General features: G+C 47.0%; 7 protein-coding genes and 1 long non-coding RNA gene across 12 annotated transcripts in view; 4 read left to right on the forward strand and 4 right to left on the reverse strand.

The window, feature by feature from the left end:
- Positions 1–14,000: 14,000 nt before the first annotated feature.
- On the reverse strand, positions 14,001–24,479 carry GLOD5 (glyoxalase domain containing 5). Its single transcript, XM_051968444.1, has 4 exons — positions 24,338–24,479; positions 23,944–24,081; positions 18,732–18,887; positions 14,001–16,316 (listed from the first exon to the last, which is right to left on the reverse strand). Exons 1-4 carry the CDS (start codon positions 24,356–24,358, stop codon positions 16,173–16,175), a joined length of 459 nt encoding a protein of 152 aa, XP_051824404.1. The 5' UTR covers positions 24,359–24,479; the 3' UTR covers positions 14,001–16,172.
- An 8,099-nt stretch (positions 24,480–32,578) lies between these two features.
- LOC127542659 (homeobox protein prophet of Pit-1-like) lies at positions 32,579–90,566 on the reverse strand. 2 transcript variants are annotated; one of them, XM_051968413.1, is made up of 3 exons: positions 90,425–90,566; positions 33,326–33,582; positions 32,579–33,101 (listed from the first exon to the last, which is right to left on the reverse strand). In XM_051968413.1, the coding sequence occupies exons 1-3, from the start codon at positions 90,531–90,533 to the stop codon at positions 32,721–32,723; spliced, it is 747 nt and encodes a 248-aa protein (XP_051824373.1). In that variant the 5' UTR covers positions 90,534–90,566; the 3' UTR covers positions 32,579–32,720. The 2 variants fall into 2 exon arrangements, with proteins under 2 accessions (XP_051824373.1, XP_051824374.1); XM_051968414.1 differs by lacking the exon at positions 90,425–90,566 and adding an exon at positions 34,058–34,370.
- A 6,990-nt stretch (positions 90,567–97,556) lies between these two features.
- On the forward strand, positions 97,557–98,713 carry LOC127543078 (olfactory receptor 3A2-like). Its single transcript, XM_051969083.1, has one exon. It carries the CDS (start codon positions 97,557–97,559, stop codon positions 98,502–98,504), a length of 948 nt encoding a protein of 315 aa, XP_051825043.1. The 3' UTR covers positions 98,505–98,713.
- Positions 98,714–99,906: 1,193 nt separating this feature from the next.
- ARAF (A-Raf proto-oncogene, serine/threonine kinase) lies at positions 99,907–105,950 on the forward strand. 2 transcript variants are annotated; one of them, XM_051969200.1, is made up of 15 exons: positions 99,907–100,023; positions 102,001–102,185; positions 102,328–102,431; positions 102,542–102,802; positions 102,976–103,077; positions 103,165–103,306; positions 103,555–103,582; positions 103,703–103,845; positions 103,987–104,189; positions 104,276–104,452; positions 104,619–104,665; positions 104,829–104,947; positions 105,039–105,170; positions 105,339–105,473; positions 105,564–105,950. In XM_051969200.1, the coding sequence occupies exons 2-15, from the start codon at positions 102,045–102,047 to the stop codon at positions 105,699–105,701; spliced, it is 1,872 nt and encodes a 623-aa protein (XP_051825160.1). In that variant the 5' UTR covers positions 99,907–100,023; positions 102,001–102,044; the 3' UTR covers positions 105,702–105,950. The 2 variants fall into 2 exon arrangements, with proteins under 2 accessions (XP_051825160.1, XP_051825161.1); XM_051969201.1 differs by having other exon boundaries at positions 103,709–103,845.
- On the reverse strand, positions 105,932–124,718 carry SYN1 (synapsin I). 2 transcript variants are annotated; one of them, XM_051969199.1, is made up of 13 exons: positions 123,984–124,718; positions 122,489–122,546; positions 122,267–122,358; positions 120,980–121,136; positions 120,782–120,871; positions 109,076–109,138; positions 108,632–108,774; positions 108,354–108,428; positions 107,870–107,972; positions 107,646–107,786; positions 107,462–107,534; positions 106,634–107,243; positions 105,932–106,418 (listed from the first exon to the last, which is right to left on the reverse strand). In XM_051969199.1, the coding sequence occupies exons 1-13, from the start codon at positions 124,400–124,402 to the stop codon at positions 106,412–106,414; spliced, it is 2,031 nt and encodes a 676-aa protein (XP_051825159.1). In that variant the 5' UTR covers positions 124,403–124,718; the 3' UTR covers positions 105,932–106,411. The 2 variants fall into 2 exon arrangements, with proteins under 2 accessions (XP_051825159.1, XP_051825157.1); XM_051969197.1 differs by having other exon boundaries at positions 105,932–106,428; positions 123,984–124,717.
- On the forward strand, positions 109,145–114,744 carry LOC127543185 (uncharacterized). The gene is made up of 3 exons (XR_007949136.1): positions 109,145–110,497; positions 111,746–111,917; positions 112,214–114,744. It is a non-coding gene; the product is annotated as an uncharacterized LOC127543185 (long non-coding RNA).
- TIMP1 (TIMP metallopeptidase inhibitor 1) lies at positions 114,987–119,236 on the forward strand. The gene is made up of 6 exons (XM_051969202.1): positions 114,987–115,098; positions 117,491–117,634; positions 117,785–117,864; positions 117,949–118,072; positions 118,770–118,891; positions 118,974–119,236. Exons 2-6 carry the CDS (start codon positions 117,511–117,513, stop codon positions 119,151–119,153), a joined length of 630 nt encoding a protein of 209 aa, XP_051825162.1. The 5' UTR covers positions 114,987–115,098; positions 117,491–117,510; the 3' UTR covers positions 119,154–119,236.
- An 11,471-nt stretch (positions 124,719–136,189) lies between the features above and the next one.
- The window catches only part of CFP (complement factor properdin), a 7,081-nt gene continuing 3,483 nt past the window's right edge, over positions 136,190–139,787 (reverse strand). Inside the window, exons 1-8 of one of the 2 annotated variants that reach the window (XM_051968842.1) lie at positions 138,764–138,997; positions 138,450–138,600; positions 137,993–138,168; positions 137,734–137,904; positions 137,462–137,653; positions 136,950–137,315; positions 136,753–136,864; positions 136,190–136,481 (exon numbers count right to left, since the gene is read on the reverse strand). In XM_051968842.1, coding sequence (XP_051824802.1) covers positions 136,316–136,481; positions 136,753–136,864; positions 136,950–137,315; positions 137,462–137,653; positions 137,734–137,904; positions 137,993–138,168; positions 138,450–138,600; positions 138,764–138,848 — 1,419 coding nt within the window. In that variant the 5' untranslated portion in view covers positions 138,849–138,997 and the 3' untranslated portion in view covers positions 136,190–136,315. Of the gene's footprint in view, positions 136,482–136,752; positions 136,865–136,949; positions 137,316–137,461; positions 137,654–137,733; positions 137,905–137,992; positions 138,169–138,449; positions 138,601–138,763; positions 138,998–139,787 lie in introns of those variants that run through there. The other variant, XM_051968843.1, reaches the window with a different exon arrangement.

A 139,787-nucleotide genomic window follows, 5' to 3' on the forward strand; every position in this document is an offset into this window, starting at 1 on the left:
GCTGCAGAGGGACCTGGGCTCTCTCAGTTTCCATCTCCAAGCTCCCAAAGTCCCCAGCAAAGAAATAATGTCACCCACCTGGCAACTGGAGACTCCCCCCCCCATCTGGACACAACCCACACCTGGCTTTCTCCCCAAGTCTTTCCCTGGCCTTTCAGTGGAACTTGGCCAATCTCCTTCCTCTTTCTGGAGCCCAGCTGCCCTAGGAAAAGATGAAAGTTGCTGAAATCTCTTTCTGCTCCCAAGCTGGGGGAGTCTGTGACTCTGGGACCCCCCCAACAGAAGAGCTACTGCATCCCAAATAGTGAGATGAGGAAGTCAGAAGTAGCTAAAATCGCCTCAATTCCCTTGAGAGGAGGACAGAGGGCAGAAAGGGAGGGAGAGGTTTTGTTGCAACTGGGACTTACTGAGGAAGCCTCCATACAGCCCTCCCATTATTTTTCACTTTTACCAGTTCTCACTCAGCCTTCCATTTCCCCACGAGCCTTTGGGTTTTCTTGGCTCTCAGGAAGCTCCCCAGTAAGAAAGGTCAGATGAGGATGCCCCATCGGCTGCCCAGCTAGACATCAGTGCCCCAAGGACAGCAGGTGTCTCAGCTCCGAGGACTTTCACATTCACTTACCTTCACGTCTCTTGGACAATGAGGGGGGTGGAGAAGCCTTGGTGGAGAGAGGCCCCTTGGGCATGGGGGCACGGTCGTCTCTCCTGCTTCTCTGTCTTTAATCCCCATTCTTTGGCCTCTTCCAGCCCCCATTACTACCTAGCGTAATGCCTTACACAGAACTGGCACTCAAGCAACACTGGATGAATTGGATGGATGGATGGATGGATGGGTGGATGATGGATAGATGGTAGGTAGATGATGGATGATAGATGATGAATAGTGGATAGATGATGGATGGTGAGTGGATGATGGATGGATGGTTGATGGACAGATTGATGGATGAAGGATGAAGGGGCGATGGATGGATGGAGGGATGATGGACAGATGGAAGGATGGATGATGCATGGATGAAAGGATGATAGATGGATGGTGGATGGATGATGGATGGATGGTTGATGGACAGATTGGTGGATGATGGATGAAGGGATGATGGATGGATGGAGGGATGATGGACAGATGGAAGGATGAATGATGCATGGATGAAAGGATGATAGATGGATGGTGGATGGATGATGAATGGATGGATGGAGGAAGGGATAACCAGTAGATGGATAGATGGCTGACAGATGGTAGATGGGTGATGTATGGATGATGAATGGATGATGGATGGTGGACTGATGATGGATGGATGCTGAATAGTGGATAGATGGTAGATAATGGATGATAGATGGATGATGGATGTTGAGTGGATGAGGGATGGAATGATGGTGAATGGATAGATGATGGATAGATGGTTGGTGGATGGATTGATGGATGACGAATGATTGATGATGAATGGGTGATAGATGGATGGATAGTGGATGGATGGATGGATGGATGGATGAAAAGAGAATACAGACAAAAGCTGCCAGAATTTGGATTGGGTTTTGCCAAGCATTTGGCTAAGCCTCGGGAGTACAGAGACATAGGTGAAACTCAACCTGCTTTCAAGGATCTTAGTCTAGAAAATCTGATATGTACATACACAGTCATATTCCAGATTGTCCAAAGTGGATGCAATGTGTTTGGGAGGAAGCGCACTGGCAGAGGGGACTGGGAATAGGAGGAGCTCAGGATTTGGACTTCACCAGAAGATGGGCTCCTCACTTCTCCCCAAAATCTTCTCTCCGCATGTTCAGCTCAGAAGAAGATGGGAAATACCCAACTCTGGGCCAGGTTGCAGAAACCTTCAAGTACAAAAGAGAAAAGCTTTAATTTCATCTGGCTGGAATTAAGGATGGAGAGGCATTTACTGAGGAGGGGGTGACCCAGTCAGACCAGCACTTTAACATCAGTGAATGAAATTCCCGAAGTTCTAACAGGGATCCATTTCACACACTTTATCTAACTCCTCTCTCTGCCCAGGTGGTTTCTAGGATACTCCAATGACAAAATCAAACCCGTTTCTCTTTCCACTGGCATTTACTCAAATGTTCTTTACCATGCCTCCCCTCTCTGATTCCTCGACTTCCTCCCATGAGAATAACTGTTTAATATACCAATACTGCTCCATCCCATCCCCTTCATTCTATTTCTTTTGAATAAACCATATCCATCCGGAGCCAAATTCTAGCCACCCACCAAATCTCAAGTGATATGGGTTAAGTGCCCATCTTGTCTGTCGTCCAACTTCGGACATTTGAGGGCCCGAGTTTTACCACTGGCTCCTTTCTTTCTTCATGGCTTATGAATTTCTAGTGTTTTCACTAGTCTCTCTTTCTGGAGAGTGTTGTGGTCGTGTTTTGTTTTGACAATGCGAAAATTTCCAGATCCCTCCCACTGTGGAAAAGAGCTCTCTGATAACTAAGAAAACAAGTTAGTAAAACTAATGACAGCAAAACCATGTGCAAGTACAGGCAGCAGCCCATAGCTGGAGAATTCCCCGTCTCGCTGTTTGTTAAATGAACAAAAATCAGTTTTTCTTCCCTTCCCGCCCTTTGCCCCTTGGGGAAAAAAGGGGGGAAAAAAGTCATAACAGATATGGAGAGACCAGCAAATCAAATGCGCTCATTGGCGATATTCTTTTAGACACACACACGTACACACAGGTGCACACACACAGATGCCTCATTCGATCCCCTAGAGCCATAAGCTTCTTTTTGGGAATATAAGCTGTTCCGGCCCCACTCGTCCTTCTGCTTGAGGCGTCTGCCGGGCCTTCCCCTACCATGCCACCTCTGTACGATCTCATCCTTTTTTAGTTTAAATCTCTTTTGATTAGATTTGCGAGGCACCTGGCAAACATGTTCTTCCCGGCTTAAGGGCCCAGCTAAAATCCTCCTTAATGCTGGAAAGATGTTCTGAACATCCCAGCTGGGTGAGAATGACATTATAAGCAGGAGCAGATTGGCACAAGTCTCAAAGGGCTGCTCCAGCCTCCATTTTTTACTCAAGGAATAAAAACGAGTGCTAATTAACACCATCCTTAAGGAAATAGTTTTAACCTCATAACGTTAGGTCAGGATAGAAGCAAAGGAGAAAGATCTCATTTTGGAGCCACGGGGACACATGGCCAGCAGAACAAGGCCCATGAGCCGCTTGCCAAGCCATGGCTACTTAGTTTCCCAACAAATCTGTATTATTATTATTATTATTATTACTCCCACTTTGCAGATAAGGAAACTGAGACTGGTAAGACAGCTCCTAAGGGTCAGAAGTGGGATGCAAAGCCAGGTTTGTGTAATGTGAAACTCCGGATTTGCTACACCAAGCTCTGGTGACCTTGGACCCTGGTCTGCTACTACCTCCCTTGCTTGCGGGACCTTCACCATGATGCCGGACCACTCTGGGCCCTTCCAGTTTATGTATCGTGTCCTTCCCAACATCCCCAGCCCCACGTCAGCCACAATGGCCCCGTGCACTTGTCTGAAGTCAGCCCTGCCAATAGCAAAGCCCCCCATCAAGTCACACTTCACGGCACCCACTGAGCTTCCAAGATTGGCTTGGGTTCAGTTCTGAACCCAATTCTGGGGTATCAGCAAGCAGGAGAGCATCCAGACCAAGCAGTCAGGAGGGCAAAGGCCCCAGAATCCATGGCACGTGAGATTGTAGAGCCAGAATGGACCTCAAAATCCATCGAATGCACACACACAGACATGATAGGCAGGAAACTGAGGCAACTACTAGAGAACTTCTACCCCCGAACCCAGGTCACTCTCAGTCCAGCAGGGGCTCACATCCCAATGTTTGCAAAATGATGCTGAAAATAAGGATTGTTCAAAGGACCCAGGCACCTTTGGCCTGGAGAAGGGCAGGCTCAGCTGGGGACCCTCAGGGTTAGCTCCGGACACCTGGAGCACATCCTGTGGCCCCAGGGGGTAGAACCAGATGGAACTGGAGGGGCAAGTCATAGGAAGGCAGACTTAGGTGGGCAAGTTTCTCACCCTGACCCCTGTGCCAGAGTGGAAGAAGCTGCTTCCAGACAGAGGGCAGGGATAAGAAGAGGAGGCTTGAGATTCCCTTGTCAATCTAGGGTTTCCCAGGCAGGGACAGGCCTCTGAGGACTCTAAAGCATTAGCCTTTAGCAGCCTCCGGCTTCCTTCTGCTCCCTGCCATTCGCTAAGGGCCTGTCTTCCTAGGCCATGCTCGCCATGCTCTATGCCAGAAGCCCCCCAGGTCGGCTCTAACTTCTAAGGAAAGGCTTCCTTCTTTGTGCCCCCTCTAAGCCCCAGAGGATCCTCAAAGTAGAGCGCCATTATGTCATCATCACAAAGAGTCTGGAAGAGTTGGTTGGGACCTCAATAGACTCCTAGGCCACTTCATACACCAAAGGCGCAATCCTGACCACTGGGTGTCCAGCCTCTGCTTTCCCAGCTCGTGCCTGGCTGGTACCTTTTTCCTAGCCTCCGACCTCCATCTACTCCTCACGGTTCCTGGGGCTGCCCCCGCTATGTCATAGTTCTTCCGGTACCTGATAGCTCTCAGCCCCAGGCCCAGTCTTCTCCATGATAGCACCCCTCAATCCCATCATCCAATTTCAAGCAGCTCCCTCTACGATCCTCCTGCACGGCAGCCCCTGTGCCTCAGTCCAAAGCCTCCAAGCAATGGAGGTTCATGGCAGCCACCTGAGGAAGCCCTCAGATAGGAAGGGCTCCCCAAGCAGAGCTCTCCCGGTGTGGGGTTGGCTGGAGTCCTCTGACATTTTCCCTTCTGTTCCCCTTAGTGGCAGAGATAAAAATATCTCCCACTAGCCTCCTTCTAAAGCGCTTGTGAAATTGGATCCCTAACCTTTATCCTCCTTCATGTATCTAGGGAGGGGACGCCTCCTGACGATGGGAGGGAAAGCAAGACAAGGGAAGGGAAAAGGGGAAGGGGAGGGGAAAGGGAAAGGGGAAAGGGAAGGGGAAGGGAAATGGGAAAAGGGAAAAGGAAAGGGGAAAAGAGGAAGGGGAAGAGGAAGGAGAAAGGGGAAGGGGAAAGGGGAAGGGGAAAGGGGAAGAGAAAGGAGAAAGGGAAAGGGAAAGGGAAAGGGGAAGAGGAAGGAGAAAGGGAAAGGGAAAGGGAAAGGGGAAAGGGGAAGAGGAAGGGGAAAGGGGAAGAGGAAGGGGAAAGGGGAAGAGGAAGAGGAAGGGGAAGAGGAAGGGGAAGAGGAAAGGGAAAAGGGGAAGGGGAAAGGGGAAGGGGGCTTTGAGGCCGCTGCCTGATACTGGCACTTTGTAGATGTCATCTGACTATTCCTATACGTATCTATTTACTGATGAGGCTTGTATTTTTCTAGTATAATTAGTACTACTCATTTCCAGTCATTAAGTTCTGGGTAAAACCAGAGAAAAATAATTAACCTAATTCTGATTCTGCCTGATCAACTCTGCCCTAGAAGGGAAGGGGAAAGGGGAAAGGAAAGGGAAAGGGGAAGGAAAGGGAAGGGAGGAAAGGGGAGGAAAGGGAAGGGAGGGGAGGGGAGGGGAAGGGAGTGAAGGGAAAAGGGAAGGGGAAAGGAGAGAGAGGGGAGGGGAGGAAAGGGAAGACAAGGGAAAGGAAAGGGAGAGGAAGGGAGGAAGGGGAGTGAAGAAGATGAAGAAAGCGGGATATAGCTTTGCAAGTCTCCACCAGATGCTTGCAGCTATTTGCAAGGTCACTTGAAACCGAGCTCCTCTCTGGCTGTCCGGTGCCGAAGGCATCTAGGAGGGCCAGTAGCACTTGCATACCATGGCTGTTGATCCCACCGAAAGACTCCAGTTGGGCCCCCGCCCACCCACTAGCCCTAACTTCCCTGCCAGGAATAACTTGGTGGAGGCCAGCTGGTCTGGCTGAGCCCCGCTTCTCCCTAACTGGTGGCATTTCCTGTCAAACTCTGGCTGACAGGGTCCCACAAGAAGTGAAGGGACCAGAGCCTCTTGGCAGGATTCAAGGCTCCGAGTCCTCATTCCGGGGCAAAATGCGTACATTGCCAAACTGGTAACGGAGTGCCGGCTGCTTTGGGCGGCCTTTGGGAAATCATACGTGGTTGCCATGGTCCATAGTCACAGCCGTCATGGGTACTGGGCCTTTCGATCTCAAGAGATTTCAAAAGTTTGATTCACTTCTCAAGAAGCAATGAAAGTTTGGTTCACCCCATCTTACTGATGAAAATACCGAGGCCTTCTTTTCCCATGTGTCACTAAAGGCTTCATGGAGAAGAGCAGAAACTGGAAACTTTACATCTGTCAGTCTTTCCCATAATGCCCTTGTGGGGTGGGTAATGTGGGTATTCTCAGCTCCATGACAGATGAGGAAACTGCCGCTTGCCCAGAATTCACAGGATCACAGCTGGAGGGGTGTGACTTGACCAAGACCACACAGAGCCAAGATTCAACCTCAGGTCCTCTGATTCTTCTTTCTGCTAGCCCACGTTTGAGGTGCCCTCTGTGGTTAGAAAAGTGTTGGGGGGGACGCTACTGTTCAGAAAGAGCTGAGGCAACAAGAAGGGTCAGTCTGCTTGGCTGATAGCAGGAAGGTCAAGGAAAGGATGGGATGAAGAGAAGGGCAGGTTGAGGGAGGTTCCACAGAATTAGCTGCTTTACTTTTATTCTTGTCTGGGAGAATGAGCTCTACCTGGAAAGGACAGAACAAAAAAGGGCGACAGCTTAGTACCAAGAGATGAGGAGAAGAGTCACATGATTAAAAAATAGAAAAACACCAGATCAGTCGAAATGATATCTTTATATAGGCAAGGGACTTACTTAATCTTTAATAAACTTCATAATAATTAACCGGAAAAACATATGAAACCCAATAAACTAGAGTCATGGGACCATAGATACAGAGCTGGAAGGGGCCTTCAAGGCTCTCGAGTTCAACTCCCTCTTGTTATCAATGAGGAAACTGAGTCACAGAAAGGTTCTGTGACTTCTTCAGGGTCACAGAGCAGGACTGGAAGCCCAATCTTCTAGGCTTTCCGCTATCCTGCCTCCCATGTCCTCTCTTGTCCAAATTACCCAGTTTTCCTCCCTTTTTTCTACACATACTGTCACACCTGTTTTCTCTGCCAAGGAGAATGACCTCTAGACAAGAAAGAACTGAACAAAGATCATGACTAAGAAACTCACAGTCACAGTAAGTGAGGAGAAAGTCACAGGAACCTCAACTTATGTAATGCCCAAAGGAACGACATCCTTCTTGGCCACGGCAGCTGCCCCGTTGGCAGAAATGAGAGAAGGGCCACCATAGGCCTAGAGGAAGAGGGATGGGGTTCAACTTGAAATTACAGGAAAGAAAGTTGAGTCTGCAAATTGGAGGCTAGTGAGCCTGACCTGGGTTCCTAAAAATATTCTAGAGTGGATGGTTCTAGAATACATTGGTGAACCTCTAGAAAAGGAAGCAGGGATCTCAAAGGGCTGGTCTGAATTCCTCAAGAACAGGTCAGGTGAAGGTAGCCTGGAAAATGAAAGGAAGGCAATGGTGACCTAGATTTCAGCAAAGCTTCGGATACCTTATTTCTCAATATTCTTGCCAATGAAATGGAACGATGTGAACCAGAAGGGGGCAGACTAAAGAGGAGCAAGAAATGGCCCAGAAGTCTCTTGTGGAGTTAGACAGGGGTCTGGGCTCATTCACATTTGTCTCCATGGTTTGGATAAAAGGCACTGATGGTTTGCTCATCGGATGTGCAAAAGGTACACAACCAGAAGAAACGGCCAACACCCAAGAGGACAAGATCAAGATCTAGAAAGATCTTGACAAGTTACACAGAATAAGATTGAATTCAATTAAGAGAAATTTAAAGTCTGATGCTTGGGTTCAAGAAATCAACTTCACAAGTCCAAGATGGGAAGAGCCAACCTAAAGGATAGCTAGAGCTTTTAGTGTACGGCATCCTCAATCTGAATCAGTACTAGGACGTGGTGGAGGAGCTTCCTGAGCTCAGAGCATGATGGTTTCTTGGTCCTCTGTCCTGGTCAGACCACAGTGGAAGTATCACGCTCAAGCCTGGCTGCCTGCTCATTTGAGAGGACATTGCTAAACCGGAGGTCTTCTAGAGCAAAGCCTTTTAAACTGTGGGTTGCAACCCCAGATGGGATGGGGTAACTGAAAAGTAAGAAATATTTTATCATGGGGCAGCTAGATGGCGCAGTGGCTAGAGCATCAGCTCTGAAGTCAGGATGATCTGAGTTCAAATCTGATCTCAGACACTTAACACTTCCTAGCTGGGTGACCCTGGGCAAGTCACTTAACACTAATTGCCTCGGCAAAAAAAAAAAAAAAAAAAAAAAAAAGAAAGAAAAAAGAAAGATTCTGCCAAGATTTAATTCATTATGTAAAAATAAACAAGCCCATTGATCTCATTAGTATGTAAATTTGCTTTTGTCTTTAATAATTTTTTCTATTTTTCTATTTTAATAAATACATGTATACCAAAGAATTGTTCTAAGACAAATTTCTTTATGATTTACTCTCAGTAAATGTGTGGTTTGTATACCCATTTTATATATTCATGTATCCAGGATTATGCCCAAATTTCCGAGGTGGCCGGTGGAAAAAGTTTAAGAAAACTGTTCTAGAGGAGGGCTAGCAGAACAATGGAGAACTCAACACCACCCCGCTTGAAGACAGATGGAAGGACTTGTCACCCTCATGGTTGTCTCCTCTGGAGAATTATCAAGGACAAGAGGGGTGAGATGGGCTGTCTGGTCCCAGAGAAAAAGGGAGGGGAGAAAAGAGGTGAACTTCCTACCGATTCCAGCTCTTTCTGAATGGGAAACCGAGGGCTTCCTGTCTTTGGAGGTCTCCAGACGAAGTTGGATGAGTCTTGGTCAGATACGGCAGGGCAGAATTCTTTTCTAGCTCTGAGCTCCCTTCTGTGTCTTTAATTCTAAGAACAGTGTCAGAGAATGGTAGGGACAGAACAGACTGTGGGTGTTGGGGCCAAAGGTATTTTACATATCAACTTTCCATCCGGGGATGTGAGAGATGACAGAAGGTATAGGATAGAGTGTAAGTGTATGGGCAGAGGGGAGTCTGCAGGTCCACGAGAGAGAACAGGGAGTGGATCCAAAGGCACAGGCAGGATCTTAGAGGGGAGGGTCCCCCATTTAAAGTGTAATCACAACAGCAGGTAGCGTTCAGAAGGGAAGGAACAAAGCCAGCCTTGGACACTTGCTAGATGAGTGTAAGTAACGAATGAGGGCCGTGGTCAACATTGGAGGAGAGACCCTGGTGCATTGTTGGTGGAACTAACTTGCAATGGTGCAACTCAAGTGACTGAAAGGTCTCTCCCCTTTGACCCAGAGACTCTCTAGCCGCCACCTCAAGAAAACCACTGAGGAGCAGTCCGGAGACTCCAAAATATACATAGCAGCGCACAGCTTGCGCCTTTCACCTGTGCCGATTTTCAGTTCCTCCTGGAGGTGGCAGGGCCCCCTCCCTTGACTCTTCAGGCTTTTGTGGACGCTCCAGTGGGTCTCTCTTTGGCCAGGTTTCCCATTTCAGGGCGCCTCTTTCCGATAAGTCTGATTCTACTCCACTGTGTGCCAGGCGCTGGACCCCTACCCCTGGCAAGAGGCAAAAGTCAGTCCCTGCCCCGGGGAAGCTCCCGGCCTGATGGGGGGCAAACAACTGCCCAGCGAGCTACATGCAGGAGAAAGAAGAGACACGGACATTGGAGGGAGTGGGCCAGGAAAGGAACTGAACGCCAAGGAGAGCATCTCCTACTGGATCCTGGGGAGGGAGGGGGGAGTCACTGGGGTCTACTGAGTGTACGTGTGGAAGGAAGAAAAGGGGGGGGGGGGCTGCAGTGGAAATCGCATCGTATTGGACTCCGAAGTTAAGCACCCGGCCCTCCGGGGAGCCCTGAGTTAGACAGCGCCGGGACGCCGCGGGCAGCGTAGCCAAGGGCCCCGAAGGCCTTCTGGCCTGGCCTCCCGCCCCGCCTCCTCGGGCAGCGCGCGTGCGCGGCACACGCACAAGCACGCGGACACGTACACGCACATGATGGCGGTTGCAGCGAAACGGCGTCAGACCTAACTAAACGATGCCAGAACGAAAGGCCGAGCAGCCAGCGTAAGCTTTGAGCGCCCTCCGGAGCAAGAAGAGGAAACAGCCGACAAAGGCCCTCGTTGGGCGGGACACCACCCTTCTTCCTCCTCCCCTCTTCCCCGCCAAGCCACCTACCTTTTCCAAGGCTTTTTCTTTTGTTCGGTTTTAGCCAAAATGAGTATTGTTCTTTTTTTTTTTTAACCTTTTTCTTTTTGAGTATTTGTCAAAGGCTTTTCCTGCATCTATTGGGACAATCAAGGATTGGGGATTTGTTTTACTTTTTAATAAGATCAATGCTATTTTTTTTCCCAATGTGAACCATCCTTTCATCTCCACTCCACACACAGTGTTTCCAAGGAACATTTCAGGGATAAATCTCCATAATCTGTCGGACAGAATTTGGTGAAAATGTTTTGAATCAACATTCGTTCATGATATCGAGCTGTAGTTTTGTGTTTTCTTTCCTGCTGTGATAGGTTGCTTTCTTTCTCAGTTTTGGAGAATGATTAATGCAGTATGGGTACAAATTGTTCTTTAAAACTTTGATAGAATTCTCCTGTGACTCTATCAAGATTGAGTTTCTTTCTTTTTCTTTTTCTTTTTTTTTTTCTTTTTTCTTTTTTCTTTTTTTTTTTTACAGTTCTTTCTATATCCCTTTCGGAAAATGGATTGTTTCGGAGCTCTATTTGGTCATCTGTTAATTAAATAAAATATTTTATATATTATATTATATATTTGTATTTGGAAGGTTTTCCTTTCATTCTTTTGTGTCCTCAGTTTTGATAGCATAGAACTGTGTATGATGATTCTGCTTTTGATTGTTTTTTTCTGGTTCTGCTTTGCTCTCATCTAGCTCATTTGCTATTTTGTTCATTTGATTTGTGGTGACTGGCAAGTGCTGAGCCCCGTTGGGATATTTCTGCATTTCCCTGTGGCTACTCTGAAGCACGTGGTGGTCTGTAGCTGAAGGAAGCGTGCTTGCCTACCCAGAACCAAAGATCCCACAGGGCTGGCTGCCTACCCCGGGACTACACTGAAGCATGCGGTGGTTCCCCATACTGGCTCCCCTGGCTATGTAGAGGCACATAAGGAGTCCCAGTATTGATGTCCACCTGCTCCACCCCATTGGTGGCTTGCTGAGGTGGGGCTTGCCGCCGGTCAGTGGGAAGCTTCTTGTCCTAGACCAGGCCCCTCTCTTACCAGAATGAGACTGACACCTCCTGCTAATTCTCCAAGTTTTCTGGGCTAACGGGTTGTTTCACTCCATCTCCTTGCTCTAGGACCTGTCTTGTAGCATTATATTATGAGAAACTTTCAGTGATTCGCAGCTTGCTCCATCATCTTGGCTCCTGGAAGTAGATCTCTGGATTCTGCTTTCCGGTCTATTTTGTTCTTGTTTTATTTCCCTCTATTCTATTTTCTTCTGCTTCTCCTTCTTGCTCTCTTTTTATCCTGTCCCTCCACAAAAGTCTGTTTTTACTTCTGATCACTACCTCCCTTAATCTGCTCTCTTTTTATTATCCCCTCTTATCTCTTATCTGCTCCCCCTCCTTTTTTCCCTAATGGGCAAGATAAATTTCTATATGCAACTATATATAATGTATGTATATATGTGTGTAAATGTGTGTGTGTGTATGTGTATTTCCATCTTTGATTCAGTTCCTGTGAAAGTGAGGTTCAGTCTCTTTGGCCATCTTCACCTCCACTGTAAAAGCTCTTCCATACATGACCCCTTTATGTGAGAAAATTTTCCTATTCTCTCTCTCCCTTCCCCTTCTCCCAGTGCATCCCTCTCCTTCACCTCCCTTTTATGTGCTCTTTCATTCTTCACTTTATACACACACACACACACACACACACACACAATATCACTGATTCACCTGGACGTAGGCTATTGTAGAGTTTAGTCCACGATGTTTCCAATCTGTTCCTTCACCATTACTCCTGCTTTCCCTCTTGTCTCCTTGTATCCTTTTAGAAATAATTATCTTAATGGTCATCCTTGTTATTTGATTGTTATCATCATTGTTGTTAACCCCATAAGGTCTTTCTCTTTCCCCCATTTTTGTCTACAGTAAAACATCCCTTTTGATATGATCTCATCCTCCACCGAACAACCTTGTACCTACTTTTATATGCCTCTAACCTGTTTCTGCCCAAGCCAGGGATCATTTTCCTCAGGGATAGCCCTCAAATGTGTAAGGGAATATGACTCTTGATTGATTAACAATGTTGGAGACACACTTTGAGAAAGGACAGAGAGAGAGAGAAAAGTAAAGAAAGACGGTTCACAGTGAGAGGGGAGGTGCAGACCCAATTCTCCCTTCAAAGAAAATTCTATCAACTGTTTTTAAAAGCAATTAATTACAATATTACATAAACTGGGAAAAAAATCAGAAAAGGGATCCTTCTAAAAGCATCCTTTGATACAAATATCGTCTTATTACATAGGGAGAGGCGAAGCACAGAAATAAAATGACACCGCTATCCTCAATGCAGCATTGTAGAAATTAATTAATTCATCTGATGTTAGCAAGTAGTTAACAACAACTTATTTAAAATAAAATACTACACACTACCACTGATTTGGATTTCTGCCAGGACTTCAGGGCTGATTCAATGATAAACATAATAGACCATATTAATGTGAAAGTATGTATCGCCCATTTAGGTTCCTTATAATACAAGAGTGTCTAAATGCAGCTCAGTGATAGGTATTTCTGCACTTTTACTCACCCGTCTCCACGGACAACTTGGACTACTGACCAGAGTAGAACAGAAGGGTCCTTGAGTCTGGCTACTTTAATCTCCTGTGAGAAAGAAGAGCATCATCAAATGAAAATTATATTTATCTGCTCCCTCCCAAATGTTGCTGGTCTAAATACGTGGTTTTTATTAGGTTCAAAGGAAATGAAGCAACTAGCTTCCCTGCTTGCCATCTCTTAATGATAAAGGAGAAAGACCAACTTACAGGCTTGATTCCTTCCCATCAAATAAATTCTAGTTATACCAAAAGCCATCCCAGCTAGGGAATATCGAGGGAACTCACCCAAACACATATCGAAGAGAAATCGGAGAAGTCGAACTAGAAAATATAGAGAAATGAGGTCTCCAATTGGGAGCAAGATAATTCATGTCAACCAAAAGAGAGGCCCCGATACCACCCAAAGAAAAGTTCCTCCAATTCACTGGGAGATAAGGACTAGATCGCTTCCAGGTCCGCTGCTTCCCAAAGTCTTCTCTTTCTCTCCAAAAAGAGTTTGGAATGATGTCTCTCTCGAGGAAGGAACTAAGAATATCTGTCCTCTCCAAATCTCCCAATTCTTCAATAAATGTCCCTTCGTAAAGGCAAATTGATGGTTAATGGCTATTGAGGAGAAATCAACAGGCCCATTTATATTGGAGTGCCAATCACTGGCCAGAAGACCCTGTAGATATAGTAACTAGGTAAATGACATTGGGAAAACAACCATGAAGGGGCCTAATGAGTAATAGCTCTAAAGAGAAAGACCCCAGCCCCAGCCCCAAACTGGTTACTCATAGAATTCAAAGCACGCTTTAGCCAGCTTTGCTCTGGGGACCTGGCTTCCAAAATCTGTTCAAAGACAGTACCAACCCTAATTCCAGAGGACTGATCCTCAATGAAGCAGGTTTCAGACAGGTGAAGCGCTGAGGTGCAGAATGAAACCTACCCGTATGGACACGGCCAATCTCAGGATTAGTTTGGCCAGATTAGTTAAAGGGGCTATGGTTTTCTTTCCTCCCCCCCCCCCGCAATTTACAATGGAGGGAGGTTGGAGAGAGAGAGACAGAGAGACAGAGAGAGAGAGCGCACAGGAATTGGACCCTCCCTGCTCCACCATTGCCCAAATGATAAGAAAATCAAACCAGAAGAAATCATGGATTAAGTGGGATAACTCTGAAAGTGCCATGTTGAGTTTATTATATATTTTAAAAGAAAAGCAAATGTCCACAATAGAGACTCACAATTTTGTGTCCAATTCTCTTTTTCTGTGGTACAGAGAATACAGAAAAGCTTTTATTTGGTGTTTGTTAAGTTCAGAAGAAAAAACAAAATGAAGTGAGAAAAAGGCTTCCCAAAACATAGCATCTTGGTACACACAGGTCGATATCCTCTATTGACTTTCGTTAACTGTTATATCCATCTTTGCTAATTGTGATCTGGTTTTCCTTTTCTTGTTGTACTAAAACCACTCCACTAATTCCCAGATTTCCTGCTGTGTGAGGACCCTTGAAAACTCCTCAGCTGCAGCTGCATTCAGGCCTGGGATGGGGGTCTCTGCCTCAGAAGGTTTCTTCTCTCTGTGTGTCTCTGTGTTTGTGTCTGTGTCATCTGTATCTGTGTCTGTCTCTCTCCGTCTCTCTGTGTGGGGAGCAGGTGGCGCCTGGGCCCTCATATCAGTGCCCCTTTAAGTAACCTCAGCTTTGGACTGGTTTCCCCTCAGCAGTGTCAGAGTGGAACAACAGGGACCAGTCTTCCCTGGGGGCTTCAGAAGGAGTCCCGTCAATGGTGCTTTCAGGGCCCTCTACTCCCCATGAACTCTCCACACATTGGTGATGGCTAGAGATTCCTGTAAGGAGGCTCAGAACCTTGCCTTCTGCAAGAGCGAAAATCCCAAAGGAGTTTCAGGAGAATCACATCGCTTTTGAATTGGTTTGTATTCGTGGGCAAACGGATGACATCACTCGCGTTCCTGCCATCGAGAGGGAGCACTTGAGAAACAAAGGGGAGCTGGAGGAGGGCACCTGGTACAGAGGAAAAACTTCTGAACCAGGCCCTTAGGATACTTAGTTCTCTATGACTTTGGGCCTATTATTTTTCTCTGGATCCCACTTTCACTTTCTGTAAATAAAGGCGATTTAAGTCTGTGATCTCTAAGTTTCCTTTCTAGTCGAACATTCTAGGTCTTGGCAAGGGCAAGGACAGAGCAGGGTACAGAAGAATGAGGCAGGGCCACAAAGAAACTTGGTCAACTTGGCAATTTTATGGAGGACTGGCCTTAATGGGCAATAATCACTGGAGCTGGGGAAAAAAGCCGAGTTTAAAAATGTTTTTTGGTCCAGTCAGTATTCTGTCTTGTGCACAAATGCTAATGCTAGAAAAAATAAAAGAGAGATGATATAATGCAGGGTAAGGGAGGGCAAGGAGTCCAGAACAACAGCCAGATTACCAATCCAGCACAATGAGGGTAGTTGCCAGCTTGGCGGAACTCAGAGGAAGACATCGAGTTGGAAATGTTTCGCTAGGAGCTAGAAAGATTATTCCACTCCCATATAGGGCAGAGAGTAATGCCGATCCAGTCCCAGGTAGCACCAGGGCTCTCGAGGTGGTGAGGTCGTTCCTATTCTGTGATCTTTCTCTCTTTCCCTTGTTTCTTTTCTCTGTCACTTCTTTCCCAACCATCTCCCTTTGACCTCAAACCAGCATCCTCTGAGATAGCCGTATGGCTGTGTCACTCAGGGCACTGAAGTCTAGCCAGCAGCCAGCAAGATTCCTATGTGCCGGAAAGGCAGGTGAATTGAGGGAAACACCATCTTCCCCACATCCCCTTGTTTAGTCAAACATACGGGCCACAGGTGCCCTCTCCTCTCCCCCCAGTTATTCTTTTCCCAAATCTCAATGGAGGCAAGAGAAGCAGGTTCAGAAGTAGAGGTGCAAGTGAGAAAGAAGAAAGCAGCTCATGAGTGGGACAGACAGACAGACAGCTTTCCTGTTTGGATATTTGGATAATATTCCATGCCATTCCTTGGACTAACCAGACTCAGCCTTTAAGAGAGGGATTTCATGGCCTCACAAGCAAAGGCCCTGTGCAGATACCGTAGTCCTTCAGGGTGATTAATATACATGGTTGCCCACAGGAGGTTTAGGGAGGTAGCACTCACACCATAGCACCCAAGGCCCCCAGATGTGTCCTACACAGTATAATGATATGATATAACCAATATGTTACATGAATATGGAATAATACAAACTATGAAATAATTGGGGAGGGGGGACTAGTAGAAGGAAGAAGGGGAAATGAAGGAGAAACTTTGCAAAGAGTGATGTTGGGAATCACGTCTCATGGCCAGCACACTCTGTGATGTACTTGGAAACTTCGATCAGATTCTTGTCGGGATCACGGAAGTATACGGACTCAATTGGCCCCCGAGCTCCAGTTCTGGTCACTGGGCCTTCTTCAATAGGGATGTTGCAGTTCTGTCATGAGGAGAGGAGATGAGTCATTCTCATGGATCGCTCACATTTGCGACAACATCAGAGGGAGCCGCATCTCAGGGAATATGGAAGCACAGGGAGTTCCTCAAAAGAGTTTCACAGCCTCACGTAACAGAATTTCTAAAAGGGCCTCAAAGATCATCCGTCTAACTTAGCTCGCAGTGGAACAAGAATCCCGTTTATGCCTTTGTTGGTTGCATTTCCAGAGCGTCCCCCACAACCTTCCTTCTCCCTCCCAAAGAGCCATCTCACAGAATAAAGACAAAAAGAAAAGAAGGGAAAAAACCGATCATATCCCACAGAAGCCTGTACCCTGCTTGAGGACCTCCCACCTCTGCATAATGCTGGGTAGAGGTCTCATTTCACAACTCTCCTCTCAGGCCAGAATTGTTCTTTGTCGTTTTGTATGTGCAGTTGTTCGAATGCCCTAGTACGCTTACCCAAAAAAGACTATTTTATGGCTAACTCACACAGGGCAAGTGTGTGGTGGTCAGAAAAAGTTATACAACGACAAACACGAGGATTTCAAGGTCTCTCTTAAGAATTTTGGAATTGATTTCATGACACGGGAGAGCCTGGCCCAGCGTAATATGCCCTCATCAAAGAAGACACCGTGCTCTATGAGCAAAGCGGAACTGAATTAGCTCCGAAGAAACGTGACATACACAAAATTCGCAAGTGCAAGTGTTCACACGGACTATTTATGCCTGACTTATGCATTCCAAGCTCATATTCTCAATCAGCCACCGTCAGACACACTGTAATTTGATTTTAAAATAAATTTTAAAAAAAACCTTGATTTTAAAATAAAATTTTTTAAAACTTGATTCTAAAATAAAATAGTGATGTCATTTTGGTCCTCTTTCAAAAGAAAGGACAACAACCGACCAACCAATGTTTTAGAGTTTATCAAACACTAGGTTATTGAGTTTCATGATTTCTTATTCTCCCTTAGCTCATCTATTCCAATGATCTATTCTCTATTTTTAACCATACCAAATGCTTTTGATGTCTTCTGTTTTATAAAGTCTGAGGTCTTTCATTCCTACTTCCTTTCATTATTTCCCTCGATGTTCTTTTGTTTTTCCACATTATTTTTGTTCCTTTTTTATTATCAAGTTCAACGAGTCATCCCTTTGATAATTTTATAGGTATACCATTAAAACTGTACATCGACTCTGCTGGTGGTGTCATTTTCATGATATTGGCACAGCCCAGCCATGAGCACTGAATATTCCACCAGCTATTTAAATTACTCTCTCTCTTTTCAGGAAGTAGTTTCTATTTCAATCTATACCAGTACTTTGTGTATTTATGTCCAACTATCTTTTGCATTTTACAGTTATTTGGAATGTCATTTCCTTTTCTATCATTGCTTCTTGCATTTTAAAACATAGTTGATTTTTGAGTGTTGATCTTGAAACTGATGACTTGGTTGAAGCTATTTGTGTCTCAATTAGTATTTTGTTCATTCCTTAAGGAATGCTCATCCTGTGATTAGCAAATAGAGATTTTTAAAAATTTCCTATTTACCTATCTTTATACCTTTAACGGTTTTTCCTTATTACTATTCATTACATTTCTAGAAATGGATCAAATAATAGTGAGGAAAGTGGGTCTCCTTGCTTACTCTTATATCTCTTGAGAAAACTTCTAGTATATCTCTGTTGCATACGATCTTTAGTTTTGGTTTTAGATAGCTAATTTTCATGATATTAAAAAGGTCCTTCTGTGCTTCCACTTTGTAGAGCTTTTAGCATAATAGAGGGTTAGACTTTTTCAGTGAAAAGGAACCCCCTACTTCTAAAGACAGTTCACTTCACTTTTGAATTATAGTAATTATACAAATATATTCTCCAAATCAGTTAAGAAGGATTATATTGATTCTAAGTCTGCTATTTGATATTCTTTCAGAGTCTTCAATTGAATTTTCAAAATGTTCATCATGATTTAGCCTGCCATTTGAGGTTCTATTTGGAGTAATTTTAATGTTGTTGAATAACCAGGGCTTCTTTTCACAATTAATCAAGCAAAAAGCATTTCTTATTTACCATATGGCAGGAGCTATACAAAAGAAAGTAAAATTGGCATTCAAAATTGTTATTACTGCTGAATGTTTTAAAACCAAGATGGAGCACAGGAATGAGATAAGAAGGTAATCTAGAGAGAGAGGGATCTTGCGTCCTTTCTGGGACTATTCCAAGTCTGGGTTCCTAGCTGGCATTTAACAGAATCCTTGTTTCTCTCCTGCCCTTTCTGTCTTTACCCCCATTTCTTGCCGTAACCCCCTCTTCTCCTTCATACAAATCGGTTTGTCGGAGATGAGGTGATACCGCCCCGAATCTAGGATTTAATCCAGATTTACTTTCTTTTGTCTGAGCCAGAGATTTCCCCTACCTTTAGATGCTCCACTACCTCATGGAGAGGCCGGTCTGTCATCAGGCAGACATCTATGGATCCTGGTACAGGGTTGTGGGCTTTCGGTTCAAACTCCTTCCCAACCTCATGAAGGTTAAATTTCTGATTCCCAAAGCACAAGGCTTTCCGGTTTCCCTGTTTGCCAGAGATAAGGTGTCAAAGTCAGGAATAAGGGTTGAAAGAGTAATAGTGCAAGAGGAAAGAACTCCAGGGGAATGAGACCGCAAAATTCCCTCGGGCCTGAAACATTTCTCCTCCTTGGTACCTATCACCAACCCTCCAGTCCCATCTCCCTGCCCGATTGGGTTGGAAAACGAAGGATTATTGAGACATTTTCTGGGCCCATCCCAGTTCACTATGACCCAAGTTCTTCAGACCCAGAGGCCTCTGAGTAGTCTCAGACAAAAGGACACCAAGGAGCTGGCTTTCCATGTTCTGGGCAAGAGTGCTTAGACTCTCTGCTCCCCTGACACCATGAAAAATGCTGGCAGCCTCCCAGAGTAGCCAGGGCCTGGGTGAAAGCAAGATCATTTCCGGCAGGCCTTGCCTCATGTCAGCAAAGGGTAGCCGAGTCTCTCACCTCACCTCTCACTCATTCTAAAGCCACGTGTTAAAAGCTAGTCCCAATCCTCAGCTCAGAACAGAAGACAGAACTTCCCATAACCTAGTCCCATCCTGAGAAGGCAGATAGTAGAAGCCATCCAAATCGGAGCTTTGGTGAGCCCGCGTTAGCAATTGAACAAGGGGGCAAAGGATTTAGCAGCTCAAAGTAGCACAGAACTGCTTCACCAAGAACTCCAGATGGAGAAGGGCAGACGGTGATAGCCTGAGACGGTACTAAGAAGTGGAGGTTACAATGAGGATGAAGAGCAGGCTTTGGGGAAGACGTGGACTGATACTAAAGCAATGTTGGAAGTCTGGAATGTGGAGCCGATGCATTTGTAGGTGATGATGAGATCTAGGGTCTGACCATCTTTGTGAGAGACTGAGGTGCCATCGAGAAGAAAGTCGTAGAAACGAGATTAAAAGCTGGGAAAAAAGCTTTACAGCCAGCGCCTCTCATAAAGGTCTCATTTCTAAGATGTATAAAGAATGGTATCAAATGTATAAGAATCCAAGTCATTCCCCAATTGAGGAATGGTCAAAGAATATGAACGATTTTCAGATGATGAAATTAAACTATCTATAATTACATGAAAAAATGCTCGAAATCACTATTCATTAGAGAAATGTGAATTAAACAACTCTGAGGTACCACCGCATACTTCTCATATTGGCTGAGATGACAAGAAAAGATAATGATAAATGTTGGAAGGGATGTGGGAAAATTGGGACACTGATGCATTGTTGGTGGAATTGTAAAATGATCCAACCATTCTGGAGAACAATCTGGAACTATGCCCAAAGGGTTATCAAACTGTGCATGCCCTTTGACCCAGCAGTGCCATTACTGGGTCTGTATCCCAGGGAAATCCTAAAGGAGGGGAAAGGACCCACATGTGCAAAGACGTTTGTAGCAGATCTTTTTTGTGGTGCCAAAGAATCGGAAACTGAGCGGATGCCCATCAGGTGGGGAACGGCTGAAGAAGCTGTGGTACATGAAGGCAATGGAATATTATTGTTCTATAAAAATGATGACCAAGCTGATTTCAGAAAAGCCTGGAAAGATTTAGATGAACTGATGCTGAAGGAAACAAGCAGAAGCAGGAATACGCTGTACGCAGTAACAGCAAGGTTGTGCCACGATCAACTATGAAAGACTCAATTCCTCTCAGGGGTTCAGTGATCCAAGGCAATCCCAATAGACTTGGGATAGAAAATGGCATCTGTGTCCAGAGAGAGAACTAAGGAGACTGAAGGTAAATCAAGACATGCTATGTTCACTTCCTTTTTCTGTTTTTTGTTTTTTAATGTCTTCTGTTGCTTTTCCTTTTTGCTCCGATTTTTCTCTCCCAATACGATTCATAAAGCAATATGTGTTCAAAATAAATAAGCCTGCTAGAAAAAACGAAGTCAGTTATTGGTGTGGAGGAGCACGAGGCAGTTTAAGGAACATCAGTTGATCTTTGTGTAACTTTTAATTCTCCTACTTACCCTCCTCCAAACGCTTTCCCCTACATCCCTCTAAAAGACGGCCCTCATAACCAAGCGCCTGTTAGCAGGGAAGGTGGTCTTTCCCTGCCTGTGGAGGAATCTTGGTACCTAAATATTCCAGGTTATGAAAGAAACATAGTTTGTCCTCTATGATATCCATGAATATTCAGAATTTATCTCCCTCAAAATGCAGCCGTTGGCAACTGGGTTCTGACCAAGGAAGCAGACTACTTCTAGCATGGTGCTAGGTGCTTAGAGATGGGCTGAGTGGGCCATCACCTGAACTTGAAACCAGATAAAATTCACCCAGCTGTGCTGCTGTCCAGCATGGAAGTCACGCCAAATGCCCCTGAACTGATGCGAATGTATGCCCTCTCTGGAGAAGAGCAGGAGTCATTGAATGGCTCACCCAGAATCACAGCAATCATTTATTCATTTATTTGTTTGTTTTGCTGAGGCAATTGAGCTTAAGTGACTTGCCCAGGGTCACACAGAAAGTATTAAGTGTTTGAGGCCAGATTTTCAAATCTCAGGTCTTCCTGACTTCAGGGTTGGTGCTTTATCCACTTCACCAACTAGCTGCCCCCTCACAGCAATCATTTGCAATCATTTCTTACAAAACCAATCCCTCTGACATCTGGTCTCAGCTGGAAGACCTCCAAGGAAGGGGAACCTACCCGCACAGCTAGGGGGCGCCACAACATCCAGAGCCCTGAGCCCGGAAGGCAGGAAGATCAGTTCAAACTTGGTTTCAGACACTTCCTAGCTGGGTGAGCCATGACAAATCATTTTACCTTTTCTTACATCAGGTCATTTAACCTTTTCCTGCATCTTACATCATCTATAAAATGGGGATAATAAGAGCACCTACCTCCCAAGATTGTGGTGAGCATAAGATAATACTGGTAAAAGCACTCCATAAACCTTAAAGCATTATAAAAACTGCTAGTTGTTACTACTACCACTACTTCTCCCAGTACTACCTCCACCACCCCTTTTCAACACAGCCCTTTGCACTTGGGGCAGTTCTAATTGTTCAGCAATGAACTATTTTTAATTAAAGCTTTTTATTTTCAAAACACACTCATGGATAATTTTTCACCATTGACGCTTGCAGAACCTTGTGTTCCAAATTTTCTCCCCTTCCTTCCACCCCCTCCCTTAAATGGCAAGTAATCCAATATATGTTAAACATGGTAAATAAATAAATATATATGTATGTATACACACACACACACACACACACATATATATGTATATGTATATATATATATATATATATATATATGTAAACATATTTGTACAATTACGTCTGTCAATTAACTTGTCAGCAATTAACGCAGCCCAAGATCACATTCTTTTTTGGCTCCCACACCCCATGCTGCCTTCCCTAGAGCTAGCAGTCCACTCAGATCCCAGAGCTTTTTCAGACAAGCTGCTGTGTAGCCCTGGCTCCCCCATCTTATCCTTGGGAAGTTGATTTTTTAGCCCAAGTGTAAAGCATTACACTTATCCCTATTGAATATCATCTTATTATTTGAAAAATCAGTTGACCATTTGGGATTTGATAAATAAATGTAGCACAGCTGGGCCACACTTGAGCCGTTAGTCCTTGTGGTTGCAGACCCGCCGTCTCTTTAGGGCTCGGTCCTTCAGCATTCGCTCAGGCGCCTGTGCACTGGCCGGTTCACAAAGAGATTTGGCCATACCACATTCCTTCAGCCAAACTTACACAGTGAGTAATATGAGTGCTCCTGTCTCCTGCGAGCAGAGCTAAGTCTGCCGGCCTCCCTGCAGATGTCTGGGCCAAGGGGCAGCTGGCACCCAATCGGGACTGCCGAGCCATCACAGAATAGACTTGAATGACTGAGGATGTTGGCCAGTGACCGGGACTAGCAGAGATCAGCACTGCGGAGGCGATCAAGATTCTGGAGAGGGGAAGGATGCGGGACACTGCACCCAGAGAGCAAGCTGAGGGCTGAGGCTGCCTGCTGTTTTGGCTCCCACCAGGACGAGGAACTAAGAAGAGGAAATGTTTTGTGTAACTTCACATGTGCCTTTTCAAGGAGGGGGATTAGAGAGGGAGGGAGGAAGTGAATTTGGAACTCAAAGTTTTCAAAGCAAATGTCAAAAATTGTTTTTCATGTAACTGGGCAAAAAATAAAATATTCAATAATATAGAGAGCTAAGAAGAGGAGAATCACTTCATTTCCCTGGTCTTAGTCTATGATCCTGAGAGGGATCCTGGACGTACACACACACACACACACACACACACACACACACACACACTTATTTCTTTTCAGAAGCCAAAGATCAGGGATGTTAAGTGAAAGGAGATTTCCGAGATGACTGGAGGGGAATGGCTCCCAAGAGGAGTACATAACCCATTTCCTTTTTCTTTTTTGCTATGTTCAAAAAGCCCTGTAGCATACATAGTAGGGAGAATTGAGCCCCGGGAGAAGAGCGTACAGACCCCAGGGCCCTAGAACTGTTGATGGACTAGCCACCATGTTTTCATTTATTGAGTAATATTCTATTTGACCCTCTCCAGTAAATTCCAAATCTTCCCAGTGCCGGTATTGGAACGGTGGCCCTTGTGGGGATCTGTCTCATGGTAGACCGAATGCCCTCTTGTGACCAAAGGAGATGCTGCAGCTTATTCAGAAAGCTTTCCCAATTGTGCCTTAGAGAGGCTGAGGAGCTACCAGCCTGGGAGCTCCAATAGACACTCCGTTACTGGCCAATGAACACCATATTTGCCAGGTTTCTCAGGAAGAATAATAGCTAATATTTAGATAGCTCCTACTATGTGCTGAACTCTCGCTCGAACTGTTCCGATGCCCTCCCAACCATTCCCGCTCTGAAGCTGTATGGTGCTCTGGAGCCAGGCCAGCGGCCCGCCAGGCTTCAAGGCTCACTGACAAAGAGCTGGCATGGACCACGAAGTGATGGGTCAGGAAGGCACGGAGGGGTGGAAGTGCACATCGCAGTGGGGCTGGAGGCTGCAGTCACAGCAAGGAAATAAATCTCAGCTCCTGCCCTCCTGAAAAGCACACTCCAAGGAATCAGGGAATTTGTCTGAGAGGGAGATTACCTTGAAGGTCACCACTTCCATGCCCAGTGCCCTTGAATAAAATGAGCTCGTTTCTTCAATACTCTTCACAGTCATCACCAGGTGGTCTAGTCCATGGACGAGACATGAGGGCAGCAGCTCACGGCAGCCACTTTTAGACTGAAAAGGAAGGATGTTCCATTTGTCTTTGATGGCTCCTCTCTCCTATTCCCACTCTCCCCACCTCCAATTTTAGGGGAACATGTCTGAACGTTCTATATAGGGTCTTCTAACCATCTTGATTCTGAGGAGATAAATGATATCGTCCCTCCTGGGCTTCTTTTCTCTTTCTGACTAGCCTGGCTTTCTCTCAGTTCTTTCATTTCTCTCCTTCTTCCTTTCTGCCTTCTTTTATCACCTCTTCCCTACTCCCTACCTCTTGTCTGTCCCCCTCCATTTCAGTCTGCTGAGTGAGTAAAAATGCCAGGATAGAAACAGGGAATTGCCAGGATTCAAGGAAGGAGAGTGAGTGAAGGTCAAAGGGCTAAGTGCACAAGCTTGGGTGTGGCCAAGTTTTTATACACCCTCACTTCCTCCCCCTCCGCAGCATAGGGAATGTCAGAAACTCTTTAGAGGCAAAAGGTTATTTAAATGTCTGTCTTTTCCAGATCATTCCCTTCGCCAAGGCTGGTTCTGCTGTGCCTGGCTTGTGACCTTTCATTGAGAACAAGAGCAGTGTGGATCTTTCTCTTCTCCCCTGCTGCCGTCTTCCCTGGAGAGAGGAGTTTCAGTTTGGCTTCTTTCGGCCTTCTCTGGGCAATGACCTTTCTTCCAGCCAAGATGACCCAGGAGTAGCCCTGCCCAGTGCTGGCTCTGCCTCTGGCCAGTCCAGCCTCTTCCTGGAGGGGCTGGAGTCCACAGGTAGGAGGAGGAGCCTTTTGTACCCTTGACTTCTCACTCCCATTCCTTTCAGGGAGCAGGATCTCTGCATGGATTCCCCTTTGGCTCCACTAGAGACTAGCTCAGCCAAGTCAGTCCCAGAGGTCAGAATCAAGGTGGGGAAGAGTCTCAGGTGACCAGCTCTCACCTCCTTTTTCTGCCAGATGCAGAAGAGCTATGTGTATATCAAGTATACACAGATTGGTCTCTGCTTATAGTTCCTTCTTCTGATCTCAATTAATCCAAGATACCACTAAATTGGAAGCATGTTTCTGAAGCCCTGAGTTGGTGGGAGTTTGATTTCAAGTCTGGGAAGGAGACAGAGGAGTTCTAAGGTACAGAAAATCACTAGCCCCAACCCTAACCTGCAGTCAACTTCTGGAAGAACATGAAGAAAAGTTGCCCAGAATATATTCCCATCTCTGCTGTTGGAGGGTATACTCAAATAGTTGAGAACACAGATCCGGGAGATTACTTGAATATTATGAATGAACAACCCATTTTCATTGTTCAGGAGGAGGAGACTGGTGGTGGAGCTAATGACTTCTAAGGTCTCTCCCACTCCACATCTGCCATCAGCTGATAGTGTTATAAGAAGAGACCCAATTGTCTGACCAAAGGTAGTTACTTCATAAGGAAAGGATGTGGAACTTGCAACACTTGGACACTGATTGTATTTGAAGGGGGAAGAAGAAGGAAGAACCAAGAGTCCCCTGAGGTTGTAAACCTGAGGCAGTGGAAATATTGGTGGTTGTTAGATTTCAAAAAGTTCCCCCAAATGCATAGAAACTCTAAAAGATAGAAACGTTTAAAATGCACACAAAATCCCCATTTGTGAATATGTGACTGATCACATAGAGGAGAATGGTTTCAGTGAGGGAAACAGTGGTGGTATTAATTCATTGTCTTTCAGCATTTCATTCATTTGCTTTCAGGGAAAAAAATTTACTTTTCCCATCTATTTCTTTTAATTAAGCCTATTTTTGCCATTGCTTTGTCTGAAATAATGATTGCAACCCCTGACTTTTTTCCTTCAGCAAAAGCATAATATATTTCACTCCAGACCTTTATTTTAACTCTGTATATAACTTTCTGTTTTGAGTGTGTTTCTTGCAAACAACATATTGTTATGCTGTCTTCTAATCAATTCTGCTTTGGCTTCTTCCATTTTATGGGTGAATTCTTCCCACTCATTCACATTTATGGTGACTAATTTTTTTTTATTCTCTTCCATCTTATTTTTTTATACTTTTCTTTCTTCTTGTTTCTGATTCTCTCTTTAAGAATTTGTTGCTTTAAACTAACCCATCCCTCAATCTCCTCTCCCTCTCATTCTCTCCCTTTTCCTTAAGCTCTTTCCCTCCTATTTCCCCATTGAATGAAATGGATTTCTTTAACTATCTTTGTGTTCTTATCTCTTTTGACAAGTTCAGATGAAAGTGAAATTCAAATGTCATCTATTCCCCTCATCCTTTCTTTCTTGTTTGTATAGACCTACTAGTGAAGCGTAGTTATGACATCATTTACCCTTCCTTCCTCTCCCTCCGACAAATGTAATCCTCTTCCTCTCCCGTTCTAGTCTTCTTCTAAGATAATCAAAATGAAACAGAAACACTCCCAGACCCACTGTTGAATTAAACTACCTCTGTAACTAAACTATAAACTAACTCTATGATGACAGAGTTCTGAGGGGACAAATGTGCCATCTCCCCATGTTAAAATGTAAACATTTTATCTATGTTTAGTTTGTTATGATTGTTTACTTAAATTTGTCTTTTTGTTTCTCTTGATTCTACATTTGCACTTCAAAGTTTCTGCTCAGCTCTGGTCTTTTATCAAGAATGCTTGGAAGTCTTCTATTTCATTAAAAATCCATTTCCCTCCCTGTAGGATCATACTTAGTTTTTGTGGGGTAAATTGTAATGGTTGTAGATCTCAACCTTTGGCTTTCTGTAATATCACAATCCCAAGATTTCTACTCCTTTATAGTAATGGCTGTTAAATCATATGTGATCACTACAGTGGATCCTCAATACTTGAATTCTTTCTTAATGACTACAACATTTCTTTCTTTGATCTAGAAGTTTTTGATTTTGACTACAATATTTCTGGGAGTCTTCCTTTTGAGGTTTCTTTCAGGACATAAACAGTGAATTCCTTGAATATAGAGATATATTTCACTTAATGGGGAAATAAGAGAGAAAAGGGAGAATGGAGAAGAGGAATTAAAGGGAAAGTCGATTAAGGGAGAGATTAGTCCAAAATAAAACTAATTAACTACAGATGTACAAGATTGCTTATATCTCTTTTTGCGATGACAAAGATTTGGAAATTAAAAGAGTGCTCATCAATTAAGGGATGGCTGGACAAGTTATGGGATATGAATATGATTGGAAAAAAGGTATAAAACCTTACTCAAGAACAAAAAAACTTCCCTAAAATTAGAACTGATTCAATAGAAGCTAATTACACTTAAGAAATATGGAAAACAAAGTCAAAAGATTGAAAAAAAATTACAAGAAAATGAAAGGTATTTTATAGCAAAAGCAACTGACCTAGAAAACAAATTGAGAGGAGATAATTTAAGAATCCCTGGACTACCTGAAAGGCATGATGGAAAAAAAAAACCTTCTTGAGCTCAGATAATGCTTTCTGTATGAATTTGGATGCTGTTATTTGGATCATATAAATTCATTACAGATATTGATTTGTCTGTGGTTCCTTTTAGCATAATGTAGTTTCTTCTTTATTCCTTTTTTCTCTTTTGAATGTTTGTTTTTGCTTTGTCTGATAGAATGATGGTAACTCTTATTTTTAGGACTCACTTGATTCATGGTAAAAAGAAAAAATTCCTCCTCTCAGTTTTATTTTGTGTATGTTTTTGCTTTTTTAATGTGTTCTTGTGAGCTTGTAGGGTTTTGTTTTCTCATCCAATCCATCACACTTTTTTGTTTTACTGTCTAATCCATTCAATTTTAAAGTTATGAGAGTTAGGTTCATATTTTTCCCCATTTGTCTCTAACAGTGGAGTTTTTCAAGTTATTTTTCCCCCTCTTCTACTATAAACACAGTAGTATGTTCCTTCAATTACTTTAATCTTTCTTAAAAATGGTTCCATTCCTACTGACTTTCTTCCCCTCATCCCTGATCCCCTCTTCTCATTTGTTACCTCTTCCTCTTTATGGTTTTGTTCATTAGTTCATTTTTTCCTCCTGCTTTTATCTGGTTATATATTTCTTCCCCCTCTTTTTTTCCTATCAAGTACATTCTTCTACTCCTTCCCTTCAGCTAGTCCTATTCATTAATTTTTACTTTCATTTTTTGTGCCTTTTTCCAAAAAAAGATTTCTTTCACTCTCTTCATTATCTACCTTCTCTTTTTATCTAGACCTTTATTCCCTAATTCACGACTCCTATAACCATCTGGTTTCTCTCTTTTTTCTGTATTCTTCATGCAATCAAAGCTTCCAAGGTATCAGTTCAAGGTTCTCACGTCTAAGCATTTTCTGTCACTGTCTTGTAAGACATACCCCATAAGATTCCCCTTTTCCATGTTCCCTAGTCCCAGAACAATGTCAATTAATTGCAAGTGTCAGAAAGGACACTGTCCCATGATATGGACCCTTTCCCCTTCATCCCCGATTGTTCAGTCCACCACTAATCCATACCCTCTCCCTTTGACTTTTTTCCTACATTTGTCTGGAAATCTTCTCCCTATATCTGTGTTCCCACATTCTTCCAAGTGCTACTTGCTCCCTGGATTTGCATCACCACCACCTCCAGTGTAAGACATGTAGACTTTTTAAGTACCAGATCAGCCAAACTTTGTCTAATATAAGCTTCTCACCTCCCCTTACTGGCCATCTTTCTTCACCTATATGGTTCAATGGAACCTTCGCCCACCTCCAAAATAAGGCTTCCTTCCTTCTTGCCTTTTTCAACACCCCCCTTTCCTTCTTACTCCATTTCCTGTAGGCTCTTCTCTTTATGAGGTTACAAAAGTCACCTTCTCCTCATAACTAGCCCTTTATTTAACTCCAGCACATCACACATCCCTCTATCCCTCCCTGCTTTCTTCCCCACCCCCCTTCACAAAGCCTCCCATGCCGTAATCTAGTCCCACAAAAAAAAAGCATGGATTCACCTGTAGGAAAGTTCTATCCATAACATCACCTATCTTCACTGTTACCTCCACCAGATTTTTCCCTTCTTTCCTGTCTCCTTGTATACATTTAGAAAGAAGTTTCTTAGTCTCTGCTGGACTTACCTGTTATTCTTTATATTCTCCCTACATTTCTGTTGTGTGGAGTTTTCAAGAAGCAATCTTTTCATTTCTTTATTATTGAACACCCATCTTTTATGGTATATGGGTAGGTCAGGGTAGGTCCCCATGGACTGTATCCTGAGCTCTATTACTCTCCAGAAGACATTATTCCATCCTCTCGTACATTTTCTAGTGGGTGCAAAATGTCTTGTATTATTCAAATGTCCTTTCCTTTGTATTTGAAAGTCTCTCTAGACTTCTCTGAATTGGAACTGTCAAATTTAACCATTATGTGCCTTGGACTTTGCAGGACTGAGAGGTTGTTTTGTTTTGTTTTGTTTTGTTTTGTTTTTTCTGAAGGCAATCTGAATTCTTTCTCTTGGAATTTGGATTTTATGTTCAGTAGTTCCGGCCAATTTTCTTTCATTATCACATTACGGTTTTTTGTCCTGTCATGTCCTGCCAAATGACCTCTCATCATTAGGTTGTCTCTACATACCTTGTCTTTGAGTTTAATACATTTTGCTTGTGAGCATATTTTTAAAATATTACTGGGGTTTACTCTCTCTTCCCCTAGATTGTTACTTCCTTTTTTGTTCTCTCTTTTGTTTCTTTGGTAAGCCTTGCCATGGTAGATTCTGATTTTTCTATTCTGTTCATTGTTTTTGCGGTACAGAACAGAGTCTATTCTCATAATTCTCATCTCTTTTTTGAATCACTCAGGAACAGTTTATTGTGATTCCACATTCTTCTAAAAATTTACAGGCTCCTCCGTCTCACCAAGTATTGGATTATTTTTCCTGTTTTGCAATATTTATTCATGGATGCCTGAATTTGTTTACTAAATCTGGAGGTCATATTTCTATTGTGACTGTTTTTCCTGTTGATTTATTTAGATTCAAAGTCATTGAGTTTTTTCTTCCTGAAATCTATGATACTTTTCTTTTCTTCCTCCTTATTTTCCCTATCACTCATTTATTGACTCCTTCTCCTCTGGTTATGGTTTCCCTTGGGATTGGATCTCAAAGAAATCCCAAGACTGGATTTCTCAGCCTCTCCCCACTCTCGGCAATTCACAGCTCTTCACCCTATGTCTATATCCCAACTGACTTTCTGGTGGTCAGAACTGGGCAATCTGGATGCTAGACTTTGCCCTCAGTGTCAGTGGAGTGCTACACAGGTAAACACACACACACATATACACGTGCCCCTACACACACACACACACACACACACACACACACACACACACACACGGCATTCTGTCTTAGTGATCCATCCCATTCCCACTGTCCCTCACTTCTCTGACCTGATACCGACAGTTCAGAGCCTGTTTCCCCTCCCCTTCCCCAGCAGCAGTTTTGAACTTTGTAGTGCTGGTGCTTTCAGGTTGCAGCCCCTGGCAGGCTTTTGCTCCTGATCAGCTGTGGCTAAGCTGGTTGTCAAGGCCCAAGCAACTTTCTGCAGCCTCGAGCCAAGATCTCCAGAGCACCAGAAAAAGGAGGGGAGATAAGGGTACAGAGGTAAATTTTGTGGTAAGCCTGTGTTGTGTCCTTGGATCTGCTAGGTTGGGGTTATGGAGATGCAGAAAGTGAGGATCTCTGAGGGGAAGGACACGGGTAATGATGCAGGAGAGAAAGCAGCCCAGGTCATCTGTCTATTGCTTTGTTGGGAAGTATTTCCCCAGTAGCAAATCTGAATGGCTTCTTCCCAACCTTCTCCACCATCCACCTCGCTCCTAGTTCAATTCACCTTTTACGTGACAGCTCTCATCCCCTCCCAAAGCCTTCCCTTCTCCGGGTTAAGCATCTGCATTTCCTTCAACTGACCTAAGTTTGGCAGCAACTCTTGTTTGCCTGGACTCTTGCAGTGGCTGACCCTAATTCTAATCCAGCCCCCACTCAGCTGACAAGGTGATCTTCCTAAGAGTCTGACCTTGTCACCACCACCACTGTCTCTACTCAGTAAATTCCATGAATTCTCTATTGCTTTTAGGATCAAATATTGGTTTCTTTCTTTGGCCTTTTGAGACCTTCACAGCCTCCTCAGGCTTATCAAGTACATTACTCGCTTTCACATAGTCTACCTTCCAGCCAAACTGGCATCCTCACTGTTCCCAACATACACAACTCTATGTCCCCTCTCCATGTCTTAGCAAAGGCCATCCCTCATGCTTCTTAACCCTGCCTCCTCACATCTGCTTCTTGGAATCCCTGACTTTCTTCAAAGCTCAGCTCAAGGGCCCTGGTTCTTGGGATCTGGAAACTTGTTTGTTTGCTTTTTTTCTTCCCCATTTCAATAAAATCCATTTTTTATTAAATAATTGATTAAAAGGACAGGTTTCAGAGAGATGTGAAAAAGACAAATTCTTCAAGATAATGCTTTTCTGGCATCCTCTTTCACCAATTGCTTCCCTCAAATCTCTGAGAAGGGGAAAACTGAAACATCGCCAGCAATGAGTCTTTTTTTAAAAATAAAAATGGACTTCCTAGCTGTGTGACCCCGGACAAGTCACTTAACCCCAATTGCTCCCGCAAAAAATAAATAAATGAATGAATGAATAAATAAAAATGGAAAAGTGGTGAACCATCTTGAGTGCTGCCTGCCTTAGGAGATGTACTGGGACATGGTAGTCCCCCTCAAGCTGTATCTGGGGGACTTCTATAACGTGCCCAGATAAGTGACGATCCAACTTGAGCCACAGTGGCCCCTCTAATCCCTAGCCTCCTGAGAGCTCAGCTGGCCATAAAGCATCATTAGGAGGCAGACACTCTGTGCTAGGGCTATTCCTTTCCCCTCTGGTGTGATGGTTAACTTCAAGTTAAGTCAACAAGGATTTATCCTGCACTCTCAGAGGCCAGATCCCAAGCTAAGGTAAAACTAGTCCCAGCTCTCAAGAAGTTTACAACTGAACTTGTCCTGAAGCAATTATCGAGAGAACAGTTGCTGTTAAGAGGTCGGGAGGAACGGGCGGAAAAGCTGAATTGACATTCTCTCCGTTTCTCCTTCCACACCCCAAATCATTCTAATTCCAGGACGTCTGGTGCACTCCCCGGCCCAGACAATGGGAAACACGTGCACCCCTCTCATTGCCTTTTTAATCCCCAGATCCCAGGATTGATTTATTCTGAGCCTGCAGCCACTAAATCTCCCCAGAATTAGTCACGGGAATTCTCCTCCAGCCAGCCCTCCCCTATTCTGTACTTCTCACCTGTTGGGGCTCTTCTGACTGCTGAGTCAGCCAGCCATTCTATCGAGTTTTCAGCTCTTCTCATCTTTGGATGATGACCCCGGGAAAACAGCTGCCAATTTCTCCATTCTTCAGGCCCATCCCCTCCCTCAGTTACCTCCTCGAATACTTTCCTTCTATCCCCAGCGTCGGCTTCTGGAATTCCTTCTTTTCCTCCATGTGCCTGGCCCTCTCAGCCCTCCTCAGTCCCTTTGGTTCCGAAGTCACAAAAGCTCCTCCAACCTCTTCCTCGTAAGGCTTTTATTTCCACAGCTGAATATCTCTCTGACTCTCTCCTTTTCCCCCCACCGCTATCCCTACCACCATCATCACATACACACACAAACACATATTCAGGGCCTTGTCGAGCTCCACGTTCTTATCCTCTTCAGTGCTTCTCAGGAATCCAGGACAGGGAGTGCTGACAGGGAATCCAGGTCTCCAGGTTGTTTGGGGCTGGGGCATAGACTGGGGGTGGGGGTGGGAATTGGAATGGCTGTGGCAGTGGGAATTGGAGTGGGGGTGGGGGTGGGAATTGGAGTGGCTGTGGCCATGGGTCTGGGAAGAGACTCTCCTTAGAAAACAGGTTGGGGTTATGGAGATGCAGAAAGTGAGGATCTCTGAGCTCAGAATTTGGGAAGAAATTGGGTCGGGCTATTTGGGGTTCAGGAAGGAAGCTGGTCAGGTTGTCAAAAGGCAACAGGTTCAGGTCCGGGAGCAGTGAACACTTCTGCTTCCTCTGCTTGGCCCGGCGGTTCTGGAACCATATCTAGGATAAGAAAGATACTGTTCCCTTGCCCCCACGGTCCCAAAGGGTGAGCCTAAACCTCCAGTTATTGGGAACATAACCATCAGGGTCCCAGAAAGTGAGAACATTCCCTGCAGGGGCAAGACACGATCTCCTTCCCTCCCTCCCAGGATTGACACAACCAAGGACCCTCCTCTCAAATTCAAGGGACTGCCTGGGAATGAGAACTCTAGCAGGGCTGTCACCTGAACACGGATCTCATCGAGCCCTAGGTCTCGGGCCAGAGCTTCCCGAAACCAGACATCAGGGTACTGGTTTCTTTCAAAGACTTCCTCAAGCTTTTCCAGTTGTTTGGAAGTAAACTTGGTCCGATGTCTCTTCGGCTTCCCGGCTGGGAGGGGAGCTGATCCTGGAGGGGCTTCCTCCCGGGGGGGAACATATCCTAGAGAGTTCAGGCCAAACACTTCCAGGGCCTGGCCGAAAAGTCCAGCACCTCCTGCTTCTGAGGGAAGAACAATTGAGGCTCCATCATACGTGGCTCAGCCCCACCCCAAGTCATTTCCAGCCCAAGTCAAATATAGCATGGCCATGGCTCCCATATACAGTTCAGACCCCCTTTTATAGCTCAGGTCAAATATCTAAGACCTTGGGCCCATACACAACCCAGACCCCTGAGAAATAGCCTGATTCACATAGTAGGCTCTTCAGAATTGGTTGTTTTAGTAGTAAATCCCAACCAGAGGAAATCCAGTTCCCTCCCTGGAGAGAGCTGCAGCCCTCTCCCGGTTCCTCTTGCCCCCTTCCTCAGACTCCTGAGAGTCTAGGGAAGCTGAGCTCATGGGAAACCTATGACCCCAGTCCCTGGAGCCTGACTAAGCCCCTAACTAATTAGTCCAAGTCCTTGGGAGGAAAGAAGGGCCAGGGAAAAGTCACCATCCCTCCCACCGCCCCCCAGGGACCCAGGAGTCCAGGCTCACCCATGGTAGACTTCGAAGCTCTTGGGGCTGAAGGACTGGGCAAGGGGAAACAGACAGAAAGGGTCTTCTCTTCCTCCCCTGAGCTCTGGCCCAATCCCTGGAGGGCCAGGAGAGAGCAGAGATCAAAGCTCCTGTTGCTCCTCCCTCCACTTTCCAGTTTCTGCTCCTATCTCTCTGTCTGTGTCTCTGCCTTCTCTCTTGCCTGCTCTGTTGACCTTGATCTCTGTGTCTCTTTTTTCAGCTCTCTGTCACAGTGGCTCTCTGTGAGCCTGAATAACTCTCCCCAGTTGTTTTCTGGCTCTCTGTCTGTGTTTGTATGTTTGTGTGTGTGTGTGTGTGTGTGTGTGTGTGTGTGCCTGTGAGTGTGTGCCTAGAACTCTCTCTTTCTTTGGATCTCTCCGTCTGCCTCTCTTTCCACCTCTCTGCCTCAACCCTGTCTCTATGTCCACCTGCAAATGCCTGAGTCCAGGGATGGGGCTTGGGGGAGAAGGTGGAGTGGAAAGGGGGAAGAAGCAACCTCCCTCCTCCCGTCCCCACCGAGGGCCAACTGCCAATCCTCGAGCTTTCTCCAGGATCGAGGACTGAGATGGGCAGGGCAGGGCTGGGAGGGGGCAAACCTATGGAAACTGTCACAAAACTTGGTTTCCCTATTCCGTCTGGACTTCTGTCTCTTCTCTTTCTTCTTCAGCTATCTTTCCAAATCTCCAAATGTCTCTAAATCAGCCTCTCCATTCTGTGCCTCTCTCTGTCTCTCTTCATCCAGGTATGGAACCAGAGCCAGCCCCTAGGCCATAAGCTCAGAGTTGATGTGTCTCTGTGAATTGTGTCACTACCAGTCCCAGCAGGGGATGCCGAGGCCAAGAATCAAACCTGGACAGGGAGGTTCAGGTTCCCACAGAAAATGACAGGCTTTTGTATCATTAAATCCCCTTATGAGGTCAGAAAACAGTTGGGATGGGAAGAGGGAAAACAGTCCATACCCCCTCCCACCACCACCAAGAGGATAAAGTTAGAGAGGGAGGGTAGAAACAGCAGGGATCGAAAGCTGGGCCTGGCTGGGACCCAGGAGTCATGGACCCCTGTGGAGGTCCCCCCCAAGACAGCAATGGGCCATGCCTCATGCAGTGATAGGAGGGGGAATAACTCCAGGGCTCTAAGCCCAGCCCCTCACCTGTTCTCCCAATTAGCAGTAATGAAGGAGAGCAAGGATTCAATCCAAGGCCAGGCACACACAGCAGGGGTGAAAGAACTCCTGCCAGATGAACATAACAGTTCTGCTATTTGTTTTCCCATCAGTGGCTCTCTCAGTTAGTCATCGATTATTTTCCCTTATTGATTGCTTACTCATTTCATTGTTCGTTCGGTAACTCATTTGATTGCCGCTTTGTTCGTTTTGTCTATTTGTTGGTTCGATCGTTTGCTCCTTGGCATATTGGTTCAGTCATTCACAGGGACCAGAAGGGAATGATGGACCTGGGATTTTGGGGTTTTCAGAACCACCAGGTGAGAAAGCTGTCACTCCCAAAGCAGGCTAGCACCTGCTCCACAGCTCAGTATCTTTGGAAGGTTGCCTAGACTACTGAGAGAGAAAGCCCAATATGAGGCAGATGTGGACTTGAACCATGATGCTTCGCTCACTCATTTATTCATTCACGTGTTTCTTCATTTATTGCTTTGTTGTCTGACTCCCAAAACTGCCTCCGTTTGTTCCTTTCTTTATCGTTTTGTTTTTAATTCCTCAATTCACTCATCCATTCATTACTTTGCTCATTCACTTATCTGTTTATTTGATCATTGGACCATTTGTTCGTCTGCTGCTTCATTCGTTCATTTTTGTTAACCCACAGTACGAAGCTTACTGCCTCCATTTTCCAGATGGAAAACTGAGGTCCAGAGAGGGGAGGTGACCTAGCCAGGTTCTCAGAGCAAGGATCCCATAAGGCTCAAAAGAAAAACTTTGGGTACTTATCCAGGAGCCCCCAGATGTGGCCGTCATCCTCAAGAGGCCTTTTTGCTTGGTCTCGTGTCTTCCAACCCCAATTTCTGATTGATGCCCAGTCTCTACAAAGAGTTGCTAGCCCATCCCTGCTTAAGGAGAGGTCAGTGGGTGAAGCACCCCCACCCCACAGTCACTTGTTCATGGCTGGTCCCAGAAGGCCATTGGGAGGATTGAATGAAAGTGATGGACCAACCTTTCCTGCCATCAAGCTCTATACCTGGAGCTGCTATGGGAGATGGGACATCCCCATCCCTGGAAGCCTCAGAAGGCTGAACCTTCTTGTTGGATATGTTACCGAGAAGAGTTCCTACTTAGAAGTGTTTGGGACATGATGTCCTTTAAGATTTCCTTCCAGATTCAAGATACTTGAAACCTCTATAACCTAGCATTCCCTAGAATGAGTCTAGGAGCTAGGAGGGACCTTTCTTTGTTTTGCTGAGGCAATTGGGGTTAAGTGACTTGCCCAGGGTCACACAGCTAGGAAGTGTTAAGTGTCTGAGGCTAGATTTGAACTCAGGTCCTCCTGACTTTAGGGCTAGGGCTCTACCCACTGCAAATGGTATTTTTTTTCCAATCTACTCTTTGGAACTCCCTGAATTTCTCTTTTTCTTCCTGTCGCATGGCCCGTCTTCACTGACTGAGGATGTTAGCTGGAGTGTAGTGGGGCCAGCTCCACAGCTTTACCATTTCCTGGCTATGTGGCCTCTTCTAAACCTCAGGTTTCTGTCAAATGGGGCTGAGAAGATATAAAAAAACCAGGTGAGTAAACAGAATGGAGCCAGACCAAGTCAAGTTGGACAAGGGAGAGGCCATTAATTGCCTGGAGGTGGGGCGAGCACTGAGAAGCAGGGAAGGTCCTCTGGAGGAGGTGGTCTAAGACTGGAACAATGGGTATGGAGATGGAGGTGGTAGCCCAGGCATAGGGAAGAGCGTGGGCAAAGGGCTCAGAGCCAGGAAAGCACAGTGTGCGTCTGAACGGGGTTCAGCCAGAGCCTGGGACCGTGGAGAGAGAGAGAAGTGGGAGAGGGTTGGAGAGGCCGAGCAGCCCCGTGTTGCGGAAGGCCTCCCACGCCAAGCTGTTCTTGGGCTAAGGCTGTGGGCAATGCTGTGTGCCCCCGACACCTCTGGCCTCCCGAGTTTGGATTTCCAGTAAGTCTCCTGCCTGATTCCCAAGTTCTTTGAGAAGATGAAATCTTGTCTGCTTTCCAGCCCCACCTCACCCCCATAGACTTTCTTTTTTTTTTTTTTATTAAAGCTTTTTATTTTCAAAGCATATGTATGGGAAATTTTTTCAACATTGTCCCTTGGAAAATTTCTGTTCCAAATTTTCCCTTCCTTCCCTCCACCCCCTCCCCTGGATGTCAGGTAGTCCAATACATGTTAAACATGGTAAGATATATATTAAATCCAATATATGTAAACATATTTATGCAGTTATCGTGCCGCACAAGAAAAATCGAATCAAAAATGAAAAAAAAAATGAGAAAGAAAATAAAGTGCGAGCAAACAACAACAAAAAGAGTGAAAAAGCTTTGTTGTGGTCCATACTCAGTTCCCACAGGCCTCTCTCTGGGTGCGGATGGCTCTCTTCATCACAAGATCATTGGAACTGGTTTGAATCACCTCACTGATGAGAAGAGCCACATCCACCAGAACCGATCAACACATAATCTTGTTGTAGCCGTGTAGAATGATCTCCTGGACTTCCCTCTGCATCAGTTCCTGTAAATCTCTCCAGGCCTCTCTGAAATCTTCCTGCTGGTCATTTCTTACAGAACAATAATATTCCATCACATTCATAGACCACAATTTATTCAGCCATTCTCCAACTGCTGAGCATCCATTCATTTCCCAGTTCCTTGCCACTACAGAAAGGGCCGCCATAAACATTTTTGCACATGTGGGAGCCTTTTCCCTTTTTTATGATCTCTTTGAGATACAGGCCCAGTAGAAGCATCTCATTGCTAGATCAAAGAGAATGCAGTTTGATAGTCCTTTGATTATAGTTCCACATTGTTCTCCAGAATGGTTGGATCCGTTCACAACTCCACCAACAATGTAATAGTGTCCCGGTTTCCCCACATCCCTTCCAACATTCATCATTATTGTTTCCTGTCATCTTAGCCAAACTGTAGCCCCATAGACTTTCTAGGTCTTGTCCATGGTTCTGTCATGGCCCTTTCATTGGGAGCTCAGGGATGGGATGGGACTTGCCCTCCCATACCTCAGAAGAAGAGGTCCATCTTATGCTTGGCCCTAGCTGTCACAACTGGAACTTAGAGGGCACAGGGATCTATTTGAATAAGATCGTCTCATAATCAAGGATCTCCACAAATGGTGAAGGCAGCCTCAAAAGCTACCAAAGACGCTCAAATTGAGGTTGCTAGAAATACAGAGCCAGAAATCACCAGCGACCACAGACTATCGGCGGTCTCCATTTTCTCCCCGAGCTGGAGAATCGGGGGCAATGATGGTCCTCCAAAATCATCAGTCCCATCCTACTGTAGGATAGGGACTCTATAGGAAAGGGAGCAAAGTCCACTCAGCACTCAGTGAGCATCGTGGCTGCTACTTTTACCTGTCACTGGCACTCTGGTGACCATGGGACCAGAACAGAGGGGAGCATCGAGGGCAAGGAAGCCTTCCCGAAGTCCTGCATAGATTGGCGCAATGCCCAAGGAGCCAAGAGAGCCCACTGGCTCCCCTCCAAGGTTCAGTTCCCACACACAACCATGCCATTGCCACCACCCTGGGAGCGGTGCCCATGGGCAGACAGGAGCCCATTAATGAGCTCCCCAGACCAAAGAAGGCTCCTTCGAGGCTAGCTTGTGGAAGACCAGTAATTGGGCTTGGGCAGAGGCCTGGAAAAGCAGGAAGTCCCCGGCCAGCTCCTCGCTGGGGATTCACCCAGAGGAGAGAAAAGGAGGAAGGACAGGACAATGGAACATGCTCTGTGCCACTGCTTCATTTGAGATTCAGGTTCTCAACCAGAGGGAAGGAAGAGAGAAGGGGAGGAGACAACAGAGGTGAGGGATGGCTGGATATCCCCCTGCAGTCACCAGGACGGGACTCAGCCAGAAAGAAGCAGACCCCGGGGTCTCCAGCATTCATCTGGCAGAGTGGCCCTTCGGCCTCATGTAGCCGAGGACCTAGCGGGCACTGACCCCTCCCCCTCTCTAGAGCTCAGTTTACCCTTCTGGAAGGTGAAATCATTCCTCCCAACCCTTAGCTCCTCAAGGCTTTCCGAGCCCCTAAAGGCAGCTCCAGGTGCCAGTTTGGTTTCTTTGGGATTGACAAGGGCATTGGATAGAGAAGGCCCTCTCTGCTGCAGACTGCCCCCCCTCCCCCCAAATAAGCTATACCTTCTAGTCTGAGAGTTGTCTGGAAGACACAGGGAAGTGTCAACCAGGGAGGGTCAGAGCCGGGACTTGAATTCAGTTTGAGGAAGAAAACTGAGACCCAGAGAGAGGAAGGTCCCATAAATAGCAGAAAGCAGAGAAAGATCTACAGAGCATGTCCTCGGCCTCCAGCCTCAGGGCTCTCCCTCCTCCTCCCCTCCCGCTCCCCGCCACCTGCCGCCTCTCGGATGATTAAACACACCGATAGCTCCGACACTCGATGTGGCCGAGACGCCAGGCTAGAGGGGCAAGCGAGAGACTTCGAGGACCGAGTGATGGAATAAGCAAAGGCTGGGGGCCGCTTCTGGGTGCCGGGCCCCAGAGCAGAGATGGGGAAAGGGAGACTCACTCGGGGGCAGCCACCCACATCACTGGATGGAAGCTGAAGGGAAACGACATCCTGCAGTTGAGCCTTCCACTCCAACACGTCTGTTGCTCCCCCCATTAGAACATGAGTTCCTAAGGGCCCCCTGCATCTGGCAGATGAGGAAACTGAGGACCACAGTGAAGTCAGTTGTTCAGGGTCACACGGGGAATGAATAAGAGAGGTCATGTTCCAACCCAGGGGTTCTGACCCAAAGCCCACTTTTCAAAAACTTTTCTCACTAGCGGCACTCCAAGGACCCCGGGGTCCAAAGGGGCCCCAAGGCAGGGCTTGTGGGATTGAATCCAATCCGAGCCTCCTCCTTGGGCAGGCGGGAATCCCAAACAGGTCTGGGAGTTCTCCTTCCTCGAGGAGCAGCCTCTGGGAGCTAGAAGAGCTACCCCAACCCACCCCAGCAGGCCCAGAGAGGGAAAGGGACTCATCTGGAGTTACAGAGCCAGCTAGGAGGTGCCGGTGGGGGGAGATGGGACTGGAACGCAGGTCTCCTACCTCTTCCAAAACTTCCAGGAATGAGGTCCTTGCCTTCCCACACCCTGGGCACACGCAGAGCAGACGGAGGAATGCCAGCTCTGGGGAAGCGAAACTTAGTTTGGCTGGAGAGGGCACCAAATGACCCTTGAAAGGTCAACTGCAGCAGACTGGGAAGGAGCTACGGAAGCTTCTGGAGAAAGGGGAGGGCGCCATTAGTCTCGGCAAGCCCCTCACTAGCTGTTGGATCTCGGGGAGGCCACTTTACCGAGGCCGGAAAGCCTCGGAGACCATTGCCCAGGTGGATACGTGGATGGCTGCGGGAGTGAGTAATCAGTTGGGTACGCTGGGCTTCCTCCATGGCTGTCTCCACGGCTCCTAGGTCCTTTCTTTCCCCTCAAAGGTTTTACTCTCCGCACTCTCCCCTGATCATTCCCGCAGTTCCTGGGCAGCTGAGGAGGCCAGGGCCAGTTCTCCTGGAGGTCTGAGGAGATGCCCCCAGTCTCTTCTGCTCCCTTCTCCCAGATTTAGGGATCCTCAGAGCCGAAGGGGACCCCAGAGGGCATTAAGAAGCAGAGTCTAAGGAGAGCAGGGATCCTCTCTACAATATCCCAAACTAAGGACCATTTAGCCTTCACTTGGAGCTCCATTGACAGGGATCTCACTCCCTCTGAAGACTGCTCATTTCCAACATCCCAGTCCAAGAGGGGCTTCGAGCCCGAATCTCTGAGCTAAAGATCGTTTAGACATGGCTAGGGAAAACCCAGGGCCGGACAGAGGAAGGTATATGCCCGGGGTCACACAGCAAATCGGGAAGGGAGATTGGGACTTCAAATTCAAGTGGGAGGCCCAGTCTGACACCTTCATTTTACACATGGGTAGGGAAGGCTCGGACCCAGGCCACACAGCAAATTATATCAGGAGTTAGGGTCCTCCTGGGGGGGGAAAAGGTTTGAAATTAGCTTGTGGAAAAAAAGTTCTCCTAGGAGTGGGGGAAGGTCCTGTTCCTTCTGGTGTTTAACTCAGTTAGTAACATGACTCCACAGATGCCGGGAGAGGCCAGGGAAAGGGAGCTGGGACCAGCTGGCCGGCCTCATTGTCATTACTCACATTCACATGTCGCTGTCAAAGCTTTGCAAAGTTTGCCAGATCCACATATGATCTCATTGAATCCTCACAACAACCCTTCGACACAATTGCTCTTATTGAGCCCACTTTACAGATGAGGAAACTGAGGCTGAGAGCTATGAAGGGACTTGGCCGGGATCATATCAGTAGTAGGGATCTAAGGCAGTGTTGGACTCCCGTTCTTACTGACTCCAAGGCAAGATCTCCATCTACCTTGCTGCCAATCGCTTTGCTCATGTGTTTACTCATCCACCCAACACGCCTCCATTCCCCTGTCTATCACTCCATCCAGGAGGCAAGAGTGGGAAAAGTGATGGAAGAGGTACACCGAAGGAGTGAGGGTGGGGGTGGGGAGGAAGAGTCGGGAAAAACTCGTTCTGAAGAGGAAGAAGAAGTTGGGGGATACTTCCAGAAGGAGGGAGCACCTGATCTGAGTGCTAAAACACAGAGATGGGGGAGTGCGAGTGCATGTGCGTGCGTGCGTGCGTGCGTGCGTGTGTGTGTGGGATCTCAGGAAAACTTCTCCCCTCAGGACCTCTGTTTCCACCTCCATAAAATGAATGAGTCGGGCTCTCTGGTACTTTAGGTACCTCCCAACTCCAACAGTCGAGGTCTCTAAGCCATCACAGCTCAATCAGCAAAGGCATCAAATTGTATTTGATATCTTTTTTTTAAAAAAAGGATTAATACCTTTTAAAACTGCTCTTAATTGTCTATCACCCAGGAAGGGAATTCATCCACTGGGGAGGGAACCAGATTCCATGATCGCAGAGGGGACCAGATTCTGTGATGGTGGAGGGGACCAGATTCCATGATCACGGAGGGGACCAGATTCCATGATCGCGGAGGGGACCAGATTCTGTGATGGATGGTGGAAGGGACCAGACTCCATGATCGCAGAGGGGACCAGATTCCATGATCACGGAGGGGACCAGATTCCATGATCGCGGAGGGGACCAGATTCCATGATCGCGGAGGGAACCAGATTCTATGATGGATGGTGGAGGGGACCAGACTCCATGATCGCGGAGGGGACCAGATTCCATGATCTCAGACTAGTCAGCGATTGCAGGATTCTCACGCCAGGCTCATGGATGAAAGCAATCAAAGCCGCCTCTTTGAATTCGTCCTCCAGGGCTTCTCGGAGCAATCACCCCCTCAGTGGGTCTTGTTTTTGCTCTTCTTCTGGCTGTATGTGGTCGCTGTGATCGGCAACTTGCTCATCTCCACGGCCATCCTGCTCGACGCCCACCTGCACAAGCCCATGTATTTCTTCCTCGCCCAGCTCTCCCTGGCCGACGGCTGCTTCGTCTCCACCACGGTGCCCAATCTGCTGGCGAGCATCGGAACTCGCGACAGAAGCATCTCGTACCCCAGCTGCATGACCCAGCTCTACTTCTTCCTAACTTTCGGCGACCTAGACATCTTCCTCCTGGCCGTGATGGCCTACGATCGCTACGTGGCCATCTGCCACCCACTCCACTATACCACGGTCCTGAGCCCCACCCGCTGCGCCTCGCTGGTGGCCCTCTGCTGGGTGCTCACCAGCTCGGTGGCCCTCACTCACACTCTGCTCATGAGCCGGCTCTCTTTCTGTACCACAAAAACCGTCCCGGGCTTTTTCTGTGACCTGGGCCCATTGATGCAGGTGGCCTGCTCCAGCACACAGGTGAACATGTGGGTGCTGCTCACCCTGGGGGGAGCCGTCATCCTCCTCCCCTTCACCCTCGTTCTGATCTCTTACGGCCACATCGCCAGGGCCATCTTCAGGACTCCGTCGGCCCAGGGGAGGCGCAAGGCCTTCTCCACCTGCGGCTCTCACCTCACCATGGTCTTCCTCTTCTTTGGGACAGTGATCCGGGCATACCTATGCCCCGGCAGTCCCGGATCGGCCGCCCCGGGGGACACGGCGGCCATTGTCATGTACACAGTCATCACACCCACAATGAATCCCTTCATCTACAGTCTGAGGAACCGGGACATGCAAGCAGCCCTGGCCAGGCTTATCGGAGGGAACATCCCGAGGAGAATAGCCAAGTAGTTCCATCCGGAGACAGTCTGGGAAGAAGGGAAGGCGTGGGGGAAGCTGGGGGACATCAGGAAAGGCTTCCCGCAGAAGGCAATGCCTGAGCTGCCTCTTAAGGAAGAGAGGGATTCCGGGAGGGGGAGGGAGGGCATGCTAGGCAGGGAGGATGGCCGCTGCAAAGGCAGGGAGGTGGGAGATGGAGGGGAGTGTGGATCAGAGAGAACAGGTCCATGAGGCTGCTGCACAGTGTGTGGGAGGGGAGAGTAGAAAGGGACGGAGCTTGGGGCCAGCTTGGGAAGGGCTTTGAGAACTAAACAGAGGAGTTCCCCTTTTAGCCTATGTGCAATTGAAAGTCATTGGAGTTGGTTGAATGGGGAAGTAACACGGACAAGAAAGTTGTTTGGTGGTTAGAGTGTTGGGTTCGAGTCAAGAAGACCCGGGTTTGCACCTGAGGAAAATGACTTGGGCAGCAGTCAAAGCTAAGGCATTTATTAAGCACTTACTGTGTCCCAGGCACCACGTGCAACGTGGTGGATACAGAAAAGCAAAAATAGAAATACTAACGAGGAGACCGCAGCAATATATCACAAAGATCCAGCGGGATTCATGCCAGGAAAGCAGAGGCACTTCAATATTAGGAAAATTGAAGCATAATTGACCACATTAGTAACTAAAACAACAACAATTGTTTTAATAAATGCAAACTTTGACAAAATACAATACCCATTCGCGTTTTTTAAAAAACCACAAACACACTAAAAAGCACAGGAATAAGTGGAGCTTTTCCTTCAGTAGTAGGGGCAGCCGCCTAGCTGGATGGAGTGCAAGGAAGACCTGGTTCAAATTTAGCCACGGATACTTATTAGCTGTGTGACCCCAAGCAAATCAATCCACTTCTGTTTGCCTCCATTTCCTCATCTATCAAACAGGGATCATAGCGGCACCCCCTGCCAGGGTTGTTGTGAAGGTCAAATAGGATATTCATTGTAAAGCACCTGGCACATAGTAAGCAGTTTTTGATAAACCTCAAGATCCCAGATATTGGGGCAGGAATTCACTATTTGGCAGGAACCCTTGGGAAAACTGGGTGGAGTCTCATAAGATACGCTAGGATGTGTTCAAAAGGAGCACGTGGTTCAGACAGAAAGCATGAGATAAGCACACTGGGGGAAGAAATTACTCAGCAGATCTATGGATAAGGGCAGGATTTATGCCCAAACAAGAACTAGAGAGGCTCATGGGAAGTAAAATGGGTCATTTTGAGTACATAAAATTAAAAAGGTTTTACACAAACAAACCAATAAAACTCAAATTAAAAGAAAAGCAAAAAACTGGTGAGGTGACAGCAAATTTCTCTGCTAAAAGTCTCATTTCTCAAGCATAAAGGGAACTGAATCAAATTTACAAGAATCGGAGCCATTCTCCAATTGATAAATGGTCAAAGGATAGGAAGTGGAAGTTTTCAGAGGGAGCAGCCCGAGCCATCACTAATAATTAGAAAAATGCAAAGGGAAACAATTCTGAAGCCCCACCTCCCACTCATCAGATTGATTAAGATGAGCAAAAAAAAAAAAAAAAAGAAAACGACAAATGCTAAAGGGTCTGAGGGAAACAGGGACACTGAGGCACCATTGGTGGAACCGTGAACTAGTCCAGACATTCTAAAAAAGTAATTTGAAACCACGCCCAAAGGGATATTAAACTGGGCATAGCCTTTGATCAAACAATAGCACTACTAGATCCGTATCCCAAAGAGATCGAAGCGAGAAGAAAAGGACCTATTATGTACAAAAATCTTAATAGCAACTCTTTTAGTGTTCACAAATAACTGGAAATTGAGGAGCGCATCAGTTAGGAGATGACCGAACAAGTTGGGGTATATGATTGTGATGGAAAATTACCGTGCTACAAGAAATGATGAGCAGGAGGATTTATGAAAAACCTAGATAGACGCCTATGAACTGATGCTGAATGAAGCGACCACATCCAGGTAAGCAATTTCTAGAATGGCAGCAATCTTATAAAAATGATCAACTTTTCCCTGAAGTCAGGAGGACCTGAGTTCTAATCTGGTCTCAGACACTTAACACTTCCTAGCTGTGTGACTCTGGGCAAGTCACTTAACCCCAAACGGCTCAGCAAAAAAAAAAAAAAAAAAAAAAAAAAAAAAAAAAAAAAAACAATCAACTTTGAAAGACTTAACTCTAATCAACACAATGATCTACCAAGATTCCAAAGGATTCATAATGAAACATGCTATTCACCGCCAGAAAGACAATTGATCAACTCAGGGCAAAATGAAACAGATTTTCTTCTCTTTTGTCTTTGTGGAACACAGTTAATGTAGAAATTTGCTTTTCATATCTGTACATATCTATAAAGGCTTCTAGTTTTCTCGCCTTCTCAGTCAGTGGGAGAGGGGAAGGGAGGAAAAGTATTTGGAACTAAAAACAAAATAAAGTTATTTGTAAAAGTCCATTGGTAGCTTGTGGTTTGGGTTGAGTGATGATGTCTGAAGTCATACTGTGAATGACCAAAGATCAAGAGGAAGTTGAGGCAGCAAGTAGAATCATCTCGTTCGTGGAATTTGAGAAAGGGAGAAAAGATATGTGCCAATGGCATAATAGGGTGTGAAAGGATCCAGCAAAGTTTAAGGAGGGAGGAGAGGGTGTGAGCTTATTTGGAAGCACTAAGGAAGAAATGAGTCGGTAAGAAGAGATTTAAGGGACAGCTAGTTGGGACAGTGGATAGAGCACCAGCCCTGAAGTCAGGAGGACCTGAATTCAAATCTGATCTCAGACACTTAATTTTTCCTACCTGTGTGACCATGATTTCTCACCCCAATTGCCTCAGCCAAAAAAATCGAGAGATTTGAAAGGAGGATTGAGGAAGCGATTTGTTAGCAAAGATGGGAGGGGCTGGGATCACCCCCACATGCCGTATGGGCCTTGGGATAGTGAAGAGTCAGAGAGAAGAACCAGAAGAAACTGGGAGAGGACAAGATGAAGTTCACAGTGAACGGTGTCAATTTTCTCAGTAAAGTAAGAAATACGACCCTCTCCTGGGGTGGGGTTGGGGGGTGAGGGAAAGCAGTGAGGAGATTAAGGAGGGAAGGGAAGGCTTACAATACTCTCTGGGAGGGGAGGGGATAGAGGCAATCCTTTCTGATGGCCCAGTCCAGATCCGTCTCAATCAACATGGTTGAGACATTCTCACTCTTACCCATAAGCCTCCAAATGGAACTGGAGAAAGAGACAAACGGGGGAGGCCTGAGGTTTGACAATATGACAGGGGGACCGTGGACCCAAGATCAAAGGACGGCATCGGTTCAAATGGCCAACTACTGGTTTAAAGTTGGAGAGGGAGGGAAGTAAAGTCAAAGCAAGGGTATTGGCCGGAGAAAGTCCTGAAGAGCTGACGGATACGAGGTGCAAATGAGGGCAAAAACCAGGTCTAGCAAACGAGCCATCAGAGAACATCAGAGTTTTTAATTAGGGAAGCAGAACACTTGGGGGTGATGGTGAGAAATCATGAGACCATCTGGGAGGAAGTGGGAGGTTAGAGAGCTTGGGGGAGCACTTGTGCAGATAACAAAGGTTCCTAGCATATGGGAAGGAGCGAGAGAGGCAGATGATGAGCCAAGTACTAACCTCCTTGAGAGAAGAGGCCGGGGACAACCTGGGAGTCATAATGTGACTTCAAAGAACAAAAGATTGGTGTTAAAACTGGAACCCAGTTCTTCCTGCCTCCAAGACTCATCTATTATGGATAAATGAAGGAAGCATTTATTAAGCACCTACTGTATGTCTAGTATCCAAAGAGAAGATTCAGATGGTTCCTCTCCTGAAGAAGTTCCCATTCTAATAGGGGTGGGAAGGAGGAGTAGGGACAACACTTAGGGAAGGTTCCAGCTTCCAGTCTTACGAAGTAAAGGTCCCACAGTCCTTAGGGTGGAGCAGCAAAGCAGGTGCTTAGGCCTCTCCTCCAATGTCACTTAGAGGATGGCATCAGTCTCTGCTATTGAGCCACTGGACAACTGTGCAAAGGGCTTTGATGAGCAGGAATTTCCTTTCTGGGGCCTTCAGAGCTCTGGCTGTAGCTGCAGCGGGAGCAGAAAGTCCCCAGAATGCACTTCCACAGATTTTGCTCCCCAGGAAGATGTTGGAAGGCCCCCAGCTGGAAGCAGGGTTGGTGACGTGGGGCACACTGCTCTTCCTGAGGGTTCAGGGTTCTAAACTGTCCCATCAGGCTCTAAAGAAAGGTAATAGACAACAGAGCATTCTCACTCTCTGTTATTGTCCACTTGCATTTGTTTTCCTTCTCAGGTTTTTTTTTTCTTTCTAAATCCGATTTTTCTTGTGCAGCAAGATAACTGTATAACTGTGTACATATATTGGATTTAACATATACTTTAACATGTTTAACATGTATTAACATTCTACCTGCCATGTAGGGCAGGGGGTGAAGGGAAGGAGGGGAAAGTTGGAACTGAAGGTTTTGCAGGAGTCAGTGTTGAAAAATTACCATGCATGTGTTTTGTATATAAAAAGCTATAATAATAAAAAGGTGGTAGTCCAGGGGATGAAGATGATCTGACTGACCAGGCACGTGCTGCTTCCTGTGTCTCCCTGTGTCTTGGACCGGCTCAGCTTCCCTGACTATATATGGGGTCATCCCTTGTGACTTTTCTATGACCTTAAGTAGCAGATTTCTCTCAGCAATGGACTTCCTGACCCTAGGAAGAACACCAACTTCCATTGCCCCTGTAACTTGGGTCTCATAATCCATATGGGAGCACTGCCTACCGCCGACCTCTGTGCTCCACTTGGAGCAGTGAGAAATGATATGGAATAAAGGCTCCCGGCCCCGATTCTGACCGAAGCCAGAGTGAGTCACAAGACCAGGCTGACAGAGCCCAGCGCCAGCTGGTGACCTTAAATCTCAGCTGGACCCTTACTGCTGTATGGAAACGTTTCCACTTATCCCTGATCCACTCTCCCTCACACTCCTCCCGACGGCCACTCCCCGTAGCCATCAACAACCATGAATTAGGCAGCTATTTGTGGAGGGCCTTGGGTCTGACCTTAGCAATAGACATGAACACCATTCAGCTATTAGCTTGTAGTTTACAGTGATCCAGGTCAAGAAAAACAGGCTGCATTCAGTCATACAAATGGTAAACACCTATTGTGGCCAGGATCCTGGATTTAGCCATGTTTTTACTTTCCATTGGCTCATCGACTCATGGTCTCAGAGCTAGAAGCACCTTCTCTGACCAAGAACCCTCTCTTAAATGTCCCCAAGAAGTAGCCATCCAGCTTCTGCCTGAAAAACACCAGGGAGGGGGAGCCCACTACCTCTGCAGGTAACTCAGTCCATGTGTTCCTCCGTGAGGAACCTTCCCTGTACAGAACCTAAATACACCTCTGGAACTTCTGGACCCCACGGCTCCTCATCTGCCCTCTGGGGCCAAGCAAATGATCATTTCTTTACCAAAAAATATCTATTCGTTATTTTTTTCTATCATTGTCACTTCCCTTGGGTGGCCAGGGAAGGATGAGTATCATCCAGAAACCACTGGAGAAGTGTGCATGGTGGGTGAATCAGGCTGCTACATGAAACCTTCGGGGAAATATACAATTGGAAGAGAAGCGGGCAGTCTTAAAGAGAGGGAAAATGAGTACGTGGTGCCCCACGTTCCCCTGCTACCACCACCATGTCAGGAGATAGTGAAGAAGACCTCTCACATGGGGGCAGGCCTTCCTTGGCATTCCCAACAGCATCTATTCCAAGCCTTCTCTTCTTTCCTCAAAGTGTCTGCACCACACCGAGCCTCTGGCTCTCTCTGAGAGTCTCTCTCTCTCTCTCCCTCTCTGTCTTCCCGTCTCTCTCTCCCTCTCTGTCTCCCTGTCTCTCTTCCTCTCCCCATCTCTCTCTCCCCATCTCCCTCTCTGTCTCCCCGTCTCGCTCTCTCTCTCCCTCTCCATCTCCGTCTCCATCTCTCTCATCTTATCCCACTCCAATCAGAAGAGCAGAAGGAGAAGGCAAGGGAATTATCACTTGTATGGTGCCTCTTGGAAGAGTGTCCAGGATTTGGGGGGTTTGACCTTGGTTTTCGGGGAGTCTGATGAATCCTCAGTGTTTTCTTCTTGCTCTGTTTCCCAGGTCAGTTTGTTTAGAAAAGAAATGAGACACAGGAACAGACTCTGCCAGATCAGATTAGGCAAAACAGAAATCAATGATTTCGTGATATGAGCATTAGATGGCAAAGTAAGAATGAAATAAATCCACCAATTGGCTCCTGAAAGGGATTCCAAAAGGAGCGACCACAATGAGTCATTTTCCCAACCCAGGTCAGCACAGGGAAAACAAATGGCCAAATGGCTTGACAAGTTAATTTTTCCAAATGTCCAATGAATAGTCAGCTCCACAATCTATTCACAAAGATGGGGATCCAGAGAGTATATTAGATTCCTTCTATGATACAAATATAGCCTTGCTACATAAATCGGGAGGAATCAAAACAGAGAAAGAAAATTATAGACCAATCTCTAATGAATATTGGGTCAAAATTTTCAAACAAAATATTAGCAAAGAGGCTACAGCAACATATCCAAAAACCCGTATGCCATAACCAGGTTGGCTCAGAGTATGAATGCAGAGTTAATGCAATATCAGGAAAGCTACAAACATCATAGACCATATTAACAAGAAGAATAACAAAAAGCAAGTGATATCAAGGTACGGAAAAAGCTTTTCACAAAATGTAACACTCATTTCTGTTTTTTGAATGCTAGGAAACATAGGAATAGATGAACTTTTCCTTAATGTGTTAACTAGTATCTCTATAGACTTACATGAACTGATGCTGAGTGAAATGAGCAGAACCAGGAGATCATTATACACTTCGACAACGATATTGTATGAGGATGTATTCTGATGGAAGTGGATTTCTTTGACAAAGAGACCTAACTCAGTTTCAATTGATAAATGATGGACAGAAGCAGCTACACCCAAAGAAAGAACACTGGGAAACGAATGTGAACTATCTGCATTTTTGTTTTTCTTCCCGGGTTATTTTTCCCTTCTGAATCCAATTCTCCCTGTGCAACAAGAGAACTGCTCGGTTCTGCAAACATAGATTGTATCTAGGATATACTGCAACATATCTAACATATATAGGACTGCTGGCCATCGAGGGGAGGGGGTGGAGGAAGGGAGGGGAAAAATCGGAACAGAAAAGAGTGCAAGGGTAAATGTTGTAAAAAAAAAAAATTACCCTGGCATGGATTCTGTCAATATAAAGTTATTATTAAATAAAATTTAAAAAAAAACTAGTATCTCTATAAAACCAAAAGCCAGTATCCTATGGTAATGGGAATAGTTAGAGACCTTTTGAATAAGATCAGGAATAAAGGAAGGACATCTATTACCAGCGCTATTTGTTAGAGTTCTCCAAATGCCTAGCTATAGTAAGAAACCAAGAAAAAGAAACTGAAAAAATCAACAGGCAAAGAGGAGATTACATAGTGGGTTACTTAGAGTCAAGTAAACAATAATCACCAAAGTTTCAAGACAGAAAATAAACCACATCTCAGCGCTGCATAATAATAATAGCAGCTAATGTTTAAATAGTGTTGGAAGATTTACAAAGTGCTTTACATCTACTATCTTAATTGTTCCTCACAAGAACCTGTTTTTATCCCCATTTTACAGATGAGGAAACTGAGGCTGAGGGAAGTTAAATGACATGCTCAGAGTCCTGCAAGTAGCAAATGACTAATTGGATTTGAACTCAGGTCTTCCTAATTCCATTCTCCTCCTCTACTTCCCCTAGATGAATATCTCACACAACATAGGAAGATAAATCCCAAATTGACCTAGGTATAAAAGGTAGCTATCTAAAGAAAGTAAAGGAGCCTTTCAAACTACCAAGAGTGAACAAGGGACAGAGAAGGCTTTTGTGGTCATTCAGTCATTCTCAGCTGTGTCCGACTCTCCATGACCCCAGCGTGCCAGTGGCCAATGGTGGGTGATGTCTTGACTCACTCGCAAATCGGACTGAAGTGAGGCAGTTGCCTGAATTGACTGGTCTCAGTCTCTCCTCCAGAGCCACCAGTCCTGACAAAAGTGAGGAAGACTGGCAATGGCCCAGGATGCAGGGGATGACCCCAGTCCCTTCGATGCCTGACCAAGCTCTTTACCCGCTTTAGCCACATTCAGCTGTTCTCATCCACCCATTTCTCCAGAAGTCTTCATGTACTTATGTTAGACAGCTCTGTAACTCATCACTAGGTTCGAAGTCTCAACCTGGTTTAGGCAATCTGCCAAATGGTTTCCTAGGGTGTGGCCACTGTGCTCGCTACAGCTTTTTGGAGCCATAGGTGAGGTTGGGTGAATCAGATAGACACTATAGATGGAGAAGCAGACCTGAAAAGAACTTGGCAACCTTCCCAACAGAGACTAGTCTTTCCTGAATGCACTTGACCCCACCTATCTCATCTCCTGATAGAGATGATGAATATATATGTTGGGGGAAGGAGAGGAGATATGTATATATATGTTCTTACAAAGAAAGCTAATTGAATTGCCAAAAAGTATTGATGGCAATACAATAATAAAAACACTTGAATATTCCTCTTTCACACCTGCATTAATGGAGAGAATAATGAATGAGAAGGGAAACACAGATATGGCTAAAAGGAGTGTTGGAAAGAAATAAACTTAGAAGATCTATGTCGTATCTGGCCTGTTCATCGTGACAATTATTATTATTATTATTATTATTTTTTTGCTGACTTGCCCAGGGTCACACAGCTAGGAAGTGTTAAATGTCTCAGGCCAGATTTGAACTCAGGTCTTCGACAGTTAGTTATTAAAAAAAAAAAAAAAACTATGGTGACTTCTCAATAAAGGAGTTATAAAGTATTAAATATTTCAAGACATTACCCAAAACCTCAACAAAAATTTGTTATATAGAAAGACAAAAAATTTCTGGATAAATGTAAAAAAACAATATTATTGAGGCATGGTTTACAGACCACAATACAATCAAAACAGTCCTCTATAAAGGAAGCAAGAACAAAAAGATACACATATAAAAGAAAATTAGGTAATGGCATCCTAAATAATGAGTGGATCAAAGGAAAAATAGAAATAGTAACTATCATAAAGAGAATGATAGTAGTGAAACATGAAAAATTATATCTGGAAAAACCTACCTTAATGAGATAGAAATAAAGAAGATGAATGAACTGAGAATACAATTAAAAACTTAGAAAATCAACAACACTCAAAAAAAGAAATTTTGAAAATCAGAGGAGAAATAGATAAAATTATAAACAAACAAACAAAAAAGATCATAAAGAGCTCTTTTGGAAAAGACAGGCAAAATCAACAAACAATTAGCTATTAACAGAAAAAAAAGAAATTATAGAAAATAACACAGTCTTGTTCCCTTTAGTGAGATCACACTTCTCAGCCCTGCCTTTTTATCTCAGCTTAAGCATATATGACACTTTTGATTACCTTAAATTTAAAAAGGCTTGGTAAAAACAAGAGCAATCCAGTCAAAAATCACTGCTGGCAAATCATCTAACTTGAAAAGGCTAGAAGACAAGATTAAAATGAAAGGAGAATTGGTGCCCAAATTTTTTGTTCACTTATTATTGTGCACTCCATGCAGCCTCTGAGACTGAGATGCAACTAGATATGGATCGATTTTCTGCCACTTGTGCTAATTTTGGCCTGACAATACCAAGAAAACAGAAGTTCTCCATTCATCAGCACCACATATATGGAACTACTGATTACAGCAAATGGAGAAATTTGGAATGCTTTGAATAATTTTACTTCTCTTGGCAGTACGCTTTCCAGATACATTAATGCACTATTGGTGGGGTTGTGAATTGGACCAAACATTCTGGAAAACAATTTAGAATGTAAATTTAGCTCGTTTATAGCTCGTTATAGCCAATGAGCTATAAAACTGTGCATTCTACTATATGGCTATTCTTTCTCTTATGTCTTCGTTCATTGCTGTAATCAGTTATAGAGTTGTAACTAGGAATTTGGGAATTCAAAAATTAAAAAAAAACGTAAACACACTTACAAAACTCCATTTTATTGAATTAAATTTCATTAATTTATTCATAATTAAATCATAAATTTAATTCAATAAACAATTCATTTATTTTGCCTTAGGAAGGCACATAGACAGCAGTTATCATTGAAGGAAAGAAGCCAGAGAAGAACTCCAAGTTGGAATCAGCCTGCCATGGTGTACATTTGGGACATTTTATCTTGGCTTATTGTTTTTGGCTCAATTGTTTAGATGGGATAAGAGAAACTACATTGTTTTGTAGAATTAATTTATTCTCTCTTTCTTCCATGCAGCTCTTCCAGGATCAGCAGGATCCAGTACTTAAGGTTGAAAGTAGTCATTCTACCAGCAGGAGGATTTCAGAAAGGCCTGGAGAGACTTACACGAACTGATGCTGAGTGAAATGAGCAGGACCAGGAGATCATTATATACTTCCACAACAATACTATAGGATGATCCATTCTGATGGACCTGGCCCTCTTCAACAATGAGATGAACCAAAGCAGCTCCAATAGAGCAGGAATGAATTGAACCAGCTACACCCAGTGAAAGAACTCTGGGAGATGACTAAGAACCACTACACAGAATTCCCAATGCCTCTATTTTTGTCTGCCTGCATTTTTTATTTCCTTCACAGGCTAATTGTACACTATTTCAAAGTCCAACTCTTTTTGTATAGTAAAATAGCTATTAGGACATGTATGCTTATATTGTATTTAATTTATACTTTAATATACTTAACATGTATTGGTCAACCTGCCATCGGGGGAGCGGATGGGGGAAAGGAGGGGGAAAAGTGGAACAAAAGGTTTGGCAATTGTCAATGCTGAAAAATTACCCATGCATATAATTTGTAAATAAAAAGCTATAATAAAAAAATAAATTTAAAAAAAAGAAAGTAGTCATTCTGGGTTTTACAAGGGTCATTGTTGGAAAAATTACCCATGCATACACTTTGTAAATAAATGAATGAACAAACAAATAAATAAATAAGATTAATGAATAATAAAAATAAATGAATAACTAGATGGATGGATGGATTAATAAACAAATAAATAATTTTTTTAAAAAGAAAGTAAACATTCTGCACAATGATACCTTAAGAAGGGCTCTCTGGCCTCCAAAACCGGTCAGGTCTGACTGAGGTCCCTCACTGGAATAGTCCAGACTAAGTTACGAATTTTTTTTTAAGTCAGATGCAAGATTGTCATTTTGTGGGTTTGCATTTTCATCACAAGAAGCAAGGACAGAATCAATGGAATGAAATGAAACCTTTGGTCTTTTGAAATGGATTCTTGTACTACATTACTAAAACAAAACAAAACAAGGGGGGAAAAGTAGTTCTTGAGACCAAATGTTTAAGGCAATAAATTCAATTTAGTTCAGCCCAATAAAAAAATGTATAAAGTGTTTCCTATTTGTGAAGCATTACACAGGAAATAGCTATCCTCCAGAAATACATGAGGAGACAAAGACGGGTAATAACAGGTGGGCACTTCACATGCTGCACTTGGAACCCGAAAATATAAAAAGACTGAGAGCAGCTGTTCTAAGAGGAGACTGAACTTGCCTTGAGGGCTACAGTATTATGGTAAGGGGATCTGCTAGAGAAAATACTTTACATGGTGATTATGGAAGCGTGCTTTCTGTAGACTAAATGAATGTCTTTCATCTATATTTCAAGTCTGTATTGCTGGTGATCTGATTAATAACTAGAAATTAATTTATAATAAATTATTTAATTAACTTTAATTTTTAAAAATGAAGAAAGAGATGGATTCGGAAAAAGCTGGGAAGACTTTTATGAACAAAGTGAGCAGAACCAGGAGAACATTGCACACAAACAATAACAGCAACATTGTTTGATGATCCCTTATGAAAGACTTAGCAACTCTGAATAATACAGTGTTCCACCACAGTTCTAAAAGATTCATGATGAAAAATGCACCCCATCTTTACAGAGAGAACTCTTGGACTTAGAGGACAGATTGAAGTAGAATTTTTCCCTTTCTTTGTTTTTCTTGCTTTCAAAACCCCCCAACATGGCCAAATTTTTGCCATTACATTAAATGTAAATATACATTTAATATGTATATTTGCCTTCTCAGTAGGTACGAGAAAAGTGGAGTGGGGAAGAGAATTTGGACCAGAAAAACAAAATTTTAAGAAGTAATTAGGGTTAAATATAGCGTAGGGTTAGAAAACTTGAGTTCTAATCTTCTTTCTAAAGTAGGGTATTTTACATTTCACTCCAGAGGCTCATGGAGAGGTGACATAGTAAGACCTCGCTTTGGCAGCTGAGCGTTGTGTGGGGAGACTTGAATCAGGGCTCTGGGCAGCTATTACAATCTCCTGGGGTGACAGCAGTATTACAGGAGAGAAGTGGGCTTATTAGAGAGATGTTACAAAGATAGAAATAAAAGAAATAGGCAACTGATTATATATGTCAGGTGAGTGAGAGTGAGGAAAGAGGGAAAGGGAAGACAACAAGCAATTATTAACTACCTACTATGTGCCAGGCACTGTGTTAAATGCTTTATAAATATTATCCCATTTGCTCCTTACAACAACCTGTAAGGTAGGTGCTATTATTACCCCCACTTTACAGTTGAGGAAACCGAGGCAGATAGAGGTGAAGTGATTTGCTGAAATTCACCCAGTTAGGTAAAGTATTTGACTCTAAGCCCAATGCTCTATTCACTGCTCTACCTAGCTGTCTCTCAGTAAGGACTTAAGAACAGCACCTAAGGCTGCAAGCCTGGGTGACTAGTAGGATGGGGGTATTTTTCATAGTAATAGGAAAGTGAGGAAGAGGGGAGGTTCTAGGGAGAAAGAAAAGCTCAGCTTGGAACATGTTGAATTTGGGATGACTACAGGACACCCAGTTCAAGATGTCCAATAGGCCTTCGAGCTATGCAACTGGAGCTGGGCAACAAGATCCACAGAGGCGATTATTGAATCCGGGGGATATTTCAGAATTGAAATGGTATGAAGATAGATGAGAGGAAGGTGCACAAGAGATTCTTTGGGTTGACAGGTTAATGGTGCTGACGTGGATGAAGATCTAGCAAAGGGACCATGAATAATTTGAGGGGAAAAAACCAAGAGGGGGTAATAGTGCTCAAGAAGGATGAGACTTGAGAAAAGGCCACTGGATTTGGTGATTAAGCAATCACTGGTCACTTTGGTAGAATGATCAGTCAGAAGCCAGGCTGCAGAGAGATGGAGAGTGAAAGCTATTTGCTGATTCTTAATCATAATTTTATAACAAGTCTATCCATGACTGCCTCTCTCCCTCCTCACTCAGCTGAGAATCTCCCAGCATACTTTAGTTTTTCACTAAAAAAAAAACTTCAAATCATTCACTGAGAGCTTTCTCTTCTCTACTTTCCTCCTCCTTTTTCTCCTCCTCATTTCCCAGCACTCAGGTGCCTTCTGCCATATTCCTTTCCTTAACCCTAATCCCCACCTTCTCTCTTCTCTTTTTCAATCTCTCCCTGACTTCTGGATGCTTCGCTCCTGCATCTGACCATGTTCACGTCTCCCTATCCATCTCCACTAATCATCACCCTATAGTTCTCCTCTCTTTCATGACTAAATTCATCTTCTTGGCTAATATTTAGATGTTAAACATTTTGAATTTAGATATTAAAACATTTGTAGCATACAAGTTTAATGCTGATAATGGTTTGCTACCCATGGTTCCTTTAATATGGTTTCCTCTTTGTGGTAGAAATGTTTGTCTAATAGTACAACTGTAACTCCTGCTTTTTTTGGATTCACCTGATACATAGTTAATTTTGTTCCAGATTCTCATTTTTATTCTGTGTATATCTGGCCTTTTAGGTATGCTTCTTGTAAGCAATAGATTGTGTAGTTTTGTTTTCTTATCTAATTTATTACTCCTTTTCATTTTATTTAGTCAATTCACGTTTAAGTTATAAGAATTAGATTTTTCTTTCCCTCTGTATTGTTTTCAAAATTAGGATTTTTTTTCTTCTTTCTCCTTAAAGATAGACCTTTTATCTCTTCCATTATTTTTAGCTTAATCTGCTTCATTTTTCCCCTCCATGAAGTTTTTCTTGTTAATATATTTTATTTATTTCAATGTAAAAACATTTTAACATTCTTTTTTTAATTTTTGAATTCCAAATTCTTTCCCTTCTATTTCTTCCCATTCCTTGAGAAGAAAAGCAGTATGATATCTTTTATATTTGTGAAGTCATAAAAATATATTTCCATATTAGCCATTTTGCAAAAGAAAACACATCAAAAAAACACAAGAAAAATAAACTTTTGAAAGTATGCTCCAACATGTACTCAGAATTCATAAGTTCACAATCTGGAAGTGAACTGCATTTTTCATCATGGGTCCTTTGGAATTGTCTTAGCGCACTGTATTGCTGAGAATAGCTAAGTCAATCATAGTTGATCACTGTACGATATTGCTTTTATTATATACAGCATTCTCCTAATTCTGCTGACTTCATTTTGCATCAGTTCATGTAAGTCTTTTCAGATTTTTCTGAAACTATCCCACTCATCATTTCTTACAGCACAACAATATTCCATCACAATCATATATCACAATTTGTTCAGCTATTCCTCGATTATTGGACATCTTCTCAATTTCCAATTTTTTGCTACCACACAAAAAAAAGTTGTTGTGAAGATTTTTGTACAAACCGGGCCTTTTTATAGACCAATCTCCCTAATGAATATTGATGCCAAAATCTTAAATAAGATATTAGCAAAAAGACTACAGAAAATCATTCCCAGGATAATATGCCATGATCAAGTAGGATTTATACCAGGAATGCAGGGCTGGTTCAATAATAGGAAAACTATCAGTATAATTGGCCATATTAATAACCAAAGTAACAAAAACCATATGATCATCTCAATAGATGAAGAAAAGGCATTTGATAAAATACAACATCCATTCCTATTAAAAACTTTTGAAAGTATAGGAATAAATGGACTTTTCCTTAAAATAATCAGTAGCATCTATTTAAAACCAGCAGTAAGCATCATATGTAATGGTTGCAGTAACAAACTGCACCCATTCCCAATAAGATCAGGAGTGAAATAAGGTTGCCCACTATCACCGTTACTATTTAATATTGTATTAGAAATGCTAGCTTTGGCAATAAGAGTTGAGAAAGAGATTAAAGGAATAAGAATAGGCAATGAGGAAACCAAATTATCACTCTTTGACGATGATATGATGGTATACTTAGAGAACCTCAGAGACTCTACTAAAAAGTTATTAGAAACAATCCACACTGTTAGCAAAGTTGCAGGATACAAAATAAACCCACATAAGTCATCAGCATTCTTATATATCACTAACAAAACCCAACAGTTAGAGTTACAAAGAGACATTCCATTTAAAGTAACTACTGATTGTATAAAATATTTAGGAATCTATCTGCCAAGGGAAAGTCAGAAACTTTATGAGCAAAACTACAAAACACTTTTCACCCAAATTAAGTCTGATCTAACCAACTGGAAAAATATTAAATGCTCTTGGATTGGGCGAGCAAATATAATGAAGATGACAATACTACCTAAACTAATCTATTTATTTAGTGCTATCCCAATCAGACTCCCAAAAAACTATTTCGATGAACTAGAAAAAATAACAACAAAGTTCATATGGAAAAACAAAAGGTCAAGAATTTCAAGGGAATTAATGAAAAAAAAAATCAAATGAAGGTGGCCTAGCTTTACCAAATCTAAAATTATATTATAAAGCAGCAGTTACTAAAACCATCTGGTATTGGCTAAGAAATAGACTAGTTGATCAATGGAATAGGTTAGGTTCAAAGGACAAAACAGCCAATAACTTTAATAATCTAGTGTTTGACAAACCCAAAGACCCCAGTTTTGGGGATAAGAACGCGTTATTTGACAAAAATTGCTGGGAAAATTGGAAATTAGTATGACAGAAACTAGGCATTGACCCACACTTAACACTGTACACCAAGATAAGGTCAAAATGGGTTCATGACCTAGGCATAAAGAATGAGTTTATAAATAAATTGGAAGAGCACAGGATAGTTTACCTCTCAGACCTGTGGAAGAGGAAGGAATTTATGACCAAAGAAGAACTAGAGATCACTATTGACCACAAAATAGAAAATTTTGATTATATCAAATTGAAAAGTTTTTGTACAAACAAACCTAATGCAGACAAGATTAGAAGGGAAACAATAAACTGGGAAAATATTTTTAGTCAAAGGTTCTGATAAAGGCCTCATTTCCAAAATATATAGAGAATTGACTCTAATGTATAAGAAATCAAGCCATTCTCCAATTGATAAATGGTCAAAGGATATGAACAGACAATTCTCAGATGAAGAAATTAAAACTATTTATAGCCATATGAAAATATGCTCCAAATCATTATTAATCAGAGAAATGCAAATTAAGACAACTCTGAGATACCACTACACACCTGTCAGATTGGCTAGAATGACAGGCAAAGATAATGCGGAATGTTGAAGGGGATGTGGGAAAACAGGGACACTGATGCATTGTTGGTGGAATTGTGAACACATCCAGCCATTCTGGAGAGCAGTTTGGAACTAGGCTCAAAAAGTTATCAAACTGTGCATACCCTTTGATCCAGCAGTGTTTCTACTGGGCTTACACCCCAAAGAGATACTAAAGAAGGGAAAGGGACCTGTATGTGCCAAAATGTTTGTGGCAGCCCTGTTTGTAGTGGCCAGAAACTGGAAAATGAATGGATGTCCATTAATTGGAGAATGGTTGAGTAAATTGTGGTATATGAATGTTATGGAATATTGTTCTATAAGAAATGACCAGCAGGATGAATACAGAGAAGACTGGTGAGATTTACATGAACTGATGCTAAGTGAAATGAGCAGAACCAGGAGATCATTATATACCTCAACAACGATACTATATGAGGATGTATTCTGATGGAAGTGGATTTCTTCAACAAAGAGATCTAACTTAGTTTCAATTGATCAAAGATGGACAGAAACAGCTACACCCAAAGAAAGAACACTGGGAAATGAATATAAACTGCTTGCATTTTTGTTTTTCTTCCCGGGTTATTTTTACCTTCTGAATCCAATTCTCCCTATGCAACAAGAGAACTGTTCGGTTCTGCACACATAGATTGTATCTAGGATATACTGTAACCTATTTAACATGTATAGGACTGCTTGCCATCTGGGGGAGGGGGTGAAGGGAGGGAAGGGAAAAATCGGAACAGAAGAGAGTGTAAGGGACAATGTTGTAAAAAATTATCCTGGCATGGGTTCTGTCAATAAAAAATTATTTAAAAAAAAAAGAAAGAAAGAAAGATATATGGGCCTTTTCCATTTTCCCTAATCTCTTTGGGATAGAGACCTAGTAGTAATATTGTTAGGTCAAAGGATATTCATACATTTATAGTGTTTGGGGATCTATTTTCAAGTTTTTTCCAGAATGGTTGGACCACTTCACAAGTCCACCAACAATGCATTAGCTACCAATTTTTCTACAACCTCATCAGCATGTATTTGCCTTTTCTGTCAACAATTAGGATAATTGTAGTATCCTAGAGTTGTTTTCATTTGCATTTTAATAGTAATTTAGAATTTTTTCAGGTAATGATTAATAGCTATGATTTCTTCTGAAAACTGCCTGTTTATATCCCTTACCATTTATCAACTGGTAAGTAGCTGAAATTTTTAGACATTTTCTCAGTTCCTTATATATTTGAGAAATGAGGCCTTTATCAGAAAAACTTGCTATAAAAGAATTTTCCCGGTTTCCTGTTTTCCTTCTAATTTTGGCTGCATTTGTTTCGTTTGTGGCTTAATCTGTTTTAACACAATCGTATTCTGATTGGATCTCTTCCTTTCATACTCAAGTCTCATCCTTTTCTTTGTTACTCTTTTACAGTACTAGAGTTTTGCCTAACTTCTTAGTTTCTTTTTCTTTCTTCCTTTTAATTAATTATCTAATTCTTTTACATAGTTATCTAATTCTTTCTTTTTTCCCCCCTTTCAGTTAGGTAAAATCTTCCATCCTCTCCTCTCCTCTCCCCCAGTTTTAATTTCTCCCTCTCAGTCTTTCTATTTTGATAGGGTCATTTTTTTTATTCCATGTGCTTTAAACAAGAATCTGAATGTTGAATATGGCAATAGCAGTTAAAAAATGTTTTTAAGCCTTCATGACTTGGACAATTGTGAGCCATGGTTCTCTGGGTATAATGATACCTTGATTCTAATACAGTTTAGGTATTGAATTTTTAAGGATATTTTTGGATTATTTGTAGTCCACAGATTTTTCTCTGAGGTTTGAAAGGATAGCAAGCTTCTAGTCAATCATTCTAAACATTAAACAGTATATTTCTAGGTATCCAATAGGTACTCAATTTTTGTAATCTACAGTGGTATATTGCCCAATTTGGGGTACTTTGTTGCATAATCTCCATCTATCTATAAGTCTGGGTTATTTAGGACTAATGATGTTGATGACCTACTCCTCAATCAGTATCATAATGTCCCAAAGACTTCATGCCTCAGCCATTTGTTTCACTTTTCTGTCTCAACTCATTGTTGTTTGCTTTTTATGTCAGGATCACCCATGGAGCACCTTTTGCTGTCATCCTAACTTGGATCTTTGTGTTTTCATAGGTTCTATCCAGAATTAAACTCCTGTCATTTATATTCATCAAATCCAGTGGCGTATACCTGGTGTTAGACTTCCCTGTTGCTTTGGGAGGTGAGCTCTGTTTGTTTCAGAAGTATCTCTGTAAAGGGTTAACCTGTTTCTTGTGTGATCTGAGAAATCTATCCATCTGTTTCCTTTTTTACAGGGAAGTGTTAATCTCTCTAGAGCTGCCTCATGGTAATGAGTCCTGGGTTTTGTTAACATTAAGAAATTATCATTGCTATCGTTTTTGTTCTCTTTTTTTTTTCAAAAGAAGTTTCAGATAGAAACAATTCTGGGACAAGTCATTCACCTGCTATTACTCTTTTACATTGAATGTTTTCTAGATTATAGTACAGGTGGATAGAGTAATGGCTTTTTCTAGGTGAATCAAAGAGTTGAGGTGTAAGCTTGTGCTCTCTTGGCTTAGTATAGTGCCTGTAACTGACAGAACCATCCCCCTCCTCCTTTTCCTAGACCATTCTGCTCTCCTCTGCTATGGACCTGTGTATTTCAAAAACTTTTCATTCATGTAATGTAAAGTTTATTGGTACTGAGGAGGGTTTGTGATTTCCCAGACATATTATTGATCTATAAAAATTAGAGAGCAAGGTTTGTAATTAGATCAATAATATGTCTGGGAAATTATGAGTAACAATTTAATCTGTGACAATAGTCCACTTCCAGTACTGGATTCATTATCAGTTTATGAAAAGCAGTGAGGTTCTGATGGATAATCCTAGCAACCAAATCTTTTTTGCTCATATTCTCTATCTATTCAGTAGGTGTTAAATGCTTATGGCCATCAGCATAATAATTTGCCAAGTTACCATGTCCTTGTGGAATCAGCATCAGCGACTGAATCGGGTTCCTTTAAGATAATCTTTGTATGGACCACAGCATAGCATTTCCACTCCTGTTATTGTCCGCTTGCATTTTTGTTTTCCTTCTCAGGTTACTTTTACCTTCTTCCTAAACCTATTTTTCTTATGCAGCAAGATAACTATAACTGTGTATACATATATTGTATTTAACATATACTTTAACATATTTAACATGTATTAGACTACCTGCCATCTAGGGGAGGGGGTGGGTAGAAAGAAGGGAAAAGTTGGAACAGAAGATTTTGCAAGGTCAGTGTTGTAAAAATTACCCATGCATATGTCTTGTAAATAAAAAGCTATAATTTAAAAAAAAGAAAGAAAGAAAATTACCAAGCACTCTGCAAATGCCAAAAAAAACAAAAAAAAAGGATGTTAACAAAAATAAAAATTAATTTTAAATGAAAAAAAAGATAATCTTTGTATTTCTAGTGTTGATAACCCAGTCCTGAACTGTTATTATAAATTCTTACATTTCCACAATCTGCATGATTCAGGCAATTGTTGAGCTTTCCTTATTGACATACCACCCAAATGTCACATATGAAATGCCCTTTCAAGTCAGGAAGCATTTACGAAGTATCTATTCCATGGAAGGCACTCCGCTAAGCCCTGAGGGATGCAAATAACATTGAGGGTGACTCCATCACCAGCATTCTCTTGGCTCAGGTTCAATGGTTTATGAGACCCAATGAGCCCTGGCTTCTCAGGATATGGTGAAAGACATGAAGACTCATATGGTCAAGTTAGAAGGACCTTAATAACACAGAGCCATAGATGACCAGAAAACTTTGTGAAAGAAACAGGAGCCCATGAAGTCCTGACACTGCTTTGTCTCCTTTTAGGGAAAAGGCATCACAGCATGGGGGAGGGGGCAGAAAAGAGTTGGCTTAACCCACATTCTGGGGTAACACTGGTAGATATTAGTCCCATCACATAAGCAAAAGGACAAGAGGCTCTGCCCTCAACAATCTTACATTCTGTACCAGTAACTACTTTGTACTCTCTACATATTAGGTGCCCTCATAACCCTATGCACATTTTCCCCCTCCCTCGGGATTTTCCAGTACCCTTAAGAGTTTGGTTTCTTCCATTGGCTCAAGCCAATGTTCCCCTCAATTTTTAGGTGTTCGACAATTTTCAGATGATGAAATTGAAACTATTACCACTCATATGAAAGAGTGTTCCACTATTGATCAGAGAAATGCAAATTAAGACAACTCTGAGATACCACTATACACCTGTCAGATTGGCTAAGATGACAGGAAAAAATAATGATAAATGTTGGAGGGAATGCGGGGAAAACTGGGACACTGATGCATTGTTGGTGGAGTTGTGAATGAATGCAACCATTCTGGAGAGCAATCTGGAATTATGCCTAAAAAGTTATCAAACTGTACATCCCCTTTGATCCAGCAGTGCTACTACTGGGCTTATACCCCAAAGAGATACTAAAGAAGGGCCTGTATATGCCAAAATATTTGTGGTAGCCCTCTTTGTAGTGGCCAGAAACTGGAAAATGAATGGATGCCCATCAATTGGAGAATGGTTGAGTAAATTGTGGTATATGAATGTTATGAAATATTATTGTTCTGTAAGAAATGACCAGCAGAATGAATACAGAGAGGACTGGCGAGACTTACATGAACTGATGCTGAGTGAAATGAGCAGAACCAGGAGATCATTATATACCTCAACAACGATACTGTTTGAGGATGTACTCTGATGGAAGTGGATCTCTTTGATAAAGAGAGCTAATTCAGTTTCAATTGATCAAGGATGGACAGAAGCAGCTATACCCAAAGAAAGAACACTGGGAAATGAATATAAACTGTTTGCATTTTTGTTTTTCTTCTCGGGTTATTTATACCTTCTGAATCCAATTCTCCCAGTGCAACAAGAAAACTGTTCAGTTCTGCACACATATATTGTATCTAGGATATACTGTAACCTATTCAACATGTAAAGGACTGCTTGCCATCTGGGGGAGGGGGTGGAGGGAGGGAGGGGGAAAATCAGAACAGAAGTGAGTGCAAGGGATAATGCTGTAAAAAATTACCCAGGCATGGGTTCTATCAATAAAAAGTTATTTAAAAAAAAAAAAGAAAGAAAGAAAAGAGTTGGCTTAACCCACATTCTAGGGAAACACTGGTAGATATTAGTCCCATTACATAAGCAAAAGGACAACAGAGGCTCTGCCCTCAACAATCTTACATTCTGTACCAGTAACTACTTTGTACTCCCTACATATTAGGTGCCCTCATAACCCTAGGCACATTTTCCCCCTCCCTCGGGATTTTCCAGTACCCTTAAGGGTTTGGTTTCTTCCATTGGCTCAAGCCAATGTTCCCCTCAAATTTTAGGTATTCGACAATTTTCAGATGATGAAATTGAAACTATTACCACTCATATGAAATCACTATTGATCAAAGAAATGCAAATGAAGACAACTCTGAGCTACCACTACACACCTGTCAGATTGGCTAAGATGACAGGAAAAAATAATGATGAATGTTGGAGGGGATGCGGGAAAACTGGGACACTGATGCATTGTTGGTGGAGTTGTGAACGAATCCAACCATTCTGGAGAGCAATCTGGAATTATGCCTAAAAACTGTGCATACCCTTTGATCCAGCAGTGCTACTACTGGGCTTATACCCCAAAGAGATACTAAAGAAGGGAACGGGACCTGTATGTGCCAAAATGTTTATGGCAGCCCTGTTTGTAGTGGCTAGAAACTGGAAAATGAATGGATGCCCATCAATTAGAGAATGGCTGGGTAAATTGTGGTATGTGGATGTTATGGAATATTATTGTTCTGTAAGAAATGACCAGCAGAATGAATACAGATTGGCCTGGAGAGACTTACAGGAACTGATGCTAAGTGAAATGAGCAGAACCAGGAGATCATTATATACTTCAGCCATTGTATGATACTGTATGAAGTTGTATTCTGATGGAAGTGGATTTCTTTGACAAAGAGACCTAACTCAATTTCAATTGATCAATGATGGACAGAAGCAGCTACACCCAAAGAAAGAACACTGGGAAATGAATGTAAACTGTTTGCATTTCTGTTTTTCTTCCTGGGTTATTTCTATCTTCTGAATCCAATTCTCCCTGTGCAACAAGAGAACTGTTCGGTTCTGTACACATATATTGTATCTAGGATATGCTGTGACATATTTAACATATATAGAACTGCTTGCCATCTAGGGGAGGGGGTGGAGGGAGAGAGGGGAAAAATCAAAACAGAAGTGAGTGCAAGGGATAATGTTGTAAAAAAAATTACCCTGGCATGGGTTCTGTCAATAAAAAGTTATAATAATAAAAAAATTAATTTAAAAAAATTTAGGTGTTCAATCACCTTAGGTACATTTTAACTACTTAACAGTCAGATGATCTTTTACAGAGGAATATTTATTTCAGAGTACAGCACCAAGAAACACACAAACATTCCCCTTCCCCAACACCTGTGAAAGGTGGAGTCAGGAAAACCTGACTTCAAATTTGATCTTAGACACTTTCCTGGCTATGTGACCCTGAGCATTTAATCTCTGCTTCAATTTTCTAAACTGTAAAATGGAGATAAGAATAGCACCTACTACATCAATAACAACCAACAGAAATCATGCTATAATCTCAATAGATGCAGAAAAAAAGTTTTTGATAAAATGTAGCACCCATTCCAATTAAAAACATTAGAGAGCATAGGGATAAAGGAAGCTTTCCTTAAAATAATAAGCAGAATCAATCTAAAACCAACAGCAAGCATTATCTGTAATGGAGAAAAGCTGGATGCATTACCAGTAAGATCAGGGGTGAAACAAGGATGCCCAATATCATCACTATTATTCAGTATTATACTAGAAATGCTGGCTTTAGCAATAAGAAAAGAAAAAGAAATGAGAGGCATTAGAATAGGCAATGAGGAAATACAATGATCACTCTCTGCAGATGATGTGATGATATACTTAAAGAATCCTAGAAAATCATCCAGAAACCTACTGGAAACAATTCACAGCTGTAGCAAAGTTGCAGGATACAAAGTAAACCCATACAAATCATCAGCATTTCTATATATTACTGACAAAGCCCATCAGCAAGAGATAGAAAGAAATGCCATTTAAAATTACCGTAGACAAAATAAAATACTCGGGGGTCTACCTGCCAAGACAAACCCAAGAACTATATGAACACAATTAAAAAACATTTCTCACAGAAATAAAATCAGATCTAACCAATTGGAAAAATAGCTATTGTTCATGGCTAGATTGAGCTAATATAATAAAAATGACAATTCTGCCTAAATTGGTCTACTTGTTCAATGCCATACCAAACTGCCAGAACATGATTTTATAGAACTAGAAAAAATAATGACAAAATTCATCTAGAAGCACAAAAGGTCATCAAGGGAATTAATGGGAAAAAAATACCAAGAATAATGGCTTAGCAGTACCAGATCTAAAACTGTATTTATAAAGCAGCAGTCATCAAAACCATTTGGTACTGGCTAAGAAATAGAGTGATGGATCAGTGGAATAGATTAGCTACACAAGGCACAATAGTCAAGGCCTATAGCAATCTAATATTTGATAAACCCCCAAACTCCAGCTTCTGGAATAAGACAAAAATTGTTGGGAAAACTGGAAAATAATGTCAGAAACTTGGCACAGACCTACATCTCAGACCCCATACCAAAATAAGGTTAAAATGGGATTTTTTTAAAAAGTGTTTCTAGAATTCCAAGTGAAAGTTAAGCTTGTCGGCCTCTTACTTGTTAGTGACAGTATCCCCTTTTTTTTGAAAGTTGGGACCTCTGCCCTTCTGTCTATCTATTCTACCTGCTCTTTCAAAGATCAGTGCCAGAGACTGAGGAATCACATTGGCTCAGGACAGATGGCCCCCGAGATGTAAGGCGTCTGTGCCAAACAACTTGATTTTATCCAAGGCATCTTGACACCTTGAGTGTCCACTCCAGATTAGCTCATTTAACCCATGAAAAAGGAAGGAATAAGCAAATCAATTGAGGAAACAAAGCCTTAATGAAGGGAGAACAGAGAGAAGAAGAAGAGAAGGGCTAAATGCCACTAGGATCTATCAGAACATGGGGAGAGAATGGCAGGGCCCTGCACATTGCAGGACAGACTGTGAGGGGCAAGTGGACCTAATTCAGGCAAAGGGATCAGACATGGGAGTGAATCAGAGGCCCAGGCCCTGGGCTTGCCCTTGGGAGCCATTTTCAAGTTTTCACTAATGAGCTCTCCCGGCACCTCCTTACAGAGAAGCCACCTCTTCCCCTCGGCCTCATTACCCAACAATCCAAGGGGAGAGTGTTCAAAGTTACCTGGGGACTTGTTAGACAGATCCCATTAGTTAAGGATCATTAGGATGATGAGCCAAGAGCCCTATTCCCAGGGCAGAGCCTCCCCATCCACTCCTGGGCCCTATCCCTATGCACCAGACCTCAGAATTAATAGTGAAACAAAACTTTTCCAGTCTTTGGGGAGACTGTTCCCTGTTGCCTGAATCAATCATCTTTCAGTCAAGGAAGCTGATGGGTCAGCTTCAGTCTCCATCTCAGCCCCTAGCTTATGTAATGACCCCAGCAAAGTCCCTTCTGTACCATCTTGAGAGGCAGCAGTTGGAGAATGGAGCCAGGAGCCCCGTCTCTGAATCCCTTAGCCTCTTGCAATTTCATTTTGCTCATCAATAAGGTTCTGTTGGAAGGCCAATGCTTTACCAACCTTGGAATGGGGATAAGTATGGCTGGATTCAGTGGTCTCTTAAGTGGCTTCCTGGCCCTAAAATTCTGAGACCTAGAAGATGATCGAAAGGATCCCTATGAAATAAGGATGAAAATGACATCAGATTTTCGATTGTCGGGCTGGAGAAACTTAGACTTTAACATGGGAGGAAGGAGGAAGCTGAAAATGATTCTAAAAAGGGACATGATTTTAATGGCAAGCAATAGGATGGGGAGCAGCTATATGAAGCAAAAAAGAAACAGAGAGACAGAAAGATAAGAGACAAAGACCAAGAGAGAATGGGAGAAAGACAGAAAGACATGGAGGGACGGAGGGAGGGAAGAAGGGAGAGAGAGAGAGAGAGAGAGAGAGAGAGAGAACGAGAACAGATGGTGAGATAAAGGGGACAATAATTTGAAAGGAAGAAAGAGAGAGATGGGGAAGGAAGGGGAAAGAGAGAAGGAGGAAGAGAGTGGGAGGAGAGAGGAGGGGTGGAGACAGACAGACGCAGAGAGACAGAAAGAGTCTTGAATGCCAAAGAGAGGCTCAGAAAGAATACTGCGAGATTTCAAAGGCTTGGGCAAAATTATTACCCTTTGATCTATATCTTGGACAATGAATGGGGACCAGAAATAAACCAGAGGGGAAGAAAAGGACAGGTGGTCTTTGGGAATTGTAAAATTCCCTTAGTGACCCCAGACTTTTCCCTGAAGTTTTTTTTTTCCATTCTGACAGTCTACTAATTCGATGGTAATGCATTATACCTGATAGTCTCCAATGACTTAAAAATTATGATCTTATAAATGGTGATGGAGTTCCATGAGCTAGCTACAACACAGCAGTGAAGAACAAAAAGAGTAAAGAAATCCACTGGGGGGGAAATGGATTGTTCACATGCCAAGACTGAAGTATGACTGAGGAATATATAACCCCAATAAGTTTGTGAGAGGACTTAGTCTGAGCTAGCTTGCATGGGCCAAGATACACCTCCTGGGGAAAATCCCTCTCAATAGCATTACATTCCCACGACAGAACATTTGAATATCTTTAAAAAGAAGCATTTAAAAGAAGTCCCTACTATGCTCAAAAAGTTATCAAACTGCACATCCTTTGACCCAGCAGTGTTTCTATTGGGCTTATATCCCAAAGAGATTTTAAAGACGGGAAAGGGACCCATGTATACAAAAATGTTTGTGGCAGCCCTCTCTGTAGTGGCCAGAAACTGGAAACTGAGTAGATGCTCGTCAATTGGAAAATGGCTGAATAAGTTATAGGATATGAATGTTATGGAATATTATTATTGTGTAAGAAATGAATACAGAGAGGCCTGGAGAAACTTACATGAACTGATGCTGAGTGAAGTGAACAGAACCAGGAGAACATTATACATGGCAACAACAATACTATATGACAATCAATTCTGATGGATGTGGCTCTCATCAACAATGAGATGATTCAAACCAGTTCCAACTGTTCAGTGAAGAGAGCCATCTACCTCAAGAGAGAGGCCTGTGGGAGCTGAATATCTACAACATAACACTCTCACGTCTTTTTTTGTTGCTCGCTTGCACTTTATTTTGTTTCTCTTTTTTTTTCTTGTGCAGCACAATAAGCGTATAAATCTTTATGCATATATTGGATATAACATATATTTCTACCATGTTTAACATGTAATGGACTACTTGTTATCTAGGGGAGGGCATGGGGGAAGGCGGGGAAATCAGAACACAGGCTTTTGCCAGGGCTAATGGTGAAGAATTGTCCACGCATATGTTTTGAAAAATAAAAGGCTTTAATTTAAAAAAGAAGAAAATGATATATGTATATAATCAGAAAAAAGAAAACAATTAAAAAGAAATATTAAATAAATAGAATAAAATAAATAAATAAATAAAGTACCTAATGAGAGCTGACTTATTGGAGTGAGGGATAGTATGTCCAAATAAGCCAATTATTTTTTCCTGGGTATAAACTAGACAATCCTGATTCTGAGAGAATATTTCAATATTTACTATGACTGATAGTTCATCAATGAGGATGTCTCCTCCAGTGATACAGATCTCAGCCTATTCAGGTCTGCCCATAAGCAGCCTTCCATTTTTTAATGGCATTTTATTATTGACTCCTTTGTGGGAGTCTCTTCCTCCTAGAATCCATCTTAGACAAGAGACCTTTCCCCAGTGACTGCATGTATTTTCTTGATTTGCCTACTCAGGCACCAATCCCAGAATCTCAGCCTAACCAAAAAGCCCCTCAACAATTCATCCTGTCAGCCTTTGCTTGAAGACTGAGGTAGAACTCACTATCAGTCAATCAATGGACAAGCATTTCTAAAATACTTTTTTTTTTATTGAGGCAATTGGGACTAAGTGACTTGCCCAGGGTCACACAGCTAGGAAGTATTAAGTGTCTGAGACCAGATTTGAACTTAGGTCCTCCTGACTTCAGGGCTGGTGCTCTATCCACTGTGCCACCTAGCTGCCCCTCTTAAGTACCTTTTAGATGCCAGATATAGTGTTTGGATCTGGCAATATAGAGACAAAGGTGAAACAGCCCCTGCCCTCATGAAGCTTCCATTCTACTAGTGGGATACAACAGGTTCCTAGATAAATATAAGATAAATGAAACATAAATTTGAAGTAATGGGTAGAGAGAGGTATCAACAACTTAAGAAATCAAAGAGTTATACAGCCCTGGAGCTGCACCTTGAAGAAAGTCTAAAAGAATCAAGAAAAAGAGGTGAAGATGGAGGACATTCCAAATTTGGAGGAAAATGTGTGCAAAGGCAAGGAGGCAGGAGATAAGATGCTTGCAAAGGGAACAGCCTGCAGCATAGAGTCATTCTGGAAAGAGGCTAGAACTGGATTAGGAAAGGCCAAAGGTAGGTCTTAGAGACCAGGGAGAGCCCTTGAAGTTTCTTGAGAAAGAGTGTCATGGTCAGACCTATACTTCAGGAAGATCATTTTGACTGCTGAGTAGAGAATGGACTAGAGTAGAGAGAGACTGGAGACAAGGAAGTCAATGAGAGGCTATTGCAGCAGTGCAGGCAAGAGCCCAGGAGGGATTGGACATATTCAAAAATTAAATTCCAGGGGCAGAGCCAAGGTGGCAAAGAAAAGGCAGAGACTCATCTGATTTCTGCCCTAAATCCTTCCAAACACCTTTTAAAAATGCCCCCAAACAAATGCTGGAGTGGTAGAACCAAGACAACTTGGAAGGTCAGCAGGAAAGTCTGTTGCACCAGGGTAAGATGAAACACAGTCCAGAACAGGCTGTTCCACCACAGATTAAGCTCCAGCAAACCAGAAGCAGGCCTTAGGAGTGATTGAATCAGTGGTAACAATGGCAGTTTTCAGGACTCTCAACCCACAGACAAAAGAACCAAAACTTACAGCTTTCCAGAATTACTTCCGAAAATTGCTACACAGAAAACCCTGAAGCTTGGAATAGTATATTCTCCATGCCAGAAGCAGAGTCCCATGTAGCATAGAACTAAAAGTCAAGAAATAGGCTGGAAAACAAACACAGAAAAAGATCCCGATTATAGCAAGTTACTGCGGTGACATGGAAGATCAGAACACAAACTCAGAAGACAACAAAGTCAAAACTCCTACACCCAAAGCCTCAAAAAAAAATTTATGAATTGTCCCCAGGTCATGGAAGAGCTCAAAAATTATTTTAAAAACTAAGTAAGAGATGTAGAAGATAAATTGGGAAGAGAAATAAGAATGATGAAAGAAAATCATGAAAAAAGAATCAACAGCTTGGTAAAGGAGGCACAAAAAAATAATGAAGGAAATAACACCTTAAAAACAGAATAAGTCAAAAATCCAATGAAGAGAAGAACACCTTAAAAAGTAGAATTGGCCAAATGGAAAAGGAGGTACAAAATCTCACTGTAGAAAATAATTCCTCAAAAATTAGAATTGAACAAGTGGAAGTTAATGACTTTGAGACACCAAGAAACAAAGAAAGTAAAAAGAATTTTAAAAATAGAAGAAAATGTGAAATATCTCATTGGGAAAAAACTGACTTGGAAAATAGATCCAAGAGAGAGAGTTTAAGAGTTATTTGTCTTGAAAATGATATCTATATCTATAATCTATCTAACACTATATAAGAGCAAAAGAATTAGAGTTGCAGCTGAAAATATCATATCCAGAAAAGTTAAGCATAATCCTGAATGGAAAAAAAAATATTTAACAAATTTTCAACCTTTCAGGATTTTGTTGCAAAAAGACTTGAACTTAATAGAAAATTGGACATAAAGAAGATCTGATAAAAATATAAGGTAAACAAAGACTAATTACAAGGGCTTCAACAAGGACAAACTGTTTACTTTTCATACCCGGAAATGTAAACCATATGTATAAGACTGTCATTAATTCAAAAAAAAGATTAAGATAGAGCTGATTATGATGTGATTCTAAGAAGCAAAATCATGTAGGAAAAGGTAAAAAGATTATTTTATACAAATGAGGGTCAAGAGGAAGAACTGACACAGAGTGAGGAGGAGGACTTATACTCATCAGGAATGGGTTAAAGAGGGAGCAATATACATGGATATGGATACAGATCTGTGTTAAAGAGAGAATAACAGACACATTTAGAAGGGAATAAAAGTCTTCTAAATTTATAAAGAAATAATAGGGTCAGGGAATAGGATATGGAGGGTGGGGTGTAGAAGGCTGTGTAGATTAATGAGAATGGGATAAAGAGGGAACAACATATATATTTGAAAGGCTATAAAAGTCTCCTAAATTCAGATAAAAAGGAGGGCAAGGGGAAAGGGAGGGGAAAGAAGGGGTGATTCTTAGGGGAGGGAGGTAAGTAAAAAGAAAGCAAGGTCATGGGTAAAAGTAAAACAAAGGAGTCAAGAGGGGTAAGAAATAAAAGAAATACATAAACATCATAGAGATCAGGAGTAGAATTTATTATGGGGAGAAAAGCTTGGGTACTAATCATGATCTCAAAGTTAAAGCTAAAATATATTTAATTAAAAGAACACTATATATGACACTATATATATGACATACATATAATACTATATGTCATCCATCGATTAATATATTTCAGTAATCAATCAATTCAAAATCAATCAGTTTTAGATTATTTCAAATAACTACACAGTACAAAGTCAAAATATTGCTGTGGTGTACGAAATAATGAGTTGATAGAGTTAGAAAAATATGAAAAGACTCAGACTTATAAAGATGTCATCCACTTTCAAAAAACAAAGGACAAAGAATAGTGTGGTCTTACATACATGTATATGAAATATATGTGTATATGGTTGTATGATTACAGATATGTATGTAGGTGTGTGTGTGTGTATGTATGTGTGTGTGTGTGTGTGTGTGTGTGTGTGTGTATCCTCAATTGTGGACTTCTTGGAGGAGAAGGGGAGGAAAAAGAAAAAAAGAAGAAAGTAAAAAATGCACTGCAGAAAACAAAAGAAAACTTACAAGGAAGCAAAGAAAAGATGGACAGTCGTATTTATTTAGGTTTCTTGAAATGAAAATTTATTGCTTTATAGTTTAAATCCTCTCTAATATTCTGCTGTGTATATGGCAATTTTTTCTTTTTCTATTTAATGTTTAAATAAGTAATTATTTTTAAATTTTTTAAAGATTTATTGGATAAACTGAAAGCCATGATCAAAAAATAAGCCTAAACCTTATTTTTAAAGAAATTATCCAAAAAACTGCCCTGATAATCTAGAACTTGGGAGTAAAATAGAAATTGGAAGAAGCAATCAATAGCCTTCTGAAAAAGATCTCAAAATGCAAACTCCCAAAAATATTATAGCTAAATTTCAGAGCTCCCAAGTCAAGGAGAAAATAGAAGCAAAGCAGCCAAAAAAGAAACAATTCAAATATCAAGGAGCCACAGCCAAGGTAACACAAGATTTAGTAGTTTCTATATTAAAGGCTGGGAGCACTTGGAATACGATATTCTGGAGGACAAAAAAATCTAGAATTACAATCGAAAATCACCTATCCAGCAAAACTAAGTATAATCCTTCAGGGAGAAAATGGATGTTCAATGAAATAAATGACTTTCAAGCATTCTTGATGAAAAGACCAGAGCTGAAGAGAAAATTTGAATTTCAAATACAAGACTCAAGAGAAACACAAAAAAGTAAACAAGAAAGAGAAATAAGGGATTTGATATGGTTAAAATGAAACATTCCTACATGGGAAAATAATATTTGTAACTTTTAAAATCTTTCTCATTGTTAGGGCAGGTAGAAGTACACATAAACAAAGGATACAAGTATGAGTTGAATATGATGAAATATTATCTAAAAATTAAATTAAATTAAGGGGTGAGAAAGAATAATGCACTGGGAGGAGGAAAGGAGAGGTAGAATGGGATAAATTAGCTGACAAAAGAAGGCTGAAAGAGATTTTACAGTGGGGGGAAATGGAATGAAGGTGGAGAGTAGGTAGTACATGAATCTTACTCTCAACAAAATTGGCTCAAATTGGGGATAACATACGTACATATTTGGGTGTAGAAATCTGTATTATCATACAGGAAAGTAGGAGGGGATGGAGATAAGAAAAGGGAAGGAATGATAAAAGGAAGAGAAAATTGAGGTAGGAGAAGCAAAACATTTTTAAATGGACAGGGTGAAAGGAGACAGAGAGTAGGATAAATGGGAGTGAGAGTCAGGGATTAGGATAAAGAGACAAACATAGTAATCATTAGTGTGAGAAAAAAATTACAGCAAATTTCTCTGATAAATACCTCATCTGTCAATAAATAGAAAACTAAGTCAAATTTATAGAAATAAGAATACCAAAAACATTAGAGTAGAAAAGCCAACCTGTGTAGCAAATATCCTCAAAAAAACAAAAGAGAGAATTGTACCTTGGGAATAAAAATATATGGAAGTGAAGAACAATCTGGAAGAAAAGAAGCAAAACGCAATAATGTTGAAAGAAATCTATGATGTCTCCACAAGCAAAACATATTGATCTTTTTTTTTAATTTTTATTTAATAATTACTTTATATTGACAGAATCCATGCCAGGGTAATTTTTTTTACAACATTATCTCTTGCACTTGTTTCTGTTCCGATTTTTCCCCTCCTTCCCTCCACCTCCTCCCCTAGATGGCAAGCAGTTTTATATATGTTAGATATGTTGCAGTATATCCTAGATACAATATATGTTTGCAGATCCGAACAGTTCTCCATATTGATCTTTAAAACAGGATATATAGAGACAATTCAAGCATTATAGGCTTTCCAAAAAAAAAAAAAAAAACATGGCAAGTTCAAAACACTGAATATCATAATGCAAAAAAAATTTAATTATACACACACACACACAATCCACAGATCACCCTCCAAAAATGGAAAAAATCATGGCTCAAACTCCAAGATGCAGAATGGCTTAATTAAATTATTCCAGTGACAAATAACAAATTCTGAGCACAACCAAGAGAAATAAAGAATAACACATGACTGACTATTCTACACTCACCAGATACCACTAAAGGGAATGGAATCATATATTCCAAAAAGCAAAGGAATTCAAAATGCAACTCGAAATGACACTCTACAAACCTGACCCAAAATCAATGAAAACGATAGACATTAAATAAGAGAGGTATTCCAAGCATTCCTTCAAAGAAAGAAACAGAGATGAGCAGGATTATCTATTTACCATACACCTGAAACAAGAAAGATGAATAAACATAACTGCTGAGGAAAATATAAATAACAAAAATAAATTATTCTATCTGTAGAGAGTATGTAAAGAAAAAAATTATTTTTAAGGGATCATTAAAGATTTCTTTCTAAATGTACATAAGGGATAAAGATGAAAGTAAAATGTAAAGAAATCAGATAAGTGACAGTAGAATAGCAAGTCTGAACTACCATGAACTAAATCTTGCAAACCTCCCCCCACAGATAAACTAAATTGCAAATTTTTTTGTTAATCATGGTTTCATTGCATATTTTCCTCTATCTTTCACCTTCCTTCTCCCCTTTTATGTACAATGAGATGGAATAACTTAAGGACACAGTTAAATTTCTGCCATGGGCAAGCCTTCTTTTCCCCCTCAATAATCAATACTCTAAGAGTGTAGCACAACAGATAAAAAGATCAAGGGAGAAAGATCTTATAAGACAATAACACAGAAATTAGAAGAGTAAATTCAGACAGTTCTTTAGAAGCTTTAATTTCATGAGGAATACAGAGAACAAACAAATCAATAACTATGAATCCGGGTTTAGAATAGACATAAAGAGAAGGAAATTAATGAAGTGAATGAGGTAAAGAAATTTTTTAAAGAAGGTACAAAAAGAGAAGAAATACAAACAAACAAATCAGAGGAAAAGAGAGAGAGAGCTTTTGAATTAGCTATTTAACTGAGAGGGGAAGAGGAAATAATAAGGGAAGAAATAGATAACTAAATAAAAGGAAGACACAAAATGGAATCGATAAGTTAAGTAAAAATCCAAAGACTAAGAAAAAAGCTAACAAAGGAACAAAAGAGGCATTTGAGGAAAAAAGAAAGAGAGCCTATAGGAATAGGGCTGTGCTAAAACAGATTCAGCAAAACCAATTAGGGGGACAAAGTACTGTCCTAAAAAAAGAAAAAGAACCAAAAAAAAAATCCAAATTCAAAAAAAAATATGTATATTTATGTATATACATATATGTATATATATATAATATACACATATATACACACATATATATGCATATATATTAGAGACAGAAAAGAAGGAAAATGTAAATCTTAACTTGCATAACTTTCTTAATATTTCCAGAAAAACTAAAAGGAGATTTTTAATATGCTCCCACAATTCATAAAGGAAAAATTAATTGAGTTGCAAAAAGAAATTTTTTTAATTCAAACAAAAATAATAGGATGCTTTAATATTCCTCTCTCAGAGCTCATCTAACAGAGAAACAATAGGAAAAGTGTAGAAATGAATAAATTGTTTAAAAAATAGAATTAAAAGATGTCATGTTTCAGGGACCCCTAAAAATATACTTTTTTTAAGCACAGAAGAGGAAATCTTGAAAATTAGAGGGGTAATAAATAAATTAGAAACAAGAAGACTATAGAAATAATTAATTAAAAGCTGGTTCTTTGAAAAGATTAATACCAAAACTGATCAACATTTAGCCAACCCAAGGCTAAAAGAGGAAAGAAAATCAAAACAACAAAACAAAAAATCAAAAGGTAAAATCGAAATGAAACAAAAAAATTATCAGAATTTTCTGGGTACAGATATATACCAATACAACTGAGAACACAAAAGAAATATAGGAATGCCTTTAAAAATATACAAAATACTCTAACAAAACATCAGAGATCTTAAATAATCTCATCTCAGAAAAAAAGATATAAAAGTTGCTGTCAAGGAACTACCAAAAGAAACGAAAACAAAACAAACCAACCAAAAGCCTTGTGGTCCTGACAAATTTGCAATTATTCTACCAAACTTTTAAAGAACAATGAAGAGCAACACTACAGAAATTACTTCCCAAATGGAGACAACAGCATATTTGCATGTTTGTTTTTTTGAGACAAATATAATGTGTATTAAAACCAAATAAATTTACTTGAAAAAAAAAGAAAAAGCTACAAAAAAATTTTTAAATAGCCAAAAAAAAAAAAATCAGAAGAAAAACGGGGGAAGGTTTTTAATCAACAACTTAACTGAGAGGGGAAAAAGGAAGGGTAAATGAAAGGGGGAGAATTCAGTAACTAAATAAAAAGGAAGAAACAAAATGTAATCAATAAGTTAAGTAAAAGTCCAAAATAAATATATTTATACAAGCTAACAGTTATCAGAAATCAAAGAAGTTATTTAGATGAGAATATACCAAATGGTACATAATGAATGAGTTCTCCCACTGGGACTGAAATATCTCAACTGAAGTAAAGAAGAGTCCTTGATCTCACCCAAGAGAAACTCCCTGAAGTCTCTAGTAATAGAGATAAAATCACCACGTGCCAGCCTTTCTATGACAGCTTCTTCCCTGAGTTTTTCTGTCCCTTCAGGTACTTAAAGAGAATCTGGAACCATGTATCTTCTTGCTTAAAACTGGAAACTAGAAGAGTAGGATCTCTCTTCTCCCAAGCTCTCATCATTTCTACTCTTCACACAGGCATAGAGCATTGAGTAATCAATCTCTACCAGCAAGTGAGTCCTATGCAAATAAACTTTGGGCTGTGAGTTACAACAAAAATGTGGGTTGCTTAGGAAAATACTCCCTGTAATGTTCTTCTTTAAATTATAATCGTTCTCTGGGAGCAGGTTTCTTGGGGGGCTTCTGGAGGCAGCCTTTGTTTCAGTTCAGATCAATAATCACCTCAAATGCAGCCAGGAGTTAAAGTCCAAATCCTTTATTGTTTCCTTTTAAGTCTTGTCTCTTTCCTGGGGTCCGGTTAGCTTTCTTGGAGGCTTATCTCTCTCCTTAGTTCCTGCCACTAGTCCTTTGCCTCTGCCAGCTTCTGCCTCTGCTCCCTCCGAATCTCCAGCCAGCACAAAGGTGGAATATGGAATGAATCTGACTCCGCCTCCAAGAGTGGGCTTGTGTCTTAGTCAGCTTGTCCTTTAGTGGGCTCCTCCTTACATATGCTCTTTTAAATGTGTGAATCTTGTGGAACTCTAATAAGTACTAAGTATATTAGTGAACTAGAGAACTGTTAAGTACTAGGCTAAATTAGACAACTGACTTAGCACCTTGTAAGAATTCTAACATCTCCTGCTTTCTTTTGATTTTAGAACATAGGTGGTCATGACCTCCCTGACTTCTCAAGGAGGTGAGAACCCCAAAAAAGAAGGTGATCACGCCTTCCCTGACTACTCAAAAAAGAAGTGAAAACACCATAAAAAGAAGGTGGTCACATCCTCCCTGACATCTCAGGAAGGGAGATGAAAACACCAGAGGAAATGGGAAATCAAATCAGAACTCCCTATTTGATAAGAACTTCTGAGAAAATTGGAAAACAATCTGGCAGAAATTGTTTCTAGAACAACATCTTCTACTGTATCCCACAAAAATTTAAAAATAGATGTGTGACCTGAATATTAAAGATCATACTATAAAAAGATTAGAAAAGAAGCACATTAAAAACACCTTTCACAGCTAGAGTTAAGAAGATATATTCTTAACTAAACAAGGGATAGAGGCAAATACAGACGATAAAATATGGCATTTTGATTATGTAATATCGACAAGCTTTTGCACAAATAAAATAAAATTAATGCATTTAGGACAAAAAGTGAAGCAATGAAATAGGGCAAAAATGTTTGCATCAAATGTCTTGGATAAGAGTTTGGTATCCAAGCTACACAGACAACCAACAGAAATACATATAACCAAAATCCTTCTCTTTCTCCTCTTCCTCGTCTTTTTCCTCCCCCTCCTTGTCTTTTTCCTCCCCCTCCTCCTCCTTCTTCCTCAAAGAGGACCAAATTGACATCACTACATTGGAATCAAAGTACAGCGTGTCTTCCTGTGGTCAATCAAACCAATTCAAGCTCAGAAAACTGGATCACAGGTAGGGCATAAATCATCCACATGAACATTTAGATTGGAGATATCTCTCCCCTCTAAAGTTTGCAATCTCACATTTCTTTTGAGCTACTGAAATTTGGCTTTGCTCCGAGAGTACAGGACCTTCTTGGCTGCTAGATACCCTGCTGTGTGGTCCTTTGCCAGTGTCTCCCATGTTACACAATTTATTCCAAAGTTCTTCAGAAAGAACTTGAGAGTATCCTTGTATCGCTTCTTCTGACTACCATGTGAGTGCCTGCCCTGTGTGACTTCTCCATAAAATGATCTTTTTGGCAAGCGTACATTTGGCATTACAACAAGGTGGCCAGCCCGGCAGAGTTTCCACCCTCTGCCATAGAGTTTGACAAAATAAAAAGGGAAGTACAAAGCTGGGAAAAAATCTTTTCAGCCAGTATTTCTGATAAAGGTCTCATTTCTAAGATGTATAAAGAACTGTGTCAAATGTATAAGAATGCAAGTCATTCTCCAGTTGATAAAAGGTCAAAGGATATGGACAGACAATTTTCAGATGAGGAAATTAAAGCCATTTCTAGTTACATGAAAAAATGCTCTAAATAATATTGATTAGAGAAATGCAAATTAAAACAACTCGAAGTCCACCTCATACCTTTCAGATTGACTAGGATGACAGGAAAAGATAATGACAAATGTTGGAGGGGATGTAGGAAAACTGGGACACTGATGCACTTTTTTTTTGTTTTTTTTTGTTTTGTTTTTTGTTTTTTTAAATTTTTTATTTAATAATTACTTTATATTGACACTCGTTTCTGTTCCGATTTTTTTTCCCCTCCCTCCCTCCACCCCCTCCCCTAGATGGCAAGCAGTCCTTTATATGTTGGATATGTTGCAGTATATCCTAGATACAATATATGTTTGCAGAACCGAACAGTTCTCTTGTTGCTTAGGGAGAATTGGATTCAGAAGGTATAAATAACCCGGGAAGAAAAACAAAAATGCAGATAGTTTACATTCGTTTCCCAGTGTTCTTTCTTTGGGTGTAGCTGCTTTTGTCCGTCATTTATCAATTGAAACTCAGGTCTCTTTGTCAAAGAAATCCACTTCCATCAAAATATGTCCTCATACAACATCGTTGTTGAAGTGTATAATGATCTCCTGGTTCTGCTCATTTCACTTAGCAACTGATGCACTGTTGGTGGAGTTATGAAGTGATCCAAGCATTTTGGAGAACAATCTGGAACTATGCCCAAAAGACTATCAAAATGTGTATACCCTTTGACTCAGCAGTGCCATTACTGGGTCTGTATCCCAAGGAAATCTAAAGGAGGGAAAAGACCCACATGTGCAAAAGTGTTTGAAGCAGCTCTTTTGGTGGTAGCAAAGAATTGGGAAATGAGTGATTCATCAATTGAGAAATGGCTGAACAAACTGTGGTACGAGAAGGTAATAGAATATTACTGTTCTATAAAAAATAATGAACAAGCTGATTTTAGAAAGGCCTGAAGAGATTTACATGAACTGAGTGAAATGAGCAGAACCATTGTATAGAGTAACAGCAAGAATATGTGATGATCAACCATGAAAGACAAGGTTCCTCTCAGGGGTTCGGTGATCTGAAGCAATCCCGATAGATTTTGGACAGAAAATGCCATCTGCATCCAGAAAAAGAATTAAAGAGACTGAAGGTAAATCAAGACATGCTATGTTCACTTCTTTTTTTCTGTTTTTTTTTTAAATCTCTCTCATGGTTTTTCCCTTTGGCTCTGATTTTTCTCTCCCAACAAGATTCATAAAGTAATGTGTATGGGGCATTTGGGTGACACAGTGGATAGAGCACCAGCCCTGAAGTCAGGATGACCTGAGTTCAAGTTTGGTCTCAGACACTTAACACTTTCCTAGTTGTGTGACCCTGGGAAAGTACTTAATCCTAATTGATTGCCCCGGCAAAAAAATAAACAAATAAATAAATGAATGAATGGATGGATGGATGGATGGATAGATAGACAAAATAATGTGTATTCATGTGTAAAAAAAAATTAAAAACAAATAAATTTACTTCAATAGAGTTTGAATGTTCAGCACTTTAGTTTGAGAGAGGACCTCAGTGTCTGCTATTGTATCCTGCCAGAAGATTTTTAGAATCTTCCCAAGATAATTCAAACGGAAGCAATTCAGTTTCCCGGCCTGGCTCCAGTACATTGTCTAGGTTTCACAGGCATACAACCATAAGATCAGCTCAATGGCTCTGTAGACCTTCAGTTTGGTGGGCCATCTAATACCTCTTCTCTCCCACACTTTCCTTCAGAATTTCCCAAATATTGACCTTGCTGTGGCAATACATGCGTCAACCTCATCATCTATATGTATGTCCCTGCAAAGAACACTGTCAAGGTAAGTGAACTTATCCACAGCATTTAAAATTTCTCTAGTTGCTATGGCTGATAGTTCCACATACAGACAGTGTGGTGCTGGCTGTTGGATAATCCCTGTATTCTCAATATCGTTAGACCAAAATGAGTCCAAGCAGCAGAGAATTGATCCATACTCTGTTGCATCTCAAGCTCAGAGGCTACAGGAAGTGTGCAATCGTCTATGAACAAAAAGTCATATACCAACTCTTCTCCACTTTGGTCTTAGCTTATAGACTTTTCAAGGTAAATGTATTGCCCATCGGTGTGGTAAATGACCTTGGTGCCATTTTCAACCTCACTGAAAGTGTCAACAATGTGATGGAAAACATCATGCTAAAAAGCATGAGAGCATACTCATCGCCCCGCTTCACTCCATCGGTGACCCGGAAAGCTCAAGAGCACTATCCCTCATCTGGAACCCAGGCAAGCGGGCCATTGGGAAATCAACATACAATACTTTGGAACTTCTCCCGGCACACAGATTTTGCCATAATTGTCTTAGGGCTGACAGTATCAAAGATCAACTAACATTGCGTACGGACTTCCATTGGACTCCTGGCATTTCTCCTAGAGTTGTCAAGCAATAAACACCATATTAACCATTCTCTTGGCCCTTTTGGAAGCAACAAGGGCTTTTAGGTAGATAACGATTTTCCAGATGAACTCTGGCAAGCATCTCGGCAGCAGTGACCGAAAGAGACTACTCCGTGATTGTCACAGGACAATGGAGGTACCCTTGAACTCCTGGGGGATAACTTACTCTTGTCATATAACCTGGAAATTTTCATTCAGCTTTTGTATGAGCAGCAGACCCTTTACCTTGTAAATCTCAGATGGAACAGTTGAGATAAGAACCACAGAAACACACACACACACACATACTTTTACAAGAGAAAGAGCAATTCTTCAACAATGAGATGATCCAAACCAGTTCCAGTTGTTCAGTAAAGAAGAGAATCATCTATACCCAGAGAGAGGACTATGGGAAATGGGTGTGGACCAAAATATAGCATTTCCATTCTTTTTGTTATTGTTTGCTTGCATTTTTGTTTTCCTTCTCAGGTTATTTTTACCTTCTTTCTAGATCAGATCTTTCTCATGCAGCAAGATAACTGTATAAATATGTATACATATATTGTATTTAACATGCCCTGGACTACCTGTCATCTAGGGGAGGGGATGGGGGGAAGGAGGGGAAAAGTTGGAACAGAAAGTTTTACAAGGATCAATGTTGAAAAATTACCCATGCATATGTTTTGTAAATTAAAAACTATAATGAAAAAGAGAGACAACGAGCAAGCAAACAACAGCAACCAAAAAAAAAAAAAAAAGATGAAAATACTATGTTGTGATACACATTCAGTCCCTATAGTCCTTGCTCTGAGGGAGCTAAGACAAGAATCCTTGACCTTTTTCATGGCCCAGACCTCTTTTAGCAGGCTGGTGAAGTCTGTGATCTTCTCAGAAGGTTATTTTTTTATTTTTTTAATAACTTTTTATTGGCAGTACATATGCATGGATAATTTTTTACAACATTATCCCTTGCACTCATTTCTGTTCTGACTTTTCCCTTCCCTCCTTCCACCTTCTCCCCTAGATGGCAGGCAGTCTTATACATGTTAAATATGTTATAGTATATCTTAGATACAATATATGTGTGTGGAACCAAACAGTTCTCTTGTTGCACAGGGAGAATTGGATTCAGAAGGTAAAAATAACCTGAGAAGCAAAACAAAAAATGCAAACGGTTCACACTCATTTCCCAGTGTTCCTTCTCTGGGTGTAGCTGCTTCTGTCCCTCATTGATCAACTGGAACTGAATTAGATCTTCAGAAGCTTATTTTTAAATGAGTAGAAGTGCACTGAGCCTAGAGTTAGGAAGGGCTGAATTTATATCCAGTTTCAGACACTTACTAGCTCTATAACTCTAGGCAAGTCATTACACCGCCATCTGCCTCGGTTTCTTCACTTATAAAATGGGAATAGGAGCAACACCTACTCCGAAGGGTTGTTGTAAGGACTAAATTAAATGATATTTGATTTTTAAAAAAAACACTTATGTTTTCTTGCATTTTGTTTCCTTTCTCACTTTTTTCCTTTTTGATCTGGTTTTTCTTGCAGCACAAAAATTGTAGAAACATGTATAAAAGAATTGCACATGTTTAACATATACTGGATTACTAGTCATCTAGAGGAGAGGTGGGGGGAAGGAGGGGAAGTCTGGAACATAAGATTCTATTATAGCTTTTTATTGACAGGAAATATGCATGGGTAATTTTTCAACATTGACAAGAAAAATCAGATTTCGAAAGAAGGTAAAAATAACCTGGGAAGAAAAACAAAAATGCAAAAATGCAAGAAAAACAAAAATTTCCCAGGAACACAAGGTTTTGCAAGGGTCAATGGTGAAAAAATTATCCATGCATATGTTTTGAAAATAAAAAACTTTAATACATTTTTAAAGTTTTTCCACACATCAAAAACAACAACCAAAAAACACTTAACATAATCCCTGACACATATATATCTTTATTCCCTACTCCATTCATTTTTATTCTCAGTATTTTGGCAGTTAGGGAGTACTGCAGTGAATAGAGTGGGGAGCCTGGAATCAGGGAGACCTGAGTTCAAATCGAGCCCCAGATCCTCACTAGCTGTATGACCCTAGCCAAGTGACTTCACCCTGTTTGCTTCTGTTTCCTTATCTAGAAAATGAGGTGAGAAAGAAATGGAAAAGTGCTCCAGTATCTTTGCCCAGAAAACCAAGTGGGGTCAAGAGTTGGACACAACTGAAAATGAGTAAAGCACAACATTCCCAGCCACTACATGGTAGGTACTTAACGGTGGCTTCTCTTTGTTTCTGTCTCTGTCATTGTCTTTGTCTCTCTTTTCTATCTCAGACTCAGCAGATAAACAATGATCTGGGTCTAGAATTGAAGGAGACTCTTGGAGAACTGTGTGTGTATGAGTGTGTGTGTGTGTGTGTGTGTGTGTGTGTGTATGTGTGTGTGTGTGTATCTGTGGTTCTCATCTCAACTATTCCAGCTGAGATTTACAAGGCAAGGGGTCAGTGTTATGTTCAATTTTTTTTTAAACATCTCAAGCACTATAGAAATTTGAAGTCGTATTTTTACTGCTATTGGTAAGGATTTCTCTCTTCAACTTGGACTCATTGTTGGATCTTCTCCATGACTGTGAAAAAAACACTTTGATGAGTAGTTCAATCTCACTCTTATTCCTTTATCACTTGCTCTGCCTGAGACAGACACGAGATGGGCCCCAAATTGCCCACGTGTCTTTCTGGCTAACAGGCAATCCTTTGACCACACTTTGAAAGGCAGAAGATGGCAAAGCCCTTAAACATTTTTTTTTTGCTGAGGCAATTGGGGTTAAGTGACTTGCCCAGGGCCACACAGCCAGGAAGCGTTAAGTGTCTGAGGCCAGATTTGAACTCAGGTCCCCCTGACTTCAGGGCTGGTGCTCTATTCACTGTGCCCCCTAGCTGCCCCATTCCATTAACATTTTCAAAGGATATTTGTCAATTTCCCAAATCCCATCAGCACTCTCCTGCTTGCAAACTAGTACTCGAATATCCTCATGGGCTCTATGTGAGAAGATCCCTCAGTAGCTTTCATTGCTTGCCTTCTCTCCATCCCCTGGCCCAGTTCTCCTTCTGTGTCCAAAATTCTGAGCCAGACACTCATCTTGCCCACATGTGGATAACGGTTTTAGGCACACCTTCACTACTGGAGACAAAAGCCCTAGGAAGTAAAAGGTTTGGGCACCAAGTGGTCTAAGATGAGAAGATGACCAGAACCTAAAGGATGGACACAAAACTTTAGGATGATGAATAGCCTGAGGCAAGGGTCCCACTTTGCCATCCTCTATCCCTCCTTGCCTCCATCCTCACCTCCCTCCCTCCTCGCCTATTTGCTTTCCTCCTCACTTCCATCCCTCCTTGCCTCCTTCCTCACCTCCATCCCTGTATCCCTCCCTGCTTCCATCCCTCCTAAGCTCCATGCTTGCCTCCATCTTTACCTACATCCCTCCCTGCATCCTTCTCCGTTCTGAGTGAGTCCATCACACTTTCTCAGCCGGAGTTTCTCCTTCTGCCACTTTTACAGGTGTCCCATTTGAGGTTCATTTCTCCCGGCTCTGAGGGTTGATGGGTATGAAAGCCGGTCCAAGTCACTAAGTAAGTGGATCTTCTTGGCCTTGGCTCCAGATTCTGGCAGACTAGGGTGAAGTTCCTCCATCAGCAAGAGGGCTGTTCCCATCTCTTTCTAGCTTACTCAAAATGGAATGTCTCTTATCAAGCAAGATTCATTCTTTCAACAAGCTGTTTGAGCTCAAGGTTTTCCAAGTAATTGCTTTGAAGGATAGGTCTATGTGTGGTAAAGAGGAAAGAGATTTCCCAGGGGGCATTTCCAGTTCTTTCTGCTTCCAAAAGTTCCACCCTGAGACACTGATAAGTGCCCTACGGTCCCCTTGCTAACAAGCCCTGTGGGGGGAATGGGCGTCCCTTAATTAATGAGTGCTCATTAGCAAGGCTTCTGGGAGTAATCCTAAGGAGGACAGAGCCCTGGGACAGAGATGGTCTCTTTCCATCATTTCTGTCTCTTCTACTTTATAAACACTTCAGCTGGGATGACCCCGTCCGAGAAGCCCCAATCTGGTGCCTGGAGCCTAGAACGCAGAACCTGGTGAGTACCCATCTCGCAACCTCTTCCCTTCGCTCCATAAGAACAAGCAAAACCTCAGAACTGGGAAGGATATTTCCCATTGTTTCCAAGGAAGGAAACTGAGGCACCGAGAACAAAAAAGATCTCAGGATCACAGAGTGAGTCAGAGGTAAACCTAAGATCCAAAGCCAGGTATTTTTCTCTCAATTCTACCCTAAATGTCTTTCTTTATCGGCTCATGGCAGATTATTGAGCCACAGAAGGGAGAATTGTAGAGCTGGAATGGACCTTTGAGTCAAGCTGGGGGAATCTAACCCCCTCATTTTGCAGGTGAGGAAACTGAGGTGAAGTGATTTGTTCGAGGTCATATAGTCATTAATTGGGAAAGACAGAGGCGCTTCCCTTTTTTGAGTCATGGATCCCTTTAGCAGTTTGGTGAAACCTACAGAATAACCTGTATCTTAACCTTCCCACAATGATAATATCTAATACCGAAAGCAAAATACATCGGATTACAAAAGAATCCAAAGGTTAATCAAAATAAAGCTATCAAAGATGGTGGCTAAGGGACAGCTGAGCCCTCGCAAAATTCCCTTCCTAGCAACTTTAACATAACACCTCAAACCAAATTTGGGAGCAACAGAAGCGACAAAAGATCAGGGGAGATGGTCTTCCTGCCTAAGAGAACCGAAGAGGGAGACCTGTCAGGGTTCCACACCCAAGGCAGCACCAACAGCAGCAGCAGGGGGGATGGCAGCTCTGGGAGCTTTCAGGCCAGAGACGGGAAGGGTGAGTCAGACAACTGGTGAGAAAGAGATCCCAGGGGCCCTTTTGCTGGCACTGGGTACAACTGGCTTGCCTGTATGAAGTTCTGAGTCACGGTTCCAAGGAAAGAGGGCACTAGCAGATGCTCAGAATTGAGGTCCTTCGTGGATAACTACAGAGACCAGGAGAGCAGTGACAATACCTCTCTCCAGATCATACCACTCTGGAAGCACTGAGAGAGAACTCAGACTCCCAGAACTAGCTCTGAAAACACAAGCATGAAAAAGCCTAAAGCTTGGGACAGGGCCTTCCCACCCCTGGGTGAACAAACTTTAACTTCAACATAAAGTTCAAAAAATGTGTTTAAAATTGAAAAAAACATCAAGTTCAACTCAAACATAAAGGTCAAAGCCAAAATCATAGTCATAGGCTGGAAAACTGAGCAAGCGACAACAACAAAAGAATTTGACCATCAAAAGCTACCACATTGATAGGGAAGAGAAGATATAAACTCAAAAGACAACAATGTGAAATCAAAAGTCTCACTGATTATAAAAATGTCCCTGATGGGTAACTGGGGGAGGGAGGGGAATAAAATGCTATTTAAAAAAATTTTAAGAACAGGAACTGGGAAAGAAAAGAAAAGAAAAAATAAGATGTCTTATCCAATCTCTCCATGACCTCCCACATTGAGAATCCTTGGTTTAAGGGTTCTATTCAAACTCAGGTCTCCTGCCTCCAAGGTCAGCGCTCTAGCCATTATGCTATGGTACCTCTCAAAAGATCAGGAGAAGGCTTCAGTCTTGAAATTCCAGGTTCCCCCGGTAGAGTCCCACCGCCCAGCCTGGTCCAGCTTCGGTGAATTAGTCACTGTTTGCAGGGTCTGGGGCTGCTGGTATACAAAACTAACAAAATATTGTCCGGGAGACTAAGTAAAAAACGCAAGACTCTTGTGGGGAGAGGGGGCCTGTGCAATGGAGGAAGGGATAGAGAGAGACAGTGTGGAAAGAATAGGAGAAAAGGGAGTTTGGTCTAGGGAGGCACCAGGAATAACCCCTTTGTGCCCTTAGTGATGGGGAAGAAACTCAGAGGCAGGAAAAGAAAAAAGGGCTAGAAAATGAAGAGAGATAAGAGAAGCGAGAGAGGAAGAAGAGAAGAGAGAGAAACAAAAGAGTGAAAAGAAGAGAGAAAAAGAGCTAAAGATAAAGGTGAGAGGGTAAGGAGAGAAGAAAAGAAGAGAGACAGACAGAGACAGAGAGAGATAAGAAAGCTAGGAGAGAGAGAGACAGAGAGAAGGGGAGGGTGATCATCTAGCAGTTTCAATATACAAGACACTAAGCTGGGTGATAAGGATGGAAAGACAAAACTAAGACAGTCCCTTCCCTCAAAGAGACAACTTAGGGACAAACAAATCAAAACAAGTTCCTTTGACTTTAGGGCAAAGACTTCCTGTTCAAGGCAGTTCATTAGCTGAGTTTTGAAGAAAGTCAAGCAATCTAGGAGATGAAGAGAAAGGAGTAGAATTCAAGGTGGAAGAGGGTGAACGTCCAGGCCGGGAAACAGGAAGTAAGCCGCTTTGGCTGTACAAGAATAGCGAAGGGGACTAATGTGAGAGAAATCTAGCAAAAATAGGAGAGCACAAGTGTGCAGGGCTGACAGCTTGTATGTTCTCCAGGCAAAGGTTGGCCAAAGATCCTTGAACCAAGGACTTACATGATCAGACGTGTGCTTTCAGAAGCACATTTTGACAACTCTGAGGAGAAAGTACTTGGAAATTGGGGGACCAGTCAAGAGCCTGCTGCAATAGTTCAGCTGAAGGGGCGACAGGAACTTGGAAAATGGTAGCTGTGGGAGATAGAAAGGGAGACAGATTGGAGGCAGAACTGAGACGACTTGGCTAATTTAGGAACAAAAAATGAGTGAAGGAAGAGGTTCTGGATTTCCAGAGTCTAGTCATAATGGGCTCTTGGCCAGGGACAGAATGCAGCTTTAAAGGGCTGGGGAAATGTTTACCTGAAGTTTGGAAAATCTCACCAAAAGAGCTTTAAATTGAAAAGGAAAAGGAAATAAGGAAACTGGCTCTGGAGAACTACCAAGCTCAGAACCTGGCACAGTCGCCATGGAGGAAGAGAGAAACAGAAATGCTTAAAGCGGAGAAATGAGCCAGAAAACAACAACAACTCACCTGGAGCCCGAGCCGTCGGCCCACAGATGCACCAAGTATGGGATTTTCGTTCAAGGAGACAAACCGGGATTCCCAAAAGTGGCCGCGACTTGGCAGGAGGAGGACTCATAACTGGGGCATCTGGCTCTAGGAGGAGGTGCCTACCTTATCTAAAAGGAAGAGAAGAGATCCAAAGAGGGAGAAAGACAGTAGATTGGATATTAAAAAGATACATTTGTGTGAGGAATTCTAGAAACCAGATAAAGGGGGGAAACCGACAGAGGGAGAACCAGAAGTCCCAGAACAAAAATGATTAACAAAGGTTAGAAGCAAGATAAGTGAGGAAATGTTTTTTTTTTAAGTCCCTGGCCCAGAGGAACAACGTTCTAAGAGAACTGGCAGCCATGACTGCCCAGCCACTGGCGGGGATCCCTGAAAGACCCTGAAAAGGGGGAGAGGTGCCATGGGACTAGAGGAGGACAAATACAGTACCAATTTCCACAAAGGAAAGGCAGTAAAGGCTGTCAGTGATAGGCTGGTGAGCTTGACTTTGCTTCCTGGGAAGATTCTGGAACTGATCGATAAAGAGATGTTTGGTAATGGGAAGCAGTGATTATATAGGACCAGTGTTCAAGAACAGGTCATTCATTCCTTTTTTTGGACAGGATTATTAAACGAGTGAAAGCAAACCATGGGATCGTGGGTGGAGAGTGGCCTGGGAGTCAGTAAAACCTGAATTTGAGTGCCCGATACCACTGGCTGTAGGACCCTGGACAAGTATTCCACACAATTCTCTCAGACTAGAAGTGGCAGAGAGGGTGCTGACTTGCATGAGTAGAGGAATTTTCCTCATTTAGGAGATTGATAAGTCTAGCACCTATCTCTATCTCCACATAAACAATCAGAGAAACTATATGGCTATGGTTCACTCCCAACTCTAGCAGAGCCCTAGATAAAGTATTTCATACTATTTTGATGGAGAAGATGGAGAGAGAAGGAATAGACTAACACAGCAACATGGGTTTCCAACAAGCTGTCAGGGTCCAATGTCAGAGTGGTAAAACAGCTCCACTGACAAGTCCCAGGGATCTCTGTCTGACCCTATTTCCTAATTTTTTATCAATATCTTGGAGACAGGCTTCCGTAGTCTGCCTATCAAATGTTCAGATGATCTCCAGCTGGCTTGGGGTCCAAAAGAAGTCTATCATTGAGCCGAGTCTACTAAAGAGAAATTTAATAGGAATAAATGTGGTTTCATACATGGGTAAAAAAAAATCAGCTTTTCTAAATATAAGATGGGAGAGGTGTGGTTGGAGAAGTTTGTGGGAAATCAATGTGTGGGTCACAGTGAATCGCAGGCTTAAGAGTCAATGGTGCGATGTGGCAGCTGCGTTCAAAAGGCACAGGGCTGCTGGGAAGAGGGAGATGGCAAAAAAAAATTAAGAATAAAAATAAAAAATAAGTAGAAGGCGATCCCTTGGGCATCTGCCCTCGGCTGATCCCATTTAGAGACCTGGCTTCTCAGCTCCACAGTTGAAGAAGGAGACTGATAAGCTATAAGGAGTCCAGAAGAGGGCAACCAGGATGCTGGAGGTCATTGAGTCCTAAGGGCATAAGGGTTACTTGAAGGAACAAGGGATCTTTAGTCTAGGGAAGGAAGTTCTCCTAAGAGCTATCTGCAAATGTTTGCAAGTCAGCCATGGGGATTAGAGATTGAACTTGTTCACTTTAACTCCAGAGTTGGGGGAGGGGGGAATTGCCTCAAGAGCTGGCCCACAATGGGGGAGGCTGCCTCAAGAGGGGAGCCCTCCAACTGCTGGGGAGGTTAGAGTGGAAGTTTCTTCTGTGCATATAGCAGACTAAACAGCAGCTAAAGTCACTTCCAATTCTCAAGTTCCAGGATTCTGAATCTTCACTCTAGGTTTCCTGGACAGAAGGAAGATGAGGGAGGAAAGGTGACAGACATTGATTAAGTACCTCCTACAGTGCCAGGCCCTGTGCTAAGTGCTGGACAAATATGATTTCCTTTGATTCTCCCCCACCCCTGGTATGATTATGATTGCTATATTGTTGTCTTAAGCTGTGAACATTCCTATTTTTTATCATAGCTTTTTATTTACGATATATGCATGGGTAATTTTTCAACATTGACCCTTGCAAAAACTTCTTTTCCAACTTTTCCCCTCCTTCCCCTCACCCCTTCCCCCAGATGGCAGGCAGTCTAATACATGTTAAATATGTTAAAGTCTATGTTAAATACAATATATGTGTACATATTTGTACAGTTCTCTTGCTGCACAAAAAAGATCAGATTTAGAAAGAAGGTAAAAATAACCTGGGAAGGAAAACAAAAATGCAAGCAAACAGTAACAGAAAGAGTGGAAACGCTCTGTTGTTGTCCACATTCATTTCCCATAGTTCTCTCTCTGGGTGTAGCTGATTATCTTCATTACTAAACAATTGGAACTGATTTGGTTCCTCTCATTGCCAAAGAGAACCACGTCCATCAGAATTGATCCTCTAAAGGCCTCATTTCCCAAATATATAGAGAATTGACTCTAATTTAGAAGAAATCAAGCCATTCTCCAATGGATAAATGGTAAAAGGATATGAATAGACAATTCTCAGATGAAGAAATTGAAACTATTTCTAGCCATATGAAAAGATGTTCCGAGTCATTATTGATCAGACAAATGCCAATTAAGGCAACTCTGAGATACCACTAGTCACCTGTCAGACTGGCTAGAATGACAGGGAAAGATAATGCGGAATGTTGGAGGGGATGTGGAAAAACAGAGACACTGATACATTGTGGGTGGAATTGTGGATACATCCAGCCATTCTGGAGAGCGATTTGGAACTATGCTCAAAAAGTTATCAAACTTTGCTTACCCTTTGATCCAGCGGTGCTACTACTGGGCTTCTATCCCAAAGAGATTTTAAAGGAGGGAAAGGGACCTGTATGTGCCAGAATGTTTGGGGCAGCCCTCTTTGGAGTGGCCAGAAACTGGAAACTGAATGGATGCCCATCCATTGGAGAATGGCTGAATAAAGTGTGGTCTATGAATGTTATAGAATATTCTTGTTCTGTAAGAAATGACCAGCAGGAGGATTTCAGAAAGGCCTGGGGAGACTCACAGGAACTGATGCTGAGGGAAGTGAGCAGGGCCAGGAGATCACTATATACTTCAACAACAATGCTATATGATCAATTCTGATGAACGTGGCCCTCTTCAACAATGAGATGAACCAAATCAGTTCCAATAGAGCAGTAATGAACTGAACCAGCTACACCCAGGAAAGGAACTCTGGGGGATGACTATGATCCACTACATAGAATTCCCAATCCCTCTATTTTTGCCCATCTGCATTTTGGATTTCCTTCCCAGGCTAATTGGACACTATTTCAGAGTCCGATTCTTTTTGTGCAGCAAAATAACTGTTTGGACATGTACACATATATTGTATTTAACCTGACATCTGGGGGAGGGGGAAGGAGGGGAAAAGTTGGAACAAAAGGTCTTGCAATTGTCAATACTGAAAAATTACCCATGCAAATAACTTGTAAATAAAAAGCTATAATTAAAAAAAAAAGAATTGATCCTCATATAGTATTGTTGTCTCTGTGTACAATGATCTCCTGGTCCTGCTCACTTCCCTCAGCATCAGTTCCTGTCAGTCTCTCCCAGCCTCTCTGTATTCCTCCTGCTGGTCATTTCTTACAGAACAATAATATTCCATAACATTCATAGACCACAATTTATTCAGCCATTCTCCAATGGATGGGTATCCATTCAGTTTCCAGTTTCTGGCCACTACAAACAGGGCCGCCCCAAACATTCTTGCACTTTCCCTTTCTTTAGGATCCTTTTCCCTTCTTTAGGATCTCTTTGGGATAGAAGCCCAGTAGTAACACTGCTGGATCAAAGGGTATGATCATTCCTATTTTAAAGTTGGAGGAACTAAGGTAAGTTACCCAGGTCATACAGTTAGTTAAGTGTATGAGGTCACATTTGAACTCAGCTCTTTATGACCACAGGCCCAGGGCTCTAGCCACTGCACACTCCTAACTATGTCAATAACAGGGAAGATGAAGTGACTTCTCACCAGAACCTTAAAGGGAACCAAGGATCCTAAGAAGCTAAAGGAAGAATGGAGTCCCCTGCCAACACAAAGGAGACAAGGCAGGGGGTGGAACGTCAATGCAGCCAGCGGAGATGGAGCGAGAGGAAAGCCGACGTGATGGCAGGCAAAACCAGCTGGAGCCAGATTCGCCAAGGCTTGACATGCCAGGCTGAGGCGTTCAGTCCTTGAGGCAGGAGGCAGCGGTAGCGCCGGGGGGAGTCGCTTTGGGCTGCAGGAAGAATACATGGGGAGGGGAGGAAACAGTGAAGAAGCTGGAGTGCTCACAAGCAGAAAATGGTGGCGAAATGACACAGAGAAGACCTCTGGGTCTGGGAGCTCAGAGAGGAAAGAAGGGAGGCCTTCCAAGCATTGATTTACCTTTGGGGCAAACGATTTCTTTGGGAGATGCAAAGTCTGACACGCCAGCTGAGCCACCTGCCTGCCAATGGCCAGCGGGAAGCCAGAGGCCAGATCGGGGAGCCGAAGGTCGGACCGGGGAGTTGGCCAAGAAGGCCTGAATGTCAGGAATTGGGACTGAAGAGGAAGAAAGGCCTGGCTGGCCCTGGCACCTATTCTCTTGAGAATGGGGGCACTGGGCAGAGCCAGGCAATCTGAAGAAGATGCCATGGGACAGCTAAGCGGGTATGACCACAGCCAGCCAGCAATTGGGGACCAAGGAGTGGGGCTGAAGATGATGTGCAGAGACAACTGGACCCATGGCAGCTAGGGGGTGCTGCAGCCAAGAGAGACCTGGGCCTGCTGTCCCCGAGATGTGGGTTCAAATGGGACCTCAACTACTGACTGGCTGTGTGATCCTGGGCAAGTCACCTCACCTGTGTGCCTCAGTATCCTCAATTGTAAATGAGGATAATAAAATAAGTACCTATCTCCCAGGGTTCTTGTTTAACCAATGAGATGATATTCCTAGAGTACTTAGTAGGTACCTGGCTCATAGTGGGCTACATAAATGTTTATTCCCTTCTTGCATCCCTCTCCTGGAAGCTGATGAATCTTGAGAAAGGGAGAGGGCCCAGACCAAAGCCCCCCCGAGCCAGGGGGACAAGGCACAGAGTTCTACACAGGGGACTCGGAAGTGGGTGACACACCAGGAGAAGGTTGATCATTAAGGAGTAGCCTGGAGAGGCAGCAGGATGAGAAAAGTGAAGAAGCGAATGGGACATCCAGTGGTGGAGGAGGCAACTGAGGCTGACTCCTTCTAGGAGTTGGAGTGAGAGGACAACAAGAGGGATGGACGGGATTCAAACAGAAGAACCTGAGCAAGCTTCAGCCTTCTTGGGGCCTCCCTCCTGAACTTACTCCTACCCCTCTCTTCACTGACCTTTTCCCCTGGGCATCCTGTCCCAGGAGCCCTCTCTCCGGCCCTCCCACACCAGTTGTGTTACTCCTTCATTCCTCTCTCAGCTCTGTCCTTGACTCTCCCCCAGGCTCTGGGCCAGGACTTTCTCCCCCTTTCCCCCCACCTCCGCTTTTCAGCTTCCTTCAAAGTGTAATCTCCCCTGGCAGAATTTAAGGAAGCTCGGGCAGAGCCCAGACCCTTTGGACTCATGTTCGCACCTCCTTCACTTGTGGCCCTTAACGGGGGAAGCTGGAATCGATGGCTCCCGGCCGGCCTTTGCGGCCTTGGGGACAGCGGGAAAGGAGCGGCAGATGGATAGAGGAGAGAGCTGCCCAATGGGATTTGGGCTCTTCCCCTCTGGCTCTGGGGCTCACTCTATGTCTCTCTTATACACACACACATACACATACACACAATCCCACATATATCACATACACACATTATCACACATATATCACATGCACACGTGTGCATCACACACATCATTGTACATGTGTCATACACATACATGTACATTCCATGCATTATCACACTGCCACACGAACACATTATTACATATCACACGCATGTGTGTATATCGCATGCGTGGTCACACATGTGTCACATACACACGTGCATATCTCACACATGTGCACACGCACGCACGCACACTTCTCCAGATTCTCCAGTGGCTCCATCTGACCTTTAAGATAAAGTCTCAACTTTTGCCTGGCTTTCAAAGCCCTTCGGAATTCACTTCCTTCCCGTCTTGCCCTCCTCCCCCACATGACCCGGGCAGTGTGGCCATCATTGTTGCCCACATCCCCCCCCCAGCCTCCTCTGTATGGTGTCCCTCCTCTTCGGAATGCTGTTCTTCCTACCCACAGGGACTTTTTAAATCCTGAGTTTCCTCCAGATTCCATTCAAACTTCTATCTGATATCTCCCCAGATCCCCCCGCTGCTAGTACCCTTCCTCCCATAGTCACCCTGTACTCATTTTCTATTTATGCGGCGTGTATTTCTGGGAAGACAAATGAACAAACGGAAGCTCCTTGAGGGCCAGGCCCATTTCCCCTTTGCCTTTCCATCTCCTGAATTCTGCCTAAAGTAAGCATTTGGGAAATACTTGCTGGTCATTGCCTGAATGGTCAACAAGATGGGATCCCAAAGCACAAGGAAGGGAAGGAGATCAAGAGCAGAAGTACAGGTTGGACTTTAACCAGAACAAAAAATGAGGGCCCAGCTGACCTCTGTGAGCATCCTGGCTCCGTAGGGCAAGGGCCCAACAGCCTCGGGGCCTACATGTGCATCACTGGCTGCAGTTCTCCACTTCAGAGAGAGGGAACATCCATAGTATCAGTCCTACCCATAGACATAAGCTGTGAATGGCCAGATTGGTAGATATTTGTGTTCATGAGCAAATGACTATCTGGGCTCAGGTAAGTTCATGAAGGGAGCTAGGGCTCTGCAAGGTCTGCTTGATTCATTTTCCAAGACCATACATTGGTGGGGACAGTTAGATAGATGATAGAGCACCAGCCCCGGAGTCAGGAGGACCCTAGTTTAAATCCGGCCCAAGCTTGTGGGGCAGAGTGACAATGGGGCCCCAAGTCTGAGCTAACAACTCTACTGTCTCCCTCAGCCGTCTCCCTCAGCCAGCTTCTGCCAGTGGCCCAGGAGGGAGCCCGCCCATGGACCTACAACCTAGTTACAATGTGACATCGGTGACAGAGTTCATCTTGCTGGGGCTGACAGAGAGGTGGGAACTGCAGCCAGTCCTTTTTGCCATCTTTCTCTTGGCCTATGCAGCCACAGTCGGTGGCAACATGGGCATCTTGGCTGCCATTTTGGTGGAGCCCAAGCTACATACACCCATGTACTTCTTCCTGGGGAATCTGTCGCTGTTAGATATCGGGTGTGTCAGTGTCACGGTGCCCCCAATGCTGGTGCGACTACTATCCCAGGAGCAGGCTGTCCCCTTTGCCGCCTGCCTCTCCCAACTCTTCTTCTTTCACCTGCTCGCGGGAGTTGACTGCTTCCTACTGACCGCCATGGCCTACGACCGCTTCCTAGCCATCTGCCGCCCTCTCACCTATACAACTCGCATGGGCCGAGGAGTCCAGGGAGCACTTGTGGCTGCATCTTGGGCCTGCTCGCTTGGAAACGCGTTGACCCATACGGTGGCACTATCTACGCTGGACTTCTGCGGCCCCAATGTGGTGAACCACTTCTACTGCGACCTCCCCCCTCTCTTTCACCTGGCCTGCTCCAGCACTCGCCTCAATGAGCTGCTGCTCTTCGCTCTGGGCGTCATCATGGCCGGAGCCCCCACGGTCCTCATCGTCACTTCCTACCTGCATGTGGCAGCTGCCGTGCTGAGGATCCGCTCGGCAGAGGGCCGCAAAAAGGCCTTCTCCACCTGCAGCTCCCACCTGGCTGTTGTGGGCATCTTCTATGGGGCTGGCATCTTTAGCTACATGCGCCTAGGTTCTGTTGAGGCTTCAGACCAGAGCAAAGGGGTTGGAATCCTCAACACTGTCCTCAGTCCCATGCTCAACCCACTCATTTACAGCCTCCGGAACCCAGATGTGCAGGGAGCCCTGCGCCGGGTTTTCACAGGCCGGAGAGTCTCAGCATGAGATGACCAGTGGTCCAGGCCCTTGCCTCCAGGATTACTAAGGTCTTTCCAAGATCCTCAGTGGTCTCTCAGCTCTCTCCATAACAACAGGGGGCCATCTGTTGCCCCTCAGCCCCCAGCAACCTAGGCTGCTAGCCCAAGTCTTTAGAGGGAAGCAGGAGTCTCCTGAGTCTTTTTGTAGCCCGAACATTATAGGAATGAGTAGTGTTCCCTGGCCTGGGGTAGCCCTGAGCCTAAGGGTCCCTTCCTCAGCAGTCCCTCCTCCCACAGTCAACCCCCCCCCCTTTTCTCCTCTCTTTGGCCGTGAGCTGATGGGGCTAGCTCTCAGCCCGAGGTGATCAGGGCCTTAGACTTTTTTCCCCTCGCTGGTTTTCAAGGTTTCTCCTAGAGTTGCAGCCATTCTCTCGCTTTCCTTGGCAGGACCACAACGAAAGGCAAAGGCCGGCCCAGCCCGAGGTGTCCACCATTAGGGAGCCCTTTCTGCTCCGTGCTTAGGTGGTTACCTCAGATAATTTCTCGGTAGGCATGGCAGGGACAGAAAGAAGCAACCCCGTCCCCGTCCCCCCCTCCCCCATCTAAAGCGTTAGCCGCTTGAGGCTTCTTCCCTTGGACCTCTCCCCCCATTTCTCTCCTCAAACCAAAGCTAACAAGAATGGGTGACAGCCAGAGTTTGACCACGTGTCCCCGAGGAAAGAGAGAGAGGAGTGAAAGAAGAGAAAGGGGGACAGAGGGGGACAGAAATGGGCAAAGGCGCTGGGAATGATGGAAAGAGGTAGGATGCCTCTATTTGTTCTAGGATCCTTCCTAGGACAGTCAGCTCACTCGAAGGCACTCATCCCGCCACATCCTTCACCTCTCTGGCGGGCTGCAGCCTCGTGCCCTCACCCCCCACCTCTCTCAACTTTTCCCCCAACTTTGTCCCGATCCGCTTAAAGAGCCACAACCCGAAGCGAGACTTAGGAGAGACAATAAGAGCCCACCGCGGAGTGGGAGGAGGAAGAGGAGCAAGGACCCTGGCCAATCATTGCGGGCATAGAAGGGGTGGGGGGAGAAATAGCCAATGATCACTCGACAGAGGTGGGGCTCCCGGGATTGAGAAGGTGGAGAAAAGAAAGTAGCCGGGACAGGGGACTGGGGGTAAGGGGAACCCTCCCTGACAGCCAGTGAGCTGAGGAAAAACTGCGGCAGAAATAGCCAATGTGCACCCGGGGGAGGCGGGGCTCCAGGAGAGTGAGGGATTGAGAGTAAAGGGGTAAATCCCGCAGTGACCAATCAACGCCGTAAGCCTAAAAAGGAGGAAGCGTTCGCCAATGAGCAGGGAATTCTGGAGGAGCGGCGGCTCCTGCGATCAATAAGATTGTGGGTAGGGGCTTGGGCGGAGCTGAAACGGCCAATGGGATCTCGACGGGGGCAGACCTGACGGAATAGGGGCCTTGGGGCGGCCGTGGCCGGTTCCACCCTCCGGGAGAGGAAAGACGGGCCCCAAGATGGAGGAAGCTTCTGTGGCAGCACCGTGACAGGTAAGACGACGCCAGGCCGAAGCCACGGTGACCGTTCTGTATTACTTCCTGTCTTGTCCCGAGGACCCCCCACCCCCTTCACGGAAAAAGAATGGAATCTCCCGTCGCTAGGAGGGGGTAGCTGGGCGCAACGCGCAGGCGCGAATGGAAGGGGGAGGGGCACGAAGTTTGGTTCCTTTAAATTGTCTAGCTGCTGGAGCCTGTGCACGGGGCCCATCCTGGGGTGGGGCTGTTTCCCACCTATCCTAACTCAGTTTCTCCCCTTCTTCTTCCCCCCCCCCCCATTTTTCGATCTGTTTTCCATACTCATCTTCCTACTCCCCCCCTTTCTGGAGCTTAGAAATTCCCAGCCAGTTCGAGGGGCTTCGATTTCCCTAGTGATGAGAGCTTCCTGGTAATGGTTCTTGGAGATGTCTGACTAACCCCAACATCAAAGTCCTGCGAAGGGTTTTCCGAGATCTTCAGCCCCACCCCCCAACATTCTTAACGCCAGCTGCACCCCACCAAGTCTTTTCGAAAGGAAGGCTCAAGGATTCTGGGAACACCTCTTGTCTCACTCGTTATCCCCACCCACCTGGAGTCTGAGAACCACTTGAGTAGCCACTGGCTCCCCTTATAAGTGTTCAAGCTCACAAGGCTGACGGTAGAATCCTACGAAGGCATGGGCACACACGCACACCAGTGCATAGGCACATACTCCCCATCCCAAAAACCCTGATTTACAATACACCCCTGGGTGGGGCTCCAGCTTGGGCTAATGCCAAGATTTGCTCTTGCTAATGGTTCTGATTTGTTCTTGCTAATCGCTCTGATTTTTGCCTCCTGTAGCTCTGCTCAGCAGGTGGTGGTGGTGGTTTTTCCAAGATCTACTCACTGTCCACCTCTGTGTTCCTTTATTGATGGCCACAGTTCTGCCATTTTACATCAGATAGCACTCTTTTGCCTTCCCCAGGGGCCCAGCTTTAAACACTGATCCATATGAAGTGACCACTCTGAAATTCCTGCTTTGTCCTATGTTTACAACTGAAAGCATATGTGAAGAACTGGAGGGGCCACCATTCCCCTGTACCTTTGAAAAATCTTTTTTGTATTCTTGGATCCCATAACCCCTGCTTGCCCCAACAAAAGGGCTCTTAGGGTGCTGTGGAAATGTATCCCCCTTGCATTGATCAAACATGTCTCTATCTACAACCCCATACCAGGTTCTGGTGACTCAGTATTGTTTGCTTTCTTTCCTCTCCAGCACCTAGACAGTGCCTCTTCTGCTTCTTCCTGTGTCGGCCCCACTCCTACCTCAGTTTTCCCCGGAACCTGGGCTCCTTAACAAAAGATCCCTAAGGATTAGAATTAGAGTTAGAATTAGAGGGACGATTGATGGAACCAGCTGTTTGGGGCAGGGCTTTCCCAAGAGAAAAGGTTCATAGTTCTGCTTCCAGTGTGTAGAAAGTTCCACTCTCCTATCCCATCATCCTTGGCCCTCTGGCCATGCTTAGAAATCCACTATTCCCACTTCCATCAACCTCCTTTATAGTAACTAAAGATTTTGCGCCCCCCCCCAAGAATTTAAGATCTTCTCAGAAACTTAACACTCCCTAGCAGTGTGACTCTGGGCAATTTAACTGGGCAACTCAACCCCAATTGCCTCAGCAAAAAAAAAAAAAAAGGAATTTAAGATCTCCAAATCTTTCCCATCCCAAATATTCTTAACTCCATAAATGGTAATGCAAGATCTTGAGCCATCCCAACATCATAGTGCTTGGACATCATAAGGATCTAGAACTGGGGGGAGGGGGAATCTAATTTCATCATTGACAAAAGAAATAGAGGCAAGAAGAGGTGAAGTGACTTGCCCAAATTCACCCAGAGCCAGGATTTGAACCCAAGGCTTCCAACTGCAAAGCCATCCCCCTTTCCACTTGTCCTCCCAGTAACGTATGGAGATCTACAGCCTTCCCCATCATCTTTGTCCCCCAACAGCATCTATCCCTGCCTTTTGGGTCACTTGAGTTTGGGGGGACAAGATGAGACGAGGCCCAACCGCCACCCCCGTAGGATCCTCCAGGAGCCTAACCACAGCAGAAGATCCTGCTGCGACCCCTTCGAGCAGCAGTCGAGTAGGGGGCACTGTGAAGGTCTATCTGCCCAACCAGCAGCGCACAGTGGTGAGCAATCCGGCAGGGAAGCAATATCAGGGATCCTGCCCAGGGAAGGGAGAGATTCCTAATCTGGGGAGCTGAACAAGGAGGGAGACTTGGGGAAGAAAATCAATTACGACCATCTCGGGGAATCGGGGGGGCCTGTTAGGTAACCGCCCGGGATGGAATGACTGTCTCCGACTCATTGGACAAGGCACTGAAGGTGCGGGGACTGAACCAAGATTGCTGTGCCGTCTATCATCTTGTACAGGGGTGAGCTCCCTATCCGGCCCCCCTTCTCTCAGCCCCCCCAGCCTCTGTCTCCTCCTCAGCCATCACTGATCCTTCCCTTTCCCTATGTCTCATCCCCTCGGGTCCTGTAGCCGGAAGACAGCAACAGCCTGGGACGCAGCCATTGCTCCTTTGCATGGGGAAGAACTGACGGTCGAGGTCCGGGCTGATGTTCCACTCGCAGCTGCCCACAACTTTGCCCGGAAGACATTCCTGGCTCCCACCTTCTGCGACTTCTGCCGCCGCTTCCTCTTTCATGGCTTCCGCTGCCAGACGTGTGGCTACAAGTTCCACCAACACTGCAGTGCCCGGGTCCCCACCGTCTGTGTTGACATGGCTACCGCCCGCCAACCGTGAGGCCTATGGTCCTTTCCCAGTCCCCAGGATCTCCCCAAGAATCCCCAGTGGCCTGGTTGCCTTTGTCTGTTAGCCTGCCCTCACCTGGGTTGGGGTGGGATCTCCCTCATCCCAGCTGGTCCTTCCTGAGGACTGCACCCTCCCTAAGGTCTCTAATTTTCTGCTTCAGTTGCTACCGCAGTGTCCAGGACTTGACTGGAAGCCCTGGTGCTCCTGAGCCCCAGTCTGGAAGCCAGGCCCTGTGTGAGTCCCACACCCCAAAGAGTCCCAGGTAAGGCCAGCAGATGGTCTGTGGAGGGAGGAACCTGATCCAGAGGCTTCCTCCTCCTCCTCCTCCTCCACTTCCCTTCCCCTCCAGGACGCAAACACCAGCCTCCCATGGGGAGACTTTTGCTTTCCCTGGGTCTGGAGGCCCACCCCTCCAGAGGATCCGCTCCACATCCACACCCAATGTGCACATGATCAGCACCACGATGCCTGTGGACAGCAGGCTCGTACAGGTAGGGCATTCACTTGTGAGGGCAATCGATGCCTGTCAGTGGACACTCAGTGACGACTGTCCCTGGAACGCCTCCCAATAAGAACTCACCGAGGAGGTGGTCTGGGGGAGCTAGGCTTGGAGGGTCGGGGACCTGGGATGGGGGAGAGGGTCAAGTGGCCTGAGAGAACTCAGAAGCCTTTAGGGCAAAAGAAGGCCCAGGGTTCAAAGAAAAGGCTGACCTGTGCTCCCCCCGGTTTGCTCCCACAGCAGGCAGCCCAGGCCTTCACTGCTGAAGGTGAGCATCCAAATCCCTTGATCCCAGCCCTTGCTGTCCCCGCTCCCCTCATCCTCTGGCCCAGGCCTTCCTTACTTCCATCTCTCTCTGGTTTCTTATCTGTGTCCTTGCCTCTCCCAGGAACAGGTGGGGAAAGGACCCCCCAAAGCAGTCCTAGCCCCAGCCTTGTGTCCCCCCCTGGAAGGAAATCCCCACACCCCAAGTTTTCATCAGAGCCCCTTGAGCGCAAGTCCTCAGCTTCAGCTGATGATAAGAAGAAAGTGGTAAGCTGGGAAACACACACACACACACACACACACACACACACACACACACGAGTCTGAGAGCTCTCAAGGAGGGAAAATGGGGGAAATACTGAGAGAACGGGAAGCTCACTGCCCCCCTGTCCTATCCATGCCTCCCAGAAGTCCCTGGGTTACCGAGACTCAGGTTACTACTGGGAGGTGGCCCCAGGGGAGGTGCAGCTGCTGAAGAGGATCGGGACAGGCTCCTTTGGGACCGTGTTCCGTGGGCGATGGCACGGAGACGTGGCTGTGAAGGTGCTAAAGGTGGCACAGCCCACGGCTGAGCAAGCACAGGCCTTCAAGAACGAGATGCAGGTCCTCAGGTGAGCATGTGCACGGCAGCCAGCAGGGAGCACGAGCTGGCTTTGGGCAAGCAGGGGCTAACCATCCCCCTCCCTCCCGTCGGCAGGAAGACGCGCCACGTAAACATCCTTTTGTTCATGGGCTTCATGACAAGGCCTGACTTTGCCATCATCACCCAGTGGTGTGAGGGTTCCAGCCTCTACCACCACCTCCACGTGGCTGACACTCACTTCGACATGGTACAGCTCATTGATGTGGCGCGGCAGACGGCTCAGGGCATGGAGTGAGTTCCTCCGAACCGGCCCTTGGCACGCGACGTTCACACGTGGCGCAGCTCAGAGCCGTTCCATAAATCTTCCCCCCATCCCCCGGGCATAGACACGTATGTGTGTGTATGTGTGTTCGCACGCCCCAGACAGCTCTTCCTCATAATCTGTGTCCTTCTACAGTTACCTCCATGCCAAGAACATCATTCACCGAGATCTCAAGTCCAACAGTATCCACCCGTGCTCCCTTAGAGGGCTGCTACAAAAGGGATGGGGAGGTCTGCCGAGGCAGGCTGGGAAAGGCAGTAGGTCCTGGGGGGTTGGAGGCAGGAAGATGGAGGGAGGGGTAGGGTGCCCAGAGAATACTGTCTGTGGCCTTTGACAAGGATGTAGATATCTTCCTGCACGAGGGGCTGACTGTCAAGATCGGAGACTTTGGGCTGGCCACTGTCAAGACCAGGTGGAGTGGCGCCCAGCAAGTGGAACAGCCCACTGGCTCTGTGCTCTGGATGGTGAGGCTGGGGGCTGGGAGGAGAGGGAGCGGCCACAGAGAGGGCAGGCCAGGCCAACCAGCTCACCCAGGCCTTCTCCCGGACTCCACAGGCCTCTGAGGTGATCCGCATGCAGGACAAGAACCCCTACAGCTTCCAGTCTGACGTCTACGCCTATGGGGTCGTTCTCTATGAGCTCATGAGTGGCAGTCTTCCCTATAGCCACATCAACAACAGAGATCAGGTGGACACTCCCTCCCCTTCCTTCCTCCCGCTCTCCCGGGACCCTCGTCCTGGCCCTGCCTGACCCTCACTCATGCAGCTCTTCCTTGGCTGGAGAACTTCCTTCTGGCACCTGCCAGGGTAGGACCGCCCCTAGTGATCCGATGCCCACTCCCTGCTCTGGTTGCAGATCATCTTCATGGTCGGCCGAGGTTATCTGTCACCAGACCTCACCAAAGTGTCCAACAACTGCCCTAAAGCCATGAAGAGGCTGCTGGCCGACTGTCTGCGCTTCCAGCGGGAAGAGCGGCCCCTCTTCCCCGAGGTCAGAAGCCACCTCCGGGTGGGCTTTGGGCTGGGCCAGGCCACCTGAAAGCTGGGGCCTCAAGCCTTGCCCGTTTCCTTCCCCACCCAGATCCTGGTCACCATAGAGCTGCTGCAGCGGGTGCTGCCTAAGATCGAGCGCAGCGCATCGGAACCGTCACTGCACCGGGCTCAGACTGAGGAGCTGCCTTCGTCCCTGCTGGGAGCCCTGCGCCTCTTTGGGCCGTAGGGGCCCTGGCCAGCCCTGAGGCGGAATCCAGGGGTCCCAGGTTTCGTTCTCCTACTTCCCGGACCTGGCAGTGATGGCTGCAGTTTGCCCAGCTCCGGGCGGCCTTGGGAGGAGGGGGTGAAGCCGAGGTTCAAAGGCCAGAGGGGAGGAAGGGAATCCCCGCACCCCCTCTCCTGTGCCTGCTTTCCTACCACCCCCTCCCCCCCAAGAAGCACAGGAGGCTGCCCAGCTCTCGCTTTGATCACTTAATCACGTTTCTTGACTCTTCTGTGGTCAGAGTAACAGATGGGGGGGCAGGGGGCGGGCGGGAGGGGTGGGCCACTACAGCGTCACTGCGCGCATCACAGGCTTCACGAGAAACTCCAACACACGCCAAGCGGCGGCACGAGGGTCACGGGCAGGCACACGGACGGCACACTGACACGCACGCGCACAAGGGGGAGAGAGGAAGGAGCGCCCGGCCGAGGGTACTGGGAGTGCTCGGTGATTTGCATATTTAAAGACACAGCCATCCCGGGTGCTGAGGAGGCCTTGGAGGCCTGGGGGGGATCACACCTCGGGGGGGAAGGGGGAAAGGAGTGGGGAATCAGTCGGAGAAGAGGCTCGCGAAGGATTTCCTCAGGCTGCGGATGGTCTCCGCCTTCACCTCGTCCTGGCTAAGGCTGGGCCGGGGCGGGGCCTGGGCGGGTCTGGAAGGTTGAAGGTATTGGTCAGAGACTGGGATTTGCTGAAGAGAAACAAGGCGGGCGGAGGGAGGGAGGAGGGGACGGGGGCGGGACGAGACCGGGAGGAGGAGGGGGAGGAGAAGGAGGAGGAGGAGGGAGAGAAACACAGAGTTACCGCGGGGCGGGGACCCGGGCTGGCCCCGCTCCGGCCCGCTCACGCCCCGCCCATAGGAGGCCCCGCCCCCCGGCCAGAGGCCCCGCCCTTACTTCAGCTGCGGGGCCGCGGCCGGCGCGTCCTGACTCGGCTTCTGGGCGAGCTGGGGTTTAGGCTGCCCGGGCCCGGCGGGGCCGCGGCCCTGGCCCTGGCCCTGGGTGCTGGGCCGCGGTTGCTGTGTGGTAGGTGGCCCGGCGACTGGGCCGGGGCGGCCGGCCTGGGGGCCCGCCTGGCTCAGCTGCCGGGTGGGGCCTGCGGGCGGCCCGGGCGGCGCTCGCTGCGGAGCCCTCTGCGGACCCCCGGCTGCCTGGCCCCGGGCGGGTCCGGCCTGGCGCGGCTGCGGCTGCGGGGACTGGCTACCCTGGCGCGGTCCCTGGGTGGCCGCGGCAGGTTGCGGCGGCTGCGGGGGTTGCGAGGGCGGCTGCGGCTGCGGTGACTGCGCTTGCTGCGGGGCACGCGCCTGCGGGGCGGCCCCCGAACCCGCCGGACGTGGCTGGCGGCCGGAGCCCGACGGTGCCTGCCCGCTGGGGCTGGGGAGGCGCGGCTGCGCCGCCACGGCCGCCTGAGGGCCCAGGCCCTGGAGCGGCTGGCCTTGAGGCGGGGGACGCTGCTGGGAAGGGGGGCCGTGGCGCTGAGGTCCAGGCCCGGGCTGCTGGGGGCCCCCTGCGAGTGAAACACACACGCATGCGCGCTTTACCCGGAGCTACCCAAACCGGACCCTTCTGTCTTCCCCTCCTCCCGTCATTCCTTCCCTCTCTCCCAGGAGGAAGCCTTTCACACTAAGCCTCTCCAGCCTCGCATGATCAACCACCACCTCCAAAGGAAACCCTTCCCCTTGGTGAAAGCCATCCACCCTCCAGGAAGGCCCCCGCTTTACTTACCCTGGGGTGGGGGACGCTGCTGAGCTGGAGGTCCCGCCTGGCGACCCCCAGCCTGTGCCCCTGGGGATGGAGCCTGCATAGAAAGCAGGAGGGGTACAGTCTTCAAACCCTGTGTCCGGAACAGGAACGAACACACACGCCACTACCCCTCCCCCTCTTGGCCGAAGAGTCATTCGGGGCTGACCTGAGAATGTGCTCCACGGCCAGGAGAAGCCTCTCGGGGCCTAGGCAGGGCCAAGCCCATCTTGTTAACCACGAGCTCCACGATCAGCTGCTTGTCCTCATCCTGATGATCCCCAATGAGTGGCATGGAGGAGCCCACCACCTGGGGGGAGGGAAAGGCTCAGAATGGGAGGGACAAGGAGATATGCCCAGTTGATGGTGGGGGAAAGTGGGGGGAAAGCTGACCTCGATGATGTGGTCTCGCCCATCCTTGCCATGCAAGGCCTCCACTGCGCAGATGTCCAGGCCCCCAAAGATCTCAGAGCACGTGTCCACCCACAGTTTGTACCTGTGAACAAAGGCCAGAGGTGTCCCAAAAGCAGACGGCGGGCCACTTGTAGATTACCTTAAGGGGGAGGGGCTCGTATCACTTGGGGACAGCTCCCAGGTTAGAGGTTGGCCTGCCATCTGATCTAACTTTGCTCTTTCGCCTTCTCCCTCCTCACCCCCAAGCACTGCCCAAGCAGATGCAGTATCTTCCCCACAGTCTTTGGGTTCACCACATTTGAAGGGCTGGCACGTCTCCCTGCGGGGCTTCTCCAGTCCCAGGGTCCCGGGTTCTAAGCATGGTTTTTCCGTGGGCCTGGTTGAGCTGCAGTGTACTAATGGGTCACTCCTCCCCAGGCAGGCCCCTTTCCCAGCCTGGCAGATCTTCCCTCACTGGCCTCACCTGTCAGACATGGCAATTTGCTCCAGCATGGCTGAGCCCGTGTTGGTTTTCCAGTTTCCAGACACTGAGGTCCTCCTGGGAGGAGAGCAAAGAAACAATTCAGGGCAGGCTGTGTTAAGTTGGTTTGGGGGAGGGCAATGGTAATGAGACCAACCTGGGATGAGGACCCCAATATGGAAGCCCAACTCACCACGTGACACACACCCCCCCTCCCCATCCAAGTAGGCTATGGGAAGAGACAAGCTGCAACGGGCCCCAGCCAGCTCCTCAGGGCTCACATGTAGGCCTTGTAGCTGTGGCCAATCTTCTGCACCCGGACATCATACTTGGCGTCGATGAAGGGCTCTGCAGTGGCGTAGGTCTTGGTCAGCGCCACCACACTGGCGATGTCCTGGAAGTCATACTGATTCTCTACTTTCACCTGAGGGCCAAGGTTGAGAGACCAGGGTCAAGGCCTGTTGGAGCTGGGACCCATGGGCAGAAAAGTATGGAAGAGAACTCAGAAAGCTCTTGTCCAAGCCCAGCCAGACTCGTTCAGGAATACCCTCTGGTGGGATGTCCCTGAGAAGGAACCCACCGGTCTCTGATCACAGACCTCTGGGAAGAGGGAAAGCCCGGCCTCTCAAGGCATCCCGGTGAAACCTGGGCCACTGCCGGGCTTATCTGGGCAGAGGCTTCGGGGACCCACCAGGCCTCAGTGAAGGAGAGTGAAGGAGACTCACCTTGCCCATTCCTGAATGAGCATGGCCCATCTTCACCACTACGGGGTATCTGGCTGTGGTGAGCTGGCAGAAAGGGACAATGGTCGGATTAGTCTTGTCCTGGTCTGCTCTTGTGTTCCTTCCTTCCCAGCCCTCCCCACTGCCCCCCCCCCAGCTATCCCTCAACTCTCCCACGCGAAGTAATGAATTTGGTTCTGCTAATTGAGGCTTTTGAGATCTTGAGCAAATTTGCCCTGGGCTTCCAGCTTCTGCATCTGCACAATGAGGGGGCGGGTCTGCTGGGTCCGTTCAGTTCCAGGTCATCGATGATCCGGCTCGACCCTTGGCTCCCATCCTGGCGATGATCCGGCTCGGCCCTTGGCTCCCATCCTCCCTCTGTACTCGGCGATGATCCGGCTCGGCCCTTGGCTCCCATCCTCCCTCTGTACTTGGCGTGCTGATTCTCCCTGGCAGACTAGAACTGGGCCCTTGGGGGAGGGTCAGCACCAAGGGGAGGCGGCCAGTCCCATTGAGTTTGGGGAATGAGGAAGAAAAGAGGTGCCAGAAACCCCGGGCCCGGCCACCTTGACTGGACAAGTGAGGAGAGCCAGAGTTTGCTCATAAGGGCACTTGCCCAAGGTCACATCCACCAAGCGGCTCAGATGGCGCTCCAGCCCAGATTGGCTAATAGCTGCCTAGGGATCCTCCCTCTGGTTCCCACCCACACCCAAGCTTTTCCAGCTAGCGGGGTGGGGGAAGGAGGGAGGAGAGGGGGGCTGCCGACTGATGAGTAGCAACTTCCAGAAAAGAGAAAGTTGGTTTTCCCACAGAGGAAGCCCGTAAGTGAGGAGTGACTGCCTCCGGCGGCTCTGACCTGACCCAGGCGCAGCCACAAAGAAAAATGCCCGAAGGCTCAGCTCGGCCCCACCCAGCAGCTGAAACAACAGCCAAGGATGGTCACCGGGGCCAGGGCCGGCACACACACACTGACACACATAGAAGCGCACTCACGCACCAGCTCGCACGCCGGCACACACATAAACGCGCTCACGCATACCCATCCACACGCTTACACACCAGTACGCACGCACACTGGCACGCACATCCTCAAGTGCCCAGAAGAGCAAACAGCCCTCCTGCCTTCCCATCAGAACTGGGCTGATGGGAAAAGGAGGAGGCTGCTGCCGAACCACTCCCCGGGTAAAGAGGAGCTTTCGGGACCCGTTTGGGGCGGCCACACCCCAAGAAAGTCCCATCTTTTGCCCCACTTGTCTCACTCGAACACGTTTGCCTTTCAGGGATCCCGTCCTGGTTCGGACACTGGGGGGGGTGACCTCGGGAGTCGGCCCTCCGTGGCGGGAGGCAGGGGAAATGGACTGTCTGTGGTCACGGACCAGCTCGGTCACCCTCAGTTTCCCCATTTGTCACCGCATCAATGCCAAGGTCATGCTCCCTTTAAGCCTCTATTGTAAAGGTTGCACTAGCACATTCGGAGGTTCTGGCCTATGAAGCCTCGGCCAAAGGGCCCTCTGAGATCCTCTGATCCACGCCCTTTATTTTCCTCTTTGGGGTTGAGCTTGGCCCTCCTCTGTGTCCCCAACATTTAGGGCCCGGCTCCCAGGAAATGGGTAACATGTGCCGAGGGCTTGGGCTCCTCAGAAGCAGGATTCAAACCCCACTGCCTCCCGTTCCCAGTGTGAGTTGGAGGCCCGTTTGTTCAAAAAACCATAGGTTCGATTTGGTCTACTTTGATCTTACAGAGGAGGAAACTGAGGAACGCGAGAAGCGATGCCTCCTCTGAGGTCTTTTGTTCAGGGTTCCAGGCTGGGGAGGAAGCCAACGGTCCTAACTGAAGGCAGTTCCCTTGAAGTTTGAGCTCTTTCTTCCCCAGCCCCGAGTGTACCCCCTGGGTACAGTACAGCAGCCCCAGCTCCCCGTAGCAGAAGAGGCCTCGGAATCAGCGGAGAGCCGCCCGGGAGCCCGGGGAGCCAGGACTCTGCAATTCCCTTCTCTGGATAGAGCTTGATTTGGCCTTTGCCCATAGCATGCCCTGATGAGGAGAAGAGGCACTAGGAGAACAAAAAAGGGGGAGCAGGGGGACGAGCTCTGAAAAACTATCGGACTGGAAGGCAGAGGACCCGAGTTCAAATGCCGGTTCTGTTACTTACTAGCTCTTTCTTTGTTTCTCTGGGTTTCCTCAGTTTCCTTACTTTTAAACTGAGGATACTGGCCCAGACAGTCCCCCTAAGGTCCCTCCAAGCTCTAAATGCAAGAGCCCGTGAAACAGCAACGGGAGAACAGCTATAGGAAGGTGAAAAGAGAGGAAGCACAAGATGAGAGGAGGGAGCGCAGAAATAAGGGAAGAAGTGAAAGGAGAGGCAATAAACGTGCAAAGAGAAGGGACTCGACTGAGAAACCTTAGTGAGGGGGGAGGGAAAGGGAGGAGAGGAGATGAAAGAAGGGAGGGAGGGGGAGAGAACAAAGGACAGGAGATGAAAGAAGGGGGGAGGAGAGGAGGCGGGGGGAGGAGAGGAGGCGGGGTGAGACCAAGGACACTGGCCTCGGGGAAACACAAAGGGGGAGGGAGGGAGGTGAGATCTCGAAGTTGGGAAGCTGTTCCCAAGACTGCGTCAATGTGATGCAACTTGCTGGCTGACTGGAAACTCCCTTCCCCTTTCCTCTCTTCTACAGCCTGACGTCTGAGTCCCAGGATGTTCCTGGAGAGTCAGAGGGTCTGACTTGAAATCCCAGCTTTGGGACCACCCATTGGCCCACAACAATCCTTTGAGCCCGAGGGTTTGACATATAAGGAAACTGAAGCTCAGGAAGGCCAATGACTTGACCGTAGTCATACAGCTAATAAGTACGTTAATAATAATGTTAATAATAATTCGAGAGATGGGATCAAGCCCAGGTTTCCTCAATGCCTGGACAACCCTCACCTTTCAGGGACCTCAGTTTCCTCTTGGGTCAAAGGAAGGGGTTGGACCAAATGCTCTCTAAATCCAGGATCTACAGTCATTCTGGGCACGATTACTACTTTTGACTCTACATTCCCATGATGCGCTAGAGTTTGTGCTCATCACAGAGAGGGGAAGAAACTGGAGTGGGGGAAGGGTAGTCCAAGGTGTGTGTGACAGAAGCGGGGTCTGAACCCAGGTCTTCAAGCTCCAAATCCAGCGTTCAAGACACGACGCCAAGCTTTTCCTCGCACGGGGCCCGGGACTGGCCAGACAGGGCTACACCCTACACTGAAACTTGGGTCTCTTGACAGCAGGAACCCACCCCCATCCCCATCTCTGAGGATTGCAGCCCCTCCTGCCTCTGCCTGGGCAGGAACCCTCCAGGTTCCAAGCCAGGCTCCCAGCATCCACCCGCCCTGTAGAGGAAGGGCCCTCACTTGAGACTTGCCGGGCCTAGGCCTGGTCTCTAGATACAATAACAAAAACAAGAATCAGAATAATAAATCAAAGGAGATACAGTTTGCAAAGCACCTCACACAGTGCCCAGCGGATGGCAGGCCCCACTGTGCGCTGCTTCCCGTGCCTGCCCTCCGCCCAGAAAGACCGACTTATCTAAGTGCCAGGATGTCAGCAAAGTGCCTCGGCTGCCTTTGGGGGCCGTTCTCAAGCTACTCCAGACTGGGGGCTGCCCTCTGCAAAAGGTCAAGTTCAAGGGGCTAACTCACACGGAACCAGAATGGGCCACTTGGCCATACCCCCTCAAAGTGGGGGTGGAGGGATGTCAACGCCCTATATTGGGAGCCACCTGTCAAGGACTTGACCATGGATGGGCTCCCAGGCGGGGCAGGTTCTTGCTCTGAGTCTCTTTCTCTCTGTGTATTTCTCTGTCTCTGTTTCTCATACTGTGTCTCTGTCTCTCTTTTGGGCTATCTCTGTCTCTGCCTCCCTCCCCCCTCTCTGTTACTGTCTCTCTTGTCTTGGTCTCTTTGTCTGTCTGTCTCTGTCTGTATTTCTTTCTGTCTCTTTATCTCTCTCTGTCTCTTGTCTGTCTCTATCTTTGTCTCTGTGTTTCTGTCTCTCTGTGTCTCCATCTCTCTGTTGGGCTATCTCTGTCTCTGTCTCTGTCTCGATCTGTCCCTCCCCCCTCTCTGTGTCTGTCTGTCTGTCTGTCTGTCTCTCTCTCTCTCTCTCTGTTTCTCTGTCTGTCTGACTGTGACTGTCTCTCTGTTGGGCTATCTTTGTCTCCATCTCTATCTGTCCCTCCACCCTCTCTGTTTCTGTCCCTCCCTCCCCTCCTCTGTTTCTGTCTCTGTCTCTCTCTTTTCTGTCTCTGGCTCTGTCTCCCTCTGTCTCTGTGTCTGTCTCTGTCTCTCTCTCCCCTCTCTCTCTCTCTCTCTCCTCTCTCTCTTTCCTCTCCCTCTCCCTCTCCTCCACCCTTCCCTTCCCTCTGCCTCTTAGTATTCCAGGACTCCTCCAAAGCAGGTAGCCACCTCTTTCAGAAGGTCTTCCCTGACCCTGGCTCCTCAGTAGAAGGAAATCTCCCTGGGAGCAGGCCCAGTTCTGGTTTGACTTGGTCCACAGCAGGCCCTCCCTAAACACCCCACCCGGTCCCATCCTCTGCAAGCATTTGTCCAGAGACCCGAGTAGTCTCGGGGGAGAAACACCTCCCAGGATGGGCAAGCGCCCCGCCCCACCCCTCAGTCTCCTAAATCAGTGACTCTGACCCTGTCCACAAGCAATCAAGACGAGGGCCACCATTGACTATGACTGTGAGGACGGGGGAGGGGGGCGGCCCCACGGTGTGCAGTCTGCCTCCCCACGGTGTGCAGTCTGCCTCCCACCCTCGACCCGGCCCAAGTTCCCAGACTCCTCAGAGCCCTTCCTTATCTGTGCATTGGAGGGAATTACACATGGAGCACCCGCCCCCCAGGATAGACTGTTCCTGAGAACAAAAGAGACCAGCCTATAAGTGGGCAAACTTCTGGCCCGTCCAATACAAACATCCCTGGCCGCGGCTTTTGGATCGTCCTCTACCATGGAGAACCATTTGCCAAACCAGGTCCCGCTAGTACAGGATCAGAGTCCAGAGGGCTGGGCCTAGTGTCCATTCAGTCACAACCAGATCCTGAGAAATGGTCCTCCAGCCTTAGTCTGGAGCCTCTGAGGGGAGGCAGCCATCACCTGGGGGAGGTGCTCTCCCTGCCATGCCCCCAAGCCCCCTCCCAAAGTTCTGCCCTCAGGGCCGAGCAGAACAAGCAGGGCCCTCGTCCTCCTCCCCAGGACCAGCCTTCTCAGACTTGAGGACCAGAGCCTCCTCTTCCCCGGGCTGACTAAACACACAGAAACTCTTGGCCCCAAGCTCACATCCCAGCTGCCTGGCTCCAGCCCCCCTGAGCCAGACAGTGCCCCGCAGAGCTGACCTATGCCCAAGACTAGCCCCGGGCCATCTGAGGGATTGGGGCTGGGACCAGAAGGTTGGTCCCCTAGAAGCCTGCCATCTTGGAAGTGGCAGACCGGGACCCGAACCCAGCACCACTGCCTTAGCCCTGCTGCCGCCCCTGGCTCTCTGCTCCCCGGTCACCCACCGGGCTCCCGAAGGGTGCCGGCAGCCGAACTACCGTCCTCCGACCGAGGAGGGAGCCCCGGGGGAGCCGAGGCCGCAGCTCCCAGAGCAGCAGAGGGAAAGTCCTGGGACTGATTCAGCCATCAGACACGTCAGAGCCCCAGGTATTGCCACACAGTGAGGGCCAGACAGGGGTCACAGCTCGCCCTTGAGTCGCCACAGCTGTCCCCCTCCCAGCGGCTGATCCACTGTCTAGAACGGGGCTGACCGAGGCAGGGGGTGGGGAACGACAAGCCCCCAAGTACAGCTGGGACAAACCCTGCCTCGCTGCCACAGGGGCGTGAGTAAGCGGAAACAGGGGGGACGCCCTGGACTTGTGGTTTCCTGGCCCCCTGGTCTGCCCGCTGCCCCGCCCCTCCACCCCCTCCCTCGCAGCCGGGTTAAATAGCAGCCCCAAAGGCAGGCAGTCCACTCTGCTCCAGGCTCCTCCAGCTTCCCGCAGCTGTCTCCAAGCCCAGGTAAGGGGGGAGAGAGCCTGCCAGGCTGGCAGGGCTGGGGGTGGCCGGCCAGGGGCCCTCTCCTGGGCCCACATTCAGATACCGGCCCTGCCAGCCTGGCAACCCTGGCCCAGCCCCACGGAGAAGCAGGCAGGGCAGGCCCCATCCTCGGAGACAGGACTGAGGGGTGGAGACCAAGGCAAGGGGCCGGGGGCAGGGGAAGGAGCAGGGGCAGGACCAGAGACAGGGGGGCAGGGACAGGAAGCAAGGCAGGAGGCAGGGGGCAGGGGAAGGAGGCAGGAGGCAGGAGGGAGGAGGCAGAGGTAGGAGGCAGGAGATAGAGCTAAGAGACAGAAGGAGGCAGGGGGGAGGGAGGAGGCAGGAGACAAGCAGGAGATAGGAGACAGATGGGAGGCAGGAGAAGGAGGGAGGAGGCAGAGGTAGAAACTAGAAGAAGGAGGCAGGAGGTAGAGGTAGGAGACAGGAGAAGGAGGCAGAAGCAGGAGGCAGGGGAAGGAGGCAGGAGGGAGAGGAAGGAGGGAGGAAGCAGAGGTAGGAGGCAGGAGGTAGAGGTAGGAGACAGGAGAAGGAGGCAGGAGGCAGAGGTAAGAGACAGAAGAAGGAGGCAGGAGGCAGGGGAAGGAGGGAGGAGGCAGAGGTAGGAGCTAGAAGAAAGAGGCAGGAGACAGAGGTAGGAGGCAGGAGATAGAGCTAAGAGACAGAAGGAGGCAGGGGGGAGGGAGGAGGCAGGAGACAAGCAGGAGACAGATGGGAGGCAGGAGAAGGAGGGAGGAGGCAGAGGTAGAAACTAGAAGAAGGAGGCAGGAGGCAGAGGTAAGAGACAGGAGAAGGAGGCAGAAGCAGGAGGCAGGGGAAGGAGGCAGGAGGGAGAGGAAGGAGGGAGGAAGCAGAGGTAGGAGGCAGGAGGTAGAGGTAGGAGACAGGAGAAGGAGGCAGGAGGCAGAGGTAAGAGACAGAAGAAGGAGGCAGGAGGCAGGGGAAGGAGGGAGGAGGCAGAGGTAGGAGCTAGAAGAAAGAGGCAGGAGACAGAGGTAGGAGGCAGGAGATAGAGCTAAGAGACAGAAGGAGGCAGGGGGGAGGGAGGAGGCAGGAGACAAGCAGGAGACAGATGGGAGGCAGGAGAAGGAGGGAGGAGGCAGAGGTAGAAACTAGAAGAAGGAGGCAGGAGGCAGAGGTAAGAGACAGGAGAAGGAGGCAGAAGCAGGAGGCAGGGGAAGGAGGCAGGAGGGGGAGGAAGGAGGGAGGAGGCAGAGGCAGGAGGCAGAGGTAAGAGACAGGAGAAGGAGGCAGGGGAAGGAGGCAGGAGGGAGGAGGCAGAGGTAAGAGACAGGAGAAGGAGGCAGAAGCAGGAGGCAGGGGAAGGAGGAGGAGGCAGGAGGGAGAGGAAGGAGGGAGGAAGCAGAGGTAGGAGGCAGGAGGTAGAGGTAGGAGACAGGAGAAGGAGGCAGGAGGCAGAGGTAAGAGACAGAAGAAGGAGGCAGGAGGCAGGGGAAGGAGGGAGGAGGCAGAGGTAGGAGCTAGAAGAAAGAGGCAGGAGACAGAGGTAGGAGGCAGGAGATAGAGCTAAGAGACAGAAGGAGGCAGGGGGGAGGGAGGAGGCAGGAGGGAGGAGGCAGGAGGGAGGAGGCAGAGGTAGGAGGCAGGAGGTAGAGGTAGGAGACAGGAGAAGGAGGCAGGAGGCAGAGGTAAGAGACAGAAGAAGGAGGCAGGAGGCAGGGGAAGGAGGGAGGAGGCAGAGGTAGGAGCTAGAAGAAAGAGGCAGGAGACAGAGGTAGGAGGCAGGAGATAGAGCTAAGAGACAGAAGGAGGCAGGGGGGAGGGAGGAGGCAGGAGACAAGCAGGAGACAGATGGGAGGCAGGAGAAGGAGGGAGGAGGCAGAGGTAGAAACTAGAAGAAGGAGGCAGGAGGCAGAGGTAAGAGACAGGAGAAGGAGGCAGAAGCAGGAGGCAGGGGAAGGAGGCAGGAGGGGGAGGAAGGAGGGAGGAGGCAGAGGCAGGAGGCAGAGGTAAGAGACAGGAGAAGGAGGCAGGAGAGAGAGAAAGGAGGGAGAGATAGGAGACAGGAGAAGGAGGCAGGAGGCAGGAGGCAGAGGAAGGAGGTAGAGGTAGGAGACAGGAGGCAGGGACAGAGGTAGGAGACAAGAGAAAGAGCAGGGATTGGGCCCGAGGTAGGGGTCAGGGGCAGGAAGCAAGGGCAGGAGGTAGGAGGCAGGAGACAGAGGTAGGAGGCAGGAGGCAAGGACAGGAAGCAAGGGCAGGGAGGAGGCAGGGGGAGGCAGGAGACAGGGACCTGAGCCAGGGGCCAAGAGTATGGGGCACAGTGACCTTATCCCGGAAAGGCCTTAGAGTGAGAGCTGCAGTCCCCCAGCCCATCCCCTTCTTCCCTGCCCAGGCTCCCTAAACCTCCTGGAAATGGGTCTGTCTGGCCTCTGTGTGGCCTTGCCCCTTCTGCTCCTGGCCTCCGCCAGGCTGTCCGTGAAGGCCTGCAGCTGCGGCCCTCGGCATCCCCAGGAGGCCTTCTGTAGGGCAGACATGGGTGAGTCGGACTCTCCTGCCCCCCCCCCAGGCTCTCTGGGACAGGGACGGACAGAGCTCGCCAGTTTCGGGGCACACGGCTGGCTGAGCGGGGCTGAGGGAGGGGAGGGGGCGGCGCCTCCACTCACGACCCTTTCCCTCCCTCGGCCAGTGGTCACAGTCAAACTCGCCTCGGCTCCCCAGCTCAACACCGCCCTCCTTCAGCGGCAGTATAAGATCGAGGTTGTCAAGGTACGAGTCCCTCCCCCCACCCGCGCCACCTCTCGCCTCTCTCCCCTCCGCTGACCCTCCCCCTCCCCCTCTCCTTCCATCCAGAAATTCAAAGGCTTCGAGGCCCCGGGAGCCGTGGACCCGAAGCTCCTGAGCACCCCGGCCCAGGAGAGCCTCTGCGGTTACCCGCCCGAGGCGCTGCACGCGGGCCATGAGTACTTGGTTGCAGGTGAGCAGCATCACGTCTTCAAGCCGAGCCTTTCCTAGGGAGCGGGAAGGGGGGTGGGGGGCCGCGCAGAGGCTCCTGTGCCTTAAAGGCTTCCCGATCGCGGCCCCAGGACCCTTTTTGCCCAAGGCTCTCCAGCCCAGAATGTGGGTATTACAAATAGGGAAACGGAGGCCCGGGCAGGCCACGCGGCCAGAGGCGGGAATCAAGCCCGCTGCACCTTCCTGCTGCCTGAAAACACTGAGGGGGAAACTCATCCCGGGGAGGGGAAGGAATGGCCAAGCCAGCTGTGAGGCCTCGGGCGGCATCTTGTTTACGGGGCCCGGAAGGAGGCCGGAACTCAGGCAGTGGACAGGAACGGCCCCCTCCCCACCGCCCAGGGAAAGCCACCCGACGCGTTTCTAATCGAATCCGAGAGAAAGCCCCTTAGCTCAGCGGAGCTACAGAAAACACCGGCCCCCTCCTCCTCCTCTTGCCCTATCCCCGGCAGTCCCTTCTGGTTGCCTAGCAACAGGGCAAGGGGCGGCTAAAGAGAGATGGAGAGACCCAATCATCTCTCGGGCTGACTCCATCCCGGCTGCTTGGTCGCCCGGCAATAAGGAGGGACGGACCTGCTCTGGGAGGGGGGGAATTGAACGCACTGCAGCTGAGCCTAGCCAATCAGGGGGCGCTCTGCCCATTCTCCCCCCCCCCTCCCCAGCACGCCTACAGGAGGGCCAGCTGTACGTCACCAGCTGCAGCTTCGTGAAGCCCTGGAGCAGCCTGAGCCCAGCCCAGCAACTGGGCTTCGACCGGGCCTATGCCACCGGCTGCGGCTGCCATGTGAGTGAGCGACGCGGGGCCGGGGTGGGGGGGGGGGGGCTGGGAGGCCGCGGCCCCGCTGACCCCTGGCTCCCGCCTCCAGGTCCAGCCCTGCCTGAGTGTCCCGTGCAAGGTGGAGGGGGACTCGAAGTGCCTGTGGACAGACTCCCTGATGTCCTCGGAGGAGGGCTCCCAGAGCCTCCACCTAGCCTGCCTGCCCCGCAAGAACGGCCTGTGCTCCTGGAAATCCCTGAACGCCGAGGCACTGCAGCCCAGAACCTGAGCTGGCCTCCAGTCACACACACTCCCCCCCTACCCCTGCCTCCTTCTCAGAAATCGAGGCCAGTAAAATACAGCGAAACCAAACCAATGGCTCTGTGCGTGTGTTATTTGTGTGAGAGACAGAGACAGGATGGGATAGAGGCAAGAGAGAGACAGGAAGAGACAGAGACAGAAAGGCACAGAGACGAGAGAGACAGGAAGAGACAGAGACAGGGACAGAGACAAGAGAGAGACAGGAAGAGACAGAGACAGAAAGGCACAGAGACGAGAGAGACAGGAAGAGACAGAGACAGAAAGGGACAGAGACAAGAGAGAGACAGGAAGAGACAGAGACAGAAAGGGACAGAGACAAGAGAGAGACAGGAAGAGACAGAGACAGGACAGGATAGAGACAAGAGACAGAAATAGGAAGAGACAAAGAGACAGAAAGGGCCAGAGACAGGAAGAGACAGAGACAGGATGGGACAGAGATAGGAAGAGACAGCAAGAGACAGAGACACACAGAGAGGCATGAACAAGTGTGTCTACATCATTCTCCTGCCTCCTACCTCTGTCTCCTGCCTCCTTTGGACTAAACCTTTGGCTACAGTATTGTTATCCCCATTTTAAAGATAAGAAAACTGAGGTTCAGAGAAATGATAACTGGCCCATGGTTATATCCAACTAAATGCAACAAGCTGAGCCTTTAAATTTGGTCTTCCCCGATTCCAAAGACACACCTTGTGGCCTTGGCTGCAAGTCCTCCTTGCCTCTCAACTAGCAGGATATCAGGCTTAGGAGCTGGAAGGGCCATTTTAGAAGTAAGGAAACCGAGGCTCAGGGAAAAGAAGAGAGAGGACCAGCGTTATCCAGCAGCAGAGCCTGCCTTCAGACTTGGCCCTTGTAACACAATCTCAGAGTGAGAAAGGACACTAGCGAGCATCTGGTCCGGTCCTCTCATTTTAGAGAGGAAGAAAAATGAGACTGGGTGGAAGTGACTTGGCCAGGATCACATGGCCTAGCCTCTGGTTTGAATTCCGCTCCCTTAACTCCAGTACAACATCACAGTTACCTCCAGCTGTGACTACATCAATTCCCCAGTTCAGATCAAGTAAAACTCCTCACCCTGACATTAAAGCCTTGCACACAAATCTGCCTCCCAGCTCCCTTCCTGCTCCAGGTTTCTATTTGCTCCCATCGAGGAAGCAGCTTCCCAGCTGTTCCCCAAACTGCACACCCCATCTCCCATCTCCACACATTTGCTGAGGCTGTGCCCCTTGCCTGGCATGGGCTCCTCCCAGAATCCCTAGCTTCCTGGGGTGGGCAGTTCAGGCGACCCCTTTTCCAGTTCCCCTGTAAGAGATTCTCTTTCTCTTCCTCCCCCAAATTGACTTATCCACAAACACTTTGTGGTTCATGGTGGAACATTAGGAGAGGAGCCATTTCATTCTGTCCTTAGCCCCAGAACGCTAGGAAGGACTGAACAAAGGCCCCGTGAGCCCAACCGAGGCGTGGCAAGCGCCGTCCAACGTGGCCGAGCGCCTTGGCCACCCTCACCCTGGGAGTGACGCTGCAGCCTCGTGGGCACAGACCGCGTGGAGGCCGTGGCAGGAGGCCGCAGCGAGCCCACCCCTGCCCCGGCGCACTCACCATCTCCTTGTGATTGGGATAGTAGGTCTGGTCAATGAGGGGAAACTCCTCCGCCCCCAGCTTCTTGTGTAGCCGGACCATCTGGGCAAACTGGATGGGGGACAGGGGGGGAGAAAGGGCAGTGAGGGGGAAAGGGCCCTGCCCGACCAGGCCTGCCTCCCCCCCGGGGGCTAGCTTGGCAAGGCGGGGGGCACTCACCACCCAGGGCTTGTCGCAGAAGTTGTACACCGAGTGCAGGGAATTCACGCTGGGGATGCCCGCGTACTGCAGCCCGATGACCAGGCTCCGGTAGTCTCCATTCCGGGCCATGCTGAAGGCGTGCTGGCGGATCAGCACGAAGTCGGGCTTCAGGGACCTAGAGGAGGAGGTGGGGAGGAGGGATGGGAGGAGGAAGGGAAGGAGGAGGAAGAAAGAAGAAAAAGAAAAGGGAGGGGAAAGAGGAGGAAGAGGACAGAAGGGAGGAGGGAGGAGAGGAGGAGGAAGAAAGAGAAAGAAGAGAAGGGAGAGGAGGACAGAAGGGAGGAAGGGAAGATGAGGGAAGGGAAGGAGAGGAGGAGAAGGGAGAAGATGGAGGGGAGGAGGAGAAAGGGGAGGAGGAGGAAGAAAGAGAAAGAAGAGGGAGGGGAAAGGAGGGGAGAAGGAGAACAGAAGGGAAGAGGGAGGGGAAGAGGAGGAAGAAAGAGAAAGAAGGGAGAGGAGGACAGAAGGGAGGAAGGGAGGATGAGGGAAGGGAAGGAGAGGAGGAGAAGGGAGAAGATGGAGGGAGGAGGAGGAAGGGGAGGAGGGCAGAGAGGAAGAAGAGGGAGGGAAGGGGAGAAGGAGAACAGAAGGGAAGAGGGAGGGGAAGAGGAGGAGGAGAGAAGGGAGGAGGAAAGAAGGGAAGAGGAGGAAGAAAGAGAAAGAAGAGGGAGGAAAGAGAAGAGGAGGACATAAGGGAGGAGGAGGGGGAGGAGGAGAGGAGAAGGAGTGAGGGAAGAGAGAGGAAGAGAAAGATGGAAGGAAGGAGAGGAGAGGGGAGGGAGAGGAGGAGGGAATGGAGGGGAAGAGAAGGAAAGGAACACAGAAGAGGAGGAGGAGGGGGAAGAGGGGGAGGAGGAGGAGGAAGAAGAATAGGAGAGAAGGAGAAGGGGAGACGAGGAAGGAATAAAGGGAACGAGAAGGAAAGGAACACAGAAAGGAAAAGGAGGGGGAGGAGGAGGAAGGAAAGGAAAAGGGGGAGGAGGGGGAGTAAGGGGAAGAGGGGAAGTAAGAGGAGGAGGGAGAAGAGAAGGGGGAAGAAAGAATAGGAGGGGGAGGAGGAGGAAGAAGCTTGAATTGAGCACTGTTTTCCCAAGCCTCATACTGCTTTGGAGCATCCCTCATGTTTCTTTCCCAAGGGGGCTCCTTGAGGTTCTGTGCGGTTTTGAACCTGAAGGCAAACCTGTGGGCCTCGGGGGAGAAAGCTGCTCCCCCCTGCTCAGGGCCGCCCCCGCCCGGACCACTCACCGAACCACCTTCACTCCATTCCGGATCACCTCCATGTCCACAGAGAAGCTGCCGTTGGCGTGGGCCACCAGGTTCAGATGGGAGAATTCAGCCTGGGAGGCATGAGGAGAGCTCAATGGAGCCGCACTGGCCCCTAGCCCCACCCAACGACTGCCTCCCATCCCTCCTCTCTCTCCTAAGCTTCCCTGCCTGATTTGGCCCCGCACGTGCCCCAGGACCCACCTGCTCCACCTTGATGTCGATCTCCCCATGGATCTTCTTCCCCTTGAAGTACTTGGCCCTGGAGAGGGAGGAAGGAGTTCCAGGGATCGTTCCCCTCCGGGCAAGGCCCAGGAAAGGCCGCTTAGCGCCCCCTCCTCCATCACACTGGCCCTGGGAGGAAACCAGCCCTCGCCAGGCCAGGGGCTTGCCCTCAGCTGGGGGGCGGGGGACTGGGAGGGCCCAGCAAAGCTGGGGAGGCAAAGGGGCCTTCTCCTGTTCCCGCCTCCTTCGAAGGGACCGGTCCCATGTTGGGGGGGGCAGCCAGGTTCTGGTGTAAAGGCACCTGCCTGCCCTCCCCCCCACTATCTCGAGGGCAGGGGCTGGCTTGGAGCTCAATTCCCTCCCTGCACCCCTCAGACAACTGCACTCAATTGTACAGGAACCTATGGTGGGGAGGGGGTGGAGGAAGCTTCCAGGCAGAATTTGATGGCCACAGGGCGGGGACAGAGCCCCCCCCCTTCTGCCCCCTCCGCCTCATCTAGGATGGCAGCAGTTGGGGAGCGCCAGGGCTGTGAGCATGCGTCTGTGAGGCTGGGGTGGGGGGGGAGGCTGGCCCCTGTGCAGGTGGCATCTGGGTGTGTGTCTCCAAAGAAAGCCCTGGGGGAGGAGAAGCCTGGGCTCGGGAAGGGGAGAGGGGTCCTGCCTCCAGGGCGGGGAGAGGGGTCTCGAGCTCCAGGAGGGGGAGGGGGATTCTGGGCTCCGGGAGGGGGAGGGGAGTGGAGGGAGATGACGAAGCAGTTTCCTCTCTGCTGCCTCTCCACCCACACTGCGAAGCCTGATGCAATCCAACCTCCCCCTCCCCAAAGCCAGCAGGCTCGTGAGCAGCCGCTTCGTGAGGGCAGCAGCCCGCTTCGTGAGGAGCTGCATTCTCTTTCCCCCAGTAGGAAAAAAAGGGACAGGCAGTGGGCAGAGAATTCTCCCGACACAGGGGACTCCCAGGCGGGAGGAGCCCTCCTCCCCCAAAGCAGGCCGCCACTTTCTAGACCCCCTTTAATCGGAGGCTGCCTGGGCTGATTCCCGCGGCCCGGCCCGTCAGAGGTGAGGGCGCTGGCTAAACGCGGGGTGGAGCTGCATCCAGATGCTGAGCCTCGGGCTCCAGAGACCGAGACACGTACGCCTCACGAAGCACAAGCTGAGGGGTGGGGGGCGGGGGCGGGGGGGGGGGAGCCTCCGAGCTAGGCTGCAGTGCGTGCTAACCACTGAGCCTTCCGGGCCCAGTCCTGCGCTCAGCCGCCTATTCATCCGCCCCCGACTCAGAATAAACTGGGCACTGGCACTCTGGGGACGCCCCGGGAAAGACACTAGCTGTCGGGGTGAAGGTGCGATCCACAGGTGATCATAGAGAGGGAGACCCGCAGGAAAGCGAGTCCAGAGGCGGGCCCGGTCGCCCGCGGGGAGGGGTGGGGCAAGGCCGGGGAGGGTAGGAGGTAGGGACTGCACTGGAAAAGCGTCTCACCAATCCGTGGGCCCCTCGTCGATCACCAGCAGGGTCTTGCTGCCCCGGCTGGAGCCCCCGGAGCCCCCGGCCACGCCCCCCACCTGCTCGCTGAAGGTGGCTGCGGCCGCTGCCGTGGTCTGCTTGACTGCGTTGGACAGCGACGAGAAGAAGCCGCCGGCGCCGCCCCCGCCCAGGCCGGAGCCGGAGCCGGGGCCCGGGCCGGGGCCGGGGCCGGGGCTGGGGCCGGGACCGGGGCTGGGCGCGGCCGCAGGCAGGGGTCGCTCGGCGGGCGACACGCTGCCCGAGCCAGCCGAAGGGGGCGCTGGGCCGCCGGGTGGGGGCGGGGGCGGCTGAGGCCGCTGCAGATCCGTCATGTAGCCGTTGGGCAGGTTGGCCATGAAGTTGCTGTCGGACAGGCGGCGCCGGAGGTAATTCATGGCGCCGGTCGGGGGACCGACGGCCGCCGGAGACAGCAGCGCCCGCCTCACTGACCGACAGCGGGAGGCAGTGATGGAGACGGAGAGAGAAGCCGGGAGGGACGCGGGCGAGGATGGAGGCGAGCAGGGATGGAGGCGAGCTCGCGGCTCGCCAGCGCCGAGGCTCCGAGGCTGAAGCAGGCGGTTCTCCGACTCTCTGCCTGGCGCAAGGGGCGAGCCAGCGTCGGGGACTCCAGCTCAGCAGCGAGTGCGGCGGCTCCTGCCGAGCCCTGGAGCCGACTGAGCGCAGCGCCGCAACATCGACGCACTGCCCGCCCGCCCGCCCGCTCCCTCCTTCCCTCCCTCCGACGCCAGCGCCCCCCCCTCCCTCCCGTCCGCAGCTCCAAGCGTGTGGTTCCGCCCAGCGCAACCCAGTCAAGGCTCCCCCTTCTCAGCGCTTGGCTCGCGCCATCCTGGCCCTAGGCTGCTCGGAGCGGTCCATTTAGGCTGGGACTGGGGGGGGGGGAGAGGCGGAGAGGAAAAGGGGGGCGTGTTCCTCTCTTCTCTCCCCCCCACCCCTTCCCCGAGCCTAGGCGATGATTCCGACGGGCGGGGGCTGCGGGGGTGGCGCTGGCCCTGGTGCTGACGAGGTCGCCGCCGACGCTTGCTGGGCTGCGCTGGGACCGGGGAAGAAGGGCGCGGCTCGGCCCAGCCCAACCCAGTGCCGCAGCCCCGAGCCTCAACCTCACCCCCACCATGTCCTTCCATGTCTCCCGTTGTCTGTGGTGCTTTCTCTCTACATCTCTGTGTCTATCGGTCCCTTTCTTTGTCTCTTTCTATTAATCTGTCTCTGTCTGTCTCCTTTCTGTCTCTACCCCCCTCCCCACCTCTGTCCCTGTCTCTCTCCCCCCCTCCCCTGTCTGTCTGTCTGTCTGTGTCTGTCTGTGTCTGTCTCTCCCTTCTCACCTCTTTTTCTCTCTCCCCTTGTCTGTCTGTCTCTCTGTCTGTCTGTCTCCTCTCTGTGTGTGTCTCTATTTCTCTGTCTCTGTCTCTCTCCCCATCTGTCCGTCTCAGTCTGTCTGTCTCTGTCTCTCTCTGTTTCTGTCTCTCTACTCTTTTTTTCTCTCTCTCCCCAGCTCTCTGTCTCTCTGTCTCTCTGTCTCTCTCTCTCTCTGTATCTGTGTCTCCTCTCTCTCTTGGTCTCTGGTGTTTCTTTCTGTCTCTGTCTCTCTCCCCCATCTCTGTCTCTGTCTCCTCTTTTTCTCTCTCTCTCTCTCTCTGTCTATCTGTCTCTGTGTCTCTGTCTGTCACTCTGTCTTTCACAAATGTCTCTGTCTCTCTTCCCCATCTCTGTCTCTGTCTCCTCTTTTTCTCTCTCTCTCCCTGTCTGTCTCTGTGTCTCTGTCGCTCTCTCTTTCACAAACACACACACACACACACACACACACACACACACACACACACACACACTCCCCCGACTCGATTTTATCTAATTATTCATAAGCATTTACTCAGTCAAACATGGTGCTGGGGCCCAGGATAGAGAGACAAAAGGGAAACATCTCCTGCCCTTGAGAAGCTAACATTCTACTGGAGGAGAACACATTCACAGATAAAGAAATACCAAATAGATACTGAATAAATCCAAATTATCCCCACAGAAGGAGAGCAGTAGTAACAGTGGGGTAAGCATCAAGATGAGTCTCCAGTAGGAGATTGTATTGAGTCGAACCTTGAAGCAAGCTAATTATGAAGTCCAACAGGCCCAGGTCAGGAAAGAGAGAATCCCTGGCTGGTCAAACAGCCTGTGTTTTAAAGGCCAAGAAAGAAAATTGGAAAGTCACCAGAATGTGACAGTGCAGGAATCCAAATTTTAGCCAAGTGCCAAAAGGGAGCCATTAGAGTTTCTTGAGCAGGGGAGTTCTTCGGCAGCTGGGAGGAAGATAGATCAAAGAGGAAAGAGTAGAGGCAGAGAGACCCATTAGACTTAGGACTCTTCTGATAGTTCAGGTGAGAAGTTAAAAAGGGCCTGAATTAGGTGGTGTCTGTGTGAATGGAGAGAACACCACACAGATTTGAGTTACGCGATAGAAAGAGAACTACAAGTTTGGATGTAGAAGATGAGGGACAGAGAAGAGTCAAGGATGACAGTGAGTTTGTATAAGGACATTGGGAGCCTTGACAAGAATCAGAGATTTTGTGAAGGATGAAATTATAAGATTGAGGATGCGGGGGGGGGGAAGGTGAGCTCTAGAGCAGACAAGGATGACATCAAATTGCCAACCTGGGTGACATGACAATAATAGAGCAGTTGGGAAAAGGGGAAGGTTTGGGAAGATTTTAGATGTGTTGAATTTGAGATGTCTAGTGGATAATGCTTAACGAGCAGATGTCCGTTCAAAACGAGAGCTCAGGACAGACAGGCCGACAAAGTGATAGTTGAGTTCTTGAAAGCTGAAGAGGTGAGCAAGAGCGTGTGTGAAGAAAGGATCATTGAGGACTGAGGAAAGACCCATGGGACAGCTACAGAAAGGTGGATGATAATCCAGCAAAGGAAACTGAGAAAGAGTGGCCAGACAAGTAGAAGAACCAAGGGAGAGCAGTGTACAGAGCATCCAGGAGAAAGAGATGGGCAACGGCGTTCGCCACCGCAGGGGAGAGAGGCCGAAGAGAGGGAAGACTTGAGAAAAAAACCATCAGATCTGTCAGCAGCTTATCACAGTATAACTTTGGGGAGACCAGTCTCAATGGAGGACCGAGGTTATAAATTAGATTGTAAATGTGGAGAAGCAAGAGAAGAGATGGGGACAACGAAGAGAGAGCTTCTCGAAGAGAAGTTCGGAAAAGGTGGAGAGAGATAGAATGATAGCCTGAGGGGGTGTCAGGATCAAGTGGAAAGTCTTAACTGTGACCTAGGCACATTTGCAGAGGCAGGATGGAAGGAACTGGCAGAAGGGTGGTAAAATGACAAATCATAAAGTAGAAGGAAGATGAGAGGGGATGGGATCAAGGACGTGAGTGGAAGAGCTGGCCACGGCCTAACGGATGCAATGGAGGAGAGGAGGGAAACCGAGGGGTTTTGAGATGAAACTAATAATGAGCCACAAAGCACTTTACAGACATTGCCTCACTGGATCCTCACGGCAACCGGGTCAAGTCATTTTTAGAATGATCTCCATGTTACAACGAGGAAATGGAAAGTGAAGGAGTGCTTTTGCCCTGGTCGCACAGCAAAAAAGCATCTGAGGCGGGATTCGAATTCAAGGTTTCCTGACTCTAGATCCAGAGTGCTGTCCACTACACCAACCATATAGAACAGAGAAACAATTCCACTTTCTGTTTTAAAATGGTCGTTGCTATCTTGTTTTCCATCCCTTTTATTTCTGACCACTATACCACTTCCCTCTCGCTTATAACAAAGAATAAAAAAATAGACACAGGGTGAAAACCGGTTCAGAAAAACAAACCCATGAAACAATCAAGTCTGATGGTTTCCACGATGTTCCACTGCTCTAGTCTCCCATCTGTTTCTCTTGAACTCATGCGCATCACTACTGGCTCAGCAATATTCCATTATATTTCTGTAGCATATTTCTTTCAGCCATTCTTTAATCAGTGGGTACCTATTTTGTTTCCAGTTCTATGAGGCCTTCTTTTCTTTTCTTTTTTTCTTTGCTGAAGCAATTTGGGTTAAATGACTTACGCAGGGTCACACAGCCAGAAGTGTGGTCACATTTGAACTTAGGTCCTCCTGACTTCAGGGCCAGTGCTCTGTCCACTGCGCCACCTAGCTGCCCAAGCGAGGGCTTCTTTTCAAGACCTCTTTGAGCCTATGACTAGCACAGTGATTTCTTCATTAAAGGAGAGGCTCAGCCTTTTCGTTTTTTCAGTGTAATTCTAGCTTGCTCTCCAAAACGGTTCTCCTAGCCCTGACGAGTCTCAACTTTTGCCATCTTTGCCACTGTGCAGTAGGATCTTAGGGCTGGTTGGATTCACCTCTTTCTTACGATTAGGGATTTGGATCATTCACCGCTCTGCTTATTAAGTTTGTAATTTGTCTTTTGAGAACTTTGGGTTCATATCTTGGAGCGCTCATTGAACGGCTCTGCTTGGTGGGCATTTTGCTTTACGTCCCTTGACCTCCAGCCACTGGACCACTTCCTATCACCACCTTTCCATGATCCCCACCATCTTCTTTTTTTTGTATATATTTTATTTATTTGATTTGATTTGATAATAACTTTATATTGACAGACCCCATGCCAGGGTAATTTTTTTACAACATTCACCCTTGCACTCGTTTCTGTTCCGATTTTTCCCCTCCCTCCCTCCACCCCCTCCCCTAGATGGCCAGCAGTCCTATATATGTTAGATATGTCGCAGTATATCCTAGATACAATCTATGTTTGCAGAACCGAGCAGTTCTCTTGTTGCACAGGGAGAATTGGATTCAGAAGGGAAAAATAACCCGGGAAGAAAAACAAAAATGCAGATAGTTCACATTCGTTTCCCAGTGTTCTTTCTTTGGGTGTAGCTGCTTCTGTCCATCATTTATCAATTGAAACTCAGATCTCTTTGTCAAAGAAATCCACTTCCATCAGAATACATCCTCATACAATATCGTTGTCGAAGTGTATAATGATCTCCTGGTTCTGCTCATTTCACAGCATCAGTTCCTGTAAGTCTCGCCAGTCCTCTCTGTATTCATCCTGCTGGTCATTTCTTACAGAACAATAATATTCCATAACATTCATATACCACAATTTACCCAGCCATTCTCCAATGGATGGGCATCCACTCAATTTCCAGTTTCTAGCCACTACAAACAGAGCTGCCACAAATATTTTGCCCCGCCATCTTCTTTGTCCAAAACATCCCTCCCTGGCCACCACTGGCCCGTCTATTTTGTCTTCTTCTACCAAAATGGAAGCTTTTGAAGAACAGAAGAAGAAGAATCTTTCTGGCTTGTATTTGTGTCCCTGGCATTTAACTTAGGGCCTGGCACAGAGCAGGGCAGCGAGGTGGCACTGAAGTAAATAGAACACCAGTGCTAGAGACAAGAAGACTCAGCTTCCTGAGTTCAAATCTGGCCTCTGACACTTCCTAGATGTGTGGCCCTGTCACTTCACCCTGTTTGTCTCAGTTTCCTCATCTATAAAATGAGCAGGAGGAGGAAATGGCCAACCACTTCAGTATCTTTGCCAAGAAAACCCCCAGTGGGGTCGCAAAAAATCAGACACGACTGAAGTGACCGAACAAGAACCGGGATAAACGAAAAGCCCGATGGTTCGGAAAAGCAACGGTATGATAGGTAGCCCGAAGAGATGTCGAGACTTTTGCTGGACAGAAAACCATAAGGGAGTCATGTGACACATGATTTGTGTGATTTGGCATTGGCCAGATGAACTTGCCCAGATCCCACTGCTGCCAGCTGCAATCCTTTGAGGAGCTGGCAGATGGTCTCCTGGAGCTGCTGTGGCCAACAAGTTCGTCTCCCTGCAGGGATCTAGGGAGGAGGTTCTGGGGGCATTGCCAAGTTGGGCCTTGAATCATCGGGTCTAGTCTTCTCACCTTGGTTAGCAGGGTCAGGGCTGTAACTCTGCCAGACTAAACCTCACTAACCCAGGGTCTGACCAGTCTCCTGAAGGTCTTGGGGAAGGGCTGGGGGGGAACCTCTGTCTGGCCTTAATAGAACCAGGGCCTGAAATACGTTAGAAATAGGGTCCAAACGGGGCAAGTTAGAGTAACATCCCACTCTTCCCTTGGGCTGGAGTAGATATGGCATGCTAGGCCCAGTTGGGGGGGCCCACTTTAGGAAAGACATCGGGGAAGGAAAGGAGAGGCCAGGAATAAGTATAAGCTCCTCCTGATCGTGGTAGGCACTGTGCTGAGTGCTTTACAGATATTTCATTTGATCCTCACAATAATCTTGAAGAGCAGGTGCTATTCCGATCCCCGTTTTACCGTTGAGGAAACAGAGGCAAACAGGGGTTTGTCTTGTCCAGGGTCACGCAGGCAGAAAGTGTCTGAGGCTGGATTTGAACTCAGGCCTTTCTGACTTCAAGCCTGGGGCTATCTCTAACTAACACTAACCCATTTCTCTACCCACTATACCACCTTGTGGTATACCTAGTGATAAACTGGAGGATGCCAAAAGGCAAAATGGACCGCCTGAGGGGGGGGGGAGTGGAGGCGGGGAGGTCTTCCAAAGGAGGACAATCCCATAACTGTGGTCCAACTCCCATCTATCCCAGGCGGTTTCCAAATCATGGGAGGGGGGTAAGGGAAAGAGAAGAGGGCTCCCATAAAACTGCTGAAGTGGGGGCTGGGGGAAAGAGCAGGCAAGATCTGGAAAGGAAAGAACGTTCTCAAGAATTCACCCAACGGGGCAAAGTTAGGCGGTGCTGCGGTGGATGGAGTGCTAGCCCTGGAGTCCGGAGGACTTGAGTTTCAAATTCAACCACAGACACGTAAATGCTGGGTGACCCTGAGCTAAAAAGAAAATATATATATATATATATATTATATATATATATATATAGGCGGGGGGCCAGGGGAAACTTCAGCCAGAATGAAGGTCAGAAGGGAGTGAAGACAGATACTGAAATGCAATTAGGGTTAAGGCTAGGGATGGATTCTGGAACTACAGCTGAAGTGGGCAAGCAGCTTACCCAGCAAGCTCTGCTTTATCCACACTTGTTGACTGGCCAACCAAAAAAGCCTTCAGCACATTCTGAAGTGCTGAAGGACTATGCTGTCCCCATGAGAAAAGACCAGCCCCAGTGCCCAGCCTGTGCCTCGGGGGGACCTAGGAGTGCCCAGGGATGCCTTCCACAGACTGGGGCCCAGTTTCTTTTGTTTTAAAGCTTTTTATTTTCAAAATGTAAGCACGGATAATTTTTCAACATTGACCCTTGCGTAGCCTTGTGTTCCAAATTTCCCCCTTCCCTTCTCCCCTAGATGGCGAGCGATCCGATATATGTTATACATGTCAAAATATGTTAAATCCAATATCTGTAAACATATTTATACAGTTATCTTACTGCACAAGAAAAATCAGATCAAAAAGGAAAAAAATGAGTGAGAAAACAAAAGGCAAGTGAACAACAGCAAAAAAGAGTGCAAATGCTGTGTTGTGGTCCACCCTCTGCTCCCACAGTCCTCTCTCTCGGTGTAGATGGCTCTCTCCATCACAAGATCACTGGGACTGGCCTGAATCATCTCATTGTTGAGAAGAGCCACGTCAGTCAGAATTGATCATTATATAATCTTATTGTTGCCACGTCCAATGATCGTCTGGTTCCGCTCCCTTCCCTCAGCGTCAGTTCCTGGAAGTCTCTCCAGGCCTCTCTGAATTCATCCTGCCGGTCGTTTTTTACAGACCCTCACTTATTCAGCCATTCCCCACTGATGGGCAGCCACTCGGTTTCCAGTTTCCTGTGGGGCCCAGTTGCACTCAAACCATCTTGCACTTTGTTCCTGAGGATTTGGGTTGCATTGCTCCTTATTATCCTTGTTTTGGTTGATTCGGTTGAGTTCTACATTATGGGATTAAGTGACTTGTCCGAGGACCCACAGCTCTTAAGTGTCTGAGGCTGGATTTGAAATCGGGTTCTCCTGGCTCCAGGACCACTACCCTATCCACTGCACTACCTAACTGCCCCCCTCCTTATTGTCAATGGAGACTCATTCCTCACTCACAGGCTAGCGTAAAGTTCATAAGTACACATGTTCCCTCCTATATGATTTCCATGTATACCCACTTTACCCACTGACACTCCCGGTCTCGTTCCGGAGCAACTCGGAGCTGTCGACCAGGTGCCGGAACCTGAGTGAGTCTGGCCAGTTTGGGATTCCCTGCCTCCGAGTCGGGCAGACACCCCACCCCACATGTGTGACCATAGGACCCAATCTCGGGCCGAACCCCGGGAGACTGTGCCTCGTGGTGATGGGCCAGAATACTGGCCCCCGAGAGACCTTAGATCTAGATACTCTCTTTTAGGGAAATACTCTCATCTTCTTTAGGCCCAGACAAGGAAAGGGACTCAAACTTGCAGAATCTAAGAGGGAGAAAGGACTTTAGATAGCCAATTTTTTTCAGATTAGTAAACTGAGTCAAATAAAAGCTTGTCCAAAGTCACTTAGATAATAAGTGGCAGAATTTGACCTTGGGCCCTCCTGACCTTAAAGCCAGTGCTCTTTCCACTGAAAGGATTATTTTAGATTATACAGGATTATATTTATATATTTTATATTATAATTCATTTTATTTTATATCATATAGGATTATATTTATATATTTTACATTATAATTTATTTTATATTATACAATATATTTTATATTATATAGAGTTATATTTATATATTATATAGGATCTCTTTTATATTAATAACCAATTATTGAATTAGGACTAAGGTTTTCCCCCCCTTTCTATTTTCCCAATCAGAAATCAGCCCTTGTGAGTTATTCAGCCAGAATTTGGGGGATATTACTGAGAACGAGATCAAATTTAACATCCCCTTCAATCTTGTTCAGAGTCCACTCCCCTGAGAAAGTTTTTTTTTTCCTTTTTTTCTTTTTGCTGAGCCAATTGAGGTTAAGTGACTTGCCCAGGGTCACGCAGCCAGAAGTATTAAGTGTCTGAGATCCAATTTGAACTCAGATCATTCTGACTTCAGGGCTGCTGCTCTATCCACTGTACCACCTAGCTGCCCTCGCTGAGAAAGTTCAGATCCGCTCCGAAGGTAAAAAGATTTTCGTCCAGGCGAACCCCAGCCCATTATGTTCTATTCCTGCTGGGCAAGAAAGGAGGAACAGATACTTGGTCTAGATCTCCACTGGCCCCACTAAGACTAAGACTGACATAATCGGTCCCCTCCTCCACCCCCTCATTAGAATAGGTCCACCTTCTTCTTCTCACTCTTGACCAATCAGAGTTGTTCGCCATCTGTCAGGATCACCCCCACTTCCAAGGGCATCTACACGTCCCCTGGGCCACCTCCATCGGTCTTTGGTTCATGAAAAAAGGCCAAATGAGCCTCCTTTTCTTAATTCTTTGCGAGCCCTAATTAATAAAAACCATCGATTCCCCAGAAATTAGGGCTCTTGAACTTCTGATCACTCCACTCCACTACTGGACTACATTGTGTAGTCCAACCCCATCATTTTACAGAGGAAGAAACTGAGGTCAAGAGGGCCTAAAACAGTTGGAATAACGTTAGATATTCCACCCCCCACTTGCTCTATGGAGGACAGAAAAAGAGGGACTAAGGATAATGGAAGGTCTGAGTTCCAAGGGGTAGCTAGTCCAATCCCCACGATCCCCAAAGCCCGCAAAAGTAGGGCATAGATAGGGGAATCAGTGTCCAAGTCTAAATTCAAACCCTTCTGCTCCATCTAGAACCTCCCATCTAGAATTTCCATCTGGAACATTCTTTTTTAGTTCAGACCCCCACAGTAGACATTCAGTGTTTTGACTTTTTTTCCCCTGAGGCAATTGGGGTTAAATGACTTTCCGGGGTCACAACGCCAGGAAGTGTTAAGTGTCTGAGGTCAAATTTGAACTCAGGTCCTCCTGACTTCCGGGCTGGTGCTCTACCCATTAGTGCATTGACTTTTAAAAACCATTTTTATGGACATCTTTTTTTTTTAACCTCACCAGAATTTCTCCCAGTATCCTCCACTCCCCGAGAACTATCCCATATAACAAACGATATATTTTAAGACAAAAGAGAAAAGTAAGCAAAAATCAAAAGTAAACAAAACCAATCGATATACGCAATGCTCCATATCCATGGACCACCCCACCCCCCCACCTCTGCAAAGGAGAGCCAGTGTTAAGGGAGGGCTCTTTCCTGCCTTTCTCAAAAGCCCACTGGGGCCTTGGGATGGCCAGACTTTCACTTTGGACTGTTTGGCGATGGCTCTTTTCCTCGCCATAGTCATCGTGCTCGTTTTCCGGGCTCGCTTCCTGCCCTCTGCCCGGGTTTACGGACATCTCCTCATGCTTCTCCGGCCCCACCGCTTGGTCCGGCATAGCCCTATTCCATAACATCCTGTACCAGTTTGTGGGGCTGTCAATGGGCATCTCCTCTGATTCTGAGTTTCCACTATCGCAGAAAGTGTCGCTATTGGGGAGTGTGTGAGAACTTTCTATTTCTCTCTGGCCTCCTTAGGGTATAATCTGGGGGTCCAAAAAGGGATGCAGTTTTTAGTCACTTCAGTTCTGTAAAAGGAAAAAGGAGTGGGAAGGAGGAAGGGCTAAGGGAGAGGGGAATGAGGAGGAAGTGTAGATGGGGAAACAAATCGGTTATAGCTCAACTGGGACTTCCCCATCTCAAGACCATAGGAGAGGGGCGGCTAGGGGGCGCAGTGGATAGAGCACCAGCCCTTGAGGTCAGGAGGACCTGAGTTCAGATCTGATCTCAGACACTTAACCCTTCCTACCTGTGTGACCCTGGGCAAGTCACTTTTCCTCAGTTGCCTCAGAAGAAAAAGAAAGGAAGAAAGAAAGAAAGAAAGAAAGACCACTGTCTTTATTCACTGTCCACAATGGTCATTCGAGACCTTCCCTTCTGTCCTCAAGTCACGAAGGACCTCTCCCCTCCCTGCTCGCTTGAGAAAAAGGAGGCCATTCAAGATCTCTCTTCTCCCCCGGGAAGGGCCCTCCTCTTGGGCCTTTGTTCCTGCCATCATTTCAAGAAGCTTGCTCTCCCCTTCTCTCTGTTCTCTTTCATTTTCAACCTGACGGTCTCCTGGCGTTCTCTCCCTGGCCCTTCCCTTCCCCACACAGGAGCGGTCTCTACCCAGCCTCCTTTACCAGACCAACTTCAAGGGAGCTTTCATTTTCTTGTGGCCATGTCCCGTTTCTCCTCTTGTCACGTGCTTTTCGACCTCATGGAATCGGGCCTCCCGAGTCATGGGCTGTGTCTCAATGGCCAAAGCCGGCGGCTTTTCCTCAGGCCCCATCCCTCTCAGCCTCCCAGTGTGTGCAGAGGGCCTCTCCTCCCGGCTCCTCTCACGTCCATTGCCTTGGCGGGCTCACTGTCCGTGGCCCGCCCCTCATTGGGGTCGGAGCCCAGAGCTTAGGCCCGGAACTCCCCATCTCCCCTTTCTACACGGCCTCTCTGTGCCGCTCTCTGTGCCGCTCTCCGTCGCCAGCTGTGGGCTCTACCCCGAGTGCCCCAAGTCAGCGTTCTCAAATGCCGCTGCGCCCTCCCGTGCCTGCCTCCTGTGCGGCTCCAAGGTGGCCTCGCCAGAAGCTACCTTCCCTGGGAAGCTCCCTCTTCCGGTGGCCGTGGTGGAATCTCTCGTCTCTCCTAACTCTGTCAGATGTCGGCAGGGAGGCTCAGGTTCTGTCTCCGGCTCCCCGGACCCGTTACTAAAGGGCTGACCACCGAGCATGCAGGGAAAGCGGCTTTCCACAGTGAGCCCTTGGCTCTGGCCTGAGTGGGAGGCTGAGGGTGGGGTCATTCCTCCCTGCCCCTCCCCTCCCCACTTCTCACACACTCGCACACACTGACATATACACACACACACCATACATACTTTCATACACTCACACTCACTGACACACACACAATCACACATTCACACTCACTGACACAGAATCACACACACACACACATACTTTCATATACTGACATACACAATCCTACACACACCATACGCACACACTCACACTCACACACACACTCAGACACCTACACACACACACATCCCTTTCAGTTGGGGCAGACCCAGCCCTACCCTTCTCTAGAACCACTCTCCCTGGTTGAACATTCTTCCGTACGCCTCAAAAGTCAGACTTGAGCTGGGAGATCTGTTTATTGGGGGCAGTGCTTCATAAGACTCGGTCCCGCGGGGCAAGAGAATCCCCTCCACGTCCCCGTGCTCCCTCCCCTAGGATGCCGAGTCCTCCTCGGGACGCTGGGTCAGCCTCCCTCCTCCAGAGGGTCTGTGCAGGGGGGAGGGTGTAGACAGGGCTTCTTCTCCTCCACTTTGGCCCTCTGGCCCTGCAACTCGGAGCAGCGGGGCCGGGGGCTTCCCCAGAATGTCACGTTTCTCTCCCCCTGGCCTTCTACCACGGTCACAGTGGGCCTAGATCAGACACGGACAGCGGTTCTGTGGCGGCCCGAGCCCCGAGGGTCCTTCTGCGGCGGCTCGGCCACACCAGTGCCGCTGGAGGCCATGGGGCCGGCGCGGCCAGCCGATTGACTGAGGACCCCGGGTGGGCCCCCCGGGAGGGCGGTGGCTCCAGTTTCTCGACCCTATTGCCCCAGGAAGGCCCCCCTCCCTCTCCTCTCCTTCTTGAGCCCTGAGGTCCCCTAGAAGTCCCTTTCCTCCTTCTCCAGGGGGGTCCCCCACTCACGAGTAAGCGGGCAACTTGGCGATGCAGTGACGTTGCCGGGAGCGGGTGGGTGCGGGCCCACAGGGGGGCGTGCAGAGACCCCAGGGCCCCCAGGCTTCCCAATAGCCATCCACTGAGGAAGGAGAAGGAGAATGGGGCAGGGTCAGGACCTGGTAAGATCACCCCCGCCCCGGCCCATCCGGGAAGAGGTCACTCACAGGGGCACAGGTGGATGTTGTAGCAGTGGCGGGTCTCCTGGAAGCGGCCCGGGCAGCGCTGGCCATTGTGGAGCCGACCCTCACACACCCGAGAGCGCTGCTGCTGGCCTGGCACGTTCTGACACGCAATGTTGGAGATTTGGAGCCGGGTACAGGGCTCCCAGGCCCCCCAGGGGCCCCAGTGACCGTCGACCGGGCAGGGCTTGCCCGTGTTGCACAGGCCATTCCGGGACGCGTCTCCGGCACAGGACGCACCTCCGTGCAGGGGTGAGGGGTTGTTGCACAGCCGCTGTTCTCGGGTCCGACCCAGGCCACAGGTCACTGGGCAGGGGCTAGCGGGGCCCCAGGGACCCCAGCCACCCTCTACTGTAGGGGCAGGAGCACAGAGGATAAGCCTGGCTCCCAGGGAGAAGGATGGGGGTGGGCTGGGGGAACAGAATGACGGAGAGAAGGGGGGGAGGAGGGGAAGCCGGGCCGGGCCCCGATGGATCCTAATTCCCCTCAGTACGTACCAGGGCACGGCGGGAGGCCCTTGCAGCCTTGCTGCTCATAGGGGGGGCCAGAACATGGTTTCCCTGGGGGCTGGACCGAGGGGTCTGGAGAAGAGCACGTTCTGGTTCTGTGTTGGACGGGGACCCGGGGTCCCCCGTGACAGGAAGCCGAGCAGTGTCCCCAAGGCCCCCAGGTTGCCCAGGCCCCGTGGACTGAAATGAAAAGGAGAGCGTCACCTCCGGCCCGCCCTTCCCGGGTACACATCCAGGGCAGGCCGGGGAGGAGCACTCACTGGGACAGAGGACCTCTGTGTCGCACGGCTCGGTCTCGATTTCCCCACCAGAGCAGCTGCCCCCACACTTTGGGACCGGCTGGTTGCAGGCCCTTCGGCGGCTCCGCAGACCCTTAGCACAAGTCACGGAGCACGGGGTCCACGGCCCCCAGTCGGACCAACCGCCGGCCTCTGCGAGACAGACAGACGAGGAGGCCCGGGATCAGAAGCCGCGACTCTCCATCCCTTCCCATACACGGCTCCCCTGGGCCTCACTCACCTGGGCAACACTCCCGGTCCTGACACGCCTGGAGCTCCCAACGAAGGCTCCCGGGCTGCCCCTTCCCAGAACACGGGCCTCCCTGGCCCAGGCAGCGTTGATGGCGCAGCTGGGAGCCCTCCGCGCAGGACACGGAACACGGGGACCAGGCGGACCACGGCGACCATCGAGGGGCCCTGGGTTACGAAGGTGAGGTCACCGGAGTGAGGCCCCAGAAGCCGGACGGCCTTCCCAGAGCTCCAAGCTTCACCGGGGGAGATCCGCCGGCTACGTGGCCTTTCCCGCCTGCGTTCCTAGCGCTGCCTCCTCGCTGTCCGGGCGGGCCTCGGTCCTCCCGTGGGTCTCCGCCCAGGTGGGCTGCTCCGCCGCTCTTCCCCCCCTTAGCCTTCCCCTCCCTCCCCCTGCCCATATGCTCCCACCAAGAAGCTGGTGGATCCTGGCCCAGACACCCCCTCACCCGCAAGCCTGGCAGGTTTGGCTCCCCGGGATCTGGAAGCCGTGGGCGGCATTGAGGCAGCAGTCATCCTTGCTGACACTCTCGCCCAGGAGCCCCTGGCATTGGCTGGAAGCCTCCTCAAAGTTGGAGAAGCAACGCACAGACTGCCCGCCTACACCGGAGAACACAGCGCCCACGTCACCGCCACGGTGGAGAGCCGGGGGGACTGGGCCCAAAGGGTCCGGGAGCCAGGCGGGAGGGAACGAGAGCTGCCCCGAGAGAGACTGGGGAGGCAGAGAGGAAAAGACGCGAGGGAGGGAGAGGGCCCGGGTTACCTGCCCCGTGGGGTGAGAGCAGGATGGCGGGGAGGAACAGCAGCAGCAGCACAGGGAGCACAGGACAGCTGGGGCTGGAGGCCATGGCTACCAGTGGGGAGGGAAGGAGGGAAGTCCCGGGTTTTAAAGCCCTGCCTCAATCCCTCTTGCCCTCATGTCTGGGTCACTCCCCTGACTCAGCAGGGAAAGAGGAAGCCAGACCTCCAGGAGGAAGGAAGTGGAGGAGGAAGCCAGGATTGGCCCTTTCCCCAGTGGGGCCCTGAGCCCCTAAGCCGCCCTGGCCTCCTGCCCAGCCCCGTCCCGTTCTCCTGCTCCGTCCCTTCTCTGTTGGCCAGATCGGTCCGTGCCCCGACCGCCTCCCTCGGCCTCCTCGCCACATCGACCCCTCTGAAAGGTTCCCGAGACCAGGTCGATAGTCTCGGCCACAAAGGAAGTGTTCGAGGGGATGGGAGGAGGGAGAGGCTGCCAAAGGGGCCCCGGAGTCTTGAGCAGGGATACCGGGGCACTTGTTCCCAGCTCAGCGATCCGCCCCTCCAGCCCCGTGTCTCTCCCCATAAAAGCTGGGGCCAAGGACTCGTCCCAGACGGGAGTGAGGGCACTCGATCAATTCGATTCAAGAAACGGTGGGGCAGTGTCTCCTGGAATCAGGCCCAGTGCTAGAGGCCCAGATAGTGACGGTAAGAGCTCCGGGAGTCCGGCCGAGGAGCCTGAGCACCCCGGCAACTGGAGAAACCGGGGAAGGTTTCCCGGAGCGATGGAACTGAACCTCGGAGCAAAAGAAAGCTCCCAAAAGCCAGAGCTAAAGAGGGGGGCCGGCCCAAACACGGGTGTGACGGGAGACAAGACGTGGAGTCGGCCGGCCAGCCAGGAAGAGGGGAAAGGTGAGATGAGACATGAGGACCAGAGAAACCAGCGCTCGACTCCAGAGACAGGCCGAGGCCTTTGGAAAATTGTTGGCAACCATCTGGAGGACAGACTGGAAAGGAGACCAATTTAGAGGCTGTTAGAGAAGGGGACGGTTCCT

Source organism: Antechinus flavipes, chromosome X, assembly GCF_016432865.1.
Source record: "Antechinus flavipes isolate AdamAnt ecotype Samford, QLD, Australia chromosome X, AdamAnt_v2, whole genome shotgun sequence".
NCBI classification, from domain to species: Eukaryota; Metazoa; Chordata; class Mammalia; order Dasyuromorphia; family Dasyuridae; genus Antechinus; species Antechinus flavipes.

Excerpts from the sequence above, each read along its gene's own strand:
- LOC127543078 (XM_051969083.1), top strand. The coding sequence starts at position 97,557 with ATGGACCTACAACCTAGTTACAATGTGACATCGGTGACAGAGTTCATC.
- SYN1 (XM_051969197.1), bottom strand. The coding sequence starts at position 124,402 with ATGAATTACCTCCGGCGCCGCCTGTCCGACAGCAACTTCATGGCCAAC. Across the intron at positions 120,872-120,979 it reads TCTGCGACAAGCCCTGGGTG|TTTGCCCAGATGGTCCGGCT; the intron begins GTGAGTGCCCCC and ends TCCCCCATCCAG. Across the intron at positions 107,973-108,353 it reads CAAATTGCCATGTCTGACAG|GTACAAACTGTGGGTGGACA; the intron begins GTGAGGCCAGTG and ends CTTTGTTCACAG.
- ARAF (XM_051969200.1), top strand. The coding sequence starts at position 102,045 with ATGAGACGAGGCCCAACCGCCACCCCCGTAGGATCCTCCAGGAGCCTA. Across the intron at positions 102,186-102,327 it reads CCAACCAGCAGCGCACAGTG|GTAACCGCCCGGGATGGAAT; the intron begins GTGAGCAATCCG and ends GGGGCCTGTTAG. Across the intron at positions 104,666-104,828 it reads CCGAGATCTCAAGTCCAACA|ATATCTTCCTGCACGAGGGG; the intron begins GTATCCACCCGT and ends ACAAGGATGTAG.
- TIMP1 (XM_051969202.1), top strand. The coding sequence starts at position 117,511 with ATGGGTCTGTCTGGCCTCTGTGTGGCCTTGCCCCTTCTGCTCCTGGCC. Across the intron at positions 118,073-118,769 it reads CCATGAGTACTTGGTTGCAG|CACGCCTACAGGAGGGCCAG; the intron begins GTGAGCAGCATC and ends CCCCCTCCCCAG. Across the intron at positions 118,892-118,973 it reads CCACCGGCTGCGGCTGCCAT|GTCCAGCCCTGCCTGAGTGT; the intron begins GTGAGTGAGCGA and ends TCCCGCCTCCAG.
- GLOD5 (XM_051968444.1), bottom strand. The coding sequence starts at position 24,358 with ATGGAGGGGGACAGACAAGAG. Across the intron at positions 24,082-24,337 it reads TGGAGGGGGACAGACAAGAG|TCTAAAAGTGGCTGCCGTGA; the intron begins GTAGGGAGTAGG and ends CTTCCTTTTCAG. Across the intron at positions 16,317-18,731 it reads AGGTAGTGGAGCATCTAAAG|AACTGCAACATCCCTATTGA; the intron begins GTAGGGGAAATC and ends TCCTCATGACAG.
- LOC127542659 (XM_051968413.1), bottom strand. The coding sequence starts at position 90,533 with ATGAGTCCTCCTCCTGCCAAGTCGCGGCCACTTTTGGGAATCCCGGTT. Across the intron at positions 33,583-90,424 it reads GCCGACGGCTCGGGCTCCAG|AAGCAGGAGGTGCTGGACTT; the intron begins GTGAGTTGTTGT and ends TTCTTCCCTCAG. Across the intron at positions 33,102-33,325 it reads TCGATGAGATCCGTGTTCAG|ATATGGTTCCAGAACCGCCG; the intron begins GTGACAGCCCTG and ends TTCTTATCCTAG.